The 108,696-nt window shown below is 26.8% G+C and overlaps 6 protein-coding genes across 7 annotated transcripts; 4 read left to right on the top strand and 2 right to left on the bottom strand.

The window, feature by feature from the left end:
* Positions 1-4,811: 4,811 nt before the first annotated feature.
* LOC129618974 (uncharacterized) lies at positions 4,812-13,643 on the top strand. Its single transcript, XM_055534017.1, has 12 exons — positions 4,812-5,028; positions 6,402-6,551; positions 6,597-6,878; positions 6,948-7,077; positions 7,177-7,426; positions 8,115-8,193; positions 8,398-8,557; positions 8,901-9,063; positions 10,963-11,208; positions 11,547-11,598; positions 11,707-11,927; positions 12,466-13,643. The coding sequence occupies exons 1-12, from the start codon at positions 4,812-4,814 to the stop codon at positions 12,637-12,639; spliced, it is 2,124 nt and encodes a 707-aa protein (XP_055389992.1). The 3' UTR covers positions 12,640-13,643.
* A 224-nt stretch (positions 13,644-13,867) lies between these two features.
* Positions 13,868-52,764, bottom strand: LOC129619022 (transforming growth factor beta-1-induced transcript 1 protein). 2 transcript variants are annotated; one of them, XM_055534080.1, is made up of 6 exons: positions 52,695-52,764; positions 52,160-52,557; positions 34,175-34,219; positions 31,348-31,569; positions 14,573-14,806; positions 13,868-14,073 (listed from the first exon to the last, which is right to left on the bottom strand). In XM_055534080.1, the coding sequence occupies exons 2-6, from the start codon at positions 52,160-52,162 to the stop codon at positions 13,996-13,998; spliced, it is 582 nt and encodes a 193-aa protein (XP_055390055.1). In that variant the 5' UTR covers positions 52,163-52,557; positions 52,695-52,764; the 3' UTR covers positions 13,868-13,995. The 2 variants fall into 2 exon arrangements, with proteins under 2 accessions (XP_055390055.1, XP_055390056.1); XM_055534081.1 differs by lacking the exon at positions 34,175-34,219 and having other exon boundaries at positions 52,160-52,745.
* A 668-nt stretch (positions 52,765-53,432) lies between these two features.
* Positions 53,433-62,432, top strand: LOC129618975 (uncharacterized). The gene is made up of 5 exons (XM_055534018.1): positions 53,433-53,470; positions 53,522-53,541; positions 53,670-53,829; positions 61,750-62,115; positions 62,220-62,432. Exons 1-5 carry the CDS (start codon positions 53,433-53,435, stop codon positions 62,326-62,328), a joined length of 693 nt encoding a protein of 230 aa, XP_055389993.1. The 3' UTR covers positions 62,329-62,432.
* Positions 62,433-69,745: 7,313 nt separating this feature from the next.
* LOC129618658 (coiled-coil-helix-coiled-coil-helix domain-containing protein 10, mitochondrial) lies at positions 69,746-72,760 on the top strand. The gene is made up of 3 exons (XM_055533547.1): positions 69,746-69,935; positions 71,807-71,972; positions 72,040-72,760. The coding sequence occupies exons 1-3, from the start codon at positions 69,889-69,891 to the stop codon at positions 72,289-72,291; spliced, it is 465 nt and encodes a 154-aa protein (XP_055389522.1). The 5' UTR covers positions 69,746-69,888; the 3' UTR covers positions 72,292-72,760.
* A 2,557-nt stretch (positions 72,761-75,317) lies between these two features.
* LOC129618863 (nucleolar GTP-binding protein 2) lies at positions 75,318-77,536 on the top strand. Its single transcript, XM_055533886.1, has 3 exons — positions 75,318-75,670; positions 75,733-76,675; positions 76,727-77,536. The coding sequence occupies exons 1-3, from the start codon at positions 75,458-75,460 to the stop codon at positions 77,506-77,508; spliced, it is 1,938 nt and encodes a 645-aa protein (XP_055389861.1). The 5' UTR covers positions 75,318-75,457; the 3' UTR covers positions 77,509-77,536.
* A 189-nt stretch (positions 77,537-77,725) lies between these two features.
* Positions 77,726-83,169, bottom strand: LOC129618641 (uncharacterized). Its single transcript, XM_055533506.1, has 4 exons — positions 83,003-83,169; positions 81,300-82,875; positions 79,460-81,248; positions 77,726-79,331 (listed from the first exon to the last, which is right to left on the bottom strand). Exons 1-4 carry the CDS (start codon positions 83,050-83,052, stop codon positions 77,845-77,847), a joined length of 4,902 nt encoding a protein of 1,633 aa, XP_055389481.1. The 5' UTR covers positions 83,053-83,169; the 3' UTR covers positions 77,726-77,844.
* Positions 83,170-108,696: the final 25,527 nt, after the last annotated feature.

Consider the following 108,696-nt stretch of genomic DNA (forward strand, 5'->3'; position numbering starts at 1 on the left):
ATTGTAGAAACTTGAAAAAACAAATTCTGGCTAATGAATTAATACAATTTAATTTAAAATAGTGGTATACTTATATTTTAAATACTTCGGATACAATGCATATTTTTCGTTACTTCATAATAAGATTGAAAAATTTAATAATAATTAAATAAAAATCTGATGTGGTCAGCACGTAACCGACCGCCATGTGTATTGTCTAGTTAAGTGAAAGTGTTACAGAATATTATAAAAATGTTTGTTAAATACTTCTTTCCAATTTTTAGAACATTAGTGAGCTCATAGTTAACATACCTAGAAAAATGTAAATTTGGCTCTTAGTATTTCCCTGAAATGCTCGCCAGTTAGTTTCGGTAACAACCAGAACTCAAATATCACATTTCGACAAATTTCATCAATTCGTTCCGTAGATATGGTGAAAAATGTAAAATCGGGCCGCAAATAAGTTTTCGAGCCCTGATCTTTCCAAAAAATTTATTAGTTCATTATTTTAATACGAAGAATTTCAATATTAAATTTCAATGAAATCGGTTGATTATTTCTCTTTATAAACGCAAGAATGTATATTTAATAAATGTATGCCCGTAGTAAACGTCTAGTTGGTGACACCTGATTTCTTCCAAAAGTTAGGAGGTTTTGCGGACGGTTGAGCTGAGCTTGTATATGAAATTTGAAGTAAATCGGTTGAATATTTTCTTCAAAATGGTCAAAGATGTAAAACAGGCCCGCTAAAAAGTGTAGTTCCCGAGGCCTGATATATCCCAAAAGTTGATCAATCCGTGCCATGGTCGAAATAAACTTACATATAAAATTTCATCAAAATCGGTTCAGCCGAACTTGAGATACACGCGTGCACACACAGACCGACAGACCGATAGGTTGCTAAAAATAGTTTACTTACACTTCCTTACTATGGAGAAGTGCATTCCCACCGAAAACTCGATTTGCAAAATTTGTTGCCATCACATCACTTACCTATTGTATACACAATACGGTCGGTAAAAAAACAAAACTTATTATAATAAAAGTATTTATGAATCTGATGAAAATATACATTATTGTAAAATAATGTCATAAACATATTTTGTGCCAATTTGTTGGCACAGCACTAAATAATACTATTCAAGTATTCTTCTGACATTATTGTTGATCTTTTGACAGAAATTCTCTGTGAGAACAATAAGCTACGTGCATCGTTCATCGTGCTTAACGAAATAATTGTGTTATAATTATGAGAAAACTTTTCTGTAGAATCAATGTCAGTATGAGTCATATCTATAAAATACGAAATATATCGAATCTATAAATTAGAAAATATATAAAATTCTTTCTAAAATTAAATACAACAATGTTTTTTTTCAGAAAGCAGTTACTACGTTATTAGTATAGGGTAAAATAAAATATTGTGCCACTAAAAGTATCAAAAATAAAAAAGAAATTTAAAACTCAGTTCGTATTTTTAAAGGTCAACATTCCTGCATTATACATGTAGACTTTAATTGCATATTGATTTATAGACAATATTGATCCGTGTTTACATCTAAAGTATTAATAACTGTAAATGTAGCAAGATATAGATATATATGAAAAATACAAGATTAACAGTTTAGCGGTTATACCCCATAAATATGTTTGTAACAAATTGCATTTTCAATTCTAATTCAGAATACTATTTTGCATACTTTGATATTTTCGATTTACTATTACAAAATTTAAAATTGCCTAATTATAGGAGAAACTTTCATAATTCTAATTTTGCATATACGTTCAAATGTTATTTAAATAGTTATCTTTTTTATACGTCAAATTATTTGTTTATTTTGTTCTTGATAAAATAACAAAATATAGCGCAACGGATGCAATTATCGACGCTCTTAAGCGATATTTCTCATAAAACTTTGCAAAAATTATAAAAATTTTAACATCGGTAAAATATAAATAAGATATTACTCTTTCATAATCATATACTAAAATTTATCAAATAGCTGTTAAATAAAAATATTAAAAATTAAGTTTATTTGCGTAAATACCAAAATGTACAATTATTGACATACTAGTCCTATGGCATAGCTCAATAGGACAATTATTGAAACCCAAATGCAGCAGTTGCCATATTTGCAGTAATACTAGTATAGTTATTGATATAATTTTTTTTTTAAAAATAGAAAATATTGCAGGAAAATTATTTTTGTATTGGAATTTAAGTTTATCATTCAGATTATTAATAACGAACTAAAATATGCAAAGTAAAATTAAATATGTGAATAAAATTAAGAGAAATTCTTTTGTAAAAATAACCATATGTAGTGTGATCTAAAAAAACATTTGTAGTATTAAATCCGAGATTTGTCAAATCTATTCGTAAATTTTGTTTAAATACTATCAAGTAATTTTTCGTACTATGTGAACTCCTTAGTTTTTCAATAAAGACTTTATGCATCTTGTACAAATTCTTGGAAAACCTTTTAGGGCAAAACAAAAATGTTGGAAAAACCCTTTATGTATTTCTTTTAAAAATTTGCAAAATGTACAATTTGTAGTTGGCGTCAATAATTGCACTTTCATAGTTTATACTCGTATGTTTACATCCCATGTTAATGATAGGAATTCTGCGAAAATTTGATCAATTAATGACAACCCTATTTTATAACTTTTAAATATTTATTTTTCTTATATAAATAAAAAATTAAACATTCATTTATTTAGAAAGTACAACAATTATATTAAAAATATCGCTGGAATATTAAAAATTACTAAATTTACATATTGAAAATCTTAATGATTTTCACTATTATTTTGCTTAAAATAAATTCTGCACTTTACAATAAATAAATTCTGCACTTAAAATAAATTCTGCAATTTTTACATTTTGAAATCAATTTAAATTTATTATATAATATAATTAAAATAAAAAAATATCAAATAATTAGAATCCACAGTTAATTTTTCTGATTAATAATTATAAATACTCGAAAAGCGCTATAGCAATTTGGGGGGTGGCAATAATTGTGCCGAATCTTTAAAGTGTCAAAGTTGTACCCGGTACAGTATATACTTATGTATATACAAATTATGAGCATCAAATGAGGCATTACGCAAGCTATTGTGGTAATCGAAAAAATAAGAAATCGGTATTTGGTCTACTTAATAGTATAAAAGCTATTACAATTTATGGGTACGCATAGTTAAATGAAACATTAAAACAAGTAAAAACGTTTCAGTCTAACGATTAAATTATATCTTGCACCTTGAGAATTTGAGTATGAAGACTTGTTTTTGAAATATTTAGAATTAGATTTTGCGCTTGTATGGCAGTTACTCGAACCTGTCAAACCATTCCACAAAAACTTCACGGATATATAGTTTCACCTTATTATGTTATACTGTAGTCATCCGAACTTGTCAAGCCATTCCAAAAAAAATTTCAAGGATATGTGTGACCTATAATTGGGCACATAATTCCAAATTTCATAAACTATTTTTATTATTTTTCTAAATATTAAAAATTTACTTTTGGAATTGTGTTGCAGCTACCCGAAACTATCAAGACATTCCATAAAACTTTGAAAATATCTCAAACCCATAATTGGACACATGACTGCCAAGTTTCATGAATCTAGCTTTATTAATTGTTCGAATATATAAAATTAGCTTTTGGAGTTGTATGGCAGCTACCCGAAGCAGTGCAGAATGGCTGATTGAAATTTTTATAGCACATATAAAATGTTATTGGACACACATATACAAATATTGATATTTATATGTTTATCAGTTCTTCAAATATTAAAAATAAACTCTTTAAGTTGTATGGCAGCTACCCAAATCCGTTGGCAGAATTGGTCCAATAACAATAGTGTTTGGCAAAAAAGAAGCAACTTGTGAAAGTTTGGTCGTGTTTGCTTTATTCTTTTTTGAGTGATCGGAAGGACATGTCTAAATCAACGGAGAATTTTACACTGACCAAGAATATATGTATATATATGTATGTCCATAGACGATTTCTTCGACTTCTTCAAGTTATTACAAACTCTATATCAAAGTTAATATACCTTCACGAAGGTGAAGGGTATAATTAAATGAGTTTATACATAAACTCTATGCTAACATTTATTTGCTGCATACTTTTTACCGTATTTTTTTGTATAACGGCGACAATCCTAAAAAATTACGAGTATACTGTTTATATCTGTTTATATACATACGTTGCTAAGCGACAGGTCTGTTGGGCTGCAATATTTCACCAATTTTAACATTAAAGCATAACAAACAATATAAAAATAAATATATATACATATTTATATTTTATTATTCAAAAACTTCAACTTTGTTAAAATTGAATCAGTTGGTTGATTAATTTCAAACATAGTGTGCTTAATAGTGTGATGAAACATTGATAATTAAAATATTTCTGTGAAAATATACTTAATACATAACTTGCTGTGAAAATAAGATTCTTTTTTATTTTTTGAATTTAGATAATAAAAGTGTTATAGAATACCAGAAAAAACTGTCAAATATTATTTACTAATGTAAAAAAGTTGGATAGAAGATTTTTTTATTTTTAAAAATATTGAAATTCCAAATTGTGCCATATAATGGATAGTTTAATTCAAATGAATATTTCAGCTTCTAACAATGAATTCATTGATCCCGATCATATAACACCTGCATATTTAAATTATGATTTTAAGGTATAAATATTTTAAAATTTTTTACTGCGAGGCATAAATTAATGTTTTCTATAGCATGTTCCAATCGACAAACTGACAAGAATCATACAAAGTGTAAAAAGAAATCATAAAAAATTGCAACAAATGACTTTATGTCGGAAAATGTCAAATCCAATTCGACTTCCAGAGGTAACATTATCAACTATAAAATATTTGAATGCCAAAATACGAGTAGCCGAAAGTGATCATTTAAATGTAGGAACAATTCTTGTTCCAAATTCCAATGTAAGGAAAATGACAGACACGGAAATAGATAAAGTACTTGAAAATTGCACAAATTTGCAATTTGATCACAAATCAGGTATGAAGAGTTTTAATAATACAGTTTATATATGTACATAGGTACCTTTATTTGAGAACGTCAACAACTTTGTCATGGTGCACATCTTCAACGAAAGTAACTGCAAAAATACGCACGTAACATTTTTGCCTTCATTTCAAAATTAGACGCTATTCTTTGTTTCCGATTTTTCTTCTAAAGAAAATGTCTACACCATTGAATTATATTCAAAATGACAGAGCTATTAACTTTGATTAAGTTATTTGAAGAGTTGATCTCGTATCTTAAAAATAAAGCAAATCTTTGTTGTCATTTCCTTACATACGTAATCAAAATGGTTTTTATACCCTGCACTACGTGAAGGGTATATTAACTTTGGTATGGAGTTTGTAACTACTTGAAGGAGTCATCTGCGGTATGGACATATATATATATTCTTGCTCAGCGTAAAATTCTGCGTCGATTTAGACATGTCCGTCTGTCCGTCCGTCCGTCCGTCCGTCCGATCGCACGATAACTCAAATTCATGAAACTTGGTCAGATTCATGAAACTTGGCAGTTGTGTGTCCGATTATAGATTAGATATATTTGTGAAGTTTTGATGGAATTGTTTGACAGGTTCAGGTTCTTGCCATACAACTCCAAAAGCTAATTTTAAATATTTGGAAAAATTATAAAGTCAGATTCATGAAACTTGGCAGTCGGATGTCCAATTATAGGTCAGACATATCCGTGAACTTTCTATAGAATAATTTCACAGGTTCGAGCAATTGCTGCACAATAACGAAAGGTGCAGGGTATAATTCAATCGGTTTATACCGACTGAAACGTTTTTACTTGTTAAAGTTTAATTTATTGTCAATTATTACCATGATGTTTAATTTCGTCTACTTCTTCTAAAGGTATATTATCGAAGACAATATTATTTGTAATTGCTTTTCATTTTGGTACATTTAGCATCAGTTTATTTTTCTTCAATCGGTTGAGGTTACTTAAATCACTTTTATTTTCGTCAAACACTTGTCAAGAATCATCCGCAAATAACAAAAAAATTTTGAGAATTTTCGTTATGCATTTTTGCATTTATGCTTAAGTTTAAAATAACACAATACTTCATTGTTATGTTAAAAATGCAATCTGTGAAAAGTGATCTACAACATAAATTGAATTTGTTTTCAAGCACTTTTCTCTTCCCACCGAAATTTTATAATAGATGTGCGTTGTTGTTCAGGCTTTTTATTATTCTAAAGATTTACTTTCACATTCATTTTTTTTAATTTTTTCTGATGGATTTTTTGTATTTTTAAAAATATTAAAACGAAGTCTATTAAATATTCTTTTCTTCGTGATGAAATTAAATTATTTATAATTTTAATTTTTACTTAATCTTTTAGATGCAGATATTGGAAAAGAGCATTTGAATAAACAATCATCTGACTGTTTGAGAAATTTTGTTCAACAGTTTGACTTATCTAAATTCAATCAAAAAGAAATCTCACAAGTACCTGATAATCAAAAACGAACTTCTAGTAGAAGCGAAGAAAGTGGAAGTACATCTACACTGAATTTAAATAAAAAAAATGAAAAAGAATTTAAAAATTTTGAACATGAAAATGATATTGACGATAAAACTTTGGACGCATCCGAATTACGTTTAAAATTTCTAAATGATTTTACGCAGAGATATATTGTTAGGAAAACAAACGAAAATCAATCGAATACCAAATCCTTTTATCCAATAACACAACAGCCGGAGTATAAAGAATCAACAACAACAGTAAATGCTGACCAAAAAGATTTGCAACCAAAAGAAGATGCTGATGAGTTGCATATTAGTTTAGAAAGCTCTTCAGAATCAGTTGAACTTTTAAGTAAAATAGGCTTATCTTTCGAAAATGAAAATAAGAAAAAAGAAGTCTGCCAAATTAATTCTAAAATAGATTATGTTGCACAAGATCTTGCACAAGAAAATAGAAAATCAAAAACCCAAACAGAAAATCTTCAAGATTTTGAAATCGGAAATGTACGAATATTTTCATCTATCTCAGCTATTTCAGATACTTCAATTAAGTCTAACAATTATGATTCCAACGAAAGCACTGAAGAAAACTTTGAAAATTATTTTTCTAGTAAAATTAAAAATAAAGTAAATTACATGTCCAAACAAAGGGAAAAATGTAGTCCCACTAAAAATATACAGGAAAACAATAAAACTATTGTTGGAGAGTTCTTAGCGGATTCTGCTACAAAAACTGAAATTAAAAGTACTGAGCTTAAGACTTTTTACGAAGAAACTCTTACAGAAGAATATGGCAGAAAAGAAACAGAATGGAAACGTTGGCTGGAAATTGAAAAAGATGATGAAAATAAAACTGGAGAAAATACCTTATCCGATTTTGAGAGAGTCGTGAAAACGAAGGTACTTTTTCCAGTTATTTTAGTTTTAATCATCTTTCTATTCCATTCCAATTTTATTTGTCCAACGTAAGATTTTAGTAACTTAACATTTATTCAACAATTCTATTTTTATAACTTTCTACAGCACGTAACATGATACATAAGCAATGTAAAAATAGCAATTATAAAAAAGGAAAATTACGGTGTATTTTAAGAGACAAATTTAAGATTTCTTAAATTTGTAGTTTAAGTGTGCTCGAGTATTAGTTTCTTAGTTTAACCCATAGCTATAATTTTAAGGAATAAGAAAATGTTTGTTTTAGATCACTAATTGATTTGATTTTAATACATGAACTAAAATTATAAAGTAAAAATCAAATTTGTTTCAGATTCCGGAAGGAAAGACGAATGTGTTGCACAGAAATCATGACTTTAAAGTCTCAACAGATGATGATGTGGAAGTTTCGGAAAATAAATTTTTTTCCGAAACAAAAATAATTTTTGAACAAAAAGAAAATCGATCAAAATCACATCTAAATAAAAAAACTATGGTAACTTGACAAAATTAGACAAAAATTTAATCATCCAATTTTTTTTGTTAAAAAACTGTCAAACATTATTTGAAAAAAAGAAACAACTCAAACATAAAATTTTTATTTTATAAAATATTTTTTATAGTAATTACACATTTCTTGATATTATTATTTCAGGTTGATTCAATGCCTCCAGAATATTCTACAAAGAGTCTCAAAAAAACTTCCAAATATGCAATACATGGAACAGATGTCGGTAATAACATGATTTTAAATATTTACGATTAAAATTATTGGAAATTTAATTGGAAATGCTCACTGCCATATGCTCCGAGGAAAGTAATGAAAAAACAATTTGCAACATGAACAAAATATTGCAACAGGGGCTTTTCATTGTTTTCTTATTCGGTGTATACAATTTTTCTAATTTGATTAATGAAAATAATATTTATTTATACAGTTCAAACCCAGGACATCAAAATGGTAAAAAGTAACGATAAAAGAACATATCGTAAAACAGAAAAAAGAAAAAAAAATTTTCGAAAGTCAATGCTTCCGATATTTTTTTCGAAACTAACCCAATTTCAACAGGAAATAATTTGTACAATTGGAAAAATTAGGTAAGAATCTACTAAAATCTATACATATGTATGTATGTATACATAGCGACAAATGTGTATTAAAAAAATTAATTTTGGAAAAATTTTCGAAACTGAATGTTATTAAAATTTTTCTGCAAATTTTCGATAGAGTACAGGAAATTTGAAGCTGTTACAGGCTGTTAAACTATAAATTATAGTCCTGATAGCTTTAATTAGCGAAAGCATTGCAAAAGTCTTAGCAAAAACTTTCATTCAAAAAAAAATTCAAATTCTTCTATTATTTAAAAAATTCTATGCTTTCAGCTATTTATAATTTAAAAAAAAAAATTTATTAATTTATAAAAAAAATTTGAAAAATAAGAAAACAGTACGAAAATAGTATATTTTGTAACCAATTACGCAGAAACCGGTTAAAAATGATGATTGTACCAGATAGCGATGAAGGCAGGAAGAAGAGTGAAATAATTGCTAATGAATTTTCTACAAGATTTACAAGAAATTACTTATACCAAATAAACAGAACGGTAAGTGAACAACATAAAAGTTATAGCAAGCCTTGTATATAGTAATTAAATCGACAAGTGAATAAAATATCAATTACACGAAATTGCATGAGCACGTCATATTGATAGATAGATTAATCAAATTATATTAAAATACAATACTCTTGTTAAGATTTTGTTCTTGCAGTGAGGGCTATAATTATTCTGGTATGGAGTTTGTAACCGCTTAAAGGAGTCATCTACATTATGAAAATGTATATATACATATATTCTTTCGCAATGTAAAATTCTGTTTTGATTCAGACATGTCCGTACGTCTGTTAGATCACATGATAATTCAAAAACGAAAAAATCAGACCCTACTAAGCTCTCAAATTGTTTCTTTTCTTCCAAGGATGGCTGATATTTTTGTTGGAGAAATTTGGGAAACGGGTTCGGGTAGCTGTCATATAACACTGCTTTATAATTTGAAAAAAGCTAAGTTGCCTGAAATGTGAGACTTATGTACCTAATTATAGTTCAGATATATAATGGAAGTAGGTATTTACAAAATGACTTAAAAAAAAATGGGGTTCTTGCTAAACAATTCTAAAAGATAACTTTAAATATTTCAAAACTCGGTTTATCGTGACATAGGGAAAAATTAAGACGGTTGTTGAAATTGAAAGACTTTAGAGTTCCGGTATTATAACGTAACACAATCATCAACACAATTTAACTTATTACTAACACAAAATGGTGACATTTTTGGTTATATACTTTTACTTAAATTCTCTATATCAATGATAATTGTATAAAAATGTTTGACCAAGCTCTAGGAATATGGAACATTGTTCTTTTGCTGATAATAAGAGTAATCCCCTCTATTATGAACACCGGTATCGGCCGATATATTATCGGCAGTTCTAATCGGTTTTAAGTTTCTTCTGTATTATGAACCGATACCGATAAAAATATTTCAACCGATTAAAGAAGCTTTTTCATACAAATTTTTGTTTTTGTAAATTGGAGAAAAAGTTTTTTTTTTTCTAATGACATTTGTTTTCTTTCAAAAGTTATTTTCAAAAAATTTTTAAAACTATTTTGAATTTGGTTTTGATGTGCTAAAAAGTTGTTGTAAGCAAATTATTTTCTGTTAAATTTGTAAAATAAAAATATACATATATCGGGAAAATGTCGCGTGCATTATATTTTGAAAGTGAAGAAACGGTAGTAAGTGAAGAAACGCAAGCTATTCAAAGACGACATATAAGAGATTCAACTAATCCATTGGATTTAGACAACAAAATGTATGTTTAGGTACCTATTTTATTTTATTATTTATATAATATGTACACATTTTTTAGGTTTATCCAGAATTTCAGATTATCATTCCTTGCCAGGTTTAAGTCCTCTTCCATTTTTTCTACTAACCGCGCAATTTGTTTTTTGTTGCTTACGATTTTACTCCTAAATAAAATATATGAATAACATTTTGAAAGAAAATAATTTAGAAAAAATGCTTACATTTTAAAAAAGCAATTAATTACACCAGTTTCCTTGATAAAATGAAGATTTTACAAAAAAAAAAATCTGTCGTCTAAAAATTTGTACCCGCTTTTAAATCGGTGAAAATCCGACAATTTATCGTTTTCATAATACCAGCTAATACGTTTCCTATACAGGAAAAAAAGCTTTCCCGACTCCGATAAAATTTACCGATAAACAATGTTGGTAATACAAACACAAAATTTTGCCGATAAATTATCGTTTATCGGCCGATACCGATATACATAATAGAGGGGAATATTTACAAAATCACAAAGTACGTACATATTTTGTTCTGATCAATGAATTTATTGAATTTTTATCTAATTTTAAATCAATAATCTTTCTTCTCCCATGTGTAACTGAAAAAATTATTATTTTTAACTTTCACAGATAGACGAAATTATTTTTGTAACAAATGAAAAGGGTTACTCAAGAGATAATTTGGATTATTTAATTAAAGTTTGCGGTTTATTCGGATTACTGCAACAAGCATTGTGCACATATAGTAAGCAAGTTAAATATTTCATATATGATGAACAACCGAAGAAATTGGGTTCATTAATCGACTGCATTATAGAAGCTACCAATATTTGTGTTGAAAATAAAATTTTTAGAGAAAATGACGAAATAATTAAGGTATTTTGTGTGTCATCTAAAAATTAAAATTCCAAATTAAATTTAAACATCACTAATCTTGACCTTAATCAATTAAAGCAATTAGTTTTTTGACATTTTATTGAAAAACATTTGAAAAATTTCTTAAAAAATTAAAAATTTTTAATTTTTATAATTTGTTTTAAAGAAAATATTATTAGAATGTAAAGAAACAAAAAATTTTGTAAGAACTTTGAAAGATGCAAGTATAATTCAGCAAAATAAAAAATCAAAAACACATAAATTTGCAACTTCTGTAAGAACATATTATTAAATTATCTTGAAAAAAATATTTTAATATTGTTATATGCGTATTGTAGGAAATTCGAAAGGACATTACATTAAAGGACAATAGATTTTCAATGTATAACAGTAAATTAAATAAAAACATTAACGTATCAAATAAAATGTATAAAAAACCTGTAGTAACAGATAGGTTCAATAATAAAAAAAAATACTCAAATGGCGTAAAATTAATAGATATATCAAACGAATTATATGGACAAGATCAGATTTTACAAAATAAATTAAATAAAAGTGAAGACTTAGGACAACCAACTTCAAAGCAAATCGGAATGGGTAAAACGGAAGAAATGTCAATAGAAAAGCAGGAAACACCGGAAAAGAAAATTGCATTGAAAAAATCAACAGAATTAGCAAACTCAGAACCTAAGGAAAATTTAAGCACTAAATCTGAGAGGGTAAGAATGTATATTCTACTGTAGTTCATTAAACAATCTATTCTACTATAGTTCATTAAACTGTCGTAAAATAAATGCTTCTATGGTCTAAACAGTTTTCATATATGGTGCACAAATTAAAAAGATTAGTATTCGCTCATAATTTGTTTTAGACTTAAGCATTTGGTTTTAACAAACTCTACGTTAAAAATGTTAAAGGTGTAAAAAGAGTCGTTTAAGAACCTAAATGTTTGCGTTGATAAGAAGTTATCATTTTATGAATCGCTACAATTACATTAAAAGGAAATCCGATTCTATGTTGGGTTTTAATAAACGCAGAAAACAAAGAAGTTTAATTATTCTTAAATTTTGAAATCTCTTCAGATCTTATTAAACCTACAAACTGCAATCTAGTACTGAATTAGAACTGCATTATCAAAAATATCTTATTTTTAATAATTTTAAAAATGTAAAATTCACAAATTCACACAATAATTTTTCTCATTTATTATTTTATTTCATTTTTTATATTAAATTTCACATAATAATTCAATTACAGGATGATTCAATTGGAACATCTAAGCAAAAAGATACGGCACAAAATTCAAAAGACCAAATTCTAAAACAATTGTTTGAAAATTTTCACGTTATTATTGAAAAAGAAGTTAAACAAGTTTTGAATCCGATCGTTCGCCAATTGAACCTCTTTGCTAAAGACCCAGTAAGCTTTTAAATTAAATTTTATATATTTTTTTTATTATTAAATAAATGCACTCGCACATACTTTACATAACGTATGTACATATGTATGTATTTATAACAATAACAAATATACATTCGAATAAATGTTTATTTTTCAATTTCAACAATAAACTTAATTTTTTTATAAATTCTGTGGCAAAAAGGAATAATCGCTAAAGTTAATTTTTGCTCAGTTTCACAAGAATAAACATAAAAATTTTCATAATTTTTTGTCTTGTTTTTTATAATTTCTACAAGTTATTTATAAGATTAAAATTCAAAAGCGGTTTGTTAGGTGACAGAATTTACTTCTACTTATGATTGTAGATTGGTTTTTTAATTTTTGTCTATTTTGTACAACTAAAACGACTTTAGCCTTCATTCAAAAATTTTTTTGTGTTTATTTAAAAGCTAATTAAAAGCCATTTTGTCTCTTCTTCCAAATTGTTTCGGAAAAGTTCAAGATACTAAAGTTTATTTAAGTTTTTGTTACAAAATTTTATTTTTATATAAGTAAGGCTTAAAGTATTAGGACGATATGTTTTTAAATTTTGCAATTGGCAATAAAAGCTAAAGTAAGTTTTGCTTATTATTCCTTGAATATAAAGCAGGAACGATTTTGAATACAATGTAATTTTGAAAGAAACGCTTAAAAACAGTTTAGCTATTTTAGCCAATTACGTTGAAATTATTTTAATGATAAAATTATATATTAACGGTTATTTCATATGCTATTATTTCATTTAACACTTTAGCCATTAGGAAAAATTTTAATAACTTTGCTAAACTAAATGATAGAGACACCAAAATTTTTTGGAACATAGATTTGAATATCGAGAAACATAGTTGTCTAATTTTTCGCTAAAGTCGACTTTAGCGATTATTTATTTTTGTCACAGAATTATTAATAGAATATATTGTATACAATATATAAATATACATACACGTTCATATAACATTTTTCGTGTTTGCTTTACAACTATTTAGTGTATAATTATTAAAAAGTCGCTTTTTCTAAATTAGGCAAAAAAAAATAAAAAAAAAAATAATTTAATCTCCTGGAATGTGTGCATCAAAATATCTTTTTTACATCTTTGGACTCCTTTAAACATTCTTTTTAACTTTAATATATTATTTTCTTTTATTATTTCATATATATTTTTTAATTATAATATGTATAATTATGATAATAATAATAATAATAATAGTAGTTGAAGTAGTAGTATTTTAAGTAAAATTTATTTTTTTAGTTACATATTAAATTTAAAAAGCTAAAAATCAAAATAAATTTCTCAATGTTGATCGTTAAGCCATTAAAGACTTCATCCCTTTTATATCACCCTTTTGTTTAATTAGCGCAAATAGTACAAAGTGGTTTATTATCCTCTACTGCAAACGTATTTGAAGTAATTGCTTTATCGCATTTCTAAAAAAGAGAAAAAAAACCAAAAATTAATAAAATATTTAAATTTTTAAAGCAAAGAATCAAAGTTAGGAAATTAGAAAATTTTATCTTGTTAATTTAAGATTGCTTTAAGAATATTATTTAATTGTAAAAGTAAAAAAATAATTAATCAAAACAAATAATTTTCGCCGACTCTTTTCATATTTTCCAAATTCAATGTTCGGAAAAGTTTTAGAATTATTGTTTTTGAGTCTTCTAATAGTTCACAAGAAAATTCATCCTTCAGAAATTTAACAAAAGCATGAATAAAATATTGCTTTGAAGACAGTTAATTTCAACTAATTAGCTCAGCATTAACATTAATTCAATTTCGAAGTCGGAGAATCTGACAGAATTATATACAAAAAACAAATTTTTTCACAAATTATAAAATTCAACTTATAAACCGAATCCAATCATTTTATTTTTTTTATTAATTTTATTTTTTTTTTTTTTATTAATAAAACATTACAAAACTTACTTTGCACTTGAAACAATCTTTATGCCATTTAGCATCCAATGCAATAACAGCTTTATCTGTTATAGGTTTGGTACAGCCAAAACATTTTTCAGCAAACATTTGTTCAAAATCATCTTTACAATATGCTTTACCATCACGTTCGTAGAACGTTGAACCAGATAAAGGTTTTTCACAAATGCCATTACAGACAAAATGATCTTCATGCCAAGTATGTCCAAGTGCCTTAATTATTTTCTGTAAAAAATAAAGAATATTTTAATATTAGACAATATAAAATTATTTTTTGATTATCATGCTCGGGAACAATGCAAAACTTTTCATATGAATAATTTGCTATGACTAACAATTACCTATAATCTATGAAATATGCGTTGCCGAAACGAGGCGATTTATTCTGGCATATACATAGAAATAAATTTTCTTAGAAATAATAAGAGGAATAATTTTGAAATAAATAATTAAAATCAATTGAACATTTAAAAATCAACAAGTGTTGTGTACTAGCCAATATTATTTTGTGCTTTTACCAACTATTGTAGATGAGGTATAATAAAGTTCCAAGTTTGCGATGAATCATTTAAAAATAAAAAAAAAAAACATTTGTTAAAGTCGTAAACAAAACTATAAAAAAATATTTATTAGTAATGTTTATAATTAAAAAATATTTATTGTAATTATTTATAAAACTTTTGACCGTTCCCTATGTAATTAAGTGTTTTTCACATGTAAAATTCAATCACTAATTACAATGATAAGAATATGTATGAGATTCTTTAACAATTTTCCCTCATAAGAGCATTTCTTTAATTTAAAAGAATGAAGGTCAATTGTTAGAACGTCCGTCATAAAAGCGTTCCCCCGTTTTTACTTTTATTCTTAAATGAAACAGTTTTAAAATTACATAAACCGAGGGAAAATAGAGTTGACCGTGTCACCTCTGTGATACCCGTACGAATTTGTTATCCTGTGTACGAGTAAATATGTCATAGCTGACTTTGGGACAGACTATGACATTAAGCTTCCATATTACAATATTATTTTGTGCAAAATTTCAGTACTGTATTTTCAATATTTCTTAAGATATGGTCAAACTACTTTTGAAGTTGTATGGCAGCTACCACAAGGAGTCAAGATATTTCAACAATTTTTATCACACATAACAGCTCCAATAATGCACTTTTTTCACCAAATTTCTATATTATAACTCCAATAATTTCTGAGATAATATCAAATAACTTTTGGAAATGTAAGGCAGTTATCACAACTGCTCACGAGATCTCAACAACTTTTAATGAATATAGCTGCCATTTTATTTTAAATTTCAGTACTATAGGTTGAACAGCTTTTAAGATATAGCCAAATAACTTTTATATGTCAGCTACCAGTAGGAGCTAAGCTATATGTCAGCTACCAGTAGGAGCTAAGCAATTTCAACGACTTTTGCCAAACACATTGGCCTTACTAATATATTTGCTTGTGCGAAGTTTCAATAACACAGATTTTATAGTTTCTGAGATATAGTCAAATAAATTTGGAAGTTGCATAGCAGGTACCCGAATCAGTACCTCGATTATAACCAATTAAATATGGTTCTGGATTAACTCTGTGGAAATTATCCAAAACCCGATAAGTATTTTTTTGCAATTTTACAGTATCGCAATTTTAAAGTTTTAAGAAAAAACCCTTTTTCGTTCATGTTTATTTTTCAAACAAAATAGTGAGCTAGTAAGCTGGGGTTTTTTATTGGAGTAATATAGTATTAGAGTAATATATTAAAATAGTGTTCAGGTTGCTTCAACCTTTTGGGAATATAAAATTGGTGGGGTGAAAAACTCAATCGGGTTTTGGCAAATTATAAGTAACGTGGGCCATTTTAATAGTATACTCTGCCAAAAAACGATTTTCAAAGAAATAATAGTCTTTATAACGTTATGTTTGTGTTATTATACTTCATATTTTTAAAAATGACCACAAAAAGAAAAAAAAATTTTATTAAAAGAACTATTTCTTTCTTATAATTTTCGTCATTGTAAAAGATATTGTTCAAGAAAAATTTTTTATTAAAAAACATAAATTTATTCTTTCCATAATATTTTTTAAAACATAAAATAACAAACAAAAATTTATATGAAGTTCAAAAATTTTAAAATAATGATTTATCATAAAATATTTCCATTATCTTAATCAAATTGGGTAATAACCAGCTACCATATCAGTATCATAGGAAATGCGAAAATAGGCTTTATAAAAGTTAATATGAAATTACTTAATTTTTACAAAGAAAAGAAATTTCGTTTCCATAACTTTTTTTAAATATAAAAAAACAAACAAAAAAGGTATTTATACATATTTCAAAAATAAAATAGTATTATTATTAATTAAAATAATAGTAAGCTATCAATTATTAGCCTTTTTTATAATATATTTGTGTACTATGCATGCAAATCAACATCCTCTTAAGACAAGTAGTTGCAACTTGCATCATTATTGGCTTTAAAATTTTTACAAAATTCGTGACAAGAAATTAAATGTCAATTAAATGTAAAATTAACAATAAATCTGCCTTTTTTTTGAATTTATGAGATTATTGTCCTTGAGAAATCTATTATTTTAAGGTTCGTTTCGTCTTTCAAGTGGTATTTAAAATAAACATTACCCAAGTTTTTGGTGATTCTTATCCACCTAATTTTAAGCCAATTCACAGGATTATCGTTTCCTTTTTTCTTTTTATAAGAATTGTTTTACAAAAATGTGAAAATATCTTGAAATCGTTTTGTGTCATTTGAGACACATTCAATGGAATTTTACCTGTGACGGTACGAACAAAATTGCACCAATCATATAACATTACACAATAACATTATACTCACGTCACAGGTTTTTTGCTCCTTTCAATGCGAGCGAGATCTGAATCGCATTCTAAATGTGTATGGCCAGGTACAAGGAATTTTTGTTCGATGTATTCAACATTCGTTTTTTGTATTACCGTCATTTACATGGCCGTCATGTTTAAATTTCTATTCTGGCCACCACATGTATCAGAGTACATTATACTTGATTGTTTCGGGTAATGAGATAACTTTTTTAAACAAGCACGAAGCATGTTCATGGGATCCCCGTCCAGCCACAGTTTCGTTCCACATATAACATTCTGTTTGCTGGTTAAAACAATCTCTTACCGTTACGGTATGGGACATATCGGGTTTTGGCATACTTGTATAAGACTGTTAAATGGTTTTACGGTTTATTCCAAAGAACGATATGATAAATATCGGGTTTTGGCAACGGTATGATGTTGATAAATGGTTTTATTAAACTTTACCGGGTTATGGTTTTATGCACCAACGAACGCTTTACCTCTTGCATTGAATTATGAGACTTCGTCGCAGCAAAGATCTCATATTTACCATTCCATTTTCATTAATATCTCGATTTTGCCAAAAATCGACTTATCGGGTTTTGGAAAATTTCCACAGAACTATAATAAATCATTTGTGAAAATTTGATGAACTTAGCTCAATTAGTTTTTGAGTTATCGTTGGGACGGACGAGCGGACGGGCGGACAGACCGGCAGACAAAGCTAAATCGACTGAGATGCTAATAACTTGAGTCTATAACTCAGACCATTATCTCTTATCGTTACAAACGGTAAAGCAAATTTAGACATACGTTCGTACGGGTATAAAAAGAAAATCATCTACTCTTCTGCTTGTTAATTCATGAACCGCTGTTTATTTGTTATCCACCAGAGTGATATTGCATTTCTTGTAGTAATGTAGACATTTAATAAATTATGATTAAATTTCTTACACGCAACGGCTTTGAATCTTTTTGACACGTTTCTGTTTACACACCTTTTTAAAATAAAATAAAGAAATTTTGTATAAAAGTAGATCTGGGTTGAGAAATCACTTCTCTAGAAAAATTTCTCATTAAGTTCAGTTTCCCTAAAATTGTGAAAATGCAAAATTTTCACAAATTACTGAGTCCGAAGCAAAAGCAGTTTGTCAATTCTGTATATGCAGGAAGATTAGGAAGTATTTCTTCTATTACAAAAAAAAATTTCCATTTGCCCCTTTTACGTAAAAATTGACGTTATGTGTTAATTAAATAGATTCAAGCTTTTTTGAAAATTGATATTACGCTAAGATTTCACCTAACAAATTCTGGGGTTCACAAAATTTTGCTTAGCCTAATTAACATACGTAATTTAATAATTTGAATCCATATTTATAGCATTATGTCAAAACATCGTTTTTATTAATTACACCTTAAGCTATAATTCAAGTCCTAGAGTTACATTGTCAAAAAAAATGTGTCATATTACAAACCAGATTCATTTTTCGATTGATGTTGCAGATTCCTTAGAATATATACATATGGCCAATATACATATATCCATTTACTTTTACAAAAACGACTTAATTCCAATTTCGTAATTAAAATATTTTTAGAATTGTTATTTATTTTATACTTTTTTTGAATTAAGCACAATTCAATTTAATCTGTAATATTCAATTTTCAACTGAAAAATAATGTGGCACATTATGCAGAAAACTGTTTGCTTATCTTTTTCACCAATACTTTTTTCAATCACAATTGCTATTCACCAAAAATAACAAATACATGCATATGCGTACATTGCACGACATACGTGTACTTCTCAACAAAAATTTGTACTTTTAAATTACTCTACACTCTATAATATACATAAGTGTTGGTTTCCATGAGTTTAAAATTTTTTATGTGACCAAGTTAATTGACTTTTAATTTTAGATGACATCATTTTTCTAAAAAAAAATTAGTTTTTATTTTTTTTTTTTTCAAAATTTACAAAACAAAAAAAAATTGTATTGTTCGCCGTCAAAGATTTCTTATCACCTGAGTTCACCTGATTTGTAATTTTTGAAATATTTATGAGCTTTTCAAAAAGAGAAAAAATGAAAAACAATAATAAAAATTACTTTCGGTAATAAATAAGTAATTCAATTATTTTATAAGGTAATGGTGATAATTTGTGAATATTTTATTGCAATTTTTATTTTTTATTTCAAAATTTTTGAATTTCTTAATTGAATTCTGCGTTTCAAATCACTAAGAATCTCAAGTATTGTAGAAAATTGTAATAAAAATCTACATAAATTTGGTGTTAATAAAAAATCTTTCCAATAATGAAGAAATACAATTTTTTTGGCCAGCTTACATTAAATAAGCAAAAAAAAATAATTTTATTATTATTGACTGAATTTTAAATTTAAATGATTCGGTTGACTTTATTTTGATTTTAAACGATTTCTGGTTTTTGCTAAAAAGTGAGAGTAAATAAATTTTAAAATTCGTAATGTGAGCTGTTCTTATTTATTATTTACACATTCTATAAAGTTTGATTAATTACCTATGGATTAAATTGAGCTCTTCAAATCTAATATAATTTATTCCGTTTTCCCTGTCAATATTAGTCGTTTTTATTTGTTTGCAACCAAATTTATATTTAAGGTTAATTAAAAAATTTCAAGAAAATGCATGAATCGTTATATAAACTCCGTCATATGGACACAAAATAATTTTCCGGTTCGTGAAACCTGATGTTCACAAAAAATATAAAATTTTTTTCGGTCCGTTTTCTCAACTTACAATATACCTTTTCACGCAAATTCGATCCAGTCTCTTGTACTTCATTTTTCGAAAAATTCCAGTATAACTCTTTCTATCAATAAACAAAAGTGAAGCATATTTTAAGATGATCTTCCTTATTGTGCTAGATATTGTCAAAAGCGTAAAAGTTGTTCCTAGTAAAAATTCACTCCTAAGCCTGCTACAAAAGTTCATCAAAATGTTACTTCTTTATACATGTCGAATACATGTAGATGTGCAAACAAACAGAGAGGTATACAGACAGGACTTAATCATGACTTCTGAGCGTATAAAATAAGTATATAATGTCTTAGACCACTATGTTTCTCATTGTTATAAACGAGGGAATAATTCATGTTACTGTACGTATTCGTATTTATCAAATTTTTTTCAGCTCATAAATTTATAACGTTACCTTATGTTTTAACTTGTAATCTTACATTAGATATTTCATTTTTGTGAATGAGGGTTTCATTTTATGCGTAATTTCCATTGTCTTACGAAATTTTGATACAATCTATCAAAAGTCTAGCATTTAATTCTTGACGTCACAATATTTAAATTAATTTAATTGATTATAATTAACTTAGACCATGTTATTTAGCGTGTGCTCTGTTTTCAAATATTCTCATTTCTTTGTAGCTTATAAAAATTATTAGTAGTTTTAACCGTAGATCAAGAATACACTATTTATTCGAGCAAGAAAACCTATCCAACGTTTTTATTACACATTATTACTTGTCTTAAACAAGCGTATATGTATATATAAGTATATGTAGTAATACTGCTATAGTAAAACAAAACAAATCTGGTTAAAAAACTTTACATGTGCTTCTGTTTACAAAGTTCATAATCTGCTATGAACTAACTTATAAAAGAAGGAAAAACGATCAATAACTGAGAAAAAAAAAACTTTTAAACCTTAATTTGTTTCTTAACTTTTAAGTTTTGAAGAAAAAAAAAAGTTCTTTTTTCTCTTTACGTTAAATTTTTAAATTAAAATAAAAGCCACTAATAAGAAAAATAATAATGGAAACTGTACGCCTAAACAAAATGTTAATTTGTGAAATGACTTGATGTGCTTAATACCGTGAATTGAAATGACATGTCCAGTGCACTATAGGTAACTGTGATCTTCTCTTATTTATGTCACCATATTAAAATATTGTATGCAAATGTCTTAAAAACTCCAAACTTCTAAAATAATAATCCCATGCTATGGCTTTGACTATTACGGTTTCTAGCAAACATGTAATTATTTTAAAATTAAATTTACGTACAATTACAAAAAGAAAACGGTAAAAATTTTCAACAATTTTTGATGAAACCTTATAATTTTGGAAAAAAAAAACAAAACTTTTATTAATAATTTTCACTAAAGGACAATTACGATACTATTGTGAATTAAGCAATTTTCTAAACTAAACGAAAACAGGTTACTGCACTAAGTTTTGAGACTATTCCTGATTTTATTAAACGATATCCACCACATTTCATTATTTGAGATTTTTCTTCAGTTTGCAACAAAGAAAAGAGCAATTGTTTAAAGCTCACTATGAACTTAATTGAACTAAAATTAAAAAATTTTAGCACCTGTGAAATGCTTTGTTGACCTAAATAATAAATTGAAACTAAATGTATTATAAACCCAAGCCTTGCTTTTATTATGCTACACCAAAAACTGTGTTAATTTCTGATGTACATATTAATTTTGTGTAGGTTCGTAATACATTTTTGCTTTCCTATACATTTAATTAACGAAGTTAAAAAAAAATCTAACCTAATTCTGAAACAACAACATTAAAAATAAAAAGAAAATAACAACTTTTTAGTAAAAAAGCTGGAAGTGAGAAAATCAAAAATGCTTATAAATCAGAAAAATCTAGTCTCTTGTGTAATATGTACATACATATATTCACTCAAATAAGAAAAAAATTTTGTATTTAAATTTACTTTGAAAAATGACCTGTTAATAACCAGATGAAATCACTTTAAAAAATGAACAAATAATACGAGTATATCAAAGTAACTGCTATTTTTATGTCATTTGACATATTTATAAAGTGTACGAGAAATTTGAATAGGAGCTGGAAAAGAGAGAAGGCGGGTTCATAAGAATTTTATGACAGATTTGTTTAACATTTAGAGAATTTATAGTTGATCTTCTAATAGCAATTTTCATTTATTACGTGTCCATATATATTTTATATAAAAAGAATTATTAAATAATAATGATTTAATCTCAAAATTAAAATTTATTTTTATTTTTTTATTTTATAATAAATTTTGTTTAAGTAATAATAAAATTAAATATAGACAGTTTTTAGTATATTAAAAATCTAAATTTGGGACTTCTAATAAATTTTGAAAATTACGGTAATAGGTGACAATTTTAATTTTGTTTATAATTTAAAATATATACATATGTATATACATGCAAAATATTATATAATGCCTCATAAATCATGAGCGTTAAGAACTGTATTATTCATATGTATATTAAGAATAGTTACTACATACTTAAATTGAACAATTTATTTTACAGCTATCAGCTAGGGATTATAATATATTGATTGCTATATAGACTGCGGCATCAAAAACGGATCAATTATTATTCCCAACTGTCACATCTAATTGTCACGCACCTAAAGCGATCATTCAATTTGAACTCATGCTCCATATATTTTCATTTTCAGCTATAGAGGGTATTCAATTGTCCCCAAAGACTTTTAAAAAGAGATTTATTAGTTTAGTGGAGATACCCAAATTTTAATGTTACAAAATTCCGAGAAAAGTCAAACTTGCTTATTAACTTAATTGACTTCTTTGGCCAAAGAATTTTTTTCCTGTCAAAAATCAACAAATTAAACTTTTGATCTTGAAACTGCTTTGCAATATTTTAGCTATATTTATTGTGTATATGTATAAAAAATCCAATGTATAAATTAGTCGCTCTTCAAGCAAAAAAATTAATTAAGCTCGTTTTTAGTTTGTTGTTCGAATTTATTAAACTAATTAACGTACTTTATAAGCTATAATTTCGCTTTTTTCATTTTTTAATTTTAATTTAAACAAGCAAAAAATTTTTAAAAATTTAATAAAAGCAGCTAAAAAGATTCAGTAATTTTAATAAAATTACTGAAACAATACTAAAACAGAAGAAAAAATTGAAAAAATTACCAAGTTAATTAACTTTAATTTTTGATATTTATTAAAAAATTTTACATTTTATTATATGAATTCTAAATTGTTAGATAACAAAAAAATCTCAAAAAATAATAATTTTTTCATTAATGTCCCATTTTTTCTATATTTAAAAGTCATCATGAACAAACTAGAGATGGGAATAGTTTTCCGAATAAATGAAAGCTAATATTGAGTTTTCGTTTATGCACGCTGCCCTGAAAGTTCTGCATTAGAACTTAAATTTCTAAGTCGGAACGTTAAACAGTATGCAGAAACTTTTTAAAAAGTTAAGTTTTTTTTGTTTACGCAGTCTACAAAAAAAAAACTTAACTTCTAAATAATCAGTCGTTCGAAAAACACAGAAATGACATTGTTTATAAAATTGTATCCCAATACTTTTCGCTTTCCAATTTACTGGAAAATAAGGAAATTTTAACAAAATTTGACGAATTGCCATTATAAAATTTTTTTGATTTTTAAATTTAAAAAAAAAAACTTCATGAGGCAGCAACAATGCCTTTCTTTATGGCAGATTGAATTTTCGAAAATATTTTAAACGATCTATATTTTCAGTGTATGTAGCGTGTATTTTTAAACGTACCTCAAGCTAAAATTATTCTAGACCTCAGTAAACGAAAACCCACCTAACTTTAAAAAAATTTAAAAACTCAGTCTACAAAATTATTTTTGCAGTTGAGATTTTTTCCCTTTGTTTCATAATTTCCGAAAACAGATCAAACTATGAAGAGTTCCAAAGTGACGACATAAATTGATAACAAAACAAGTTAACAGAACGGTTTTCTGAAATGTTAAAATTCATATATAAAATACACATTTAAATGGATCTAAATTCATATTTTAACATCATCTGTTTCCATGTGTTACAAAGTAAGCAAATTTTTAAGTTCGCACTTTTTGGTGCCTTGTGAGTAAAAACTTCCAAGAAAAAAATTTTATTTGTAAAAAACCTAACATATCTAACCTTCGATAAATGAAATCATCCGTCAGTTCCCACTTCCAATCCAAAAATTTTCAAATACATGAAAACACACACGAGCTTAAGGATACCAGTCTCTAGTTTCAATTATCATATTGTGTCCAATCCAATCGACACATGTTAATAATTTTTCTTTTTTTTACTTTTTAATAATATTTGACCGCTATCATATGATGTTTACAAATTATAATACTAAGACGATATGTCTGTGATGCGTGACCGTACTCGTATATTTCAAAAGTTAAATTAAAAAATAAGTCATTATTGCTGTCATCATATTTTAATAATTAGAAAACAAAAATTAAAAATCTAAATTTTTTCATTTCTGCTTTGCGTTGATGGAAGAACCGTCAATGTTTTAGAATTTCATTTCCAAAGAAATAACAAACGCCCGTACCGTATATAATATCTGTATACAATCTATTCATATTTCATACTATTGTTTACACAGACATGCTTGGTGAACTTATGTATCTACAAATTATCTTTTTAAAATAATGGAAAATCGAAAAAAAAACGAAAAATTTTCAAAATGATTCGAAAAATCTATTTTTAAATTTGTTACATAATATCTAGTTTAAGAGTATCTTGGAAATTGTTTTTTTTTTTTGTTTCTTATTATTTTGATTCTTAATTGTCACGCAGCGGAGGTTTTAGTTCCTGAATAGAAAAGCTTAAAATTTTTCTTCCAAAAGAAATTGATTTAATTCTTCAACTTATAAAGGTGACCAGCTTTAAAAAAATTTTTTTGAAAAAATAGTGCTTTAAAAAACAAAAAAAAAAATAAATCCATTCTATAGTAACATGGGTTACAGACTAAACTCGTAAAATATCTTTTTAGCTTGCAACCAACATGATGAGTTTGTTAAAACGGATACTTTTTTACACGCATAATTCAATTCACATGATAACAATTTCAAATGTTTAAAACCTAACTTTCAGTAACCCAAAACTGACAGAATAGGTTAAATAAATTTTTTACTATAATATTTAAAAGATTTTAATGTTTAGTTTAAGTATTCAAATAGAGCAGTTACTAGTAGTTTAAGTTAACATAATACTAATGTCTTTAATTTTCTGATCTAAGTACCATTACGTATTTGTAGTTTAGAAACAGATCATCACTTCTTGGCCTTAATTAACTAGCTAATTAATTTTAATTTTTCCCTATTAAACTTATTTTATGACAGAAAAATTTATTGAAAATCATATCACGAGGGAATGTTATTAAAAAGTTTATGGCAAAAGAAAAAAATCTATTGTGAATTTGCAATTAGTTGTGAATTTATTTTGATAGGTTTAGACTTTTAGAGTTTGAGAGTTTTAACGAGTTTTTTATCATTATGTTGCTCTATGATATTATTTTGCTAAATGTATATTATGTAATAAATTATTCTAATTGTCTAAATTTGAAAATATAAAGTTCGTTTTAAGTTATTCAAAGAAAGTGAGTTAATAAAAGTTGAAAAATTACTCAATACACAAGCAAGATAAAATGACAATTTTTTCCTTTATTTCTAAGTAAATTTTTCTGCATTTAAGCATATACTCACTAAATTTTATTCTATTATGTAGTGCCCTATTATTTTTACATATTCCGCAAAATTGCTATAAATTTCTTCAATGAAAAAATCTTCCTGGCTTCGTAATTTTTCCACTCAATTGTAAAAACAAATCAAAATAAAAGAAAAAATGAAAACTTAAAAAAATAAAATTTCTAATTTATTATAAAGTATCAATAAGATTAAAGTGTGATGGAAGCAATCATTTTAAGTGATCTGCGCAATTAATTTTTTGCTACTGTTATGTTTGTATGATTGTATGTCTTTGCTGTGCTGTACGTACGTATATAAATTTGTACGTATACGTATATAAATTTTTTGATTTTATTCTTCTATTCAAAAATAATTTGCTATTCTCTAAAAACTTTAAAAAGTTTGTTTTTTAGCCGACCGGATTGCAAACAATAAGGTAGGTCACGTGGTAGCACCATATTTCGCATGTCGTGTTTTCAATTCGGTAGAAACGCACTTCTCTTAATAGTTTTTCGAATTCACTTACTCACGTAATGATACTTAGAATATTTTACTTCTCTCTAGTAGAAAAGCGCTACAAAACTATTTTCAACAGGTCTAGTATTTTGGCCGAACCGATTTTGATGAAAATATACAACATCTGGTTTATTTTGTCATTGGCACGGATTGATCCAATTTTGTGATATATCAAGCTTCGAGAACTGGACTTTTGCCATACAATTTGAATATTTTTAAGAAAATATTCAACAGATAGAGTTTTTCATCAACTTGAAATCTTATATGTAAACAGAATCAGAAGCAACTTAACTTTTCAAAAAAGTCAGGTGTCAGCAACTGGATTTTTACTACTGGTCACATTTACATTTTTGTGTATATAAAGAGAAATAATCGACCAATTTTTGAATCTTGAAATTTAATATTTGAGTTCTGTTTGCAACCGAAAAAATTTGACTAAAGAACTTCTCAGGGAATTCGAATTGCATAATATGAATCTTTTCTAAAAGCCTCATTTGCATTTTTCTCGATGTATTGTTAACTAAAAGCTCAGTACTTTAAGAATAAAATTTAAATCTCTTAAAATTTAAAAAAATCGTTGAAAGAATACTTTTAAAATCTAGTGAAAGAGTTTTGTTAACCTAGATAATATACAATTGGATCGGTTATATGCTGTTCAATCATATTATTTTGTATAGGTTATTCTTTCTAATTGTGGGCTGCGGTGTGCCTTGAACGTCCAATATCTAAAAAGTTAGACAAATATTTTTATTCCATTTTTCTTTTTTTGTACATGGTGGGTGTTTGTAGAAGCTCTTACAAATCAATATTTATTCTTTTAAAATAATATTTAGATTCATCATTTTGTTTAATATTAAATTGCAAAAAAGAAAAAAAAAAACAACTGAATTACATAGAATTGAATTATTCTTAAATTTACATTTTCGTACATTTTGATTTGTAATTATTTTCAAATTTCACACATTTATGGAGAATTTATTATTTTTGATTTAAAAAAATTGTTTTCCATTTGACTTCAAAACATAATTTACTAAACAAGCTGTGACCATAGTTGGAAACAAAAGATGATGATAAGCTCCAATTAAAAACAAACAGAAACGTTTATATTTTATAATTTAAGAAGAGATTTTGAAGCGCGTTGGTTGGTTGAATCACAAAACTTTTTAATTCAATTATAGTTTATGGTTGTGATTTATTGTTTGTATATTTATAAGATTTTGTTTTTAGTAAATTAAGATGTATGTACATGAATGTGTACTAATGTTCAGTATAAAATTGATTTATGCTTAAAATTGGAAACAGGTTGGAAAAGAAGTTGAATCGAAAAATATACAATATGCATTTTATTTTGCTGGCTGCGTATGTATGTATGTATATAACTTCATTAATATAACGAGTTTGGTTTACAATATAATAATTTCGCCTTTCGATTCCCGATAATTTGTTTTATAAACAACCAACATTTTTTTTTCTCAAAAATTTCTATTTGATAAGCATTGGAAAAGGGTTTTGCTCTTCTCAAATATACAACTGGAAATAATAGTAGCGTGCGATCATGAGCATACGGCATATGGGCCACTTTAAACGGTTGTTTTTGTAGAACTCCGAGAATTATAATTGAAAATAAGTATTTTCCTTTTGACACTGACAAATAAGCGGTAAATTCATATCTATCTATGTATATTGTAACTCTGATCATTATACAATATTAAATACGAATTACAAACATTCTTTTAATTAATAAAAATTAATAAAAGTTATTAGTAAAAAATTCAAAAAGAATACCGAAATTAATTGATTAAATTGCAAAAAAAAATTTTCAAAAATATTTAAATTACTAACAAACAGCGTAGCGAAACTCATTTTAAAATATCGTAATATTTTGTATGTTGTTTGTAAGTAGGTAATAAAATAATCGCAAAATCACAATAAAAATTTTTTATCTAATCATTCTATATTACGATGAAAATATTTTTTAAAATAAAATGTAATTCAAATTTTGAATGATTTTTCACTTGCATGTTATATACATACATAAATATGTATGTAAAATACGCTAATCAATGTCGCCGCATTAAATCAAAGTTGAAAAACAAAAACAAAATTGTATAAAATGTATTTTTTTTTTGTTTTTTTAGCACATTTATGAAAAAATTGTACTTATTGATTTAACTCAGCTCACTGTTCTTCGGTATACAAAAAAATCACATTGATGCTTCTTTTAATTTTTCTTCTCACCCTGATGCAATGATTACGACGTAGTTCTGTATATTATGTAATTAAGGTAAACTCCGTATGAATTAAATATTATAAATATTTCAGACAATATTTTTTTGTGTTAAAGTTCAAGAAAATGTGCTGCTTTGCAAACCAATGGTTTGATACGAATTTATTTTGTTTTTTAAATTCTACATTTTTACTTTAAAAATTTTATCAAATTTCATAAGACAATATTTATTCAAAATTAACTGAATTAATATTTAATCAATAAATAATAGCTAGAATTATTATTAAGGCCAAATATAATATGTGTATATAGATAACATTTGTATTTATTTTGTATATATAAACTACATTTAAGTAATTTCAAGAAGAGAAAAAAATGTGGTTATTGAATAACAACACCTATACGGCCATATACGATATTGAAACAAATGTGATATTGACGTTATACGAAAGTGAAATTATTGCAGAAATTCCTACATAATTTATTTTACATATACACAACTGATATAAAATAGCAATTTAATTTACATATGTATGTACCAAGCATTTCTATTCAAACACCATAATTATTGCAATTTAAACTTAAAGTAATTGGATATGTTCAGAATTCCGATTTATATAGTTTATTATTGGTTTGCATAGGATTAGAAGATAAGAGTAGAATAAAATGCTTTTCTTATTGTTATACATAGAAATAAATTCAAAAAATCTGATGTGGGCGGCACATAACCGACCGTAATGTGTATTTTCTGAGCGGTATTAAGGAATCCAATGTTAATTTATTCCCATTAGTTGGTGAAAATATTCTATGAAAGCTTGTATGTTCCAATATATTAATTTTTAGGTAATATACATACCTACAGAAAAAATTTAATTTTGGTTCTTAGAAGACATTCACTTTCTGTGTTCCGATTTCCATGAAAAGTGCTTTAGTTATTTTCGTTCACAAACAAATATATAAATTTCAAGAATTTTCATTAATTATTTCTTTAGATGTGGTCAAGGTTTCGAGTCCTAATATACCAAAAAAAATTACTGGTTCTTAATTTTATCAACCACAATTTAAATGTTAAATTTCAAGGAAATCTGTTGATTTTTTCTCAGTATTAAAAAAGCCTCAGTAGTAGTAAAAAAAGCCAGATAAAAGCCTTTGAAAAGCTAGGTAGCTCGTCATAATATCATAAGGATGTTATATATAAAATATATATCAAGAAAATCTGCTGATTTCTTTCTTAAAAATTGGTAAAAATATAAAACGGAGCCAAAGGGCCACAAATGTCCGTTTTTCTCTAACATGGACAAACCCCTTTCTGTTAAACACTCGACACGCGAAATTTGGTGCCATCACACCACCTCCCTTATTGTATACCTTAGGGTCGAAAATAATTAATGCTTTAGTATAAAAAATTGTTTATAAGTGCTTTTTATTATAATAGTACGAAAGCATTAAGTACACATGATAAAAATTAGGTTATATGTAATCAATTAAATTAAAAGTAACAGTACAAATTACAATTAGTTAAAATTTCTCTACTTTGCACCGTTTACTAGGTCAGTTGCATGTAAAAAAGTTTTAATTAAAATGAAACGGAAATTTAAATGTAGATAGTAAAACAGTTATTTGCATAAGTTATAAATTTTGACAATAAGTACACCTTTTTGATAATCACTTTTTTACCTGTTGGTTAAGATTAAATTTAAGAATTAGTCATTAAAATATTTAACACGGTTATAAGATTATTCTTATGGCTCTCATGACGACAATATCGACATACAAACAATTTTTAAACCCATGACTTTTGGTAGCTTCTGTCAAATTATAGTAAAACAAATTCAAAGTTTACGGATATTAACAATACTTTACAATTCTTACTGAAATAAAAGTGTAATATTAATTGACAACTTTTTCAAATGATATTTTTGATGAGTTCTACGGGTTTCAAAAAGCATTGCTATCATTTATTAAAACTTGAAATCAATATTATTTTTTTTTAATTCGTACAATATTACAATAACGTATTTAAAATAATATACGTATATAGAAAAAACCGCAATAAATATTTTTATTTTTGTGTGTTGAAATAAATGTTAAAACCTGACTGAATACTTTATTGAAGACTTCATATACCGTGTCTTCAATAATTTTACAAGGTATCAAATTCCAAAAAGTTTGGTAAAAGCTCTTGACATTGTACACTTATCCTAAATGCGTTTTATACGTAGTGGATATGTAAAATAAAAGAAAATCGAGCACGCTTTTCTTATACATGTCATATAAATGTTCCCAGAAATAACCAATTAAATGAACTAGCATATATTTTCAGCAATAAAGTGCTAGTTACTAAGTTTTTTTCCTAAAATGCAGCATTGAAATGCTATGTTTTTAATGACTTGGTAACGTTTGTTAAAAATTAACATTTGCACAGAACTTTAAATTGAAATATTCAAACAAATGTCAAAGTATGCATTAATATTGTAAAACTTGTATTCCAAAATGTATCAAAAGCTTCAACAGTTATTTTTACCGTGTAATGGTATTGAAAGTTCTGAGACGGTACTACAATCGTATTAATACCGTACTTAAATTTTTTGTAAAGCATAAACAACACGGATTTTTGCTTATAAAGCACGAATTAAAATTTCCAAATTAAACTCAAAAACACTTAAAATTCTTACTTACCTCTCTAATTGGTTGCTTACAAGCATAACAAATATCTGAATATTTTGCAAGAAAGCATTCAGAACAAACTGGTTCACCAAATTTTTCATTAAATGTTAAATCCTTTATTGGTTCCTTACATTCCCTGCATGTGAAATGTTCTGGATGCCAAGATTTTCCCATAGCAGTTATAATACGTTTTGTAATGACTTCATTACATTTATAGCATTTATTATCAGATGACTGAAAAAATTTAAAAGAAAAATGTTATTAAAATATTTTTGGATTTTACAATTGGAATTAAAAATTCTTAAGTTAATATTAAGCAAGTAAATAAATGAAATTAATGAATTTGTAAAAAAAAAAAACAAATTATTATAGTATTCTAAAGTTTTATGAATGAATTTTTGTATTTAGTTAGAATAAAATATTAAAGCTCTTGTTATGAGGAATTGGAAAAATTTTAAATCTTGTTCAAAAAAAGATTATTGTTAGAAACAAAAAATCTTAAGTTAAATAATGGTAAATAAATATAATAATAGTAATTATACCTTAATTGCTTTAAAAAATCGGTATTTTTGGTAATACAGGCAAATATTTTTTTTATATTTTTCCATGCCCAGAGTTTTTTAGTTTTTTTTATTTCTATAATTAAAGTTAACAAAGTGCAATTACTTAATCAAAGAGTGCCTTCATTTTTATGGCAACAGATTAAAAAGCCATAGGATATGGTATAATTGGTATTCATTTAACTCTTCACTTATCACCTGGAGATTATACAACCCCAGTTATATAATCCGCATATTAATCTATATTTAATAAATTTTATTTATTTTTAATCCACTCTACTTGAATTCAATCAATTACCAAAAAGAAATTCCATATTAATTACCTATTTTACATTCAAAGGAAGAATATAAAAATATTGTTATGTATAAAAATTAATTTTTAGAAATTTGATATGTTACTTATCTAAACAATCTTCAACATATACCCGCATCTAATGAAATACATGTACGGGCATTGGGATGACAATCAATTTTTAACCGCAACTTAAATAAGTGCTACAAAAAGTGTTTTGAAAAACTGCAATGACGATTCGAATTTCTAAAAATTTACAATGTACTCCTCCTACAAAGTATATGGACACCCCTTACCCCTAAAATGTGTTGTATGTAATTACAATTCAAATTTCGTATACTTGAATTTTATAAACTTAAATTGATATTATAATAAAATTTAAATTACATTTTTATATAAATGAATTTTGAATATAACAAATGAAAAACAAATACCCATGAACTATATAAAATCTTACATATTCGCTTCACAATGCATTTTATTTTTCATGATCAAAAGAATAACGCATTTTATTTAAATACATACAAATTCTATCAGGGGCAATTAGCAATAAATAAATCTAGCAGTTGTAAAAATATTGTAAGTGGGACGAGATTTTATGTTTTCTCAATGATTTAATGTGAGTTTTTATAATTTGTATAACACTTACAATCAAAATTGAACATATTTTGGTATTCGAACATAAGTAAAGTTTTAAAAATTTTAAATATTTAAACATTTTCTGAAATTTTTTGCAAAAACTGGCTAATTATCAAAGTCATTTAGTTATAGATTTCTTAGACATTACAACTACCATAAGTCATAAGAATTATGGGGATATGTAGTGTAAACAGATGTGTCTCTGCTTATTAGTATTTAGAGCATCTGTATAAGCACCTATCTAACAAAAGATTCTTTTGACAATTGCTCTCGATTTGAGTATACACTGTACTGTGCTACACAACTGTCCGTAACTAGACAATATTTTTAAATGAAATTAATTAAAATTAAATTATTATTAAAATTAAAACAAAATTATTATTTCATTTTATAATAATAATATTATTCGACATTCAATGTCAGCGAAACTATATATATAAATTGCCACGGCATAAAAATGGAATTTACAAACGCATAGGATTAATTGTAGCAACACACCAAATTAAATTTAGTTATCCGTAGATAAAACTCTTCCTCATTGAACTTGTAGTTTAATCCTTTTTCTACAAATTACTAGAAATTTGTGAGTAATACCGTGAAGAATGTCATTTAGATTAAGTTATCAAATACATATGACGCGCCAATTTATCGCTTTCATAAACGTCAACAAAACAATATGATTAGATTTTTATTTATTGGCGCATAACAAATAGTTTTAAATTGTCTCATTTGAATAATTTAAAGTAGGCACTTATGTAAACAACTTACATAGTAATAAAATTAGTGATTAATAAAACCATAAATTTATTAATTACTTTGTTTTTAATTAAAATCGGTTTGGAATTTATACCGTCGCTCAAAATACAAATTAAATGAATTAATCAGGTTAAAACTTAAATTTTATTATTTAATAACTAGGTACCCAAATAAATTTAGTAAAGTTACTTTTATCATGGTTATATTGAAAATTTACAAATATTTGAGATAAAAATATTTTAATTTAATATTTATTATTTTTTAGTTAAAATTGGTAAATTGTAAAAATTTTTACAATATAGAAAATTTAATAAGCATTTTATTTTTGAGTATTAGTTTTTCATTTAAATAAAGTATAAATTACGAAACGGAAGGGTTAGTTTTTGCTTTTCCAAATTTTAAAGTTTTCCATATGCGTAGATTATAATTTATTCAGATTGAAATTTTATATTTGAAGTTTAATGGGTTTTAGTAATATTTTAGAAAAATTAAAGTACGAGTATAAAATACTCTATTATTTTAAATAATATTAAATCTGTATACTTATTACAACAGGTACTTAGGGTTTTTTGTTCAAAATCGAATATTTTACCTGATGGATTACTTTAAAAATAGGTTTTTTAGGTAATCTTAACGCCTGGAATATATGCAAAATATAAAAATTTAATTAAAAAAATATCATTGATTTTAAAAGTAAAATTTACAGCATTCATTAAAAACTACAAGAATTGCTATTATTAAAAACATTATAAATATACAAAGTGTACATAAAAAAGTATGATCAATATAGTCTTCGTATCCAAATGAGAACTTTGAAACCCGAAAAAATTAGGTATACAAGATATGTGTGCACCTCTTATAATTTAAGAGGTTTAACAGGTGAATTTAAAGATTTAACTTTCAGTAACAGATGGATTATTTATTTGTATACATGTCAAAAAGTTCGAAGCGAGAACTTGCAAATTACCTCATGAATGTTTCTACGACCCTTAGAACTTGCCCGAAAACAACAATCCTAAGATTATTGTTTTCATTTGGGTTTCATTGATCATATTGTGCAATGAGTGTAAACGAAAATTATAATTTACATTAAATTCAAAATTTTGTATTTTTCACTCTGGTTCGAAACATTTTCACAACACATTTATTTTAATAGCAGCCTAAATACATGGTGATTTACTATTTAGTGCTTTGATGAATACCATCGTTTAAGGCGTCAAAAATGAATAAATATTTGTTTTGAGCTAGGTGTCAAATCTTAACGATTTTCGATCTACAGGAGTTTCAACGATTTTTCATGAAATTGCTACTTGCCGAAGTTTTTTGCTCATAATTTTCCCTTCGCAAAAGATATAAGCCTCAAACAAACCGTTCTAGAAATAGCTAGTAAAAGGCTTGAAAGCAACATATATTACGTGATTTTGTGTTATATGTACTTTCGGAACAAGTACTCAGCATTCTAATAAGATTCTTAATAAGAAAACAAAAAAAAAAAAAAAACAAATTTTTCCCTTTTTTAATTTTTTTAGTTTCCTCTCAACCTATAATTTCGCACCAACTGTATTGAAACTTAAAAATTTTTACAGAATTTTAGCCTCTTTCTCAAGTTTTAATTTAAGATACCAAAAGTTAAAAATCTATGGTACAGGTACAGGGTATATCAAGTGGTACAGACAGATACAGATATCAGACAAGACAGAAAAAAACCTGTACTTCAAGATTTTGTCTTAATAACATTTAAAGATTAAATGTCTTAATAACATTATCATAAACTCAAATATTTTACGAATTTTGTTTATAAATCACCCTATATTATGAATTATTTATTGTTAGATGAATTTTTATTTTTAAACTTGTCCGCTTACGCACTTCTTACAAACACTTACTTTTTAAAATATGCTGTTAGTTTTCCGGCTTGCCATCTATCAATTGAAGTTCAATTTATTGTATGTATGTACATATATAAGTATGTAAATATCATGCTTGTATTGTAAAACAATATAAACTTCCTAACTGAATATTTAAAATTCTAGACTGAATGAATATTAAACAATAACAAGAAAGTGTTAAAAATAAGAAAACGGAAGAAAGAATCATAAATTTTTGCTTTTGGCCTTTTTTTTGTTTTTTTTTAACAATAAAGATTTTTAATATTAAATTAATAAAAAAGTTGCGCACGGATCTTGTTTACTTTAGAAATATAAAATTCATTTTTATTTTCTTATTTTTTACTTTTTTTTTAAAGAAAAGTTTAAAATTTCAACCTTGAAAACTAAGAAAACAAAAAAATAAACTGACTACAATGCTATGCTATAACCCTTTTGTTCCACCTCTTCGCATGTGATCAAAAACAAAAAATATATTTTTTTCAGCAGTTTGTTTAGTTTTCGAAGTTGTTTCTGTTTTCTGTTACTAAAAATTTTGAATAGAGTGTTGTTGTTGTTGTTGTATAAACAGATCTATTTTTATGCAAATATTAACATTTTTTTTATTTTATAACAACTTTTTTTATGCTTATTTATAGTATAGAAGCAATTTAATATTTTAAAATTTTATGGCTATTAAATTAACGCATTTCTTGTTTTTAAATGAAAGCATGATCAAATCATATTTATTTTAAGTATGATTACAATAATTTTTGCTAATTTCCGACTTAATATTTTTTTTTTTCATTCTCATCCCCCAGAATTTTTAGCAGCCAAACAATTAAAAATGTGGTTTTTATTAATGCGCGAGATCTAATTAAAATTTATGTGCATAAATATTATGTATTCTAAATATAAAAATTATTTAACAACAAAGTATACGGTAAAATAAGTTGCAATTTTTAGAATTTTGTAAAGAGATAATATATGAATTGCAAATATGGGTAGTTTGTATATAATTTCTACATGCTCATTGAACGATAGTCTTTTTTTTTATATTTGCCGGATAAAAAAACATTGGAATAATTTGAAGATTGGAATTGGTCGGTGAAGCTTTTCAATATTCAACATCACCATACGCATTATGGTAGGAATGAGCCTTATGCTAGAATGTTACGCGTCGCCAATTCTAATATAGCAGTTCTGATTATTGTTATCACAATAATCACAACTGCTATATAGTAGTACTTCGGGCAATGTTCTAAGCAATTCGTCTGGTATTTTAAATTAAATCAAAGATCGAAAAAATATGAAAATTTAAATTTATGGAAATATGAACAGTAAAGAAATTTGTACCAGAAAGCATAGACAAAAATTCTTTCTTTCTATTTTCAAATTCGTTTAAAATTTATCATTCTATCCTTTGACGCGTTATTCTAGCAAAACTAATCCAATATCAGAATTAAATATGTACCCGTGAAATTGTCAATTTTTTTTAAAAAATTGTTGAAATATTCCCAAAATCTTTTGTGATTTTAATGTCTTTAATGTCGCTGAAATACCTTTAATGAATATTTTCTATAAGTATATATTTATGTAAATTAAAAGCATATTGTCACAGAAATTTCATAATAGCCACTGGTAAATATTAGATTATAATAAAAATTTACATCAAGACTGGGTAATCACCCCATAAAATAAAAATAAAACAAGTTTGTTCATAATTGAGAAGAAAATTAAGAATTATTTACACATACTTGTGTACATATGTATAAAAAAAGGTTTAAAAGACATTGTACATATAAAAACGATAAACTAAAATTTTCGTCAAACATTTTGACAAATTTGCTCTTTTCCACTATCATAACGTAAGAACTTAATTCTTTGCTTATAACGGGCGAAGAAATTGTTCACAGATTTGAACATTTTATGAAATCCAATTTCATTTAAAAAATTTATTAAATTGCTATTTAAAATGGTGTGTTTAAATGCAAATTAAACACATATTTACATATAAATATAAAAATGCTCAATTCAAGTTAATTAATGTGCTTGAGATTTTTATAATAAATAAATTAAATATGCTAATTATTTTGTTTTTTCAGATATGACAAATTTATTGCTTTAAAATTTAATTTTCTAAATAGTTATTGTAAGTAGAATTAAGTAAAACTCTCCTTGAATTTATAAAACGGTGAATAATTTTTTAAATAGAAATTATTTTATTTGTAATAAATTTAAGCACAATCGTTATTACATACTTACATTAATTGTATACGTATGTATTTTTTATTTAATTTCGTCTGAATTAAAAAATTATCTAATTTTCTGAGTTTTTTCTCACCTACTCAAAATTTTTAATTTTAAAAATGCTTTGTCAATATTTATAATATTAGAGACTTGTGACAAAACTTGAGTGCTTGGCATCTTGTGTAAATTGTTAGCTAAATAAAAAGAAAAAAGTTAAAAATGTAAGAAGATTTTTTTTTTCATTTTTTTTTTTCAAATTTTAAAAGCCATATTTGAATATCCTCTTCGATCCTGTTTAAATATTAAACAAAGTATCTAATTAGGCTACGATATTTTTTTTTGTAATTGGAAATTGGATATTCACAACACAAGTAAATTTAATTTTCAGAGAGTACGTTAAAGTACTAAAGAGAGGAAAGGATAAGGTAGTACTCCTATATTTTCTGTTTCATGCAATATAGCGAGTGCTATATTTCATGAAATAGGCAACAGCAACAAATACAATAAATTCGAATAAAACGAATGGTTTGTAAGGACCGTTTTAACTCTATGATACCCGTACGAAAGCTCTACAAGAGATTATACATCTGATAAAGGAGTTAGTAGAACCTTAAAAAAATATTACGACTCCAATCGAATGTTAATGAAATGGTGGCCTTGTCACTGAGCTTGTTATGAGCGCAATTTGACTGCTGTGTAGTCTCCGAGGCTCGATTAACTTATGTTTGGAGTTTACGACAGCTACTCGAATTTGTGCTTCGAGCTTGAATTCCGTTTTTACCATTTTATATTACAATTACAGCAGAATTGGATTTTACGTGATATTTGTATTCACTATGTTACCTGATAAACATCAGGTTCTTACATTTACAAAATATTACTTTAGTTTTAAATTACACGTTTATAAGTTTAATTGGAAAAAAATTAGGATGATACTATTTTTTTAAGGAAAATGTACTCCTCCATTATTCTTTTCGAGTTTTTTAACATATTTTTATACCCTGCACTTCGTGAAGGGTATATTACCTTTGGTATAGAGTTTGTAACTACTTGAAGGAGTCATCTGCGGTATGGACATATATATATATTCTTGCTCAGCGTAAAATTCTGCGTCGATTTAGACATATCCGTCCTTCCGATCGCACGATAAAACTCAAAAACGAATAAAGCAATCGACACCAAACTTTCACATGTTTTTTCTTTTGTGCCAAGGACGAACCCTATTGTTATTTGACTAATTCGGACAACGGATTCGGGTAGCTGCCATACAACTCAAAGAGTTTATTTTAAATTTTTCAAAAACTAATAAAGGCATCAATATAAAATTTTGTATACATGTGTCCAATTATATTCTACACATGCAAAAATTATAATGGGATAGCTGCACCCGTTCGGGTGGCTGCCATACAACTCCAATAGCAAATTTTTTATATTCGGCAAAATAATAAAGTCAGATTCATGAAACTTGGCAGTCATGTGTCCAATTATAGGTCAGATATATTTCTGAAGTTTTGGTGGAATTGCTTGACAGGTTCGAGTAGCTCCCATACAAGTCTAAAAGCTTATTTTAAATATTTGGAAAAATAATAAAGTTAGATTCATGGAACTTGGCAGTCGGATGTCCAATTATAGGTCAGACATATCCGTGAAGTTTCTATTGAATGATTTCATAGATTCACAGTAATTGCTACACAATAACGAAAGGTGCAAGGTATACTTCAATCGGTTTATACCGACTGAAACGTTTTTAGTTGTTTAAATTAAACTGATTCAAAGTTATTTAGACGAATGGAGGGAAAGAAAATATACGCCAATAAACATTCTTTCGAGTTGGTTCAAAACTTTAGTAAAAAGTGTAAAACATTTATTTGATGATGTAATATCATCACCACTTTCACTTCACAAGGATATTTTTGTATTGAGAAATAACTGGCGACTTCGTCAACTGGCGACGACTATTAATAAATTTTTTATTACTCTGGAATAATTCACGTACAGCTTTTATTTGCAATCCTAGTCGTTACATCATCAACTTTCTCTATTTATTTGAAACATACACATTTGCACATAATTTTAATTTAACTTTTACAGAAAGAGCAAAAATTTATATGTACATATTATGTATTACACATATCTTTATATAACATAAATATTCAATAACATGCATTCTTTCTCATTCTTATTGTAAACTTTAATATTTCTACATTGAAATTTTATAGATTGTAGAAAATTTGATATGAAATGCGGCAATTATTGCTCTTAATGCTTCATATGCATTAACTTTAATTTACATACATATATGTATATGTATCGTGTATGTACACATCTTATACTATGATATTTAAATGTACATAATTACGTAAGTTTCTACTATACTTATGTATGTACATTAATGTTTATGAATAAGCGTAGAAGAGTTTTACCACCTCGCAAATAAGGAAATTTTTTAAAAAGCTCTAATTGTGGGAAGCTTTTCGTAATATTTTGATTAAAATATTTTGCATGTGTGTCTGTATGTATAATTTCAATTTAATCCATTATAATTAATGTAGGTATAAACTTCTCAAAAGGAAACTGTTTATTTATTAAATGCTCTAGTATAACCGGTATGATAAGTTATCGTAACTTCGTAAGCACCAAATTAAGTTTTGTATAATTGATAACTATGTATGTATAAGTTATTGGGAAAGTTAAAATTGCTAAAAATTTGAAATTTCGCTTTTTTTGGTATATGAGGAAAATATAAAAAATTAAATTAGACCTATATACATACTTATTTTAGCCTTCGAATTTTAAATACGGACAGTTTACAATCTAGGCAAAATAACTTCGTGTTTCTATAACATTAATGTTGGAGTTACAAAACGGGTTCGGGGATTAGCAAAAATCGTAAATATCATAATATTTTACTCTATTTTTTGATTTAATGTCATACTGTAGGTGCAAAATCTTAGTATTAAATCTGCTTCCATTTAATACCCATTTTATTTAATTTAATATTGCACATTCTTAGTTTTAAAGTTTCAAATTCAAAATAAACATATTTCAGCATATCTATTTATGGAGCACTATATGATTGTTCATTTTAGTTATTTAATTTTATTGAATATTGTATTTAATAAAACTTTAATAAATATGGAATTTTATTAATAAAAATAATAATGTCCATTGAATTCTTGGAACGTGCCTGTTTCAAAATTAACAAATATTTTGGACCGCTAAAAATATATAAAACAACAAAAAAATTTTTTTGTTAAGTTTTTACACAGGGTGAGTAACGTACAAGTAAAACCTGAAATGATTTACATTAGATCTTTACAAGACTCCTTCTAACCAATAACATTTGAAATTTCAAGTAAAAATAATGATCGTGCATCATTTTAAAAAATCAATTTAAGAAGAAATGAAAAAGACCTTAACGCAATGGTCCAGACTAAAGCCATTCAAAACCTTTCATTATGTATTCGAACATCAAGGAATTAACCATTACTTGCGCGAGAACCATGTCATGTTTTAATAACATGGATCGTAAAAACTAGAGAGGGGAATGGAAAAATTTTCTTTGTACAATGTGAAATATTTACCAAATTTCACAAAACATTACAATTTCCGATTTTTTTGTTACTTGCTTTTTTGAGAAAAATATGTCAAAAACTTGACAAAAAAGAAAGTAGTTTCGATCTGTTCAAAGAATTAACCACTGTATATAGCATATAGACGGACTAAATAGCTTCAAAATTTTCTGAACTATTAAACAGTGGATATATAATTTAAATTTTAGAAATACATTAAGAGGCCAAACAAATTCGAATATAATTTGAATTTGAATTGTTAAGCAAAAAATTTTGGTTTCTGAACAAAGTAAATTACGAGTACAAATTTAGGTAAATGTCCTCAGTTCGTTAAGAGAACTTTCTTTATTTACATTTTTTTAGTCTACATTTTTAAAAACAAATAAATTAAAACTCAAAAATTGTTTTATTAAAACAATTATTAATTAATCGTAATTTAAATTTAACTGACATTCAACTCATGAATAAATTTCTCAATAAATAATGACCAAACGCACACGTCTACGTCATATATTTTTAAATTAAAAATGTCACTCTGTATCAGAATCGTTTTATGATTAATCAATTTTTATAGATATAGTTTTTGAATTTTTTGATACACATACTTATATGTAGATATTCGCTGGTATTTGATAATATACAAGCCTAATATATTTTACGATAATAATGATATAGCGAAGCGCTCCGTTATGAAATTTTTAAAAGTTTATGGTTTTTACTTTTAAATAATTGTATACAATAAAATATGAATAGGTTTGTCATCACAAAAGAATTATAATTAAAAATTGTCAATGATTTTATAGAATTTGTGAAGTTATTGACACAAACTTCCTAAAAAGTGTAAAAATTATTTATTTATTTAGTTTTTTTTTGGTAAAATAAATGGGCAAAGGGACGTGTCTCGTTTTACGATTATATGAAATGGCATTTTTAATAAGGTTTTATTAAATTAAAACTTTCATTTGTAAAGTACAATGATTTCAGATGACCTGAAATAAGTAAATTACTCTCATGTTTACTGAAAAGATTTAAAAGTTTTGTGTCGTCTTATAACCATGTGATGTATAGGATGGTTCAGTAAAATGTACAATACTATGTATAACATTGTATGGCATCAAAAACGGGTATAAGTTTTGTTTATGTTGACAGTTTCTAGAGATACAGGAATTTTAACGAATTTTCAAGAAATTTCTACTTGCTCAACTTGTTTTACTCATAACTTTCCTTCCGAAAAAAATTGAAGCTTCAAACAAGATTGCAGCATATTACTCAATTTCGTACTATATGTAATTTCGGAATATTACGAACTCGAGCTTTAGAAAAAAAATCGAATTTTTTAATTTTCTCTGCTTAAGCTTTGATTAAAGTCATTAAACGTTAAAAAAAATCCGGTATGGTACCGGAGACGCAGTACAAAACCATTTCTATGTCAAGATTTTAAAGGCTTTAACAGAAACTCAAATTATCGTTATTTTTGATTTTTATTAATTTTAAGTGCTTTAATTCCCAATTATTATTGATTTGTGATCAAAATTATTGTTAGAAGCAGTTTACATTTTTCAAAACCCTTATTGTAAAAACCAAAATTGCAAAAAGTAGGAAAAAAGTAAAATCATGAGAATTTTACCCTAAATTTTACGTATTGCTAAATTTTACGTTATTTTTTTCTCAAAATGTCAACTACCAGAATCAAAACGAAATTGTCGGACTAAAAAAATACAAAATGGAATACGAAATGGAAAGATTGGAATTTTTGTAAAGTTCGAACGCTTGTGTTTTTCTTGCTTTCAAGCTCCTCACTAGCGCTTTCAAAAATTGTTTGTATGAACCTTTTATCTTTTTTGGAAAGGAAGTTATCACTAATTATAAAATTTAATGAAAATTCGTTAAAGTCTTTATATCTCGAAAACCGTTGAGGTTTGACAACTAGTTCCAAAGAAAAATTTTACTCATTTATGATGCTCTACACCACAATGATATGTAATATTATACTTTTTGCTGAATGACCCTGTAAATCGTAGTTCACGTTATTAACTTATGTTGGTTGAATCTTGTTTATTACATTAACAAATGTTTTTGATATGAGATATATGTATATAATTCTTTTAAATTTATTCACCTAATAATTAATAAAAAATTTAATTAAGTATTATTTTACTATATAATTGTTGATACATTTGTTATTTTAAAATACTATTCATTTTTGATTTATAAGATTGCCGGCTAACAAAATTTAGAGTACATCTAAAAACGGTTGCAAGTCAGTCATTGTTAATTCTAGTGATTGATAATAGTAATACAATAATTAAGTTAATGATAATTAAATTAATCATTAAAAATTTATGTAAATTATTTGAGTTATTAAAATATTTTAAAATATTTAATAAATATTTTATGCGGTTTAATTGTTTTTTTTTTTTTTTAAAACTAATTGAATTTAAAAGCAAAAACTACTTTTTCATATAAGTAACTTTATATAATTTAACTCTGGTGTAATTTCCACAATATTTTGGAAAAATGTGTTATAAATTTTCATTACATGTCTACAAAGTTTTAATGAAAACTTAATATCCTTTTAAAACTTTCCCTAGTTTGTAATAGTAAATATGCAAATTATTGAGAAATTCCACTAACAATAAATGCACACCAATTTATAAATTAATTTAAGTAATGGGTTTTTAAAAAAAATTTATATATGTATGTATACAAAACATAATTTAAAGCAACCGCTTGGTTCCACACCTTGTCAATTTTAAATTATCTCTTTTGAGAATTTAAACAGTGTGTTATCGCCAACTATAATACAACTAAAAGTATTTCACTCCGATAAAAATGAATTTATTTACAACCACTCAAAAACTTAAATTATGCAAAACAAATATAAAAAAATTAGAAATTGCAAATAAAAACAAATTAAGAACGAGACATACATTAGCAGTTTACCTCAAATTTAAATATTTAAATATTTTAAATAATTTTAAATAATTAAAATCTGGTAACCTTATTTTTGTATTTATGTATGCAATTCCGAGTTTTGTTTTCACTTATAAAAATTAATTTTTTTTTAATACGGGATTAGAACTTAAGTACGATGATTAATATCGAATTTATCACCGCAATATTAGACGTGGTTATTAAATTAATTCACGCTGACATTTTATTTAACACTCTCTCTATATATGATGATATATACATATATGATAATACATATAATACATATTTACATATTATTATTTATGAACACAAATTAGTATTATTTATTTGAATAATATTTTCATATACATATGTATACATACATATATTGTATATATTCATACAAACATTCCAAAAACTACAAATGCTTACGAGTATAAATTTCACGTTCTTGGCCTCAAAAAAAAAAAATTAAATCATCACTCTATTTAGATTTTTCGAAATGGAAAACTTTTAATGAAAAAAAAAAGAATTAAAAAAAACTAAATTGAGTTTTTAAAAATTAATTAGGACTTTATTATTATTAATATTTTATTTTTATTATTTTTATTGTACTATTCAGGAATTTCTATGTGGGCTTTACAGAATTTGTTTAGATTTTAGATTTGGAGAATTATTGAATAAAATATTATGGCATGTGCTAATGCGATTTTTTTACGGTACGACAGTTAATATGCATATTATGTAATAAGTAGTTATATTAACGAATGGGAGTGTGAATTCTTGAAAAAAGAAAACTGTAACAAAATACTTGTGGTGTCACACTGATTGATTTTACAATAGTAACTCGTAAAATAATAAAATTGATACTTCTCCAAGGCATAAAACGTGTTCAATTTGCTCTCATGTAATAAACAATATACACGTATGTGTATAAATGTTAAAAGTTTTTATACACATTCACAATTATTCAATATATGCACATACATACAAACAAACTTTAGTTTTGCTTTGAACATTAATTTAAGTTTTAAATTAAATTTTAAGTGTTCTTAAGAAAATTTATTCTCAATTATGTTTTAAATAAAGTTTATTGCTATATTTCAAACATTATTGATCGCGATTATTTAGAAAGCTTATTTATTTTATTGCAATTTTGTAAACATGAAATTATATGCAAGTGTAGTGACTTTTTATTTCTGTAAAACGGTAAATTTTTTACAGACTACAAATTTAAACGGTACTTTTTTCCATTATCAAATTAGTGATACATATTATGTACATATACACACGATAGGTTGAACACGTAAGATTAAAAAAACATTATACTTAAAAAAGGATATATGTATTTTAAAAAAATTTTCTACTACAAAGTCTCATTTATTGAAAAAGTTGAAATTTCGTTGCAGTCATAAGATCTTTAAAGAATTTTTTTTTATATTTTATTACCTATAGCTAATATTCTATTGTTTTCTTCTTGCTTTAAAATTTTTTTAAAAGTAATTAAGTATGGGACCAAAAAATTTTGGAAAATTTAGCTCTTCTTTCGCGAATTTTCCAATAGTATTCTTCTTCAAATACGCGAATTACACATTAAATATTTAATACGTACATGTAGTTTAATTATGTTTCTATTAATTGTAATTATATATGTATATGAATTCTATACAAATATTCTGAGATATATTGTGTGTATTAGATGTGTATTTAAGTTACCAGAATCATGACTTTGAATAAGTAAATACAATTAAGTTTGTTCCATCATTTATTCTAGAAGTATGTTTAAAATATACGATTCCTTCGTAAATATGTAAATTATAAGTTTTGAAATTTATATTGGAACTCAATTAAGGTTCAATATTCTAAATCCAAAAGCAAGATATAAGCTTACATATTTTGATGAACTGAAGCACCGTTTGTACGCATATCAAACCTATATATGTATGTATATGTATATTAAACTTTCATGAATTATGTTTGTCGTCCATTTATGATTGATAAAAAGGAAATATGTAGATCATGATCCGGTTTTCCTAATGGCTGCAAATAAATTTTTTTAGTCTTTTTTTAAACGTCATTTTAGTGTCAAACATTTTTACTTATAGATATACTTACATATCTACCCACATACCTATACGCACTCCTTAAAGAGTTTGTTATAAGTTTTATGACAATATTATTTTGAAATGTAAACATAAAATTTAAAATTTTATTGACTTCAATGATTCGATCGAAACGTAAACAAAGAAAATTTCAAAGACTTTATTTTTAATCACTCAATATTTTTATCAATTATATTATGGCATAAAATTTATCATCCATTTTGATATTATTATGTCATTATGGACAAACCTTAAAAGTCAAAAAACGTTAGTTTTTCCTTTGTTTTTAGTAAATAAACAAACAAAAAAAAAAAGAGTTTCAAAAATATTTGTTTCCGAAAATTTCGATTATTTTATTTTGTTTTTCCATTATTTAATTACATGTATATATATATATATACACACATGTGTATATACGCTCATATATATAAGCAAAAGATAGAAGCGACATTGAAATTATTAAACAAAACCTTAATAATATGTAAATATATTATACAATATCACTATATTCATAAATATGTATGAATGACAGTATGTAAGTATATATGTATGTATACAGCGAATGATATCATTTCCATAAAATTTCTTTCCTATTTATGTACTATGATTTTTTCCCCAAATGATTTTTCTATTCAAATTTATAACCTATGCGTGTGTTATCTATTTAAAAATGAAGAGAAGTGGCCTTCAAATATACGCTGAAGAAATATTGCAATTTTTATTTTAATATATGTACATACAAACGTACACAAATATGTGTGTGTATATGGAATGTCTCTTACGGTTATGAATTTGAAAGTTTTTTCATCAAACTTCTAAGCTTTAGAAAAAACTTCGCAAAGGTAATCTGTTATTTATTTATTTCATACTTTCATTGTACAAATAGAAAAGGTCATAAAATTTTCCGATATGCATGTGTATGTCTACATATCTACACATTATTGTACATATACGTGATGTTTGATCGATAGACACAAAATATCTTTTGGTATTTTAATAATATTAGGTAATATAATCTTTAACAGGTGGCTCAACTTCTAATTCATTATAAAATTTTTATAAAAATATTTTGTTCAAAATACAATATAATTATTATATAATTATATTGTATTTTTGAAGAATACATACACAATAATAAAGGGTTATGCAATATAAATTCACAATTAATATTTAAGTCACTTCCAAAAGTCATAGCTAAATTGAAAGGAAGAGAGAGAAGATTATTTAAGCGAAAAATTTTTTTTACAGAGAAATGCATTTCCAAGAAAGTTTTTTGTGTATAAAATTTCAACGCTCTGTCTTAAACTTATAGGTTTATTTTTTTTAATTGTTGGCAAAGTGCAAAAAGACATATACAAAAATACATCATTATTCTAAATAATATCTATAAGTTTTGCCTTGTTTTTAGGATTCATATTATACTTTTAAAAAAGATATTGAAATTAAAAACAATATATCAGGCTACTGTTATTACGAATGCGCCATTAACAATATCTACAGCATTGAACTAAAATTAGTTCACAATGAAATTAACTTTAAAAAAAAATTTTTCAAATAATGTACAACATATTATGTAATTGTTTTAAAATCGTTGTAATGATTTCTTCGTTTAATGTATATTTGGACACCACATTTTGACATAAAATACAATTCAGATCTATTCTAATATACGTACACACGTACATATACGATACATATATACACATTATTGTGTATAATGTTCTTTTATTAAATGAATTTATGTTGCGTTTCTCAAAAATTTCATTAAAAATTGTATATAAAGAACGACCTGAATTACATTTCATTGAAGTCAGCGAAAGTATTTTGATATTTTGATTACCTAAATAAAAAGTTTTTTCTTTAATTGTATATTTTGAATTTATAACCATGCTATACTCTTTAAGTTGCTTTGAAAAAACTTCTTCAATTATAAATTTCAGTATTTAAATCTCCACGAATAGTTATACATTTATGTATAGATAAGATAATTAAATCGAATTAAAAAAATCATATTTAATGAAGAGAAATTGAGCTTAATTACATTACTTAGCTCAAGGTCATTCAGTAGACGCAGTGAAAGATGAAATGCTTAAATATTTGAAATATACGATATGAGTAAATGTTTTGTCGGTTGTGTGTTAGATTATAAGATGCCAAATTTTTTAATTCAAAAAACTAAAATTGATAAAAGCTATGAATTTAATTATAGATCATTATGTACATTACAGTTGTTTTAAAACATTGATTCAATATTTAAAAGATTTTAGGTTTCATTTTACTTATGAGCCTGAACAGCAATAATTTGAACCTATATTTGATAATATTTTCAATTAAAGTTCGTTTTACAAAATACGAGTACGTTTCATATATTCAATATTAGTTTTTAAGTATTTTATTTATGTATAGATTTATCGTATATAAATCTATACGTAAATAAAATGAGAGTATATATGATATACTCGTATATACAAGATTTTGTATTATTTGTAAATAATTAACGTTGTCATATGATTAATTTATTATTTTTTGTTTATAAATAAATATTTTTTTTAAATATAAATTTTTTATATTACAATCATTTATAAAAATATACTGTTAAACAATTGGATAAATTTATTTTTAGAAAATTACAAAAAAATATTAGAAGTAAATTTGTCCAAAAAACGAAAATTAACGCAGAAAGCATATTTATTAATGTACATGCGTATAAAGTAAATACTTTCCCAGAAACATCATTTTCAAGGTCTATTCAATATTGTTTTTATAACTCACCACACAATATTTACATAAATATGTTATTTACTCTATATATGTACAAATCTGTATGTACATGTTATATATGTAAAAATATAATTGTTTTTTTATTTTTTTTTTATATTAAATGTTACAATGTAATTAAGCGAAATACATTAATTTTTATGCAATGTAATTTGGTTGTTGTTGGAACTTTTATTCAATTCACATATGCTTCATATTGAAAACGAAATGCACTTTGACAATTTCGAAGTAGTTTTCTACAAATATAATAACCAAAATATAATAAAGTTCTAAATATATTTGTAATTATACAATTTATTTATTTTTAAAAAATTTTTAAATTTAAAAATTTATCTCAAAAATGTAATCGTATAAACTCAAATAACTTTTGTTATTCTATAACTAACCTTCAGCTCATATAGGGATTGTTCTGATTATGATACAATTTATATAGCTTGAATTCAGTACTTACGCACTTTATAACAATTGTAGGGTTTTGTTCACCTAAAACTTAGTAAACTAAGTTACATGAACTTGAAAATATTTGAATTTACTCAATACATATGTAAATGTACGCTAGGAACATTCTTGTAATAATAAGTGTTTTTTTTTAATATTTCTTCATTTTTTTTTATACTTATACTTATTATATAATTCAGATATATGTATAATACTTTGGTGTATAAAATAATTATACAACAAAATACACCAAGTATATCCCTTAATATGAATATAGTTTTACTTTTCTTTCAATTTTTAAAATACTACATTTTACTTTACGTAGTTCTTGCTGTATCGTAATATTATAGATTTTTAGCATATTCATCATAGACCCTTAATTGACTAATTTGGTAACTGTTTTAACAAATATTAATGGTTTTTGTTTATTTTCTGTGCTAAAAATTTTAGAAATATACTTAACCAATATTCTATAATATTAATCAGGATAATTAATATTGAATTCTTTAAAAAATAAATTCATCATAGAATATGTGCATTGTGTGTGCATATTAGATACATACTTACGTATTCAACAAATACATACACATAATTATCATATATATGTATGTACCTATTTACGAAAGCATATTTTTGCCACAACTATATTTTATAAAACAAACATTAAGTGAGACTTACACTTAATTTCAACACATTTTTATTGTGTTGTAGAGCTTAGAGAACAGATTAGCAAAACATTTCTCTTAAAATTTCTCTAAATTTTATTAAAATAAAAAATTTTTCTTCAATATGGACTACGAAGAAACACAAACGAATTGAAATAAAAAAGAAGTTGTTAAAAAACGAGAGCGAATAAAGTTTTGTCCAAGTCCGAAGACTTGATTTTTGCTACGTTGATTAGTTTGACTCTTTTTTTATAATGTTAATTTAATTTTACATGTTTTTTTCGTTGCATTTTCATTAAACTTGTTTTCTGATAGACGATTATCCCAGTTAAAGACGATGATGATATCAGAATCAGAATATACCTATGTACATACATACATATATGTTTATAAAAATGTGAGATAGATGATTCATCTTATTTAATATTTTTTGTTTTTTTTTCTCTCTCCTTTATTTCTTTTTCCTATCTTAATTTGCTCCCTATATAAGTATCGAAGCGAAAACAAGTAAAATGAAAGCACATTCTAATAAAAAAATCACTCAAATCTTAAAAATGCCGGTAAAACATACACATTCATAATATTTAATGTTTATGGAGTTATACACATTACGTAAATATGTATATATATGTTTAAATATCTATATTTACATTTTATATACATATATATGTATATGATTAAACAATGAATAATAATATATATGATTAAACGTTTGTTAACCTATATATTATTATTGTTCTTATATAAACAGATTTGTGTAAATACGCATATATATGTACATATACATAAGCAAATATTATATTAAATATTTATTCTACATTTCTCAACGTTTATTATAATTTACAATTTTTATATTGTACGTTATATATGTATAAGTATGTAAATTTTTAATATTATATTTAAATCAAGTACCCAGGAACGCAATATCAATACAATTCATTTGAATTATCACAAAATCCACTAAAATATGGAGAAAGGGTAATAATTTTATTACTTTTCAATAATAAAAAGAAAGTGGTGCGAACAGCCTGTAGTCGATTATCTTGCACTTTTTTAATATTGTACATAAGTCTAAATAAATATTATAAAATTAAATAAATTAATAGCAAATGGCTATTTCGAAGTTAATATACCAGTAATTTTTGAAATTATTTTAAAAGTTCTTGGCCTAATTTTTTTAAATGCAAAAATGACTGTGTTCATTAACAAATTAAGTCATTATTTTAATCAATGGTTTTTCATAAAATTTCATGGCATTTAAATTTTCCGCCAAATTTTTCATTTTTAAGCGAAATATAAGTCTGCACCTATGGAAAAGTTTATTAGAGTTTTTTTCAGTAGAAATCAAAAAAATTGTGAAAATATATGTACATATACCTACATAGATAGATTTTTAATACAAGTATGTAAATATATAGATACACTTAGAGAAATTTATTTTTCTTAAGAGTTGTATAGTTCATTAGTTCACTGAAGAATTTCATTAGTTGATTCGAATATAAGCAAACTGAATAAAACCAAAGAATTCGTAAAAATATCGTTTACATTTAATTCTTAATTTTTTTTATCACTAAGGAGTTTTTGTTTTGCATTCATGAACAAATGGTTTTAACGCGTGATCATCAAATATTATAGCAATTCTATAAAAAATAAAAAAAAATTAAATGAAAACAATACCTTCCTTATTTCATGAAATGCTGCTGTTAAAAAATGTGGCACATGAAATGTAAACAATCTTAATCTACGCGATACTAAGAATAACAGCAATGCTTAATATAGGGAATGCTTGACAGCAATGCATAATTATTTATCTTCACAAAATTCAAAATTTAAATTATCATAATTAAATTTGGAAAAAAAGTAACAATTGAATAATATGACACAAGATAATGAAACACAGTACGAAAAAAAATAAAAAGTGTTGTGTTGCATTTATTTATCATCTTAATTTTTGTAAAAGGTCAACAAAATCACTTTAAAAATTTTTAACTTACCATAATTGAGTTTTCTAAATTTACTTAACAAATTCTTTATGAATGTATTTATATATGTAGATATATTTTCTCTTTATATAAAAGTTTGTATTTTTTTTTTCGTATAACCGGTCTACGATACTCTTTTTTTTTCTAAAATTTTTCACACAAGGTTTTTTTTACTCAAATTTTATTTGTTCTTCTTTTCTAATTTTTCAAAACTTTTTCCTATAAAATTAACGTATGTCTGATTCTTCTTATATACTTTCTACTGAGTTAATTTTTTTTTGTTTTTAACTTTTTCAATATTTTATTTATTTTATTGTTTTTATTTTTAGTCTTTACAAGTTGTTGAAGAAGTGTCCAACAAATCAAATTCTGAACCTCACGATATTGATTTGAATAATACGGGTTTATCCCTAACAAAAAAATTGAAAGGTAATTTTTTTTTAATTTTAATACATAAATCAATATAAATATTATTATTAACAATAAATATTTAAATTAAAACAAACAACAACAAAAAACAAAAAATATAAAAACATAAGACACAAACAAGTAAATTAAATTATAAAAAATTCTTAAAATCCGATTCCACGTATTCAGCTTGAAGATCTGAAAATAACTGAAGAAAATACATAAATTCATAAAAATCGTAAAGCTTTTATTAATAATTTCCCAACAACAATAAATACAAAAACATAAAATAAGCAACCATTGTAACAGTAATATTTTTGTTCCTTTTGTTGGTGTAGTGATTGTTGTATTTGTTGTATACCTAACAAAACAACAATCACTACACCAACAAAAGGAACAGTTGCAACAACAAAAACGTAAGCAAGTAGCGAAGGAAGAATACCAGCAAAAGCAACCAGAAAATAAAACTGTACAACAACCAGCTGTTGATGAAATTGTTATAGAAAGAGAGCTTAATGACGTCATTTTAACAAAAGTTATGAAAAGAAAAATGAATTATTACCAAGTATAAATAATAATGATAGTAACAAAAAAGTAGTTACTGCCGAAGAACATGAAAAAACTATGAAAATTAACATTGATAATAATGTTATTCCAATAAATTTATCTTTCATGCAAGTTTCTGATAGTAATGTTTCAACAATTTATAATAGTGAAAATAAAAATAAAAATTATCGTAACAGTGATGTTATAAGTTCAAATAAAAAAATAGTGGAACAAATAACAAACAATAGCTGTGTTTACAAGACGACTTTTGCGTTAATGGTTGACAATTAACATCGTTTCAACTCCCTTTCAAAGCTTATTTCTAAAGAGAATGGAACGTATATCAATCATTGACGTAAAATTCGTCATGTAAACATAGGTAATTTTGGTAAATTAAAATAAATGTTATTAAAAATTTAGGCAACAAAATGAAGCCGGCAGTAAATGAAAATGTTATACATAATCGAAAATTAGTATAGAATCGTATTAACCTATCTTTTGTAATAATGATGTTATAGATTATTTCAATTATGATGTTATAGATTATGTATATAACTTATTTTTACAGTTTCCACACTGACAACTCCCATAGAAAAAAGAGTTCAACAACAACATTGTAAAGCACAAGGGAAACAAGAAGCCCGTAATAGTGAAGGTGTCAATTACAATTCCCACCAAAATAATACGGCCATTACAGGCAATATGAATTCAGCAAAGGCTTCTTATATGTGAGTATATTATTTTTGCCGGATTAAGTTTCGTACATTTTCTTTTGTATTTTATTTTCTTTCTACGTTTCAATTATACATACATATATATTAGTGTTATGTGTGTATATACAATATATAGTACTATATATAGTATTAAATTACTATTTAATATATTTAAAAATTAATATTGTAAAAATCTTTGTTATTTCCGTTTATGTCAATTTGTTACTTGATGCAGTTTAAGAGTTAATTAATAAATCAATACAATAAGTCGAGTAAGTTTTTTCAGCTCCAAAAAATTATGTAAAATTAAAGACATTTTAGAAAGTTAAATTTAACTATTTTTAATCTCCAAAATTATGCAATTGTAAAACGATCTTACATGTCGAGGGTAAATTTAATGTTTTCTTTTAATTTAAAATTATTAAGTGGCTTTTTCAATAACTCAATAGGAATTTTTTACTAAAATTTGTTTTACTTCAACAATTCATAAAATATGAATGAAGCTCAAATATTTTATTAAAATAACGGTTCTTAAAAATATGATTTTATATAATGACAATTTTAGGTGCACATCAATATTAATTGATAATTATAAAAAATTAATAAATGTAAAGCCTGCGAGAATTTTTGGGTTTATAATTTTTATTAAAACTTTGAAAATCTTGAATTTAAAATTTAAAGACTGAGTTACAAACTAAATAAAAAGAAAAAATTCCGCAAAATGTTTATTTAATTTTCAAGAAATGTCTCATAAAATTATTATAGTAAAGTAAACTAAAAAAGAACAAAAAATCGAAAAAAAAATTGAAATTTTCTAAAATTATGATGCTCTTTATTTTGAAAGTATGTAGGTACATTAAATACAAAAAAAGGCATGATATACAAATAATATTCCTTTATTACACTTTTGAAAGACTCGTTCAAGAGTTTTACTTTCTTGGAACGCGAGTTATACTAAATAGATTTAAGCAAATAGAAATTTTGTGAAATTTTCTTTTTTCTATGAAAATTCACGATTCTTGGAAACCGTTAACTTTACAGACTTAATTAGAAAAAAAAATTTTATCCATTTCGAGTAAACAGAAAATGCATAATATTTTTGAGCTAAAAGGAACATACAATAACAAAAAAAACTGATGTGGTAAGCACATAACCGACCGTAATATGTATTGTCTAGTTAAGTGAAAGTGTTACAGAATGTTATAAAAATGTCTCTTAAATACTTCTTTCCAATTTTTAGGGCATTAGTAAGCTTATAGTTAACATACCTTGAAAAATGTAAATATGGCTTATAGTAGATCATATGGTTTCGCTTTGTGCTACCCGAATTCCCTGAAATGCTCGCCAGCTAGTTCGGTAACAACCAGAACTCAAATACCAAATTTCAAGAAATTCCATCAATTCGTTCCGTAGATATGGTGAAAAATGTAAAATCGGCCCGCAGATCAGTTTTCGAGCCCTGATCTTTCCAAAAAATTTATATGTTCATTGTTTTAATACAAAGAATTTAAATATACTCTTTATATACGCAAAAAAGGTATATTTGGCCCGTAGTAAACGTCCAGTTGCTGACGCCTGATTTCTTCCAAAAATTAGGAGGTTTTGCGGACGATCGAGCGAAGCTTATACATGAAATTTCAAGTAAATCGGTTGAATATTTTCTTCAAAATGGTCAAAAATGTGAAACAGGCCCGCTAAAAAGTGCAGTTCCCGAGGCCTGATATATTCCAAGAGTAGATCAATCCGTGCCATGGTCGAAGTAAACTTACATATAAAATTTCATCAAAATCGGTTCAGTCGAACTTGGGATACACGCGTGCATACACAGACCGGCAGACCGATAGACCGACAGGTTGCTAAAAATAGTTTATTTACACTTCCTTACTATGGAGAAGTGTATTCTTATCGAAAACTCGATATGCAAAATTTGCTTCCATCACATCACCTACCTATTGTATACAGAATACGGTCGGTAATTATAGTTCAAACTTAAATTTCGATTATTTAGCCTAATTTAATGCAAAAAATTTTGAGTTTCAGAGCAATTTATTCGCCTTTGACAAATTCACAATTTTTGCAAAATAACCGTGACTTCAATAATGCTGTAAAAAAGATTTAGGTACGGTATTAATACGCTTGTAGTACCGTCTCAAAGCTTTCAGTACCTTTACATTGTAAAAAAACTGCTAAAGCTTTTCGTACATTTTGGAATACAATTTTTACAATATTATTATATTATTTGACATTTGTTTGAAAAGTTCAATTTAAAGCTCTGTGCAAATGTTAATTTTTAACAAACGTTACCAAGTCATTAAAAATATTGCATTTTAGGAGAAAAACTTAGTAACTAGCACTTTATTGCTGAAAATAAATGCTAATTTAGTTAATTGGTTATTTATGGCAACATTTATATGACAAGGTATAAGAAAAGCGTGCTTTCTTTTCGATACCCGATTTACTTTTATTTTAAGTCTCCACTACGTACAAAACGCATTTAGGAAAAGTGTACAATGTCAAGTGCTTTTACTAAACTTTTTGGAATTTGATACCTTGTAAAATTTACGTCGTAAGCGCATTATTGAAGTCACGGTAATTCCTTAAACATTCCTTCTTGAAACTGTATAAGCCAATTACTTCTTATAATGCTCAATACTTATTTTATAACAACATTGTTATAGAATAGAAACTCTGTACATACAACCAAGCTTTTACTAATATCTCAATTCACCGAAAGAACAGCAGATGTGTAACTCTTCTACTTTATTGCCATCATTACTTTTTTTTCTATCTCTTCTATCCCTTTTTTGAAAACAGAATGTGTCTCTTCATGCAATTCTTTATTGTTTGCCTCTAAAAATTTTATTTGAACATATACATCGATCTAGTCGTTTTCTATAGAACACGTGAGAACGATTAAAACAACAATATTAATTCAAAAACTCCTGCTTTAATTAATTTGTATTAGAAAATACTATTCTAAAAGTATCAGCGGTATTGGGGGCATACTAAGTGGTATTGGAAGTGCTGGAAGTTTTAAAGGTAAAATAAAAATAAACACGGAATCTTTAATAAATTTGTGTTTTATGTTCGTACTATTTTTGTATATACAATTATCTATTATTAATAACAAGAAAAAAATTCATATATTGGAAAGTATTTTGCAATTTATAGTAAAATTAGCCATAATTTTAAAACAATATTATAAATAACAGAGAATGATAATGACAAATTTCAAAAAATATTAGCCATTATTTTTGAGCAGTTGGATATTTAAAGAAAATTATTAATTCATGTTAATTTTACAATATTCTTGTTATTATTAACCGAAATTTTATATTAAAAAATTTTATCAGTCAAACCAATGGTTTGTAAAACGGCACATTTCACCTCAACATTTTTTCGTCCAGATCTTGTTGTTACACATATAAATTAAGGTCTATATAGCTTTAGGATTTCAAAAACCAATTCAATTTGTTTACATATTTATTTTCGGAAAATGTATACTATATACATATTATATATTATAAAGTTTGTATTGTATTGGGGACGGGCATTTTTATGGCTTTTCGTTACGCAAAAATAGGGTACAGAAAATTTACATTCTACAAACTTTCCTACAAAAAAAGACGTTGGAATAGAAGAATAAATTATCCTAGAGAAATAACACTTTCATTAAAATCTATCAGTGTACAAAGTTAAGTATTTTCATTTAACAATGTAAAAGAGTTCGGTAATACATACAGACAAACGGAAAATCGGATAAACAAAGCAAAAGTAATAAGCATATTTTCTCTGAAATTGTTTTGGAATTGTGCCAAAAAGGAAACAACACAAATACTACGTCAAATAATTGTCAAAAGAATATTGAGTTATTCTAAGAGTAATTAAATTTTATAAAAATTTTTGTCCGTTTTCACATGAAATTATTTGTTTTCCTATATACAAACTGACAAAAGAACATTTTGGTTCTTTTATTAACTGTTTAATTTCATATTTTACACAATTATATTGTGTTTTGTATTTCTTATTTGATATGATATTTAACTATTAATAAACTTGGCCGTCTTGTGGTGACTTATGGTGCTATTTAATCCTTAAAACGTCAATGTAACATTAGTATGTAATGTGTTTTGTATAGTTACTCAATATTCAAGCTAAAACTACAATTAAAGTTAATCCATACTTACATATTAAAAAAAAACTATTTTTATATAGATAAGAATTATTTCTATACTTATAAAAAAGGATCGGAGGTTAGCTATCGGAGCGTTTTTATAATGTTAAAAACACTTTAAAGGAACTTAACTATAATTTAAAATTATGTAAGTGTTAAATGCTCCTGTTGATGTACTTATAAATTTGGGACTTTCTTATTTTGGAACAAAATTTTGGAATTGTAGAACATTAGCACACATCCCAGTTTTAATATAACTTTTTTTGATGAGCTCAAATTATATTTAAAATTCTATTAAAAAAAATGATTTATTTCTTAAAGTTTATGACCTAAAATTTTTTAGTTTGCTATTTTTGATATAATTTTAAATATAATTTTTTTTTTAAATTAAAAACTAAATTAAAATTTAAATCGAGAGAGTCCGAATTTTATTCAGCGAAAAGAAAATTATTTTATTTTGCAATTTTACTTAAAAGTAAAATTGGAATATCGCGCAATTTAATTATTTAATTTAATATTTTTTTACTTTTATGGCACATATAAAGTAAACAGATAATGCACATCTTGACACAATCTTGTGTTAACCCAAATAAAATGACATTTTCATCAAAATTAATACCCTTAGTATTCTGTAGACAAAATTATTTTTTGTTTTTTTTAAATTAATTTTCAACGAGTAAAAATATACGAAAAAATATATGTAAATCTGTATATACATAAAATCTGAATAATTTTACCTTTTGAAATTTCAAATAAAAAATGATTGTGAGATTTTTATTTTTCTGGATACTTAACACCTCCCTACTGTTTCTAGTGAAATTTTATATGAAAAAATATCAAATGGAAATTCATTAAATTGCATGTATAGTATGTTTGCGTACATATAAACACGAAGAATATGTATATTAAGACACACTCGTGTGACACTATATAAAATGGACGTTGTAGGTGTTCAATTTCCATATTTAGAATTAAATTAATTAAATACTTAAAAAAATCATGAAATTTACTGTGTAAGAGATTTGATATATTAAAGAACAATAAATAAAGAGGATAAATAATTGTTGGCCCATGTATGACACTTGAATAAGAGTTGGAAATTGATGAAATAATGTGTCTTTCTCTTTAAAATAGAACGTATTACTTATAATAATACACATTTCGCACATAATTGAAATAATGAATTAACATAACTTATGAACAGATACATTTATATACCTACATATATACGAGTAATATGTAGGTGAAACCAATTAAATAAATCGTGACATCATACACCACTTATTTAATTCATAAATTTTTACAAATTATTCTGAAATAAAAGATCTTTGAACTTTCTTCATAAATTATTTTGTGATTATCACTTAAAAATTAGTAATTATTCATTTAGAATTTATTTTAAAAAGAAAAAAAATTCAATTTTTATTTTTGCCCTTTATATTATAAAGGGAAACGGAAAGTTTCTTGAAATATCATTGGTTATTGACCAATGATATTTCAGAACGGCTACTAACGGTCAGTATTTGAAGCTTCTGAAATATACGATTGTTTTTTCATTTTACGATAAATATTTTGCTAAACTAAAACTCATAGCACGACAGGTTTTCTTTATCGATATTGATATTTCTGGCTGTGTATTTAAGCCAACAATTCTCTCTCTAATTTATTAAATCAGAAAATATAAAGTTCTTAAGACACAATGACGAGAATATATTGTAAACCTTTTACAATTATATTGTAAATTAAATTTAAAAATCTTTAAACATGATTACTTATACCTACATAATATATAATAATAAAAACAATGACATCATTCTGTATAAAATACATTTTTGACTTTATTTTGTTTGATCAATAATCGCACTACTCAAAGATAAACAAAAAATTAGTTTGCGATTAGTTTTTATTTTAAGAAGATACCGAAATAATTTATATATTGTTTCCCTTTTCATACATTTTTATTAAGCTTATTGCTTAAAATAGGACAAGTATTGTGTTCGCACCTAATTTCATATGTTGAATTTTTAACACACAATTTTAGAGAAATGGAGTAAAATATTTTAAGCGACATGTTATGCTGTCAATTCGTCCGTTTGTCAGTCTTTCTATCGTTCTTCCCGATAAACGACACTTCCTTACCAAAATGAAAATTTACACAAACATTTTATTTGTTAATCCGAGTAACAGTCAACTTTCGAGACTTCCAATATTAATGTTAAATGTAAGTTTATACCAAACATTTTCACCATTTTTCACGACACACTAAATGTGAGTGTATTTAATTATTATAAAAGAAATATTGGTCGGTCAGATTATACTATACTTCAGATTTTTTCTTTAATTGGAAACTCCGAATTATAAATTTTTTTTTAAATATTAAACAAAAATTAAAAATTGTAAAATTAGCGAAAAATTTTTATATTTCACATAATTTAATACATTAATTTTTTTTTTAATTATTATACTGAAGTAAAATTATACTCGTACTATGCTGGTGTTTACTTATTGTTGCCTAAATTAATGAAAATACTTAATGTGAAATATAATTGGGGGATATGGTATATAATCCTCTGTTAGGTTTGTAATAATGAATCGTAAATTTATCAAGCTTATAAGTTCTTTATTATAGCTTTTCTGTAATATAATTCAAAAAAAATTGTGAAAGACATGTTGTATAAAAAAGTACAGATACATTTCCATTAAACAATTTAATTGAAAAGCTAATTTATGTCCAGAAATAGTTTAATTGAAAAACGCATTTAACCCAGGAACTAAAACCAAATTTTCATTTTCTGTCATGAACAGACAGGCAAAATGAATTTAATAAAAGCACATTTTTTCAAAATATGATGCATTTATTTATGATTTTATTAATGATTTTTTTAAATTAATGATTTTTTTAATAAGTTTAATTAAATGTTGCATATGCAATGTAGCACCCAGAAATGCTGAAGGAAAAAGTAAAATTGTTTAAATACTATTTTTACTGTAAGATAAATATCTTCAAATCAATTGTCAAAATATTAGTCCCACTTCGTTAGTTACAAAGCCAATTTTGGACACTTACAATAAATGTAAATTTTTGTCAATTGTAACAATCGTTATCGATAAGAACTTTTTGGGTTAAAATAAACTGACAAAATATAACAAATAATTTAGTCACCTATTAAATAACTTTGAAATAACAAAATATACGACCGGCGTTTACGGCTTTAAATATATCAAAAGTTTGATAAAATTTTTTGAAGGTGTAATGTACAAAACACACACAATTTAATAAATTACTTATTAATATACATATAATTACATATATAAATAAATTTATATTATTATATTATTATAGAGTTAAATCTTAAAATACATGAGTTATTAAAATTATTACATAAACTAAATTAATATTGAAACTAATTATAATTTTCTGAACAATTTCCAAACAGAGCAACTAAAAGGAAAAAAACATTAATTTATTACAGATTAAGAATACAAAATCTTACTGTTGAAACTTGACTTAAATTTTCACAAGTAACAGTACTATACTGAAGTCAAAATAAAAATCATTTTGTTTGAAATGTAAAAATGTTGTAATATAGAGAAAAGTTTCTTTGTCCAGAGATTTTCGTTATACAAAATCTTCGCTCCATCAAATAGCCTTTCATAATAAGGGTTTATAATGATAATAATTTTGAAATACTTTTGAAAATTTTCTAACAACTTTAAAAATCTTCTAAATGACAATTAAAATGTATTTTTCTATTTCAAAGAAAACAACTATTATATGGAAAGAACGTTCAGTACACTATTATTAAGGCTGCTGATAATGAAGAAAGCAACCCGAACCAAAAACAGAATAATCGTGAAGTTTATTCGGGTTTAAATTTAGATTCGAAGCCTATTTTTCATACAAACGAAATCGATCAAAAATTGGATCCGATTGAAGAACAACATAATAAAACAAGAACAACGATAAGAAGAATCGAAGAATTGGCATCGAACTGTAATGAAAATCAAACAAAAATTTCAAATTTAGAAAGTATATTTGAAAATCGAATGAAGTTTGTGAGACATATTTCAGAAAATCCTTTTTATGTCAATCAAAATTTGTCAGAACCATGGAAAATAGTAACAAAGTATGTACACGTTAATTATATTCTTTCATTTTTTGAACATTCAAAAAATTATGATTATTTTCTAAATTAATAAACTTTTTCTATAAAATACTTTTTTTCTACAGAATAAGTGAAAGACTCTTAAATGAAATCGCAATTACAGTAGAAAAGGACATGAATTTTGGTGAAAAGCGTTTCATTGCAGATTTTCTTCAAAATGAAGCCCAATGTTAAGACTTCAATTTTACATGAAATCAGTTGTTGCCCTCACATTAATGTCAACTAATCAATGGGGAATTTAATATATTTTTATACATAATTATATTACAAAGAAATAATATGGCACAAAATTTTCATTCTTTTATTATTGTTCTGTATACAAAAATAATTTCAAAATAAATTATTACTCTTGTGCTGTAAAAACAATCAGAACTTTTATGCAACTAAATATTTTACGTGCAAAAGAGTGTAATCTGCAGGCGATTAACTAAAAAATCTGTTCTACGAGTAGTTACGTACCACCGATCCAAAAATTTTACAAAAAATATGCTCATTAGCAAAGCAAAATAACTTAAGCGAAGTAAACAAATTAATCATAGGCCCAACGAGAACATCTTTTAAGTCACTGTGTTTTTGTCCGAGGTAATCCTTGAGCTATTACCTTTAAAGACAGTTTTACATGTTCGTCGGTTACGCGACAAGCTGATGTAATTGACAACATCTTTTTAACGTAGAGGCTTTTTTAAAACGTCTATTTCATTGATAGTTTATCGTACTACCATAATTAATTCTATTCTTGTCAAATAAATTGTTAAAATAAAAAATCGTTCACCCAGTAATTAAAGCGTTCATTAGTAAAGTGTTAAGTGCGGTAAAACGTTCTAGAAATTAAAAGCGGGAATTCAAGTGCTTCATACGCTCCACAACCATTCATATAAGCGAACCTAGTGAAAAATCAGCTGATCGACAGGAAATAAAATTAAAATGAGTTGCTTTTAGTGTTTGGCGAGTGAAATGAAAATTTCCTTTAAAAACACATTTAAAAAAACAAAATGACCGTTAAAATTAACCGTTGTCTAAAATCCGTTCTTTATCAAATTTTTTAGTGGCTTTTAAATACTAATATTTCTATAAAAAAAAGTTTTTTAACTCGATCCTCTCTTCTGTTATCGCCCTCGGAAACTTATGAAATTTAAACTTTCGACACCTTATATTTCCAAAACTACAAGCTTTTAAAAATTTTTGTAAATGCGCAACGTTAACGGTATGTTATCAAAATTATGCCATTAAAAAATTATTTTTTATTAAATATTTTTCTTAACTTACTCTCTCAATCGTCCTATTCAACCATTAACTAGTATGTTTTAATTTTTTTTTTGTCATCCTAAACGTATGCAATAGTTTCATTCATATATAGTATGTATGTAATGAGCATATGAAACTAATTTAATGTAGTCGATTCCTTGTCATTTTCTGAAGGGAAAAGTCTTTCTTTACAAACAACTGGTTTGACCTATTCAACTGTTTTCTAAAGTTAAAGAAAGAAAGAGTGCTGATGTATTTTTTGCTTTAATATCACGTGGCTCCTGGCGAGGGTTACACGTAAAATAGAAGATGCAATGGGAAAAACACATGGATTGAATACCCCAGGTGGTAAGCCAATCAGATTGGTAAATCCACCCTCTAATGAGGTCGGTCTCACGGATTCTGGGGGAGACCAACTATTGCTGAATCAACAATCAACGTTTACTTCAATTGCCAGTTTCTCCGGAAGTAATAAGACTCCAAGAACTCCACCAAAAGTCATAAGAACTCCACCAAATGTCGGTGAACAGAATCAAGAAACTGTGCTGCTGCGTAAAAAGCTCGAAGATTTAGAATCAATCATAAAGATGTTGCGTAACGAAAACAAAGAGTTAAAAATGGAAATCATGGCTTTAAAATCAGCCCAACTTGCAAAAAACAACACTCACCGTGCAAGGAATGACTCATCGGATTCAAGTAGTGATCTAACAGGGTTTGAAACAGATGGAAATCAATATACTATGAATACAAGGAAAGCTAAAAAAAGAAAAGCCAAAAACTCTCCAGAACTCAACAAAGATGTACCAACCATTGTTAAGGAAAGTCCTATAATTGTTTCAGGAAATGGTAGTACTAGTAGAAATGAAAATGATAAAAACCACGGGGGTAATACTAATAAAGTCCAAACTAATAATGGAGCTAGTATTACTAGCAGTGAAAGGGATGATCTCCAGCAAATTAGGGAAAGGAAGCCACCTCCTATAAACCTTGTTGGGATCGAAGATTATAATAAAGTTAAAATGTTGCTAGATTCGAATATAAAAAACTATAAAATTACTTCACTAAACCAAAACGTGTGGAAAGTTAACCCAGACACCCCTGAATCCTATAGGCTACTGGTCAAAAAACTTGAAAGTGAAAAGATCGAGTGGTTTACTTACGAGGATAAAAATGAGAGACCGTTTAGAGTTATGGCCAGGGGTCTCCATTGGAGTTGTGATAGAAATGAAATCATTGAGGATATCACCAGTCAAGGTCTTAAGATTGTAGACGCTGTAAATATAATTAAAAACGAAAGAGTTGTCGATGAAAGGGGAGAACTTATTCTACAGAAAAAGAAATTGCCTCTTTTCATGCTGACTTTTGATAGAAGTGAAAATATAACAAAAATTTACGAAATAAGGTCAATACTAAATCTTATAGTTAAAATTGAACCTGTTAAGAAAACAAGTAAGGCTATAGTTCAGTGTAAGCGATGCCAGGGATTCAATCATTCGGGTAACTTCTGCAAAAAGGATCCAAAATGCGTCAAATGTGGTAACAGCCATCTCTCTAACAACTGCCCACGCAAAAGTGATGTTCCTGCGTCATGCGCCAACTGTGGAGGCAGCCATCCAGCAAACTATAGGGGCTGTAAAATAGCCAAAGACCTACAGAAAAGGAGAGACCTAGCTTCTAGATCAAGGAATCTTCCAAGTGCAAATAGTCTTCCACAAGCTCATACCAGTAATTCTAATAAAAACTCTAACATAAATAATAATGTTAACAAGATTAATCAAGCCATCAATTCTAATCTAAAAGATAAGCGAACTTATGCTCAGGCTGCGAGCACATATCAAAGATATGATACATCCAACATTGAAAACACTCTAATCCTGATCCTCAACAAACTAGACGAACAGAAAAAATCTGAAATAAATATTTATAATAGAATTAGCTCGATAGAAAATAAATTAAACTCTAGAATTAATAAGAAATGACGAAATCAATCAGAATTATGACATGGAATGCTAATGGCCTTTTACACCACATTCACGAACTTGAAATATTTTTACATGACGAAAAAATTGATGTAGGCTTAATATCTGAGACGCACTTTACAAAGGAAAGCTACTTAAATATAAGAGGATTTACGTGTTACCACACCCAGCATCCGGAAAATAAGGCCAAGGGAGGCACTGCAATAATTATTAAGAATAATATTAGTCACTACGAGGTACCTAAAATTGAAGAAAATCACATGCAAGTCTCATCGGTTGCAATAATGTTTAAAAATAAAGAATTCATAGTGTCAGCTATCTACTGTCCTCCTAAATTCAATCTGAAGGTTGAAGACTATAAATGGCTCTTCAGTAAGCTGGGAGCAAACTTTATAATGGGCGGAGATTTAAATGCCAAAAACACAGCATGGGGCTCGAGAGTTAATTCGCCTAAAGGCAAAGCTCTTTACGAAGCGGCGACTACAATGAACTGCGATTTTCACTCATCTGGTAAACCTACGTATTGGCCTGCAGATCAGAATAGAACCCCAGACCTAATAGATTTCTTTATCTCCAGAGGGATTTCTGGGAACTACATGCATGTTAAAGAAAATCTTGACTTAAGCTCAGATCATACTGCTGTGATACTTACCATAAGCGAATCCGTAATTACTAAACAAGAACCACCTAAGCTATGTAATAAATCAACTAATTGGAACAATGTCAGAAATGAGTTACAAGCCAACATCGAATTAAATACTCCTCTGAGAAATGCTCAACAATTAGAAATCGAAGCAAACAAGTTGGTTACTGACATTCAAAATTCTGTCTGGAATAACACTAATCCTCGCATGATAACCAATAGCAATAATAATTTTATATATCCACTAGAAGTAAGGAAACTAATAAAAGAAAAAAGAAAAGCTAGGAAAAGATGGCAGATTACCAGAGCTCCAGTTGATAAAACGAATTTCAATCGCATGTGCAATAAATTGAAAAAGCTTTTAAAACAAATTAAAAATGAAACAGTTGCAAATACATTAAGTAAACTATCTGTAGATAACAAGAACGATTACTCTCTCTGGAAAACAGTCAAGAGTACAAATAAACCAATAAGTCAAGCTCCACCGATAAGGAAATCTGATAACTCATGGGCTATAACCGATATGGACAAAGCTAGCTGCTTTGCTGAGTACCTAGAGAATATTTTCAAGCCTCTTCCCAGGCAGACTTTCTTGGAAAACGCAAACCAAGTTGCTAATTCCAATCACATGACCATTAGGAAAATAACTTTATCTGAAATTCGTAACGAGATCAAGAAAACCAATAACAAGAAGGCTCCAGGGTATGACCTTATCACCGCAAAAATATTAAAAGAACTACCAACTATTGCTGTTAAGAAAATGCTATTCCTGTTCAATGCGGTAATTCGCTTAAAATATTTTCCGGAAATATGGAAAGTTGCAGAAATTATGATGATTCCTAAACCAGGGAAGCCACCTACCGATCTGAAGTCCTATAGACCGATTTCACTCCTGCCAATTATATCCAAGCTGTTGGAAAAAATGCTGTTGGCTCGCATTATGCCGATTATTCAAGAAAGAAACTTAATACCAGCCCACCAGTTTGGATTTAGAACGAGTCACTCTACAATTGATCAAGTTCACAGGATTACTAATGTCATAGAAAAAGCGTTGGAAAATAAGGAAATTTGCTCAGCAGTATTCCTAGATGTGGCGCAGGCCTTTGATAAGGTGTGGCATAAAGGTTTAATATGCAAATTGAATAAGGTACTGCCGAACGAAATGTGTGTGATTCTAGAATCCTATCTTACCGGTAGAACTTTTAGAGTTAAGCACAATAACGAATATTCAGATATTAGAAACATTGAGGCTGGGGTCCCATAAGGTAGTGTGCTGGGTCCTGTGCTATACCTCCTCTTCACAAGAGACATCCCAGAAATAAGTTCAACAATGACAGCCACTTTCGCAGATGACACGGCAATCTTAGCTACGGGAAAGACAATTGAGGAATGTTCAAACAAGCTACAAGTAAACTTAAATTTAGTCAACTCTTGGATGAAAAAATGGCGTATTAAAATTAACGAATCTAAATCTGTTAACGTAAATTTTACAAACAGAACCATTAACCCTGTTAGTATCATGCTTAATGATGAGGCAGTGCCATACGCTAATGAAGCAAAGTATTTAGGAATGACCCTAGATGCTAAATTACGCTGGAAAACCCACGTAAAGAAAAAGAAGGAGGAAATAAATTTGAAACTAAGAAAATTTAACTGGTTAATCGGAAAGAAATCTGAGCTCAACTTACATAATAAGCTCTTAATATATAATCAAATTATTAAAAAAATTTGGACTCATGGTATCCAACTTTGGGGATGTACTAAGAAAAGCAATTACCAAATTATACAGACAATCCAGAACAAGGTGCTTCGATGTATTGTAGATGCTCCTTGGTATGTCAGAAACTCCACTATTCACAGAGACTTAAAAATCAACACAGTTGAACAAGAAATAAGGAAATATGCAATTAACCACAACGAAAGAATAACGCAACACGAAAACATAGAAATGAGGAAAATAACACGTCGCTTAAAAAGAAGAAGACCTTTAGATCTTGCAGCCATAATATAATTATAAAATCCGGGGTTACCGTCGTTGGACGCTCTCCCACTCTCTCTACACGTGAAAAATAAATTGCTAGATAGGTTTAATTAACTTAGTTGCGATATATTAAAGGAGAAATAAAAAAAAAAAAAAAAAAAAAAATATCACGTGGAGTATGGCAGGCCTTGAGTACCTGGACACTGAAAGAGACTGCTACGACTTCAACACTAAGAAACTGCAAATTTTATACAACAGTAAACTTCAATTAAGTCAATTTTTCCAAATTCAATACGAACCTTTAGATTATTTACGAATGAGGCTCTTTTGTTCGCCTTGCTCTGTTATTTACATGAATTTTAGACAATGAGACAGCAACAAGCTTTATCGGCAAAGAGCATCAAACTTTTATGAAATATTAAGAAGAAGAGTCGTGTAAACGCAGCTAATGTCGTCGTGTAAACACAATTGTCAACAAAATCTGTGGTGCAAACAAAAACATAATTAGTCTCAACTACCGCAACTTCAGAAACGCCGTCAAATAAGTGTTTTATAATAACAGTTTTATTACAGTTTTGTTTTTGGTTATTTCTCTAAAAATTTTAACATACAATATGTAAATCAATTAACAAAAAAGTAAATTACAAAAACATACTCGTTTTGTTCTTAGCCTCCAATTTTGACGTGTTTAAAAATTATTATAATTCAATTTTAAAGAGAACTTTTTCTTTCTGTTTTCTCTTTCAAACAAAATATAAAATAATGTTTCGTCAGTATATAAAATTATGTGTGTAAAAAACTGTATAAAAAATCAGTGCCCAAGTTTTAAAAAAGTGCGTTTTATGGCACTTCTACCAAAAAATAAATAAAAAAATATATTTTGTTAAAAACTTGTGCTAACTTGCTCTGCCAACTTTTCGTAGAATATATACATTTCTATGTATGCATTATAAAAGCAGTGTCGATTTTCGCACTGCGTTCTTTATTTTTGCTGCATACTGAAAACGTATTAAGAACATTTCTGAATATGATATAAAGTCAAGAGCTTTTCGTATGCTTTTTGGAGTGGAGATACAGTGTACGTTTTGAGTTTAACTGCATTTTTAAAGTCTCGGTTCACTATGTTCTTCCAGACCTAACTCAGTTTAAAAAATTTAATATTATTGCATTCCTAAATAGATGGCAGACAAATACTACTTTCCTATAAAGATTAGTATTGGCGGCATTTATACATGTCATTCAAAGAATAAAAATGATCTCTTCAAACATTTAAGTTATGACAAGTGTTTTTATATAAGTCTTCTTTGAATACAATTTTATAGCATTTGCGGGAAATAAAAAAAATTCAAATCCCTTAGAAATTAAATGTGAATGTTTAAGTCCGATAACTTTGAGAAGCAGCTCATCTTTTGTTATCAAAAAAAAAAATACAAAACTCTACTAAAAGAGAATGGCTGAAAAACTTTTTGCTACTTAAACGTTCAATTTACTTCTCAAAGAAATTTTGTATTTTTTTTTTTGTTTTCAATAATGAAATTATTTTTTAAGTTAAGAAATTTCAAGTTAATATTGACATTTTCAATATAATTTTCATTTACATTTCAAGCCCTCTGTTTAGTGACATTTTGTTCTTTCCATAAAATTCCCACGAAAAAATAAATTTTTCATCTTTTGACAACCCTAGTTATCGAAAATTCTAGCAAAGAAAAATCAGAATTTGACGTTTGATGAAAAAAATACGAGCTAAAGAGCTTATAATATTTTGTCAGTTATAAAAGAAAATTCAGTAGAAAATTAAGTGCGATAAAAGTGAAAGAAAAATATATTTTGTTTATTTAAACGCTAATTTACATAAATTAAACAAAGGAAAAAAAATATAAAGAAAAATGGTACGACGAGGACGTTCTGCAAGTCCACCACCAGCCCAGAGGAGGTAAAATTGATTCCATATTGTTTTTTTTTTTTTTTTTGGAAAAGTTTTAACCTTAAAAACTAATATCCATAAATGTTACGTAATTAATATATAAAACTCATGTAATGTATCACATTTTGAGCTAATTTTCAAGCTTAAGATTCATTTCAACGAGATATAATTGATTTGCAGAATTTAAGTGCTAATTTTAAATAACATCTAATAAGATAATGACGATAGAAGATGACGAAACCCGATAACCTTTGCCCTTCATTTTAATGCTGCTTCACAATTTCATAATAAGTTGCAAATATTGGACTGCGTAAAATTTCTATAAATAGTGGCGTAAATTTTGTAATATAAAAACAATAAAATTAATTTTCATATAAAATCTAATAATGTTCAGAAAATTCAAGAAAATATTTCAAATGTTTCATGAAAACATGCGTTATTACAAAAACACATGTACGTATGTATATATGTATGTATGTGCATAATAGTAAGTAAATTAAACGTAATATTGATTATTTGATATCCCCAATACACATATATGTATCTAGGAACTGGGAAATTCACATTAATATATACAAAATATGTGGGGACAAATTTTAAATTCATACGACCATAAGGAAGGTTTAGTGCGATATGCATTTTATGTCTTCAATTTTCACAGACACAAAATTACACAGAATAATTTTTTTTGTAAGTCCAACCTATCTAAGTGCAAAATATTATATGGTTTGTAAATAAATATCAACATTAGTTGTAACTTATTCCGATTTAATACCATTTGTTATACGTAAAGAAATGGCTGTTTAGTTTTGCACTAACAAATACAAACCTACTCACTCAATCAGCTTTTGAATTTCGTTTTGAACGAAGAAATTAGCATGAATTTTCAAATAAACAGCAATACACTAATGGAATAAAGTCAAAGATACATAAATTCCCAACCTGTATGTTCATTGTGTACATAAGCATGATACGAGTAAGTAGATACTTACACTAAAAATTTTACAGCTATTTACCAGGTAGATTACCGTATTTTGAAATTAGTTAAATTCGAAGTTTTTTTATTGAATAGGTCTCCAAAAATATCTAGAATATGAAAACATATTCATGGTAAAAAATAAGTAGGTAGGTACCTATAACGAATTTAATCATTAAAAGAAAAGAAAGCGAATTATATAGGTACCAAAGTAAAAATAAATAGGCATTTACGATTCGATTCTTATTTGCGAATTGCATTTTTTAGGAATAAGTAAATAAAGTGACTCACAATCGGCAAATAAATCGCTCAAATTTATTTTTAACTTGTTTATTTTAAATATTGTTATTCGTTGTTTATGAAATAGATTTACCATATTATTATTATGTATACATATATAAATTTCTATCAATACTTTTCATTTTAAATGCATATGTACAAATCTATGAAACAGAATAAGCTTAAAAGAAAATTTCTTTGATTTTTATTTATCAAAAAATTTCCAGTTCCAAAATATTATAAATGAAAAGCATCTTCATACAATGAAAGGCTTGAAATATTCTAGTGTTTTTTTCTTTGCATTTTAATTCTCTTCTTTCTATTGCATTTTGCACATTTTAAGTGCTTCGAGTTATATTATAAATAACCTTTTTGACAACTAATTAAATATTACTCATTTGATTTATTTTGATCTGCATATTATAGATCAAATTTCCTATCTTCGTTTATCTTACTATTTGCCTTTTCTATTAATATATTTTTTGCTAAATTGAAACTAATCGTGATACATTTGGCACTGACCCGTGCCTAGTCTGTGCATGTTTTCAAAATCAAATACGTATATTTCAAAAACTATCACAACTTAAATGTTTTAATTTAAATTTGTTTATTTCGTTAATTTTAGAATGGCTCCATCCGCTCCACAAAAGGCTGCTCCAGTTGCTGCTGCTTCTAATGTTCCAGCACACGCACCACCATCTGCTCCTGCTCCTATGATGGCTCCACAGCAGCCATCCTTATTCAAACAGATGGCGGCTACGGCGGGTGGTGTAGCTGTTGGTTCTGCAGTTGTGCGTATTTATTTTAAGTCATGTTAAAAAAATTTTTAATTATATTGTCATGCTATATTATTTTTAGGGTCATACAATTGGAGCCGGTATTACCGGTTTATTTAGTGGTGGCGGATCTAGTGAAGCTCAACACGCAGCACCAGCACCAGCTCCTGCTCCTCAACAAAATTACAATCAACCGCTGTCGGAGCAAAAAGGACCTTGCGCATGGGAAATTCAACAATTCTTACAATGTGCTCAGGGGCAATCAGATTTAACATTGTGTGATGGATTTAATGAAGCTTTAAGACAATGCAAAGTTCAGCATAACATGCATTAGAATATAAATTAGCTATTATCGAGACTGTTAATGTAAAAATTTAAAATAGTGAAAATGAGAGCGGTTGTCACCTAGCATTGTAATTTATTAACATTTATTTTTTTTGTTTAAAATTCGATATTTTTGAAGTAATCCGATTAAAATCTTTTAGAATCCAAAAACTTGTAATTTCCTCTATTTGAAAAAAGTAAACTTTTGTAGTAAAATTAAGTAGTGAAATATCTGTCTTTTTTTTTTTTTTTTTTTTTTTTGCAATTTTAGTTAAAAATTAAAAATTATAAGCATATTACAAAATCATGTATTTTTATTTCAGCTTTTATCAAAAATTTTTGAAATTTATTGAAGCGTTCAAATGTTGGAAGAACACATATATTTAGAGATTTTTACTAGTGCGCGTTCTAAAGTTGCATCTAAAGTAGTAATATAAAATTACTTATTAAGTAAAATAAAGTATTAATTTAGAATGCTACACAGGTGTTTTTTTTATTGTGTAGACACTAGAGGTTTGCAACCCAAATTGAAGCTCTTTTGGAAAAAGTAAAGCGTAAATTTGTTTTATTTAAAAAAGTTACTTTTACAAAATTACTGCAGAATAATTTAAACTTAAATAAAAGTCAACTTGCATAAATTTTTAGTATGCGCACAGTCTGTCTAAACAAATTTATGGGTTAAAAAAATTTGCAAAACGACGTAAGAATATATTGTTCAATTTCTTCATATTCTGAACCTTACGTAAACAATTGAAATTTTACGCACATGAAAATACAATTGATACCAATTTTGAAATTAAATAAAATTTTACATTTAGAAATTTTAAAGCATTCTTAATAGAAAATATACTATAAGTTTGATAAACCAAAATTAATGTAAAACAAGCAATCCAAGATAGGTACCTATCTACATACCTACCATGGAATTGTATGATCTAGTAGCTCATGTGATAAAGTTAAAAAATACAATTTTAACTAATTAATTAAAAGATAATAAAGCAATGGTAAAAATAAATGTTTTTAAATGTTTTATTTTTATAAAAAAAATTAATCTTAAACTATTCTTAAAATATAAAATGTGATTATATCCTCATAAATTTATGATGACTTCTATAGTTACATAATAAGAGCAGATATTTAGTTACAATTATATTAGCTATAGCTAGGCTATTATAAATTTATAATTTAATCACATCTTTAGTCCATATTTTACACAAAATTGAAAAAAAAAACATTATTCTGACAAAAATAAAAATGTGAATAAAAATTTGCTAGAAAAAAATATTTGTGATTCAATTAGCTTGATTTATAATTCTTTTATAAACTCTGTTTAAAATAAATTTTTTGTTTTAATTAATTTGAAATATTTTAATTTCTTAATTTTAAATCTAATATTGACGATAACGTGTTTTTTGGAAATGCAATATTAGTATTACATACATACATGACATATTTGAGTTGGAATGCATAAGGTTTTTCTTTATTACAATTGTACAAATTCCTAAATATTATTGTTTAAATTTATTTTGTGCTACAAAATCATTTAGACTTCTTATTGGTTTTTTTCACCTTGGATTTTCCATCAACTTTGATTTTTTGATGCCTTTCTAATAGTATTTTATACAACTTATAGCCGAAAACTCCTGATAATCCAATAAATATTATTGCAGCAGGAATAAAAACAATATTGGGAAATCCATGTTGATACGGACCGCTACTTAATTCAACCATATTTAATTTTTTTTTAACGATTAAAGTTTAAAACTGAGCAAAATTTTTAAATAAACATTTAAATCAATGTATACGTTGCCTCCACGTTGGCAGTGTTTTATCAACAAAAATGAACCCCACTTTATCTCTTCATTTACAAAATAGCACTTCAATATATTTGGTCAGTTGTTTTGACTTTAAGTTTTAATCTACACTATCAACTTAATAAGAGCTTAGAGATTATTTATGTTAATGTATAATTCACCTGAATAATTTTACAAAAAAAAATTCGATAAGTTTTTTTGGAATTGTCTACGAAATCATACATAGCTATATATTTATAATTTATACTGCTGAGCTTTTTTCTTTACAGATCAAGCAAATTATATTATGTGCAGTCCTACCAATAACAAGTTTAACGGCTGAATTCGGATTGTTTCAACATAAATGAACATGCACTAACCAATAATTTTATGTCAAAATATTTTTAAATTAGAATAGAGCACTGTACAAATAACACAGAATATAATATGGTGTTACTCCCGAACACCCGAAGCAGGGTGATATGTCCAGCCGAACAAAAAACATGAAACACTTTGCTATTTGGGTTCTCCTCGAGATTAAGTTTGAACCGAGAATGTGATAAGCAGAGCATATTAATTTTAGAGTTAAAAAATTTTGCTATGGACTAAAGATGTGAATTTTACGTAAATTAGAGGAATATAGCATTTTTCATGCTAACTACCTGGTGATCCATAATTGCCTTTTTTCGAATAATAAATTTTAGAATTACAGCTAACTTGTTATAGAAATGTTTATTTTTGTTCATTTTTCATATTTTTTCGTATCTTCATATTTTTAAAGGTTGTTTTTGATTATGTGTATTAGGCATATGGAAAATTGATAGAAAAAAATCTAATACTGTCCATACATATTCAACTTGGTTCCAATATTACGTGATATATCTAATACCGTCACAAAATATCTTTAATACACAAGGTGTATAAAAGTGTATCAAAAATATAAGTGTGACAAAATATTTGACTACGAATATGTAAAATCAATTGTTCCGTATTTTACATATAGTAAGCATTTGAAGACAGACGTCAAAAAAAGGCAGCGGAAATTTCGCTTCGTTCTTGGCAGTCACGTGTATAATATATTAATGTGTATTTTATTTGAATTTTGAAATTTCGTCGTGGAATATTGTTCGTGGTGTGTTTTCAACTTGACATTTCAAAAAATCAAAGCATTTCTGTCAGCCGTGGTTTGCTACTAATAATAAGGCAAATAAAATTGACATAACAATTCACTTAAATGTCAAAAGGAAAAAGTAAATCAAAGAAAACGTGTTAAGTTGGGTATAATAAGAGTTTATAAATAATTATTTATAAACTAATAATTTGTAAACAAAATATATAATACTATAATTAAATAGCTTAAAGAAATTAAAATATATATAAGAAATGCCGAAAGTTCGAAGCACTCCAGGGAAACCTCGTAAAGAAGGGTTTTCGTCAGGATCACATCATTCAATGAATCCGGACCGACCGAAAAGCTCTTTAAAGGGTGTAGCTCATCCAAGGAGCCAAGCTACAATAAAGCGATTGCAGATGTACAGAAACTTCAAAGCCAAAAGAGATAAGAGAGGAAAGATTATTTGTCCAGCTCCATTTCAGGTAAATTTTCAAGTTTCTGGAATATGTACATATATATTTTTCAAAAATTAAGCCCTTTCTAGGGGCGATTAAAACCTGGAACTGTTGCTCGAGTTGAACCTACTCCTAAATGGTTTAGTAATTCAAGAGTTATTTCGCAAAATGCTCTACAAAAGTTTCAAGAAGAAATTGGAAAAGCTATTAAAGATCCCTATCAAGTAATTATGAAACCAACAAATCTGCCAATCACTCTTCTACAAGAATCTGCTAAATACAAAAGGGTACATTTGTTAGATACCGAGAGTTATGAGAATGTTTTTGGACCAAAAAAACAACGTAAACGCGTTAATTTAAAAGTTCGGGATTTAGATGACTTAAGAAAACATGCCGAAGAGGCTGCTGAGAAATATGATATTTCTAAAGATACTGATATTGTACAAAATGATGATGGTGTTAGGAATGCACCGCGAGATTGGGTATTTGGTGCTGGGCAAAGTAAACGTATCTGGAACGAGCTACATAAAGTTGTTGATTCATCTGACGTATTACTTCAAGTACTAGATGCTAGAGATCCAATGGGAACAAGATCTTCCTACATTGAAAATTTTCTTAAAAAAGAAAAACCTCATAAACACTTGTTTTTTATCTTAAATAAGGTTGATTTAGTGCCTACATGGGTAACACAAAGATGGGTTGCAATTCTAAGTGCAGAGTACCCAACCATAGCATTTCACGCCTCACTTACGCATCCATTTGGCAAAGGTGCTTTGATTAATTTATTAAGGCAAATTGGCAAACTACACATGGATAAAAAACAAATAAGTGTAGGTTTTATCGGTTACCCCAACACTGGAAAATCTTCAATAATAAATGCATTGCGGAGTAAGAAGGTCTGCAATGTTGCCCCAATCGCTGGTGAAACAAAAGTATGGCAATATATTACTTTAATGAAAAGAATATTTCTGATTGATTGTCCAGGTGTTGTGTACCCTTCGGCTGAAACTGATGTTGAAAAGGTTTTGAAAGGTGATTTTTAAAAAAAAAACATTATAAAACATTATTAAAAAAATATTTTAGGTGTCGTGCGAGTTGAACTAGTGTCAGATCCTGAGGATTATGTAGAAACAGTCTTACAGAGGGTTAGAAATGAATACATTCAAAAAACTTATAAAATTGATCATTGGTCTTCTCATATCGATTTTCTTGAGCAATTAGCTAAAAAAACTGGAAAACTTTTAAAGGGAGGTGACCCAGATATAACGGCATCAGCAAAAATGGTTTTAAATGACTGGCAAAGAGGGAAATTGCCATTTTATGTGGCGCCTGAAGGTTTTGAAAAACCAATATCAAAAACGAATACTGTTCACAATGCTGAAAAAGAAATAGCATCAAATAATACAGAAATTCCAAAAGAAGTTGAAACTGTTCAAAGAGCTAAGGAATTAAAACAATTGCAAGATTTTACAAAAATTAAAGTAACGTTAGATTTTGAACCGAATGATATAAAAGAATTAGAAAAAATTGATTTGGAGATAACTGAAAAAAGAAAAGAGAAGAGAAAAAAAGTTCCAAATTTAGACGAAGAAAATTCTTCAGACGGGGTTAGTGATTTTTATTCGGAAGATGAATATGATGAAGAAAATGATAGGGTCTTACACAAAAAATCAAAATTAAGTAAGGAAAAAACGGCAAGCGGAGATTTTATTGTAGAAGATTTAAAAAATCAGAAGAAAAAATTAACTTCCAAAGAGAAAAGAGCTATTGAAAGAAGTCAAAAGAGAAAAAAAATTGGAAGTTGCTTTTATGAAGTAACAAATGTTAAAAATCGGAATAGAAATAAAAAAGTTAAAGATATTTAATGTTTTATACAAATAAAATATTTTGGTAGAAAAACGAGCTTTTAATTCAAATAATATTCGATCACATTTGAAAATATGAAAAGAATATATGCACATATGTATGTACATACCTACATAATTAAAATCATTATTAATTGATGAAAATTTTCTTCAAATCATTGTTAATTGATTTCATCAAATCATTATTAATTAATGATCAAGATTTATTTAACAAAATCACCAAGAAATATGTTTAAACTAATTACATTTTTAATTTTGATAAACTTTTATTTGTTACTTCAAAGAAAATATTAAGATGCAAAGAGTTGGAAATTATTCAAATACTAAACTATTTTTTCAACTAAACTTTCTCTTAGAATCCATAGCTGTTTCGAATTTTTTGATTACTGATAACGCTTTATCAATAGTTGTCTGCACTTCATCAATTTCCAAATTTTTGTGTGATTCAAATTTTTTACTGAAATCTTCAATTTTTAAAGTTCTATCTTTTAAATTTGGAAATGATTTTAATTTTTCTGATTCGATCTTATGTAAAGAAAAATCTAAGTCCTTAGAAATTTCTCTGGTAGAATTCAAATAACTCTGATATTTATGAATATTTTGTGTAGCTTTTTCAATGAGCTGATACCCTCTGTCTAATATATCATCTATGTTTTCATTTTTGCTATGTGTTTCTCTGAACGAAAGTAATTTCTCATTTAGTTCCTCATGCTTTGGCCAATCGTCATTTCCTAAATCCACTTTTAATTGTTTTAAATGTAAATCTGTAAGCCACCATGGTAATTTAGTAAAATTGTGATATTTATCCTTTCTATATATAACCTCGATTGGGACTAAATTTTGCAACGTTTTCCACACTTGTGATAGTAATTTTAAGGCGATTGGTCTAATAACTTCCAACCATGATAATTGTTTGTAACGTTGTTCTAATTCTATGTTTATTACTTCAGGATTATTAAGCTCTTCAAGTAGAGCTTTAATGGAACTATACCCGGCCATTTCGATCGACGGTTTTGAAATTGCAAGACATTCTTTCGCATAATTCAAAATTTTAATTTCCAGTTCTTTAATATCAGTTGGCCATGTTTCTTTAATCTCTTTTAATTTAAGTTTTTGTAGAAAAGTTATAAATTTTATATTTCTCTTATCTTCCCGCCAATTGTTTGGAAAATACTCAACTTCTTTTGGAATATCTGCAACAATATTTGGAACAAACTCAACTAGCTCTCGCGGTAGTTCTGCATAAGCACTCAAGTCTTCTTTAAACAAGTTTATTAATTTATCTATAGCTGTGTTATATAACCTAATTACATTTTCAGGTTTATTGCAATATAATTGAAATGTAGGATTAATCAACCAAGAATCATAAAAACGTTTCCAAATCTCATCGCCAATTGTTGCTTGCAAGAAAGATGTAAATTTTTGCATTTCCAAATCATTTTGATGATTCATATTTTTCGCTAAGTATTTTATACCTTCTGTTAAAGCATTGATAATATTGTAATCATCAAATTTAAAAGTTTTAAAATTTGAAATTTTTTCAAGTTTCTGTAGTTCATCTAAAGCTAAAATATCTTCTATTTCATAATCGGTGCAATTTTTTAAATTTTTGTACACTAGGAGTGATATTGGTACGCTTGCATTAATTTTCGCATTCTTGAATAAGTTAAACAGTCTTTTCCGTGAGCACGATAAATTTTCCAATGTCAGAAAAAATATTAGACCATTTAAATGGTCACATTTTGTTATTGTCTTAAATTCTGGTTGTCCGTAAATGATTTGAACACACATTGCGATGTTCCCATGGGCTTCACATAAAAATCCTGAAAATACATAAATTAAAAATTAAATATAATATTTGCTTGTAACTTTAACTAGATACAGGGTTTAAAGTTTGCAATATTTTAAAATATTTGAATTTGAGATTACAACAGTAATACGGCATGTATACCTTTTTTGGGATCTGGTGGCTTTGATCTTTCAATTGATTTGTTTAGAAAGGAAGTAACGTGTGAACTAAAACCTTTGATTTCATCAGTATCATTCGGTATAGATATCACTATTTTGAAATATTTTCTAGATTTCACTCTACCGTAAATTTTGTCTACTGGACTACCTTTTTCTAATTCCTTTGTAAAAGTAGAAATCACGTTTATTTTTCTTACTCCGTCACCATACGAGAGATCAAATACTTTTGAAATTCCAAGTCGATATCGGTATATCATTTCGAGATTTAATTTTTGAGTGGGATGCGCCAGTTTATTCGCAACTGTTTCCATGTTTTCTGGCATTGCCCAATTTTGTGCTTTTTGAATCAAATTTCTTCTTTCAATGGATTTAACGGTGGAATTACGCCATTTTACAAAATATTTTCGAAGCAGCATTTGGTTTTTAGAAAAGTGTTTCAATTCAAATGAAACTTCTTCTTCTAGATATTCATTTATAATTTCATTACAAATATCTTCTAGAATTTTTGTAGCAGTTAGCTCAACAACTTTGTTCTTATTTAAATCCAATAAAACATTTTCGATAATAGACCGAACAAAACTTTCTAGAACTTCTCCCAATATATGGTAAAGAATATTTTCCGAGTGTTTTTCAATCATTGCTTGCTTTTGAGCTAAAATTCGTTTTTCCTCCTCTTTTTTAAGCTTCTGTTCTTCTAATATAATATTTCTTTTACTATCGTCTTCTTTAGTTACAATTTCTTTAATATCGTTTCTTTCTTCTTGTTCAACCCTTTTGAACAATTTTTCTGGTTGGAATACTGGACTCAAAGGAGGTTCCTCTTCTAAAAAAACTGTCTGAACTTGGCACACATATTCGTCATTTTCAGACTTACGCTTTCGATTTCTCTTATTTATAGCGGCCATATTATCTTGTTTGTATTCTTGGTTTTGAAAAATATTGTTATTTGCAGTTAAGTTACAATTTTCATTGTAATCAGCCATATTGGAAAATTTATTAAATGTTTCATTATTTAACTTAAACGGTTTTGCAGTATCGAATACAGCTGAAAACATTTTAGGATGGGAGTTCATTTGATTTTTACTTTGTCCGGTTTGAAAATTATTAATCAAGCTTCCATCGTTTTCAGTTTTTTCAAATAAAGCAGAGAGTGGATGACTTTGTTTTTCATGGGTAGAAGCTTTTAGGGTAGTTTTGCTTCCAAAAATCGATGGCAGAGTTTCCTTACTCTTTGGAAGTATTGGTGAATCAATCATTTTCTCAGGTGACTTAAACATTTTAGTTTCATTCGATTTTAATGTTGAGGTATTGAAAATGAAAGTCGATGAAGTGTTATCAACGAATTCTGTAGAATTTTGGGCGCCAAATATTGGTGCAGCAGATGAAACAGGTGACAGTTTATTACTTTCGAAAATAGATGATTTTGTTGATTGAGAAATTTTATTATCATCTTCTGGAAATATTTTTTGACTCTTTTTTTGTGTTAATCCGAACATCGATTTAATTTGTTGATTTTGGTGCTGTTTGGGAGAAATCGGTGGAGAATTTATAGGTACTTTAAAGACAATATCGCAAGCGGAAGATGTGTTTTTTGAATCCCCCAAATGTTTTTTATTGCTGCTTTGATCACCAGCTGTCCATGCATTTTGTTTTAAATAACCGTATTCATCGAAGCTATTATGTGGCTCATGATTTTCAAAAATTAATGTTGAACCTAATGGTTTACCGCATATTGATTCCCCAACTGAAATGGAGCGTTTTGATTCGACTATCTACAAATTAATTAAGTTAATTATTTTTATCCAAAATAATTTGAGACGTACCTCTAAACATCTATCTAATTGAGGTGGCATATCGGGAATATAGTTCCAACTCTTTGTCAAAGTTACTTTTTCATAATCGCATTCTATTTTATAATGATCAAAAAATATAAGTGCATCATCTACAGACTCGAACGCTAAGATATCAGTCAAATAATTCAAAGGAATTTGTATAATATTTTGTCGGGTGCTTGTGTAGGCCTTTATAATTGTTCTAATAGCAGAACTTCGTACTTGATTAAAATAACGCAATAGTAAACATGAGTTCATATAAGATGTGTTTCTTATCATCTTAAAAAATTTGACAAAATTATTGTTTTCGACGGCCAAGTAGAAATTAATGGCTTCTCTTATTTGTCTAGATTTTCGTATTTGCTCTGGTAATTGTTTAACTTCCCAAAGGAAGTTGGCATCATTTAAATTTAAAAGGACGATATAAGATCTGAATTCTGGTTCGTTTGGGCATGTAATATTTTTAATTCTTAGATCATGGTACATGTACTTCAAGCTTTGCAAGCATTTTGTGAGGTTTTCTGTATTAATTTTCTGATCGAAAACTGAAGGATCTTCTGCTATCAATCGTGCAGCGCAATGAATATGAAATCGTGCACATTGTTCAATAAGTTCAACAACATCCAAACTACATAATTCCTGCTGGGTTATATCTTTTCTTATACTTCGGGTGCGATCCCATACAAAATGAAACCATTCACCAACACCAATGTTATCGTCGTCACACAAATCCATTATGCGATGTAATAAATACGTCATAGTCATTTTTAGTGTTGGTTCTGGACGTAGTTCATGTGCTAAGGGAGATTCTTGATCAGCGCTACTACGGGCATATTCTTTTATTGCAATTTTATGATTCATCGAACCATCTTTTTCTATTTCGAAACTTGATATTTGGTCTCTTGTTTCTCGTAAATACCTCTCTTTCTCTGGGCACATATCTGGACAAATACCTTTCATACTTGAGACGTTCTTCAGATCAATCGTTTTAGACATTGTCAGTCTAATATACTTATCTCGAGCTTCTAGCACGTTGTACTTTTCTGTGGAATTCAAAGCTTGTTTTTGCATTATGTTTTCCAATTCATTTTTTAAAGGTACATTTTGCAAATTTGATTCTGCAGTACGTATTTCATTATTAAAAGAATTCGTAGTAGTCTGCGTTGAGTTCACACTTGATTTGTTTTTCAAAATAGGTTTTGGCAAACGCAAAATTGATTGTTGAGTTTTCCCTGTATACATAGATTGGGAGCCAAAACCAACATTCCGATACTGCTTTTGCGAAACACTCCCCATAGCATCAAGCTCTGACTGAATGTCTGGATCAACCCATTCTTCTGTATTGCGAACTTGCGGAATGCCATTTTCAGTGTATTTAATGCTAAATTCGTATCCATTAAATAAGCCGCCATTCATTAGAGCAGCTTTCGCATCTTCTTCTTGTTCGAAATCCACTGTACATTGCAAACGTCTGGGTCTTAAAATAAATTTACTAATTTTTCCATATTTGCTAAAATGATTTTTTGCTACAATCTTGTCCAAAAAAAGCTCGGGGATGTTTTCACAACTAAAATAAAAAAGTTATTTGTGTAAAGATTTCAACTGAATAAAATTTAGATATTTATGCATGCCGATACATCGTATGTATTATGCATACATATAATATGTATGTTTATTGCAGAAAACACACCGACCTTATTGATTTATAATTGATATTATTATCAGATTCTCTATTAGACGACATTTCACAGCATAAAGTAACACATAATTTGTATTGTAATACTTATTTCTTTTTTTTAAATTTCCAAGTAGTCAATAAAATATTAAATACGATTCGTTCCTATTTGTTTTCGCTTCACAATTTTTTTGACATTATTTAGGCAATATAAACACAATACACATTCAGTTTTAAGGTTAGATTTGCTAGTGACAATTAAATGAACGACCTTAATCAAACAAATACAAAGTCTGTTCATTTTTCATATTAAAAAAACTAAAACTCTTGGATTGTGTGTTGATTTGCTTTTTGAAGTAATTTTTGTTTTCATTCAATTAAAATAAGGTACATGCATATATATATACTGCTTTTTAATCAAAAATACTATTTTATTTTGTTTACATTATGTATGTGTGTAACATTCTAAAACTTTGGCAAAATTATTTTGCATTCCCAATAAAATATACAAAACAAATTAATGTCCTTTGCAATACTTTTACTTTAAAGAAAAAAGTTCAATTTTATAACGAATTACATATGTAAAAAAAAATAGAAAGGAATGAGAAATTTTTTTATCCATAAACAAGTTAAAATAACCGCGCAATCAACAAATTTTTTGAGAGTTTTCTTAGTTGGCTGAAGCAACCGACTATTTAAGTTTAAAAACATAATCAAACAGAAAACGAAAATTGCGAACAATTTCCGTTGTTAACACAGAACAAGAGCTGAATAAAACAAAATAATTTTTGCCAAATTTTTACAGTATTTTGTTCTGTGTTGTCAATCAGGTGTTTAGTATTTTTTTATGATGTCAAACATACATGAAAACAGATGGTGTACATAAAAACAAGATTTTAGGCTATTTTATTGCCGTCAGTGAAATTAGCAGCGGTAATTTCACTTTATTCTGTGACCACTTTCATTTATATTTCTTTTTAAGTATATATTACGCGTATTTTATATGTATTCGCCGCGAAAAATCGCTCTTCTTCTGTTTGTGTTTATGCAATACCTGAAAAGTATTAAGTCAGCCGCAAATTGCCTATTATTGACGGTTTCAACTTGTGTTTATTTAAGAGATTGATAACCTTATATCGTCGAACTGAAAGCGATTTAACATATCTACATATTGACGATTTATTTAACGTGGAAATGATTTAACGCATCTACTTTATGTCAAAATATTTGTTGTAAATTGTTTTTGAGTTGATACGAAATATTTCAAGAAAAAGCGCCAAAAAAAAAAAAGTATCTGCTCTCAAACAAAAATTTTTGGTGAATTAAAGATTAGTGTGCTGTAATTTAAGTGTCACTTAAAAATACTAAATAACATTGTCATTGTTGGAATTTTATAAATTGTAGATTGTAGATTTGTGCAACGGGGGCAACAATGCACCGCGACCACGTATAAGGATCTATTGTGCGCCCCCACCCGAGTGTGGGGCATGCCCTACAACACACGCTCGAGACCTACCCTCCTGATGAACTCAAGCAACTTGTGAGGACCAGAAGACCGTAACTCCGCCACCGTTAGAGCAAAGCCTCCCAGCATCTCCTCCCTCCTACGAGCAATTTTATAAATTAGATGTGAGTTTTTTTTTGTTTTTAAAACAATAATAAATATGATTTTTATTTGCAACAGTTAGTAAATAACGTAGATTATCTAAAAATGGCAATTAAAGATTATGTTGATACTTTGAAGTAATTCGCATACCTAATTACTTTTTGTTATCAAAATTTTCATAAAATTGCAGATACGTCAATTTAATACCGAAAAATAAGCCTGCTGAATTGTTCTACACAATAAATATTACGAGTTCAAATAACTTTTGGCTTTCCAGTTCAAATATTCCAAGCCCAAATAAAAAAGGAGCAACAACCTCGTTAAAAAAAAACCGAGGTTTAGTTCGCCCGGCTGATAGCACCTTTTTAGGGCTCCTGACGAGGATTACCCGCAGATTAAGGTGCAATGGGAAAAACAAAAGGATTGTATACTCCAGGTGGTACGCCAAATAGTTTGGCAAATCCAGCCTCTACGGAGTTCGACCCCACGGATTCTGGAGGGGACCAACTATTGCTGCTTCAATCAACTTCGATGTCGGCAACGCCGGTAAATAACTTTTTGGGCAGAGATGAAAATACATCATTGAAAGCAGCTTTGAGCTACGAAAAAAGAAATACAAATGGCACAAATTACATTGAACCATCAAAAACCGAAAGTGTATGTATATCTCTTAGTATAAGTGACGAAGACTTCCCTGGCTTTGAAAGTGATATAATAAATCCTAACTCAAAACTTACTAAAACAAGAAAGGCTAAAGGATTATCCAAAAAGCCTATAGGTGTCTGTATAAATACGGAAAAAAAATAAAAAAAAAAATAAACTAAAGACGAGCATTAGGCAAAACGATCATATATCAAACACAGTTCAAACCTCATCTGTTAATAATTTGGAGAACAGCAAAAATTATAAAGGAAACGAACAAATTGAGATTAATAAAAATTCAATGGAAGTAGTCAAAATTGATAAACATGCTCCACCACCTATCTATGTTTCAAGAATTGAAACGTTTGATTTCGCAAAGGAAATCACAGCAGATGCCATTAAAGAATTATGTAAATTTACCCTAATCAAAAATCAGAACTGGAAGGTTAATACTTCTTACAGTGACTCCTACAGGGCTCTAACTGCAAAACGCAATCAACTCCAAATACAATACCACACCTACGAAGATAAATTCGACAGGAGAATTACGGCTGTAGCAAGTGAACTTGATTCGTCTTGTTAAGAAAAGGACATTGTTGAATAATTATTGATGGAGGGCTCCAAAGCTATAGTACAGTAAATATGATAAAAAGAGACACTATCACAAATCAAAATATGGCTCCAGACTCTCACATTCAGCAAGGATAATGATGTAAAAAAAATCTGCAACATTACTTCTATTATGGCCATAAAAGTTCAAATAGAACCTATCTGCAAAAAGGTCAGCAGAATTGTTCAGTGTACAAGATTCCAAGCCTTCAATCATACCCAAACATAACTGGAACAGAAGCTATAAATGTGTTAAATATGCCCAGAATCATCCATCTCAACAACGCGAAATGGATAAAAGTATAACTGCTAAAAGTACCAACTGGCATTGGGAACATCCTGCGAAATATAGGGGTTGTCCATTTGCAAGAGATCAACAGAAAAGGAGACTTAAGCTGTTATCCGACAAAGACTCTCCTTTGTACACAGAAAAAAAGGTAAATAGCGTTTCAGAAGACAAGTCAAAAGAAACTAAAGTTACTATATCCAATACCCCATGTCATAACAAGGATGTTTAAAAGACGTACTCACAAGTTGTGAAGAATCATAGGAAAGATTCGATCAAGGTGCTGCTGAGCTACCTTATTAAGGAACTGGATGAACAGGAAAGGTCTTACGAAAATATTTTAAATGAAATAAATAAACTCAAACAGCTTAAGTTCAAAGATAAGCGTAAAAAATGATTCGTGCCTTAAGAATAACCATATGACATGCAAAGTGACTACTTAAAAGAGCTGGAAGTACTCTTAAATTACTAAGATATTGATATTTGCTTAATATCCGAGGCGCATCTTATTAATCAGTCATATGTCAATATTCGTAATTATAACCTCTACTTTATTCCACTACCAAATGATGTTGCTCATGGAGGAACAGCAATAATCGTCAAAGGAAATCTCTTATCGTACGAATATTACAGAATTGAAACATCAAGTACTCAACTTACAACAATTTGTATTCAAACTAAAAATGAAATACCCAAAATACCACCAATTTACGTTCGACCTGGTTTTTCCATCCATAAAGAACTGTTTGCAGATATATTCAGTCATCTCGATAACAATTTCATAATCGGTTTGAGACTTATGACTCCTAGGGGTTGGGCTCTATTTAACGCCGCAAGAGACAAACATTGTGAATTCCTATCAAGAAGCTCTCCCAAATATTGGCCTTGCGATCCCAACAAAATACCTGATCTACTGGATTTTTTTGTTATAAAAGGAATCAATAGTAATTTTATGGAAATTAAACCTTTTTTCCATCTGAATTCTGATCACACTCCTGTAACACTGACCATCAGCGGTAGCTTTATTGAGAGGGAAGGTGTTCCCCGATTAATAAACGAAAATCCCAACTGGGAAGTATTCAACGAGAAATTAATATGTTTCTCATCACATGAGTACTAAATCCACACATATGTACAATTAGACAAAGAAGTTGAGCAATTTAATGCTGTACACAGCAAGCTGCAATCGAAAATACTCGCGAAATGAACGTGCAAAAGAGTTATCCACTCGCCATTGTTCAATTATTTAAAGAAAAAAAAAATGCCAGAAAAAAGTGGCAAATCACAGATATCCGGGTGATAAAGAAAGAGTTAATAAACTTAACAACAAATTAAAGAAGCCGATTACTGAATTTAAAAATGATTCCATCTGTAAATACCTAAGAGAACTGGATAACAATAAAGAAACAAATTATTCAGTATGGAAGGTAACTAAAAAAATTTAAGACCCGCCAATCAAGAAATCCTTCACTTATAGAATATCTTTAAACCGTTCTTTAAACAAAGCGACGAAAAAGATATTAGCTATGTTCAAAAAGATGAGGCAGAAGTTCCGTTAACAGTTTTAGTTGAGTTTAAATCTGTAATAAATAACATCAGTAACAAAAAATCACCGGGTTTCGATCTCATCTCGGGAACATTACTGAAATCATTGTGAAACTAAAGACTGGCAAATCACCTACAGAAGTTTCGTCGTATAGACCTGTATCGCTGCCTCTAACTATGTCTATTTTATACGTAATTTTTTTCTAAAAATACATATGTTCTAGTTTTTGAAAAACTGTTTTATAAAAGATTAGTTTCCATTATCCAACATAGAAATCTAATACCATTACATCAATTTATTTTCGAAGGAATATTTCATACCTAAGAAAGATGGAGAGAAACTTCAAATTTGTCAAAAAGTTTTCCTTACTACTTTTGATCTAAAAGAAAAGACGATTGGGCAATGATTAAACAAAAATAAATATGGAAGGCCTTTGCCCCAAGAACTTTCTTGGGATGACAAAATATTGGAAAAGAGTATTAAATTTCCAAAAAATGGGGTGCAGAAAAATGACTTGGTAAAGTTTTTTTTTACAAACTTTACCGAGTCATTTTTTCAAAGTTTCCAAGGGAGGGGCCTATTATAATACGGAGAAATGGATTTGGCTATCAAAATAAAAACGCTACTTTGGCAATTCCCTTTCTATCTTCTAGCGTTGAAAAAATTATTAAAAAAATTATAAATTAAAAACGAGAAATTTTTGGAAAAAGGGCATATGCAAATGGAGGCAGATTCAGTACATTCAAACTTTCAAAGGCAAATAAAGAGAATAAGACTATAGAACATACCCATTGATTCTTCCTGGATGGAAAGTAGAGAATCTATATAGAAAGCCATATCAGAGCAATAAAATACACACCATGTGGTAAAATAGAAATTAAACTTACTTTTGATTGAAAATTTATTTTACTGATGTGATCATCACATAACCGACCGCAATGTGTATTGCCTAGTTAAATGAAAGTGTTACAGAATATAATAAAAATGTTTGTTAAATACTTCTTTCCAATTTTTAGGACATTAGTAAACTTGTTGTTAACATACCTAGAAAACTGTAAATTTGGCTCATAGTAGAGTTTCGCTTTGTATTACCCGAATTCCCTGAAATGCTCGCCAGTTAGTTTCGGTAACAACCAGAACTCAAAAATCAAATTTCAAGAAATTCCATCAATTCGTTCCGTATATATGGTGAAAAATGTAGAATCGGCCCGCAGATCAGTTTTCGAGCCGTGATCTTTCCAAAAAATTTATATGTTCATTGTTTTAATGCAAAGGATTTAAATATACTCTTTATATACGGAAAAGTGTATATTTGGCCCGTAGTAAACGTCCAGTTGCTGACGCCTGATTTCTTCCAAAAATTAGAAGGTTTTGCGGACGATCGAGCGAAGCTTATACATGAAATTTCAAGTAAATCGGTTGAATATTTTCTTCAAAATGGTCAAAAATGTGAAACAGGCCCGTTAAAAAGTGCAGTTCCCGAGGCCTGATATATCCCAAGAGTATATCAATCCGTGCCATGGTCGAAGTAAACTTACATATAAAATTTCATCAAAATCGGTTCAGTCGAACTTGAGATACACGCGTGCACACACAGACCGACAGTACGCCAGGTTGCTAAAAATAGTTTATTAACCATCCTACAATGGAGAAGTGCATTTCCACCGAAAACTCGATATGCAAAATTTGTTGCCATCATATAACCTACCTATTGCATACACAATTAGGTCGGTAAAAAGAAAGCAGTGAAAATTAATAAACTTGCAGCCTTTAAAAAAAGTCGTTAAGCGCCAATAACAATTAAATACAATAAATGGTTACATTTGCAGCAGCCATTTATTGTATTTAAAAACCGTGATACCAAAATATTATCATTACTTTAATGATAATATTTCTCATTTTGATAAGGACGTCTGAATTTTTGCCAATAATTATTAACAACTTTTTTGTTTTAAGCATCTTTTATGAATTCAATTTTTTATATTTTGTTCAACTTTTTTTCAACATCAATGGCTATAATTTTAACTAAAATTGTAAATCTTCACTTAATGCCTATAAAAATATGTTTTTTACCATAAAGAAAAGTTATTTACTAAAATAAGTTTTAATTCTCAACTTACAATTGGCGAGGTTTGTAAATTATTCAAAATTCCATGAAAAAAGCCAGAAATTCATGCCCGTGAAGCAAGATGGAGCATGAACTTTAAAGATTTGAAAGTCAAATCTAAAGGAACATAGTTGCCCACTACGTATTGATTCTGCAGGCAACTACAAGCGTAAAGATGTAACTGTCAAGCAAAGTATATTTACATAATATCGAACAGAATAAGTAATTTCACTCGCATTTCATTATAAAGACAATCAATCATACAAAAATTCTTTTAGTTTTCTAAATTTGTCATGTGGTATAACAACTGTGAGTGAGAAAGGTACGCTACAGATGTCTTTAAATTTTTCATAATGCTTTTTAAGTTGCTTATTAAAATTAAAATATTTTATTTTTCTTGTTTTGTTACCATATAAATTAAAGCTAAAAATACAATTTTAAATGGTTTTATCTTTTATTAGTCATTCCAAACACAATATGGGAAAAAGTCGTGTGCTAAAATTCAAAAGATTAATAAGAATTTTAAAATTATAGAGATTTTCTATTCTATTAAATTGAAACAATAAGTACAATGAGTATTAACTATGTTGCTTGTTCTAAATTTTGCTCCACATATTGCTAAATTAATTTAGTAATGTTTATGAAGAAATTAGGTTAGCAATATTTGTTTATGAATACAAATATAGCGCAGTTTTCACAATGTTTATATCGCAATATAGTGCCGTATCAAAGGCCTTGTATGTATGAATATAAAATAAAATCATATTTAAAATTTTAGTCAATGTTTTTAAACAGAGTTAATTTAAATTTTTAAAGAGATAATAATTTTTTCAATAGTAATATTTAATTGTTGTGTGGGAAATATTACTTTTTATATTCGGCTTGTTTTGTTGCAGGAATAAAAATTTGGAAAAAAATATTTTTATAAATATTCATGTGAAAAATAGAACATATATATGTGCATATGTAGGTACATATTTTTTACTTTATACAACATTTTAAAAAAAAGCATATTATGTGAATGTATCTTTGGAAACAAAAGTCAGACGGACATGATTTAAAAAAAGGTATTTTTGATATTGCGAAAAAATTTACGTGTATGAAATAAAATTTTTAATAGTCCATCTTTCACCTTAGCTCAAAAAGTAGGATCCCAAAAACATGATGTCACTTTTTAAGACTTTTTTTCAGGATTGAGGAGTATATGTTTTTTTTCTTATAATCGGTAGGAGTTGTGGTTCTGAAGAGCCAACAGACATTTAATATTCTCTAGATGTTTTCTTTCGAATTTAACATTTTTTTCACTTTTATTTATTATCGAACAATTGCTTAGATTTGACATTTAAAACTGGCTTAAAGTAAAAAAAATCCGGAACTTAGCTCTTGCGGTGTCAAACCGGTTAAAAAACAATTTTGAAGTTACATAGTAATGTATTTTTATATTGAACTAATTATTATTTTAATCAATTAGTAATCAATAGGTCTGTCTGGTGTAATAAAGTTTAAGAATTTTTATAAAACTTGAAAAAACTTGCAAGGTGTCCGCTATTATACTTCTTGAGAAAAAATGCGAGAAAATAATGACGTCATCGTTTTCTTAATGCTTAAAGTTTCTTCAATTTTTGTAAAGTACAAAGTAGTTTTTAAAACAAACTTTTGAAATCTTAAAGCTGTCAAAACATATGTTTTTGTAGTTTATGTCAGAAGGTTTCATTTTTCAAAAATAATTTTTTCATCAACAATTTTTTTTTTTCAAAATTTTTTAATTAAAAATAAGATACGAAAAACAAAAATGATTAACAAACGGTTTTGCTAAATTTCACACTTTTATAATCTAAAGTTAAAATTTTCGGTTTTCTGTATAATCCAAAAATATTTGTTTATGTTTGATAAATAATTTGAAATTTAAAATTTTTCACCTATTTATAAAGTTTTTAAAAGTGTTTTTCAACTTTACTGTCTGATTTATTTTTTTCTGAATTGGGAATTTTTTTTCTTTTTGCGAGAAATCTTTTTTCAAGTTTTTTCAAGTTTTATATCAGACAGACGTAATATTCTAGAAACTAAGAATAAAACATTAATTTTGTTATTTATTTATTAAAATTTAATTTTGTCAATGTAGAATATCTTTTAAAAATATTAAAAAACAAAAAATTTAAAAAAATATAAAAAATATACAATATTGTAAATGACATAAAAGCCGTTATAATGAACTTGAAAGTATTGAAGAACTATGCAATTTTTTAGCATTTACCTATCTTACTTAGATCAAAAATTTTGGTTAATCAAGCGTTGAACTGAAACCGTGACCGTGACGTTTAACATAAAGTAAATTTAGATTAAAATTATAAGATATATCTATGTACATAGTTGTACACAGTTAAAATCAATGTAAATTTGCCATTGAAAAAACCGTAAAATTTTGTGAACGAGATTTATATGGCATTTATTTTTTCTATTTTTTTTTACCTTCCGCTTTTTTTCTTGGACGGAAGTTACTTTAAACTGTTTACGCTAAAATCACATGTCTAGAGTTTTTTTTGTTTTGCAAGCCCTAGTTTGCAAAAATAAATTTTTATTTTTATGCAACTTTAATACTTTTACGCATAAAAGCATTAAAATTATTACGTAATATATTATTTGAGGAATTTAAATCACACAAATATAAAATTATTTTGGAATAATAAAAATTATAATTTCTGTTCATATGCCGCATATATATTTTTAAAATTTCTATTAAACAACAATTTAAATATTTGTAACAAATCAGTCCATTTAGATTTAAATTCTATTTAGATTAAATAATCTGCATATGTCGTATAATTTATCTTATTTGTATAGTTGTTCTAGATTTTACCTACAATCAAATGCTTTAAATTACTAAATAATGTTTTTAACCAATCATTTTATTATTTTTAAATTAAACTCTTTCTGAAAATATTGTTTTCCAATATAGTATAAATACCTTTTAAAAAGCAAACTAATTTAATTCCATAACCGTTTTAGTATGTTTTTGACATATCAGAACGTATTTAGAAAAACACGAAATTTATCGACTCTAAAGAAGTAATCAATCAATCAAAAAAATTGTTTTGGTTGTTTTTTATGAGTTAATGCATAATTAGGCAACGACTTGTCAAGTCGTCAATTATGCGAATTGGATTACGTATGTATTTATATGTGTGAAACTTATACTAAATAGTGTAAAAACAAATTATCCATAAAAATGGCATTTATTTAACTAGATTCAATTCTCAAGAGGAAAAATTCTTTTTAGAATAGTAAAATAATGCAGTGAACTTTTTTTTTTGTACAGTATGTATTGGTTACTCAATAGTTAGGAATTTTTAATTTTTATTTAGTTTAGAAGTAAATTCTAAAGAAACTTTAAATGCATCAATTATTGTCGAATTCATATTGTATACATGTACATGCGAACGCATGTCGTATTCTTCTTTTGAGTGTTTAATCAGAGAATTAGCACTACTTTTTGCAAATAATGGCGAATTAAAAAATGATTAACATTGTTAATTTTGTTTTGAGTATTTTAAAACATAGCCAAAAATATAAGTTCCTATATGATAATTAGGTAACTGATAGGATTGAGCTGATAAAAGGGTAATTACTTTAATATAAATACTGAGATTTAAGAGTAAATACATATTAAATCTGGAACGATAACTAAACTAGTAGCATGCAAACTTAAAAAAAACAGGAATTGTGTAATTCAAGTTTAATTTCGTATATCTATAATGATATGTGTGTATATGTATATTTGGGGCTTTAAATAGCGGATTCAATATTAAATATAAATTGGTGGTTGTTACAGTTGATACTGTAATTATTTAAAATTTTTTTATGAGTTTTTCTTAGTTTTTAACACTTTCTCAATAGAGTAAACAATAGATGAAACCAACAAACAGTAGATTCGTGACATTTTCATTTTTTAATATAGTTAAAGTTTTGTAAGAGTCTAGTTTTGTTCCATTTACAATTTGTGTTAATTTATTTTTTTTATTTATTTATTTATATGTTATTTATTAAAAAAGAATAACTGACGATTTTAAAAATTTTAATAAATTGATTTATTAGAGCTATGTTAGAATCAAATTAAAATTTGTTCAATAACTTAATGTAAGTATACATATAAGAAATGTATGACATATTGTAAAAACATTATTATCATATAATAATTATTATTTTAGCCCTGATGAAGATTCAAAATTAAATCGAAACGTTGGTGAAAAGTTAAAGAACATATTTTATTTGTACTACACCAGACTACACAAAAAATTTTAAATGCTAAAAATAAAGGACGCTACAATTAGAACTTTATTTTAAATGGTTATGAAAATATCAACTACACGATATCATATGAGTGTCTAGCTTTCAGTTAAATATTAATTTTCAAAAAGTTTCAATTCTCAAACGTTATAGAGAATTGGTGACAATAATTAGGAATGTACCTACAACGTTGAGGAATGAAAATTTTTTATTATTAAATTGCGTCGGACTGTATATACATTACATATATATTGTAATATTATTTATATACGAGTATCTTTATGTATACGTCAAACTAAATTAGTTTTCATTTTTGCAAGTTTAAGGAAATTTTAGCTATGCTAAAATAGTAAGATCAAATCAAAACTAAATATTTGAAGTATTTGAGTTTTAATTTTTCTCTATTTACTCGTACAAAGCAATTTAAATTGTTAGCTTGGAATTCTTTCAGTTAACATTTTTCATATCTATATACACTCGATTTATATGTATGTAAGTATTCAAGTAATTGAAGTAATTATAAAAGAAGTGTGACAAAAGTGAACAAAAAAATTTCAATAGTTCTAATAATTACAAAAAAAAATATTTTTGTACATTGAGGCCATCTCAATTATATATATATGTATATAATTGTATGTAAGCTTGTACAAAGTATCTGTAGGCATATTAAGGTCAATATTATGTTTACGTAATAAACAGAAATAGCATACTCGTAATGCAATTAGATATTTCTAAAAATTGAATCAATAAAAATTTTCTTGACATCGTTTTATTCGTATGTGTATCCATATCCATCGTATAGATATCCATAAGGAATAATGTGGAAAATATTTTTAATTTTTTAAATTTAATTATATTATGGTTTTTAGAAACTTTTTAGTTCCTTTTTAGAATGGATTGCGTTCATAGAATACTAACAAAAGTAATCAATAAGAAATAGATGATAAAATTTTTAAGAGAAAAATAAGTTTTTCTGATCGAAACTCTATTTATATCACGAACTTGTACGAACTTATAAGCTAAGTAAACTTTCTTGCATTACAAACACCAGATTGAGTACAAGTGCGACGTAGGTGCATTTTTAGTTGACTTTTATGGGCTGAGTTGTAAGAACGTATACCTATGCGTTATGAAAAATTTAATTTTGGATCGACTAAATCAAAAGATTTAAATCGTAGAGTGCAATTTTTATTCTTTCGATTTGAAAATAAAACGTTAGGAGTAGAGTTGCCATTTTTAGGAAAAAATTTTTAAGCATATTGAACAATAAAGTAATCCGAATCAGGAAACAAATTCCATCTTACAAGAAGTCAAATTTTAAAAATTACCTACGAAAGCCATTCAGTTTTCCTTTTTTTTTCACATTTTTTCCACATTTGCTGCAACTTCATAAGACAGCAATTTGTAATTACAGCATATAACCTTTAAAGTGAGTGTAGTGATTGTCACTATTTCCAAATTTAATAGTTTACATCCTGTCACATGAATTATGTACATAATTGTATTATATTTTATTTACCTCATATTCAAATCCAAGCATCCAGGTACAAAAAAATTATTCAATTTTGGAAGAAATATTTCAAAACGGTAACGCTGGTTAGGACAACTGAATTTCAATTTTTTGATAAACAAAATAAAATACATTTTACATACATACATTATATAAACAGTTTATATTATTATACTTGAACAAAATTATCTTAATATAGTTACAGCGTTTTAAGAAATCCATTTACTTTATCATGCAAAATTTTAAACGAAATCAAAAGATAAGTTCTGCAAACTGGTATTCTTTGTTTCAATTTACATTTTCTAAATAAGTAAAGCGTTAAAATATTTTGGTCTTTTTGATTGACATTTGAAATATCTAATGTGACAATAATATGCTACCATTGAAATTGGATCTTTGATGGAATTTTACAATTTTTTATAATGTTTAGGTTAGGTATATACATACGTACATATAGACAAGAATCAATTTGTATAATTTACAAATTTGATTTTATTATAGAATTATAAAGTAGGGGTAAAATAAATAAATGCTGAATGACATTTTGTATGTAATAATAGTAATAATAAAAATTTCATAGTTAAATGAACTTAATTATTTTTAATTAATTATAGTAATTAAATTAGAATTTTAAATTAATTATTTCTTTTTGGAAAATTTTTTTTATGGTAAGTATGTTTTATAATTTATTGGAAGCGCATAAATTACGTGAATTTAAATTTTAACTTAGATACTTAGAAGTTGAAATTATAGAAATTTAAATTTTAACTAAATAGTTATGGGCTTTAATAGTAAATTATTAAGTAAGAAAAGAAATTGAAAATGCTTTTTTAATAGTTGTAACATAGTCCTAAATAAGGATTTTCTTTTCGTCTTATTCTGTTATTCTTTTTTTTTCTTTTTCTTTTTCCTTTCTATGTTTATAATGGTTTGAGGTTGCGCTGGTAAGAACCTTAGTAATACATAGTCGTTTACATAACATGTCAATCATACGATAAGTCAATCATATGATTGACAATCACGATTGAGATTGATGAAGATTAACCTTGTAAACATCATCAATCGATCATTTTCATCAAACTCTTGATTGACAAAAAATATAAATTGGTTCTATTTTCGTGAATCATATTACTTGACAGAAATAAAATCAAAAAATGGCGCAAATATAAGTTTTTGAAAAAAATCAGGTGTGATCAGCTGTTTTAAATTTTTTTTTTGTTGCGATTTGTCTTTTCACAGTGAGGACTGAAGAGGCAGTTTTTTAAGTTTTTAAATTTAAAGTATGTATAGAAAGATTGACAAAGATTGACTGCCACGTAAACGTAAATTCTTATGATTATCAATCTTTAATTGACATGTAAACGTTGTTTTACAAAATTAATGAGTTTAGTTTATACATATTTATTTTCTTCAATTTGATAAGAAATTATTCAAGAAATTATATTTTTTCAAAAACATAAGTGCTTCCTTGAAGGTTCCACTATTTACCTTTTAAATAATTTATTGAAAAACTTAACATGTGTTTTAAGTTCTACGTTCAGTTCAGAGTTTAAAAGTACGAAGTACTACTTATATAGAAGCATCAATAGATTGTCTTGTTGTTCTCCGAATCAAAGGTAATTTTCCTTCAAAACATATGAAAAGTGAGAGTCATGATTCTTAAAACCTTTTTGCAAAATTGAATTATATTTTATGCTATTTTTAATCTTATTAGTTTTTTTAGTATAGTTAAGAAGTTTAAAATAAAATATCTTTAAACTTTAAAATATTTTTAATTGTATATACATACATACGTAAATGCTGAATTGTAAGGCTGTTATAAAAACTGGATGGTAAATTTGTTTCTGGAGTTTAGTGCGGCTATATTCTGATTTTTTGGAAAATCCTTTAGTTATTAGCTTTGTTAAATTGTGCCTTATAATAAATATTAGGCGTTTCTTCTTTCAATCGTGTGAAGTCTTACCAAATTATTTTGCTAAGTTCAATACAAAAACCTTCAAAAGACTCGTATCTCTGACTACAGTGTAATCTTGATCCATTTGTGATCAATTAGATTTCTAAGTAGAACGATACAATTTATGTGCTAAAATTCTAGAGTCACTGTTTCTTTTTAAGTTTCAATGAGATTTTTTGAAAAACAAAAAGAACGAAATTTATGGTATTATTCAATAAACATGGTATGTAAGTTTGCTTGAGTTATATAAATTAATTTTACTGAAAATTAAAGTTTATCTAAACAAAACAACGCTATTATTACTAAAAATTACAATAAAAAATGAAATTTGTCATTGGCGGTTATTTTCTTTGCATTTTGACACGCTTTCAGAATAAGACAAAAGAATACGCTACATGAACTAATTTTTGTATGGTGTGTGTTTTTGTATATTGTATTATGAATATAATGATAAGCATATGTACACAATTCGGAGTTTTATTATATAAATTGTTACATTGTGATTTTAGAGATCACGTATCACGTACATCCCAAATATAGTTTATTCAATGTTAACGCGTAAATATTAAACATTATCATTATTAAGTATCTTTACGAAATTGATACAAGGTGTATAAATATAAGAAGTACCAATGAGTGTTTTTTTTTTTTGCTTTTTTAATAAAATGTGAAATTTTCAGTTTTTTGATTAAAATTCGATAGAAAATTTTATATTTTTTTAATTCACGATTTCACGTTCCTTTTGACTCATATACTCGTATGTTTATTATTATTGTTTTCTATGGTCGAAGTTCTATGATTTGATTACCAGAGTTTTTTTTAAATAATATATTATATACGTTGTGAAAATAGGGTTTGAACTTAAAAATCGAAAATCGTAAATTTATTTTTGCTTTACGTTATTTCTTTTTCAATCTTTCCTAGCTTTTAAACTGCGGAAAGATTGTTTTACAAAGCCTTGTTACAAAATTTAACGATTATATCAATCATTAGATATATGTACATTATTTGTAATATATGGATTGAACGAAATGAAGAATCGTGAAAGGAAAATAGCCTCAGGTGCCTCAGGAGCCTTAGGAATAGTTTGTAAGATTTTGCAGGAAAGAAGAGGAAACCTGGATGCATGTAAGAGCAGAAATTTTTTGGGCGGACTCTTGCTGGTGAACATGTCATTTCGGGATATTCCCCTTGGCATTGATAAAAAGTTTGTTGTAACATGCGTGCATACTTTCCGTAAAAAATAAATTTGGAACACTTCACTGATAAATTAATTTGCTAATATTTTAAATACAAATAAATTTTAAACTGGTTATAATTAAAGTTTATGTTTTTAAGTATTTATTTCTATAGAAGTGAATTTGAGTGCTAACTACAAAATACTTTCTACATGCTTTCCTGATCATTATGTGTAAAATAAACGAAAATATTCAATAAATGTACAAATTGATGTATTTAGATCGTGTTTAAATAAACTTTCAATCTTAAGTATTTGTTAACTTATTTGTGCTCATTTGATACGATTTGATTTTTAATACACATATTTGCATTTTATTACACTTAAACTTTGTTAAAACCTTGTAAAGTTAAAGTCTAAATCGTGTAAGTTGCTTTTATCACTTTGAAAATACAAAAATTGAAAATTGCATACTTTTAGACATACATATTTTAATTTTCATATATCAAAAATATAGAGCGTTTTATGTTCATGTTTAATATTTTTTAATATTTTTTACGAATTGTTCTTTGAAAATGTTTCCACTTCACAAAATATAATAATTGCATGAAACTTTACCTTTGAAAAGGTCATTATTTTGTATATGCGTACATTTTTTTATTCAAATGATTCCAAATGCAATGTTTTTCTACATATATGGAACGCAGTTGGAATGGCTCTGTCAACAAGTTTTTCTGTCAACGAATTGAGCAGATTTTTGATAAATTTTCAATATTTCGCCTGTTTCTTTCCCTTTTTTTTAGTAAAAAATTTTACCATGTATTTGTAATGTTTTTCCGTGTAATGAAATCTTCGTGTTATAAATTGAAGCAACTTGCGATCGATAAAAACTGTATACATACATACATATTTATCTTTCAACGAATTATCCAAAAATTTATTACAAATATTTAGTATTTAACTACTTGTGTAGTTTAGTAAGCTCATATTTAAGCATTAACAGTTACACAGTTAGAAAGCATGAATCTGTGGGATGCTGTAAAGGAAGCAAACTTCGACTTCGAAATTATTTTGTGTTCTTCTACAATTACAGCCTTTGCAAATTATATTTTTTGTTATTAGTGAATTGTTTAAAGTTTGTTGTTTTTTTTTGGAAAATTACATGATGTTAAAACAAATTTTAATTTTAATTCACACAATGCAAGGCAAACATACAAATTAAACTAAAAATAAAAATTTGTAAGTGTCTGGAATTTTAAATATGTTTTATTTTAATTTTCAACGTCATTGTGCTTTTATTTGCTGAACTTTAGGAAATTATTTTAAGACTAAAAATATTTATTTTTGGTTTATTTTAATGCAATTTTTATTTATTAAAATGTTTTGTTTTTATTGTTTGTTTTTTTAAATAAAAATTTATTTCGTCATCGTACTTTGCCGTTGACATTTTTTTATTTTTGAATTATTGATTGATTTGGTAATGATTCATTCTCGAACGTAAACTTTATTTTTTTTTTTGATAAAAATTTATAATTAAACAAAATTAAACAAAATTATACCAAAATTTAAATTTATTACGCAGTGTAATAAAAAACGGTGTGTTTTTTTTGTGTGTGTTAAGAGTGAAAAAACTTAAGTCAATTAAGAAATTTCAAGGATATTGATTCAAACTCTCTCACATTTCTGCAACTTCAGGAACTGTTTATTTGAAGCGCTTACTTTTTTCGGAATGGAAGGTATAAGCAAAAAATATTTCCCGAAAATTCCATAAAATCCCTGTATCTCGGAAATCCTTGACATTTGGCACCAAGTCTGGAACAAAAGTCTTACCCATTTCTTCTAACAGAGAGTATATATTGTTGAATACTTTTCTGAATCACGCCGTATATAATATTGTATATGGTTATTAGTGGTGGGAAACACAGAAATCACTTTAACCTCTTGCGCTATAAAAATAGTGATAAATTTGTTATAAAATTAACAATGACTGAAATTCAATTTTATAATTTTTCAATAAAAAGTACAATATTTGAAATTTCAATATTTGATATTTTTTTGAACTTTTTAAAACTATTAAATTAAAAGTAACACAAAAAATAAACTGCTTTAAACTTACATCTTATAATTTAAAATTTCATCACGTATTTCCGGGATTTTGGATTAAATAAAATTATGTATGGCATTATGTAGTAAAACTTACACAAGCAAATAAAACTGACAATTCATACGAATTGCTGAATTGTTTATGTATTCAAAATAGAAAATGATTAAGAATTTACTCAGTTTTTTAAAAATGCGATAAAAAAAATCCACTAATATTCGCATAAATTTGAACACTTCCTTTCACAGAAAGTTAACAAGGTTTTAGTTAACATACCTAGAAAAGTGTAAATTTTGCTCTTAGTAGAATTTCGTTTTGTGCTCAAATAACAGGTAGCAATCAGAGCTGAAATATCAGACTTGAAAAAATTCCATCGATTCGTTTCGTAAAAAATGTAAAATCGGCCCCCAGATCGGTCTCCGCGCCCTAATCTTTCCGAAAAATTTATAGATTCATTGCAACTCGAATTTAAATATTAAATTTCAATGAAATTTGTTGATTATTAAAATTGGCCAGAAAAAGGTTCAGTTACCAAGGTCTGACATATTCCAACAATTGATCAATCCGTGACATAGCCAAAAAATTTGGTGCCATCACCTACCTTATTGGATACAATGCGGTCGGTAAAAAGGGCGTAACTAGGTTTTTACTACTTTAAAATTTTATTTCTTATCACAAATACGAGTAGCACATTAATATTTTAGAATCGTATTTATTCTATGCGTTACTTGACAAATTTTGAATGTGTGATTTGCTTATGAATGAAATTAAAAACTCTTAAACCTTCTACTAATCTTCTACTTTTAAAAATTTAATTTTTCCGGAAAATTTGTTATTTAAACTGATAAACAGAGCTCAAATATAAAAATTTAGGAAAATTCGTCTAATTTATATACATAGGTAATTTGCGCTCCAGTTTTCTTGAAAACTTTTTTTGCTAAATTTATCGAATAAAACAAATAAACTTAAATCAAATTTTCTTGTATATCGGTACACAAAATGATAGGTCGATTAATACCTTGCTAAAAAAACTTATTTTACATTACTCTAACAAGCCTGAAAACTGGGTGTAACAAATTTAATTTGATAACAATGCTTTCCTTATGGTGTGGAAGGTGCTCGATAAAAAATCATTTTCTTATTGGCATTTTAAACACGTATTTACTAATTACATTCATTTATACATAAATTTTTCATAAAAGTGTATGTAGAGTGACTTTTTTTAGTTTTGCATGACGAGAATTAAGCATAATTGTAGCTCTATATGCAAGTTTTACTTAAACTCATGAGGTTTTCCTGGTTCCATTTTGCAAAACTTGTGTTAACTTATAGACAAAGTACCGCCTCCATACCGTTTATTTAGAAATGTGTTTTGTAGGATTTGACAGTGCATCTATAGCGTTTTGAATGTGCAGAAAAAAGCAGAGAGAGCATCAAGAAAAAATATTTAAAAGATCAGCAAAAAAAAAAGTATAAAATCATATACGAAAACTAAAGCACACGATGTAGACTATTTAAATTTAAAATTCGTTTCATTATGTATGGACGTCTCTTCACCGTCACGGAAAATCTTAGCAAAAGGAAATTCCATTTGCCTAGTTTGATATTTCACCCGACAATGCCCAGTAAAACCAATTTCGATTCTTCCCCAGCATCTCTGTTGAGAATTTCCTTGAGCAAGGTGGAAAGAATAGCTTCACATGATAACATTCCTCAACAGCCCCCCCCCAGGAGAGTTTGATAAAGCCGGTTTAGTAACAGATTCTTTTTAATATTTACATGACAAGCCATGGCTTCTATATAGCGGTATATAAAAGTTTCCGTAGAAACCAGACATCCTGTGTAAAATATATATTTAATTTGAATATTTTTGCTTTTGTATTGAATTTTTATCACCGGACATGACAATTAGTTTTGTACTGTATAGTCCGTTAGTTTACATTTAGATATCGTAATTATTTTAAGAAAATTTACGACAAATTTCATGATAATTTATACAAAAAACTAAATACGCCGAATTTTGGAAATTTAATACAAATATAGGTTAAAAGTTTTAGTATGTAGATAAGCTAAAGATTAAGATAGTAAACCAGAATTAATGGCGTTGTTCTCGACAAATTCTATTACAAATCTATTTTCATCGAACATTCATAAATATAACAAAAAAATACATATGTACATACATACCTACATACGAGTATATCTAATATTTTTTATTTTCTTTAAAATAACTCTGTCATATTTTAAATTAAATTCAATTAACAAATAATTTTTTACAGTTAACTTATAATGTTGTTAAATTTAATCCTCTTCACTCAGCCATAACAAAAATATTGTGATTCAATTTTTTTTGTTGTAAAAAAAACAAGGAATAATGGTAGGAATACCGTTTTCAACTTGATAAGCATTTGAATTATACTTAGCGATAAGGTTATAGGAATTTTGTCGTCATATTTTATTATTTATTAACTTGTTTTGTTACTTGGTTCATAATCTAAATAAGGTAAAAATTCATTAATAAAAAAATAAATTAGTTATTGCACTTTATACTCTGTTAACGGCATTTCTCTTATAAATGTTATACACAAAAATGCATGTATGCATGTACTTTTGTTAATATTGCTAAACGTCTAACAATTGTAATAATTTTTTCTTTTGCTTTGATTATTTTTTAATGGTTACTTAGTCATAAAACTGGAATGTACTTGAATCAATTAAATAAAACAAGTTTAAGGGTACCCTTATATCACTAACGTGTATGTGCATTTCGTCTGTTTGAGTTGCATATAACAATATGTTTTACTGTATACAGTCGATTTATTTATTGTTTACTACCTACTTAAAATAATTAGTAAGCATAATTCGTAAAAAGAAAAACAGGGTCAAAATATCATACAACATATGTTTACAATTCTAAAGAAATACATACATACAACATACGTATAACAATTTGACATTTTACCTAAATACATATTTGTATTTAACGAAAGAATTTAGTGACCGCCTGACTAATTTCATTTTAAATGTTTTTCAGCTTTATCTTATCAAATACAATATTTTATCAAAATGTTTATGTTTTAGAATTTTTAATTGTTAAGAATAATTTTATTTACCTCCAAGGAAAAACAATCTAACTAACATGAATTTTAATCCAAATTAGAAGCTTTTGTGATGAGAAGAATTTTTGTCAAAAAATTATATAAATTTACAATGATTTTTATGTGCAATATAAACCCCAAAGTTAATCTTCTTTATTAGTTAATCGAAAGCGGCTTTGACAATATAACAATTTTCTAAAGCATTTATGTTAAATTTTAAGAAATCTTTTGTATAAAACATCCCCAAAACCGTTTAAAAAGTTTATCAGCTAGCTTTGTTCATAAAGTAAAAATGTTCAAATATGCGAAACACTCATATTGCTGGACTATTTCTTAGTTTATTGTTTTTTAACAACAATAATGTTGTAATATTAAATTTTAAGCAAAATTGTCGAATTTTTTTCTAAATTGACATTATGTAATGTTGTTAAAGAAATTTTACTACACTTCGCTTGCGCGAAAAACTTGAGGACTCGTCTATATTGTAAGAGAAAGCATATTTTTAAAGCATAAATATATAAAATTCAAGAAAACCTTTCCAATGTTTTTCTAAAATTGGCCAAAAACAATTTTTAATTTAAAAAATTTTTACTAATTTGAAATTTCATCGCATATTCGCGTGAATAGTATGTGTATAACAGTTTGAGAACCGTTATAATTTTTTGTGGCAATCAACAAATTTTAGTGTATGTGCACAATACTTTTTAAAAGTTTGCAGTTGTTGGATTTAAGCTAATTTTATATTTCTAAATATTTTAAAATTTCATCCTGGGAAGTTTCGGCTTGTGCACCGATATTTATTTAATATTGTTCTTTATTTGTTATCTTATGTAAGGCAAAATGAATGTGTCAACGAATGTGGCCTCACCTATAAGAGGTTCGTATATCTATAATAAAACTTGATTCGTATGCAAATTATTGAAACATATTGATTTATTTTCGATTATTACAATCTTTTATTATATCCTTATGTAAATATTATATGGTTCAGTTACCTTATGACAGTGAACGTAATCGCACGAGCATCATTTTCTAAAATTGGGTACTGCAATCGTATATAGGTGCTTGGTCAACAAATAACCATTTAGTGTTAATGCACTTTAATTAAACAAAAATACAATTTTTATTTATTTAACTATTTAAGGATTAATGTTTGTTATATTTGTAATAATATAATCAGCCACCTGTTATATACGATAAATGAGTTAAAATAAGATTTTAAACGCATAAACATTTTTTAAATTTGCTTTGGAACTTAAAAGCTTTCATAATTTACAAGTTTTTTGTGTTTCATATTTTACAATTCCGGCTTAAGAATGAGAGTTTTTTCCCAAAGTTGCGATATTGACGTTCGAATACAAAATGTGATATAAATATTTTATATATCTTATTTCATTTTTACGTATTCAGGAATAAAAAATTGAAGCCAGTTTTAAATCTAAAGTAAAGCTTTATAATTTAGGCAATTTTCAGAAATTATTTGTTATTTCATATTTCCATCCATTTATCCTTTTTCCTTCAATTATTATTATTATTTTTTCTCCTCCAATTTTAATTATTGAAAAACTAAAAATCTAAAAAACTTTAAGTAGCAAACGTAAAATTTTTCACACAAACATGTAAGATGGTATTCACTCAAACAGAATTGACAAAATTTTCAATCATATCTACTCTCATTTTGAATCAGAATAAATATAGGTATTGTTAGCATCTCACAAAAATTGCCACTGTTGGTGACAAGAACGAGTCTTGTTATTTTTAGTAAAACTTATTAGTACTTTGGAGAAGTAAATTCTGCCCATAGTGTTATCTAAATTCAGGTCTATGTTTCATATATCTAACTGAGAATATCTATTAGTTCAATAAACTTCGTGGAACACTTGAATACGGTAAACTTATCTGTTAAATAATTTGAACACAATTTTTTTATTAAAATTGATTATGTTGAGTATGTGCTACAAGTTAGTTAAATATACTTTCTTTTTATTTACATTTTTTTTTGTTATCTATAGATATTGTAGAAATACATTAATTACAAAAAAATATTTACAAACCAATATAAACTTTATGTAATTGCAAAAGAAAAAATAAATGGTAGGGAGGGTGGATATGCCGCCGCATATACTTTCTTGATCCTACCAAAAAATATTTCTTTAATTTTTATAAAATTAGGAAAATTTGAAAGTTTTTCGAATAAATCCTACGCCTGTAATAACTCAAAATTTTGTAATTTAAATAAGTATGCACATTCGTGTGTTTATTTTAAATTTGAATGTGCCACTTTTACATTCTAAAATTAAAAACTGCACATGGTAAAAAGCAAAAATAAAAAAAATATAAAATCAAGGAAAAACTTAAGAATTTCAAAATTAAATTACTAACCTAGATTTCAACACCGGCGAAATAACCTAGTTTTTACCGTTATGTAGAGTTAAAATTGTAATATCAGCGCTAATATTCCTTCCACAAAATTTAAAATTAATTTTTTATTGATTTCATTTCTAAAGATGTTAATAGTGCTTAGATGAAAACGGTTTTTTTTATGTTTTAATTTTTTCTCGTTATACTTTCGTTTTACCTATTTTAACATCAAAAGAATCAAAAATTTTCATTTCAGTTCATTTACTTTTGATGTTCATATACGCAAAGTAATTGATGTAAGTGTAATTATTAATTTTTTTAATTAAATAAAAAAAATTAAAATTTAAGAATAATAAAAAACAAAAAAATTAATTGATTTTTATAATTAAATATTCAAAAGTTCGAAAAATTATAGTGATTCTTAAAATTTAACTAAAAGTGAGAATTAAATTGGAAGTTTAGTAGATATTGCATCATAATGTTGCCATATTGCAATGTTTTAAAATATTGCTACGCTTTTTGTGAATAAATTTGTGATATTGTTAAAGTTATAAGTTTAAGTTAATATTTGCAAACAGAATTTTGTTGGAAACTAGGGATAATTTTTTTTTTCATCAGTTCTACTACTACTATAGTTTTCAACTAGTAATACGTTCCTTAAGATCATAATGCCAAATATTCTAATTAGTGGTGTTAACTATGAGAAAACCAATGAAAATAAGGAAAAAATGGAGCAGCAAATAAGGAATATTCAAATCTTTTATTATGATGGCACCAAAATTCACAAGTCGATTACTTTAGTTTCTTCGTTACAGAGAAAACTATTTTTAGTCTGCTTGTGTGCTCACCCTTGTGTATCAATTTCGGCTGAATCTGGTTTGATTAAAATTTATATTTCATCACTTTGTTTGATGGATTAATCAACTTTTGGGATATGTCAAGTCTCAACAATTTTACTATAGCCGACTTCTTTCTTTTGATTATTTTTAAGAAATTATTGAACAAAGGACGACCATTTTTGGGAAACTATTGAAAAATGCGGTCATATTAAAAAAACCATCAATTTATTTAGTTAATTAAGTTCTGATTGTATTCATTAAACAATCTTAAAATCTGATTACTTATTAAACTCTGGTTGTTAAAATAGTAAACTATAGAAAGTTTTTTTGGTAATATTAGAATTTAGAAAAAGAACTTTCACTATAAAGTCCGATTTTAAATATTTGACCATATTAAATTTTTTTCTAACAAGTTGCTATCGATAAAATTAAACAAAAATAATTGTTTCTAACAATATAAAAACGGTTAAAAGGAGAGTCCCCTAGTACTTACGCACTTTTTAAGATCTATTGCAAGACGTTGTACAATGTACATTGTACTCAGGTCTACATTGTAAGGACGCTGTAAAATTTTAATTTTTATACAATTTTTAAAAAGAAGCGGTCTTATTCCAACACACTGAGGTTTTCAGCTTGCAACAAAGTGAGGTTTTCGTCCTTTCAACAATTTAACGATTAAATTTATTAAAAAAAAATATTATTTTTAATATGTATAATGTTCTATATATACATAAATATTTATGCACATACACGTTACGCATGCTCTGAGAAATATAAAAGATATATCTAAACAGACGACAGTAAAAATTTCGCTAATAAACTTGAAAAAAAGTTTAATAATATAAAGTACTTGATTTTATTTAGTTTTCTTATCTAAAGTGTATGCTTCAAATTTGAAAAATTTTTATTTCAACGCAAAAACTTGAATTCACACTATTTGACAATATCGTTCCAGTAAATTTTTGAGCGCTGCATTTGTCCTTATAATTTGTATGTTTGATCATAATATTAACTTTGATTATCTTAGATAGAAATGGGTCTTAAAAATTTATTTGCATCCTTAAATGCTTACATAAAGCTCTTACATTTAATTTTATATGCTTTAAATAATGTGTAAATATGCAAGATAAGTGAATATCATTTAATAATAACTAAATATCAATAACACGTGTAGTAGGATTTCTGAAACTTTAGTCAGTTTAAGAAATCCAAAAAGAAAGAGTTGTTTTAATCAAAGCAGACATTACTAAATGTAATGAATATACGTATGTGCGTGCAAATGTTACACTTAATGTGTAAAAAATAAATTACTCCTTTTATTTAAATTTCATTACAAAAATTTCAATACTTTAAAATAAATGCATGTCAAGAAGAGTACGACACACTATTACGACATCTTTAAAAATGTGTGAAATACTCATACTAAAACAAATTTTCATACAGTTTATTAATTATTTTTATAAATTACACAAGGTACTATTTAGTACGTTTGACGGATATTTTATAAAATCTTTTTTTTAATACAAATCCCTTTTTTGTTTCCCTAATATTGATTAAAGGTTGATGCATAAATTAATCTTCCTAAAACCATTC

The sequence above is a fragment of the Condylostylus longicornis genome, unplaced genomic scaffold (genome assembly GCF_029603195.1).
Source record: "Condylostylus longicornis isolate FDR11 unplaced genomic scaffold, ASM2960319v2 ptg000010l, whole genome shotgun sequence".
Classification (NCBI taxonomy): Eukaryota; Metazoa; Arthropoda; class Insecta; order Diptera; family Dolichopodidae; genus Condylostylus; species Condylostylus longicornis.

Coding starts and splice junctions, on each gene's coding strand:
- LOC129618974 (XM_055534017.1), top strand. CDS start 4,812: ATGACTTTATGTCGGAAAATGTCAAATCCAATTCGACTTCCAGAGGTA. Junction 5,029..6,401: donor GCAATTTGATCACAAATCAG/GTATGAAGAGTT, acceptor TTAATCTTTTAG/ATGCAGATATTGGAAAAGAG. Junction 6,552..6,596: donor TTCTAGTAGAAGCGAAGAAA/GTGGAAGTACAT, acceptor AAAATGAAAAAG/AATTTAAAAATTTTGAACAT.
- LOC129619022 (XM_055534080.1), bottom strand. Junction 31,570..34,174: donor TTTTTAAAGTAATCCATCAG/GTAAAATATTCG, acceptor AAATTTTTTCAG/TCATCTGATAATAAATGCTA. Junction 14,074..14,572: donor AAGATTGTTTCAAGTGCAAA/GTAAGTTTTGTA, acceptor TCTCTTTTTTAG/AAATGCGATAAAGCAATTAC.
- LOC129618975 (XM_055534018.1), top strand. CDS start 53,433: ATGGAACGTATATCAATCATTGACGTAAAATTCGTCAT. Junction 53,471..53,521: donor ATTGACGTAAAATTCGTCAT/GTAAACATAGGT, acceptor TTAAAAATTTAG/GCAACAAAATGAAGCCGGCA. Junction 53,542..53,669: donor GCAACAAAATGAAGCCGGCA/GTAAATGAAAAT, acceptor TTATTTTTACAG/TTTCCACACTGACAACTCCC.
- LOC129618658 (XM_055533547.1), top strand. CDS start 69,889: ATGGTACGACGAGGACGTTCTGCAAGTCCACCACCAGCCCAGAGGAG. Junction 69,936..71,806: donor CCACCACCAGCCCAGAGGAG/GTAAAATTGATT, acceptor CGTTAATTTTAG/AATGGCTCCATCCGCTCCAC. Junction 71,973..72,039: donor TAGCTGTTGGTTCTGCAGTT/GTGCGTATTTAT, acceptor TATTATTTTTAG/GGTCATACAATTGGAGCCGG.
- LOC129618863 (XM_055533886.1), top strand. CDS start 75,458: ATGCCGAAAGTTCGAAGCACTCCAGGGAAACCTCGTAAAGAAGGGTTT. Junction 75,671..75,732: donor TTTGTCCAGCTCCATTTCAG/GTAAATTTTCAA, acceptor AGCCCTTTCTAG/GGGCGATTAAAACCTGGAAC. Junction 76,676..76,726: donor TGTTGAAAAGGTTTTGAAAG/GTGATTTTTAAA, acceptor AAAATATTTTAG/GTGTCGTGCGAGTTGAACTA.
- LOC129618641 (XM_055533506.1), bottom strand. CDS start 83,052: ATGTCGTCTAATAGAGAATCTGATAATAATATCAATTATAAATCAATA. Junction 81,249..81,299: donor AATTAGATAGATGTTTAGAG/GTACGTCTCAAA, acceptor ATTAATTTGTAG/ATAGTCGAATCAAAACGCTC. Junction 79,332..79,459: donor GCCACCAGATCCCAAAAAAG/GTATACATGCCG, acceptor ATGTATTTTCAG/GATTTTTATGTGAAGCCCAT.